Source organism: Microcaecilia unicolor, chromosome 3 (genome assembly GCF_901765095.1).
Source record: "Microcaecilia unicolor chromosome 3, aMicUni1.1, whole genome shotgun sequence".
Classification (NCBI taxonomy): domain Eukaryota; kingdom Metazoa; phylum Chordata; class Amphibia; order Gymnophiona; family Siphonopidae; genus Microcaecilia; species Microcaecilia unicolor.
The window spans coordinates 313999702-314143880 of NC_044033.1; the positions used below are offsets into that span (position 1 = coordinate 313999702).

General features: G+C 44.2%; 2 protein-coding genes across 10 annotated transcripts; one reads left to right on the top strand and one right to left on the bottom strand.

Annotated features, from left to right (window-relative positions):
- Positions 1–6508: 6508 nt before the first annotated feature.
- On the bottom strand, positions 6509–19938 carry HNRNPA1 (heterogeneous nuclear ribonucleoprotein A1). Of its 7 annotated transcripts, none has more exons than XR_003941593.1 (13): positions 19827–19938; positions 18705–18821; positions 18441–18587; positions 15537–15747; positions 14956–15048; positions 14331–14420; positions 14150–14230; positions 13220–13381; positions 12639–12800; positions 11535–11608; positions 9191–11354; positions 8704–8775; positions 6509–8308 (listed from the first exon to the last, which is right to left on the bottom strand). XR_003941593.1 is itself a non-coding variant. In XM_030198325.1 (10 exons), the coding sequence occupies exons 1-10, from the start codon at positions 19833–19835 to the stop codon at positions 11544–11546; spliced, it is 1137 nt and encodes a 378-aa protein (XP_030054185.1). In that variant the 5' UTR covers positions 19836–19938; the 3' UTR covers positions 11534–11543. The 7 variants fall into 7 exon arrangements, 1 of the variants encoding a protein (XP_030054185.1); XR_003941594.1 differs by having other exon boundaries at positions 6509–7982; positions 8298–8308; positions 8704–11354; XR_003941596.1 differs by having other exon boundaries at positions 8704–11354; positions 14379–14420.
- CBX5 (chromobox 5) lies at positions 16839–66372 on the top strand. 3 transcript variants are annotated; one of them, XM_030198328.1, is made up of 5 exons: positions 16839–16944; positions 28299–28481; positions 33457–33637; positions 35335–35432; positions 63998–66372. In XM_030198328.1, exons 2-5 carry the CDS (start codon positions 28345–28347, stop codon positions 64146–64148), a joined length of 567 nt encoding a protein of 188 aa, XP_030054188.1. In that variant the 5' UTR covers positions 16839–16944; positions 28299–28344; the 3' UTR covers positions 64149–66372. The 3 variants fall into 3 exon arrangements, with proteins under 3 accessions (XP_030054188.1, XP_030054187.1, XP_030054189.1); XM_030198327.1 differs by lacking the exon at positions 16839–16944 and adding an exon at positions 20438–20523; XM_030198329.1 differs by lacking the exon at positions 16839–16944 and adding an exon at positions 20823–20838.
- Positions 66373–144179: the final 77807 nt, after the last annotated feature.

The following is a 144179-nucleotide window of genomic DNA, read 5'->3' on the forward strand; positions in this document are numbered from 1 at the left end:
GAAATAGACACCCTATCAATGGTCAGGAAGGAAAGGCATAAAGAAGACCGGTCAGCCAGGGAGCAAACAGGTCCATCTTGGGGAACCCCCAACGATTCACCACCGCCTGATAAGCCACATCGCTTAGAACCCACTCCCCGGGATCTAGCATGTTTCAACTGAGAAAGTCTGCCTGAACATTTTGAACTCCTGCCACATGAGCCGCTGACAGCGCCACACCTCCGACCACTGTAACAGTTGTGACGCTTCTTGCTCCAACTGCCGACTCCTCGTTCCTCCTTGCCAACTGATGTAAGCCACCGCGGTGGCACTTTCGGACATCAAGCAGACTGCCTCACCCCTCAACAGATGGACAAAGGTCTGGATTGCTAGTCTAACTGTCCTGGTCTCTAATAGATTTATTGAGCAAGATCTCTCCTGAGGAGACCACAGGCTTTGAGCATACTGTCCCTGACAGTGAGCTCCCCGTCCCTGAAGACTGGCATCTGTTGCAACCACCCTCCAGCTGGGCTGATCCACAGGCATTCCCTTGGTCATACTGGCATCTTGCAGCCACCAACGTAGGCTGCACTTCACCTGAGCCGGAAGTTACAATTTCTGATGTAGAGTCCTGCTGTGACAACTGAGAAAGAAGCAACCTCCGAAGCGGCCTCATGTGAGCACTGGCCAAGGGCTAGCCTCAATCACCACCACCATGGAACCCAGGACCTGACAATAATCTTTGGCCGCTGGCCTTGGTAACTGCAATAAGTGATGAATCTAAGACTGTAGTTTGAGGACATGAGCCAGCGGAAGAAAAACACGGCCTTGTAATGTGTCAAAACAGACTCCCAGGTACTCCAATGACTGAGATGGCTGCAGACGGATCTTTTGTGCACTGACCTCCCAACCTAGGGACTTCAAGAAGTCTACTACTCGAGCTGTCACCTGAACACTCTCCTGGTAAGACTTTGCTCTGATCAACCAATCATCTAAATAAGGATGGACTAGAATGCCTTCCATTCTGAGTGCTGCGGCTACTATGAACATGACTTTGGTAAACGCCCGAGCAGTAACAAATCCGAAGGGAAGAGCCCGAAAATGAAAATGCTGGCCGAGCACTGGAAACTGAAGGAAACGTTGGTGTGCCGGTCGAATAGGGATATGCAAGAAGGTTTCTGAGGTCGAGCGACATCAGAAACTCCCTGGTCTGCACTGCCACAATGACCGACCGCAAAGTCTTCATACGAAACGAGGGCATCCTGAGGGCTCAATTGACCACCTGGAGATATAAAATCGTCCTGAAGGAACCCTTTTGTTTGGGAACCAGAAAGGGTATGGAGTAACGTCCTAAATGCTGCTCTACCAAAAGAACTGGACAAATAGTCTGAAGGTTGAGAAGTCTGCATAGAATGTCCGACAGCCCTGGTTTTGAGCACAGAATGGCAGGGAGACTCCACGAAAGCGTCTGAGAAAGGACGAGCAAACTCTAAGGCGAACCCCATTGTGAATAACCTCTAGAACCCACTGGTCTGAAGTAATTTAGGCCCATGTCCCATAAAACTGCACCAACCGAGCTCCTACCTGAACCAGAGGCTGGGCCCGCAAACCTTCATTGCTGAGGACGGGAGGAAGACGAGAAACAATTTCCCGTTTCCTGACCGCCTCTACGACCACCCCAAAAGGAGAGGGTCCTCTGAAAAAAACTTGGATCGTTGAAACGGAACTACTCTGCCTGGTCTATACCGAAAATCACGGCCCCTACCACGGCCGGAAAAAAAACACCACATCCAGGCCCCCCCTGGGACGATCCTCAGGAAGTCTCAGAACTTTAGTCTCACCTAGACTACACAGCAGCTTATCCAATTCATCGCCAAAGAGAAAAGAACCCTTAAAAGGAAATTTACTAAACTTGGACTTAGGGCCCAACACCCACAGACCAGCCACAAAGCCAAAGAGAGCGACGGGCCGCCACGCAAAGAGCCATAGACTTAGAAGAGGCCCAAAGCAAGTTGTAAAGAGCATCTGCCAAAAAGGCCAAACCCATTTCCAACTTTGCCACTTCAGCATCTATCACTGAAAAATCATCAGAAAAACGGTCCAAGACCTTTTCAGACCAACGAAAACAGGCTCTCGCTACCAGAGAACCACAGATAGCAGCCTGCACTGCCAGAGCAGAAACATCAAAACTATTCTTTAACAAGGATTCTATACAGCGATCCTGGACATCCCTCAAAGCTATCCCGCCATCCACGGGAACGGTATTTCGTTTAGTGACTGCTGACACTACGGCATCCACCACTGGAGGGTGTAAAAGATCCTTCTCTGAATCCGGAACAGGATAAAGCCTGAGCATGGATCTGGCAAGATGAAAGGCAGAATCCGGCACCTTCCACTGTGCTTGAATAATGTTCCTAATATCCTGATGCATTAGAAAAATCTTACCTGGCCTATGAATACCTTTCATCAGTAAATCTAAAAGAATTACCCCAAGAAATAGAAAAAATATAAAGAATAACATAAATATAATATAAAATGAGACTGAAGGGCTCACCACCTTCCACCTGCTGGAGACTGAGATTACTGGATCTCTCTCTTGTTGCCAAGGGCTCTTATTGGCTCTCTCTAGTTAGTTTCTTTCTCAGTCTCCACCTGCTGGAAGGCGTAGACAACCCATCAGTCACATTCTGGGCCGGTCCGGAGGGACGCTAAGGAACATGTCATTGTGCCACAAGAGACTTTGACACTCCCCAGATGGAAGGCTGCAGATCTCTCGTGGTGGCTAAAGCCTTTCCTCCAGAATTTTCAGGGAAAAGGCTAATTCTAAAAGAGCTGGATGTCAATTTCATTTTATATTATCCTACAGTCTCTAGCTCTGTGGCAAGAGCACTAGGAGCACACAGGACAGCATTGGTCAGAGAACCTGGCTTTTGTGAGGACATGCGTGACCAATTAACAGATACACCCTGTTTGAGAGAGAACATATTAGGAGGAAAAAGATACATTTGTAAGAGATCATCGCTTAGCACTCAGAAAATGACCATACAACCCACTGTCCAGTCTGTGTCCAACTGCAAACTCCTTTATTTCCCTTTTAATGAGGCAGCACCAACCTCAGTATCTCAGCTATATACCTGAAAACAATACCAGCTGTACAACACTACATGACCAAGGATTACAGCCTGAGACACAAAGAAAAAATTGAGGAAAAGAAACAACCTGCCACAACACAATCAGCCTGTAAGAGGAAGGCTATCAGTAAGGACCGAGTGTCCAATTTCAACCAGTGGCCAATCCAGGTCACAAAGGGTCACGTCCCCTGCTGATTGAGCAACAGGGTAGAGAGCTGCACCTGCACCAGCCTCTCATCTACTGAGTACCAAGTTCTTTGACTGCAGTCTCCTCCTCCTCTTTACTTTTAACAGCACAAATGTGGTATAGACACAAATGATGGAATTCAAAAAGGCGTAGGATTAACACAGAGGATCTTTAATTAGAACATGCAAGTTATAAAAAAACCTAACCTTAAATGGCTGCATGTGTGTGTGGATGTGTGAAGTAATGCTTAGATGGAGACTCTGGCTGTGATTAACTAGGGCCAATACCGGGCAGCTTTGTATGGTCTGTGTCTAATATATGGAAGTCTGGTTTAGGATGGGCTGGAAAGGGCTTAGACAGCAACTTCAGTGGCAGGAACGTAAGGACAGTTCTGGACAGTTTTTTACAAATGAGAAGACACATAGACAACGACAACTCCAGCAGTTGGAACATAAAGATAGGGCCAGATAGACTTCCATGGTCTATGTTCCAGAAACACAAAAGAAAGACCATAATCAAGTATACAAGGTAAAATTATGTATTATACCTGATAATTTTCTTTCCCTTAATCATAGCCGATCAATCCATAGACTGGTGGGTTGTGTCCATCTACCAGCAGGTGGAGATAGAGAGCAATCTTTTGCCTCCCTATCTGTGGTCATGTGCTGCCGGAAATTCCCCAGTATGTCGATATCAAAGCTCCATCCGCAGGACTCAGCACTTAGAGAATTACACCCACAAAGGGACACTCTGCCCAGCTCACCACCACCGAAGCGGGGGAGGGGAAATATTCCAGCGCACCACCACCGGTGCGGTGGGAAACCACACCTGCCGACGCGGGGGGAACTGGCTTATCCTGCTACCGCAACCGCGGGAGGAGCTGGCTTACCCTACCACCACCGCCGAAGCGGGAGGGATACAAAGTTACCCTACAGCCGCACGAAGCGGGAGGGAGCGCCGGCATAATTTAGGTATCAATCCAGCCACCGCCGAAATGGGGGGAGAGGAAGACGCAGATCACTGTAACACAAAATCATCTCAACTCGAAGAGACTTCAATTGGAAGAACTTGAACACGAAGTCCTCATGACCAGGAAATGAAGACTGAACTTGAACCTGAAATATAACCAGAACAGAAACAATACATATATCTGGGAGGGGCTATGGATTGATCAGCTATGATTAAGGGAAAGAAAATTATCAGGTATGATACATAATTTTACCTTCCCTATCATCAAGCCGATCAATCCATAGACTGGTGGGATGTACCGAAGCAGTACTCACCCAGGGCGGGACATGGAAATCCCTGAACGCAACACTGACGCCCCAAACTGGGCCGCGGCCCGAGCAGCCACATCCAAGTGGTAATGTCATGAGAAGGTATGAGCCGACGACCAAGTAGCCGCTCTGCAAATCTTTTCCAAGGAGACAGATCTGGACTCCGCCATCGAGGCTGATTGTGCTCTAGTAGTGTGCCTTCAGCTGAATAGGCGGAATCTTCCCCGCCGCCACATAAGCTGACGCGATCGTCTCCTTGACCCAACGTGCCACTGTAGGCTTAGATGCCTGCAGACCCTTACGAGAGCCTGCAAAAAGCACGAACAGATGATCAGACTTCCGGAAATCATTGGTCACTTCCAAGTATCTGATGATGACCCGTCTAACATCCAGGTATTTGAGCGCAGGGTACTCCTCTGGGTAATCCTCCCTACGAAAGGAGGGTAGGTAAAGCTGCTGATTCACATGGAATCAAGGAACAATCTTGGGCAGGAAGGAAGGCACTGGGCAAATCGATACTCCTGCCTCAGTGAATCGCAGGAACGGTTCTCTACACGAGAGCGCCTGGAGCTCGGAAACTCTTCTGGCTGATGTGATAGCCACCAGGAAGACTGCTTTCAACAGTCAGGTCCTTCAGCGATGCCCTTGGCAAGGGCTCGAAGGGCGGCTTCTGCAAGGTCCGTAGTACCAGATTGAGATTTGATGTAGGCACTATTGAGTGCGGAGGGGGGGGGGGGGCGCAGGTGATTAACTCCTTTGAGAAAGTGTACCACATCCGGCTGTGAAGCCAGGGAAGCCCCCTTCAGACGACCCCTGAAGCAAGCTAGAGCCGCCACCTGGACTTTCAGCGAACTGAGCGTCAGGCCTTTCTCCAGCCCCTCTTGCAGGAACGCCAGGTTTGCACTTGCTCAGGAAGAGCCCTCAACCCCAGGTACTCAACAAAACCTAAACAATTAGGCTTGGAGACCTAGCCAGAGTTGCTGCTGTGTGACCACACACCTGCTGAGATAGAGAACATACTGGGGAATTTCCGGCAGCACATGACCACATATAGGGACGCAAAAGATTGCTCTCTATCTCCATCTGCTGGTAGATGGACACAACCCACCAGTCTATGGATTGATCGGCTTGATGATAGGGAATATCACGTTGATTTAATCATGAATTGATAATGAGTGACTATTGGGCAGACTGGATGGACCATTCAGGTCTTTATTTGCTGTCACTTACTGTTACAATTAATCCTCTTTGCTCCCGGGCTGATGAGCACACCTCAGCTCTGACACAGGCATGAGCATCCGATGTTACCTGACCTACTGGCGCGTGCATGTGGTGACCTCTCAGCATGCAGCGCCAGTAAATCAGAGACAAATCTTGCATGTGCACACCAGAGTGTTCCAAGTTTCAGCTTCCATTCCTTCCTTGCCTGCAGTATTGTGGCTCAAATCCAGAGAGAGACGGAGGGAGCTGACTGGAATTTTCTTTTATGTACCATTAAATTCTTACAGTGATGGGTGGGGATGGGTTAAATTTTTGCAGGGATGTATGGGTAAGATTTCTGTCCCCGTTCACCTCTCTACAGCAGGGTGAGATACAGTGGACAGTGTCACCCCTAATGCAATAGCTTTGAACTTCAGGATTCAAGGCAGCTGAGCCCAGGGCAGAGAATGAATATGTTGCTCAACACACTTTCAGTGCTCTTTTCTCCTGGTGTATGTGGTGGGGAAGCACAGCACCGCAAAGAATCAGCATCCATAACAAAGACCCATTTAAAGGCCAAATAACTGAACTCAAGCTATGTAAGAAATATAAAAATAATTTATTTCCAATAAAATTAAAAAAAAAAAACCTTACAAATGTAAATAGATATGTTTATAAAAATGTTCCAACTCTTAAAACCAACCCTTGAACTGACACAAGAAAACCACTTTCTGTTAAAGACCCTGTACCCTTTCCACCAGGACTAGGATCTATCTGGAAATTATTTTGTGTTTGTATGTTAGGGAAGAGGGGACATACAAAGTCTAATTGAACAGTCACAGAAAAGGGCTACTTCCAGAACTCTGCCGTCACAGACCCTTGAAGTAGCAACTTACTTCTCATGGATGATGACATGGCCATATCTGCACCTAAACTCTGTTCTCATATTACAACATACTCAAAAATTAAACTGTACACAACTTTCCAGCTGCAACTACATTTCAATAGTACAAGCAAGCAGTACACAGAGCAGTCCGTCAACTGTGTGTGTAGTACTCACTTTGCACTTCCTAAACAAGTTTCACCCTCTTACCGAGTCAGGTCTAGATTTACTGAAGTATGGCACCAGCAAATTAACAACCAGTCCCACTATATAAAATGGGAGCTGTAGTGCACCCTAAAACATTAGCTATCAATAAGACAATCACTTGCATCCTCTGGAAGCCTAGATGAATAAGCTAGCTGCCCATGCTAAAGAATTTCTCCCCCCCCCCAGCACTTATATATTGAGGTCCGCTCACTTCAAAGATCTGGCAAATGCAGTGACTATGCACTACACTACAAAACAGGCTCAGTAGCAGTACTCAAAGTCTACTCAGAAACACACACTAATCCCAAGAGATAAAGTAAGAAGACAACACAAGTCACTTAATCGTTAGCATGAAAAGTAAAAAGCACCTAGGGAGAAAAAAAATACAAGGCAATGGGAAGCAACCTTTCTAGTCAAGAGCAGCCCACTCACTACCATATGGGTCAGAAGCCTTTAACAGATCCTCACTAACACATAAATCATTGCCAGTTCTTACCCAAAAGTAACAGGGCCAATATAAAGATCAGCCTCCAGTGTCAGAAAGGCATGGAAAAAAAATCCAATGCACAGGCTGAATTTATCTGCATGTGTACATACAATCACACAACTGCTTAGTGATGTGGGGCAGCTACTGATCCTAACCATGACACAAGCACATCAATCCTTCACTGCACAGGTCAAATCCATTTTAAGCATTGTAATAGTGGGGCTTTCAGCACACTTATGGTTCTTCTTTGGCCATGAATGTCTATCCTGCAGTGGCTAATACACCATACAGTTAAAATATAAACATCTGGGCTTGAAGGGTCAGGGAACAGACCACTAGGTGTATTACCTGAATATACTAGACCTTCTCTTTCTCCCCTGTGCTATACAAACACCCATGGCTCTATAGCAACCCCAGTATCAAGTAGTGATTTTCCATCACAGTACATGGGTAGATACTACAAATTTATAACTATTTATATTAAAAAAAAAAAGGTTATAGGCCAATGTCCAAAAACTCAAACACTAACAAGCATCTGTTGTCAATCTCTAGGCCAACACAACGTTAAGGTATGCCAGATGACTTCACAGTCAGCTGTCACAAGGTAATGGAGCACAATGCAACAGGCATCCTAAAGGGAGAAAAAAAAATGTCATAGAAGTGAGACTGGCTCTCAACACAAATAGAAGTACAACAGAGCAGAAATCTTGTTTGTGGTCATTTCATTGTTAACAGGGTTTAAAAAAAAAAACACAGTAATGAAATTTCAAAACAAGCTTATAAAAGACAACCAAAACAGAACAAGTTTTATTAAAAAAGCAGGTTTTGAACTGATTAGCTACACAGTAGCAAGTTGAGTCATGCTTCTGGTTAAAAAGCTATATTTAGCTGGTTTTTGTCATCTCTGATCAGCAACACAGGCAAAGAAATCCAGTTAAATGCTCACCATACATAAACCTATATAGTGAGGAAAAGAAAAAACACTAATCAGCATTTTAAATGTCAACAGAAAGAGGTATAAAACCAAACTCTGATGAATATCTCATAATTTGCCAAGACTTAGCCTCATTAATTCTCAAAAGAGAAATAGAACTAATATCTGTATACAGGTCCAGTGAGATGTCAACTTTCTCTAGGACAAACTGAATTCTGTGCTACATTTCACTACACCAAAAGGCTATTATGACGACTCTGCCAAGTTATTAGGCAGCAGCATCTAATGTTCTAGGTGGCAAATTTCTCCTCCTTATCCATATAAAAACACTCTAGAACATCTTTCCCCATTATTTGTCAATGTAATACAAATGTAACATATTGGCTTTCTAGAATTTATGGGGCAGCAGTCTACTTACCTTCCTGGCAGTTAGTGAAGACAGACCTCCCTCTGGTTCTGAAGATTAGAAGGTACCACAGCCCAAATTATCCTGTAAGATTAGAGTATTATGAATTATCAAAATTGTTGCTATAAACCTGTTCAAAACCAAACCTAAGCCCAAATTTTGAGTTAAAAAAAAGTTCACAAAACTTGGTGTGCCCTACGAAGGGGCATCCAGTGCCTATCAATACAGTAGTGTTAGAAATCAGGCTGCTTTGAACAGCAACTGCAATACAATGCTTATAGATCAGATCCTTAACTGCACAAATATTAAAGTTAAATAATATTTATGTTGCATATTGAACAAAGGGCTCTGTTTTGACCCTATGTTGACTATAGCACTGGAACGAAATTGATTAAATAAACTGCCTTCCAGTTCAGCTAATCTGACTGTAGCACGTTTCACATTTATCAATTAGTGTCAGATAAATTCCATTACGGATGTAAGTAAAATCTGTTCTTACCTACAAGCACAGTAACAAAACCTTGCCTTCTGGATCTGACTGCTAGTCCTAAGAGCAAGGTTCCTTACTCTCGTCTGCCTCCTTCCTTCCGATGAGCATTGTAACCTTCCTCCTAGCTTTCATGGCGAGTGCAGAAGGCTCTGCTTATCTTGCTAGCCGTCTGTCTGCACTTGCTTATCTGTCATACTGGACTCCACACAAGTGTCTACTCTCAGCTGTCGGTGTTTGAGCTGAAGGCCATTCGTGCTGGCTATGCTTGCTAGCAGCTGAACCATCTGTATGTCTCCTGGATCTTTATAGCTATTTCTCGATTCCTGGCGATCTTTCCTCTTATCTTCCTGTTGTGGGGTATGCTATCATGTGCTGAATGTTAAAGTATGCCAGAGTACGCAGGATATCTGTAGATTCCCCTCAATAGTTTAGGATCCACCTGATATTTCAAGCTCAGCACTGTTACACACTCATGGGACTAAACTTCAGGATATTCACAATCTAAGAGCAGGATACGCCAACTGAAAAGATCTGTTAGTTAACATTTAAAGTGACTTCAAGATGGATTTACCCGATGATTCTGGTGGACCCAAGATGTAGTTTAACAAGTCAAAGCTTAAGTATGCAATGTGTTTTGCATATAACATCACCTTTTAATAACTGCAATGTTGGAAGTAAACCACCATAAATTGTAATGGAATTTATGTTTAACAGGTTTGCTTAGGTTGATCAAGGAAACCAAAAAGGTAATGAAACAGCCACATTAAGAGTTGCTTCAGATTTGCTAAATAGTGTTAGCATGGGCCACAGCATAAAATCATACTGGACTAAGCCACTGCATGCCTTATTACATAAAAAGATCAGCAGTAACTGTTATCCATCCCCATTAAATATAATTGAAAAGCTATCTTTAAGACCTACTTTAGACAACCAGCCTGATCACCATTTTGTAGTTTGCCATCCCCATGAAAATCTACATTAGTAACCATGATTGCACATCTAGGCGAACACATTTTATGTTGGCTATTGGTGGCAAAGGTATCTTTTCTTTCTTGTGTTACTACTTTTCAGTAACATTGAAAAATCAAGTTAATCAAATTTCACAGTATATATGCTAGTTGTGTCTTTGAATTTTGATGTGAACTTAAAAATAAATGATCAGTCTAAATCTGCCATGAAAGGAGTGAAAAATTTAGAAGTCTGAGCAAAAGGAAGCACACTATAAAAATTAACCCCCCTGCTTAGTCAGTCAAGTTTACAGGGTTGGTTTTAATAAAAATGAAATATGGTATTATAGTTACTCAAAACTTTCAGCTGTGTGGCAGTCTAAAGTCATAAGATCACTTGGGATTTTTTTACCAATTTTTTTTTTTTTTTTTGGGGGGGGGGGGGGTGCTCAATCACTATCCAAATACCAGAATTAAAGAGCCTTTTACTAAGCTATGTCAGCAATTACCAGCACAGCAAATGAAAGAATGCCCAGTTTCTATGGCTTCCTCTCAGTTGCAGTATGGGAATTACTAGCATAGCGTAGTAAAGGAAGCCCTAAGTGTTCAGATAAAGACCTATCTTTTTAAGTTTGTGGTTTTAGTAAACTGTACACCAAATAAGGTGAAGGAGCTAATAAAATATTTTGGCCATTCATCCTGAAATATGATGGATGAAATGCTTAAGTTCAAAATCTCAAAGTGAGATTAAGCCACCTACATTTTATATATAAAATGAATAAAATTCAGGTAGAAACTTATCTTAAGCACCTTTTCCATATGGAGTACTAAAATCCTTGCATGTTTTTAAATAAGAACCTAGAATGACTAAACTACACAGTACATTTATAAAAAAAAAAAAAGACACGTATTTATTCATCATCATGATCAGACTATTACAATTATCAATGGCATGGGTCCAAAATAAAATAAAATAAAAAAATCTACATTTAAAACCCCTTTTCGGAATGCTTTACACTTTCCACATTACAGAAACTAAAATAACCTGTTATACAATTAATTTCACACATACAGTCCTTGTATTTGCCCAAATAATTTTCTAAAACATGTCTTCATGTAGCAGCTACGCCCTGCCACAACTGTGCTTGGCTGAGTTCACAACTTTTGTAGTAACCTGTAGCTCCCTGTCACTTCTCTGGCTCGCCTCTCCTGCTAAGCTTTGTTTCCTGTTGAATAATATGGAATAAAATTGTTAATCTAGTCATCAACTCAAGGCTATAATAGCAATATGTTTTGCTCCCATACATTTAATACATTAACAGTTACGTTGAATTTAACAGTTACCTGGTAGTAAAACAATTACTATGATTAGTTTTTATAGTAAATACAGTAAAGATCAACCTTACCAAATCGGTTTAGAATCTTCTTCCACTTCCATAACTGCTGCTTCCACCACCTCCACTTGATCCACCATATCCACCTAAATTGAGATGTTACAATCTATACTGTGTTCTCCATATAATGACAATCCAAACTTTTATCCAATCAATTTTCTCTCAAGCAGATTACTTTATTTCCCTTATTCTGGTCTTTCCTTGGAACTTAAGGAAATGGGAAGGGGGTTGGGGGGATTTGATTCAAAACAGTCATAAAACTGAGAAGAAAAAATAAGATCATTTGACTCCTTTGTTTATGAATCTTCATTGGCTCCCCCGTAGACATGCGTATTTTAATTATGTTGTCTGACATTTCAGACTCTGAATGGGGGATGCATCAGTGAGCTTCAACTCTCCAATTATGCTAAGTTCCAAAAGAAACTGAAGACATCAAGTGTATCAATTCTTCATTTTATAATTTACTGAATTTGGGGCTGTAACTTCTTTGCATTGTTACCTGCTTTGAACCTGATTTGTTGGGATTTAATGGAATACAAATCCTTAAACATAAAGCCAGATTCTATAGGCACCTAAAAAATCAGTACATTAAACATTTTGATTCTATATAAAGACGCAAAAAAAACCCCCAAGTATGGTAAACATTTCTGTTTTAAGCATATTCAATAAGCGGCGCCTAGGATTTATTCACAGTATATAGAACACACTTAGTTGACACCCCAGTGCTTAAAGCTACATGCCTCTGTTTACACCAACAAAAATGTGCTGTAAATTCCTGTGCGAAGATACTGGGTCATATTCTGTAACTACGTGTAAATTTTCCCACCCCTTTGAACTGAGTGCATTAGAATTTAGGTGCAGGTCATTACAGATTACGCTTAACATCTGCCATACTGGGACAAGAAAAGGTCCATCAAGCCCAGTACCCCGTTTCCAATGGTGGCCAATCCAGGTCACAAGTACCTGGCAAGATCCCAGAACAAAACAGATTTTAAGCTGCTTATTCTAGAATATGCAGTAGATTTTCCCGAAGTCCATCTTATTAATGGCTTATGGACTTTCGGATCTCTAGGCACGCAATATAGAATCTGGCAGATATTGCTAAAAGCTACTTACCACCTCCACCACCAGCACCAGCAGCAGCACCACCACCACCATATGGCCCAGATCTGCTTCCACTTCCAAAGTTTCCTCCTCCTTTCATGGGACCAAAGTTAGAAGATGACTGGCTGTTATAGTTTCCAAAGTCATTGTAGTTTCCGCTACCTCCAAAGCTACCTGAAATGCAGCATACGGAAAGTCAGTCCAACTAGTCAACAGGACAGCTATAAAATTTCCCATTATAGAGTACTCCAAGTCAGATCTCAATTCAGTTCTCGGTATACCTTGCCAGTCAGGTTTTCACGATATCTACAATGTATATGTATGAGATAGATTTACATATCAAGGAAGCAGTGCATGCAAATTTCTTATATGCATTGTGGATATCTTGAAAACCTGAGTGGCTTGGTGTGCCCCAAAAGACTGGGTTGAGAAGCACTGCTTTAAGAGGTTCAAAGAAAATCGCTTAATTTTGTTTACAGACAACTTAAAAACCATACAGACCTTCTAAACATTCTACATCAAATGAAAATATTTTGTGATCAAGATGTGCCACTAATAGGAAGATACTATATTAAATCAAAAAGTTTACATACCACTGCCACCAAAACTGCTTCCACCACCACCAGCGCCGTTGTTGTAATTGTCATAGCCGCTACTGCCACCATAACCACCACCCTGGTTCCCTCCATAACCACCTTGTCCACCTCCATAACCTCTGTTGCCACCAGAATATGGTGGGCTTCCTCCATATCCCCCTGTGAAAAGAATTAAGTTAAAATTTTATACAAACCATTGTTCAATTCATAAATTAAAACTGAAGGAAATCTTGTCAATAGAAATTCATCCAGACCTTTATAAGAAAAGTCACCAAAACAAAAAGGAGATCCAGCTGCTGCCTAAAAATGTGTGCTTCCAGAAGAGACATGGAGGGCACGGTTCTACCACTATTCCTCATTCTACCTCTTTGTGTCCATGCATGGCCCTTTGGATCAGTTAAAGAGATTACTGCACTCCATGCCTGTGGTGGAAGCTTATACTGATAGGTGAAGGCTGTTGCTGAATATGAGTGAAAAAGTGAACAGATCCATTCCTGTCTTGTTGGGCAAAAACAATGGATCCAACTTGGAGCCAACGGGCTGATTATATCTTGCTTATCCACTTAGACAGCATGCTTGAAGAGAACAAACAAGGTCTTACAGCTATGCCTATATGCTTGTTACTAAATCTTATTTACCCATTTAATACTCATGCTTCTCTCAATAAATGAAATGCTATCAAGTAGCACCATAGAATCAAGTAGTAATAGGTACAGAACTAAAGATTGGATTAACTGCTACTTACAAAACTACCAATTCAAATGGTGCAACACAAATTGGAATATATTCTAAATTACCAGTGTTGAAAGATATACACTCTTAAAAAGTGGACAACACTTTAAGGCCCTTGAGGGGGGGGGGGGGGGGGGGGGGGGGGGGGGGGGAAGGAGAAGGAGTAATACTAGTTCAGTATAGGTTCAAACATACCCTCATTGCCAAATCCATTGTAGCCATCTCCACTGCCATAACCACCACCACTTCCGCCGCCACGGCCACCACTGAATCCTCCTGCAAAGACAAAGTCTCATCAGTAACTTCCATCAGTTACAAAAAAAAAAAAGAAGAAACCCCCGAAAAACAAAAATCTAAAGGTTTTTAAAGCTACAACCTCCACCACGGCCACCAAAGCTTCCACCACGACTGAAGTTATCATTACCACCAAAACTCCCTCCGCGACCACCAAAAGAGCCACTACGACCTAAAAATAAACAAAAGCACAAATTCAAATCACAATATGTACACCCTGGAGAAATTAGAGCAAAAATTGCAATATTTCTTTCTGAAAAGATGGAAACTTTGAATCTTATTAAATGCTCCCTCTGCTCCAGTGGATACTCAACTCCCCCACCACACAGAAAAAAAATAAAAGTGCCAGATTTCAAGAAAGCAGGAGGAATGCCTAAGTATTTTGATCATCAGATCAAGATATGCTAATAGGACAGGAAATGGATCAAGGCCACAAGATTATAGAAATACAGATTAAATCAATCTTCATTAGTACTAGCATGTACATTATCCCAATTCACCTTTCGAAACTGCTAAAAAAGCCTAGATTGATGTCTATTATTGCAAAGAACAAGGATTAATACTCCTACTGCATTTCTACAACTGGATTTTTACATGCATGTCTACGTGGCTTAAGATGGCTTCTGTACAATAATGGCTGAGAGAAGGCAAAGGTGGGAACTGAATTTAAATTTTTTATAAGTCAGCATGGGCAAATAAGAGCATACCTCTCTGGCTGGCAGAGGCACTTGCCATTTCTTGCTTTGAGAGTGCTTTTCTTACTTCACAATTGTGGCCATTCACTGTATGGTACTTCTGAACTAAAAATAAGAAAACCATGTTAATTAAGTCAAACCAAGGTCCATCAAGCCCAAAATCTTAACAGTGGCCAGTCTGAGTTGCAAGTACCTAATGGATCCCCAAAAAAGATCCAATTTGTTACAACTTACTTCAAAAGGGATAAGCAATAGTTTTCTCAATTCTACTTAATTTGTAACTTACTGGCCTTTCCTCCACACACTCATCCAAACCTCTTCTGAGCCCTATGTCAGTTACCTTTAGATTCCACAGCTTAATTACTTGCTGTGCTTAGTGAACACTTTCTATGATTTCTTTTCAGGTCTTACTAAATTTCGTGCCATATGTTCATATTTTTTGAATGGTTAAAACTGTGAACTATCAAACTATTCCACCGTAATAATTTTATAAGCTTGCCATTTTGCAATAATTTCTTTCCCAATCCAAAAGCAGCTACAACTGAAATGGCAAGGAAATTCAGATTTGGTAATTGAAATGTTAAATCACTTACTGACTATTTTATCCACAGAATCATGGTCATCAAATGTGACAAATGCAAACCCCCTTTTTTTCCCACTACCACGGTCTGTCATGATTTCAATCACTTCAATTTTTCCATATTGTTCAAAGTAATCTCTTAAGTGATGTTCTTCTGTGTCTTCCTTAATTCCACCAACAAAAATTTTCTTAACTGTCAGATGTGCTCCAGGTCTCTGAGAATCCTGCACAAAAATGAAAAAAAAAAAAAAAAGACTGTATTGATATTTTAAAAGGACAATGAGCCCGATACAGCACGTGTTATGACACGGAAGTACCTACAGGTTCCATTTCGTGTAAAGGGGCCCATAAGACAAATACTGGCATTACATGAGATTACATGTAATGAAAGACTAAGGAGACCAGGGCTTCTCAGTTTGGAGAAGAGACGGCTGAGGGGAGACATGATAGAGGCACAGAAAATAATGAGTGTGTAGCATGATATGAGTTAACTGTCAGAATTATTGATTGTGCTGGATCAGATACAAATATATACCAATATAAAAAAAAAAAAATACAGCTTTAAAGAAAGACTTAGTGAGACAGAAGCAGAGAAACTAATCTGAATTCCAAGTCCCTCTTTCCCCATCCCCCGGGGAGATTTCCGATCTGACTAAGGGCAACCTTCGAAAGCCAATCAAGAAATGTATTAAGTTATGTCCAATAAAAAAGGTATCTTATTTTCTTTTCCGTGTTTTATTTTGTTTGATTTCTATTGATAACCCCTCCCCCTGGGAAACTTCTGAGAACAAAAGACTATTCAGAACTGCTTCAGAGAAACTTCCTCTCCCTCCCACCTGAAAGACTGATGATAAAAGCTAGGCTGGGTGGGGGCTCATGACATCTCCAAAGAATAAAAGTTCAAAGACACCAGCAGACAAAGGCTGGAAAAGGTGTGAACCTACACACCTATTGACAAAAGGACTCAGAGTAAAGCATAAACAAGACCATTTGCCAGTAGAAATCCAGACCTAGGCTTTGCTACAATAAACCATCAACCCCAGACAACTGGACGCCAGCTTATGTGTAGGAAGAAGGCTTTTTAGCATATGATGTAATCATGTTCTTCTAGGAACTACATTACCCAGTGCACCTGGGACCATGATCCTTTGCAAATTACCCACAACTCAGTGGTCCCTAAGACCATAATGCTTTGCAATTACCCAGGGCCCAGTGCAACCAGGAAGCAAATGATCAGGACATGTGATCATGTTTCCCTGCAAACTAACAGTATAAAAACAAGAGCTGTTCCCCACAGACACAGACTCTTCTCCCCTGACTGCTGTGAGGATCTCTCCTCCTGTCACCATGTGCTCATCGCTCAGCTGAATGGCAGACACCTCCCTGCAGATTCTCTCTTTGCTTCAACAACAAAGACTTTTGTAAGTTAACTTTTGATTTAAACCTGTTATCTTGTGTTAAAGCATAAATTCTCCTGTACCAAGATCCTTTTAAAAAGGCTACCTCTTGCTTGCAACATTGATTACATTAACTGTATTATAAATAAACCCTTTTTGAAGCTAAATATATGGTCTTTATGTTCTGAGCACAAGTTCTTAAACCTTGCAGTGCAGTTTAGTGTATTTGATTCCTCTTTAATCTTGCAATTGTAAATCTTATTACCTTATAGGTAATTGGTGGAGAATAAAAATCAAAATATGTTATCAAAACTTATAAATACAGCAAATGTTCTTAAAAACTAGAAATATTACCAAATGCTCTAATTCCCCCTGTTCTTAAATATCATTTTGGAACTAACATTTCTTGTAACAAGTGGAGTGGAACAGGTGGATGTGAAGTGTCTGTTCACGCTTTCCAAAAATACTAGCTGTTGAGCCCGATAAAACGGGCTAGTATGGGGTTTTGGCAAGGCCCCTTCCCCTCGCCACCACCACCCCTGCACCCGGCCCCTCTCTTCGGTACTGAACTTACATCGCAGCACGCAGATCAGCTGAGCTCCCGTCGGCCTTCCTTCTCTGCCTGTGTCCCGCCCTCGTGTGACGTAACGTCGGCGAGGGTGGGACACAGGCAGGGAAGAAAGGGCGACGGGAGCTCAGCTGTTCTGCGTTTCGTCGATGTAAGTTCAATACCGAAGAGACTGCTCGGGCCAGGGGGAGGGCCGGCGGCTTCGTGCAGTTTCCCTCTGTCCCGCCCCCGTCATCACGTATTGACGTGGGGACGGGAAAGAGAGGAAAGTCTCTACTGCACATTTGCGAGTGAGTACGGTCACTCGCCATTTATATGTTTGACTAGGGGGCATGCGATGAAACTACAGTGTAGTAAATTTAAAACATCTGAGAATTTTTCGTCACCGAACGCGTAATTAAACTCTGGAATTTGATGCCGGAGAACGTGGTGAAGGCGGTTAGCTTGACAGAGTTTAAAAAGGGGTTAGACGGTTTCCTAAAAGACAAATCCATAAACCACTACTAAATGGACTTGGGAAAAATCCACAATTCCAGGAATAACATGCATAGAATGTACGTTTGGGAAGCTTGCCAGGTGCCCTTGGCCTGGATTGGCCACTGTCGTGGACAGGATGCTGGGCTCGATGGACCCTTGGTCTTTTCCCAGTGTGGCATTACTTATGTACATGTAACCATTTTCCTAGATTACAGAATGTGTATATGGGTTTAAAAAAACAAAATTGGACTAGTTCCTAGAGAAAAAATCCTGTTGAGAGAGACTTGGGGGAAACCACTGCTTGCCCCCCCCCCCCCCCGGTATAACATTGAATGTTGGTACTATTTAGTTTTCTGCCAGAGACTTGTGCCCTGGATAGGTCACAGGATACAGGGCTAAATGCTGGTCTTATATTATTTATACTACTGACTGAATTACTCTGAAATAGTACATTCATACAAAAGCTATAATATACCTCTCTGGAAACTGCTCTCTTTGGTTCAACCACTCTTCCATCAACTCTGTGGGGCCTTGCATTCATACAAGCATCAACTTCTTCCACTGTCGAATAAGTAACAAACCCAAACCCTCTTGAGCGCTTTGTATTTGGGTCTCTCATTACCTGTTAAGTTATAACATATGAAAAACCATTAAAATATACAAATTTAAAAATATTAATAGTTATTACTAGAAAGTTATAAATTCTGCAAGTGTCACATGAAAGGTGAAATGCACTTACCACGCAATCTGTAAGCACACCCCATTGTTCAAAATGGCCACGGAGACTTTCATCTGTAGTTTCAAAACTCAGCCCACCAATAAAGAGCTTACGCAGCTGTTCAGGCTCTTTCGGTGACTTAAAAGCAAACAGGAAGAGAGTCAAGACCAAATTTTCAGATTATGAAAGAGCAATTTAAATGACATAAAACATCGTTTTTAAGCGTAGCCGTTTAATATAACAACGCGACCTTGTCATCCTTAGTACTCCTACCCTAAGGTACTTTTAACGATCTACAACCAAAAACGACCGTGCACGCCAACATCACACAATAACAGCCAGAGAACAAAAATAACACATACAGTAAGTTTATCATAACTGCTGCTGTCTAGACATTAGTATTTCACACCCAGTAAAATGAACATCTGCTCCACGAGGCGACACTAAACAAGTGCGCATGCGCCAACCCCCGTTTGCATTACCCTCTATTCTTCCCGCCTGATGCATATACATTACACCTTAATAAAAAAAAAAGCAACGGCAAAAAACGAAATATTGAGTATAGGTACATCCAAGACTAACGAACTGACGTATTACAGACAGCAAACCCACAAAAATGAAAAATTGGAAAGGCACGGTCTCGTAGCAAGATGGCGGCTTATCAGCCGGAAAACAAAGAGAGCTACCAAAATAGAACACATTTTCGCTGGGCTTGGATAAAAAAAAAAGTTTTTATCTTGTACGCATGCACGAGGTCGTTGGAAAATTCAAAACATATAGCAAGCTTAAAGCTTTTCAGCACCAAAAGAAAAAAAAATTCGCCCTGCGTCACAAGATATGGCGGTCCAAAAAAACGAAAAGAAAATGGCGCTCAATAACGGCGCAGCAATGGGAGGTGGAATACATATGGAGTACAGCTATATATATATATATATATAGAGAGAGAGACAGACCTCAACCACCCCATCCCAAAAAAAATTAAATACACTAACCACATTCCTTATTTTCTTCTCCTGAATCAAACACTACATACAAAATAATGAATAGTAACTATATCGAAAAGGTTACCGTGTTATTTTAGAAAATTTCGCTCATCCATAATCTTCTTTAACTTTTTGTGTTTATTTTTTTTAATCTACTTACCTCAGACATGACCACAATCTACTACGATCCTCGCTTTCTGACACCGAACACCAGAAAGAACGACGTTGAGTTGAGCCAGACAGTGTAATTCAGGGCAAACCTACGGATTATGCGCCTACACACCCACTCTCTGCTCCTATTGGTCCATAAGAGTAGGGTAGGTAGACTTTTTTCTTTTCATTGGCCAACAGTCCTGCTTTTTGAACACGTTTCTCTCTTCCTGCTGTGACGTCCCAGAAATTTCTTTTTCCAACCTGTGTGTACGTAAAACTGTGCGGACATGCCCCCTTACTTCGAAACTCCGTATTCGATTGGCCTATACTTCTGTCAATTATCTGTTTTGAATCCGCACCCTTAAACGGCCATTCAGATGGCTAGGGTGATTTAAGCTAGGATAAAGATGTATGTTTAAATTGTATTTCTTTCAAACAAAATGCATTGCCTTAAACACAAATAAAAGTTGTCTCACTTATGAGTGATTTTAAAACAGAAGAAAATATTTGTGGATAGGAAGAATTCATGGGTGGGGGGAGTTTAATAAAAAGGGGACGGTGCGGTGAAGTGGCGCGCATGCGCGCTATTAGTTGTTTTGGCGGGGCTTTGGTGCTGCTGCGCAAAGGGGTTTTGCGCTCTTTCAGTGCTGTTTGCTGAAGGGACGGGCCGGTGTCCAGCACCGAAGCCTTTTTGTTCGTTTCAGGTAAGTGATTCAAAGAAAAAGAGGGCAGAAAATGACTTATTGTTTTTGTGGTCTGGGATGGAGTCGATGGTGGGGAAGGAGACGATTGGTTTCATTGTGTGAAGCAGTAAGTCTGGTGGTGGGGGATGGGGGTGCGGTTGTGGAGGAGGGGTACGAGTGAAGGTGAGGATGGGGAAAAGAGCCCCTGATGGACAGTCGTAGTTAGCCAATGGGAGAGCGCGTGGAGCTTACATCCTGAAAAGTGTGCGGTAGCGGTAACCAATGGGCGTAACGTGGGGAGCGGAGGGCTGGACCCGGCGCGGCGGCTGGTGCCAGGTAGGAGGCATGAGTATGTCTGTGTTAGGGGACTCGGGGAAAAGCCTGCCTTTCTCCTTCCCTGCCAACGGGATGGGGTGATTAGGCCTGTTGAGGCTCTCGGATGTATGTAAAATGCCTAAGGCAATAATATTTGCTAGCCTAAGGACAGTTGTGTGGTATTGGAGTGCTCATTTTTTTTTTTTTGTTTGCCCACAATTTTTTTTTTTTGGGGGGGGGGGGGTGTGGAAGAGTCAACATAAATATATTGTGCAACTTTTAATGTGATATGTTGTATAGCTTTTTCTTGCCGCTATCTTTCTCTAGAGTTTTTGTAGCTAGGTTTGTATGAAGTAACTCGTGTTCTAAACTCCATTTGTTCCTTGGCTTTTCTGCCTTCAAAATGTACAGCCTTTTTTAGGATAGAAACAAAAAGGTATATGCCTGGGATTTAAATTAAATGAGCAGTTTAAAAGCGCTGCATTAGACCCATGTAATAAAAATGTTCTTATAATACGCCACGTTTCTTGTCTTGTCCCTAGGTGAACTCGATTTTTTTTAAAGTGTTTCTTTTTATGGTCAATTCTGTGAAGGCCTAGTTGGTATGTGCCTTACTTTTTATTTATGTCGGGGAGGGGGGGGGTGGATCGGGCAAAATAACTTGCTTGTCAGTAAGAGTGCTGTTGTCTAATGTGTGATTTCTTGCAGCTTTCAAATTTTGAAAGCAAGGCATTTATATATGTACTTGAGAAGATATGGGAGCTTCAATTTAGTGGTTTCTTATGGCTTGCTCACATGGTTGCTTGCAGAGTATGTAAGTAAGACCCATGTTCCAAGACATGTAGAGAAGTGTTTCCTACTTTTTTACTTGTACAAGTTTTTAGCAAAATACCTGTGGGTTGATATATGTAGAAATCATGGCTACCTGATTCTAGGGTCCACCTTAAGAGTCAGCACTTAAGAAAAAGATGTAGGTGTCATTGTTGTCAATAGACTGAAATTTTCTGCCTAGTGTGTGGTGGTGGCCAAAAAAGCAAATAGGATGCTAGGAATTCTTAGAAGAGGGATGGAAAAAACAATATTATAATGCCTCTGTGTTGCTTCATCTTGCGACCTCACTTTGAGTATTGCGTTCTTTTCACTTTATCTCAGAAAACATGGAATTAGAAAAGGTTCAAAGAAGACCAAAATGATAAAGGGGATGGAACACCTTCCATATGAGGAAAGGCTAAAGAAGTTAGGGCTCTTCAGCTTGGAAAAGTGTAGGCTGAGGAGGGATATGATTGGGGTCTACAAAACTCTTGGTGTAGAACAGGAAAAAGTGAATCAATTTTTTTACTCTTTCAAAAGGTACAAAGACTAGGGGGATATATCTTTTCACTCAAAGAATAGTTAAGCTCTGGAACTTGCTGCAGGAGGATATGGTAACTGTGACTAGGGTATCTGGGTTTAAAAAAAGTTTTTCAGTTCCTAGAGGAAAAGTCCATAGTCTTTTATTGAGATGGACATGGGGGAAGCCACTGCTTGTCCCAGGATTGGTAGCATGGAATGTTGCTACTAATTAGGTTTCTGCTGATTACTTGTGATCTGGGATTGGTCACTGTTGGCAGGCAGGATACTGGGCTAAATGCACTATTGGTCTGTTCCAGTATTGCTATAATTTTCTTATGAAATTGTGCTGTTTTCTGAGGTGTAAGTTAAATTAGGCAAGATGAAGAGCATGGAGGTGAAAGGAAATGCATTAATGGATTTAATATCTGAAACTGTGGCTAGTTGATCACTTTAAACCCTGTAATATTTTGCCATTTACATCAGTTTGTAGTACTGAGAGTTAATGGAGAGAAGTGGTAATGTTAAAGGGAGTATTGTTCAACTGGAGAGGAACAATTAACACAGTGGTTCCCAAACCTGATCCTGGAGGTACCCCAACCAATCAGGTTTTTGGGATATCCTCAATGAGTATTCTTGAGAGATTTGCATGCAGTGGAGGCAGTACATGTAAAAATATCTCATGGATAGTCATTGTTGGTATAATGAGCTTACTATTTTACTTAAATGCTTTTACCTGCAGAATAATTTATGCTTTATTATACACTAGCTGTTAAGCCCGTAACAACGGGCTAGTTTTTTGTTTTCCTATTTCCTTACCCCCTCCCCAACCCTGCTCTCTCCCCTCCCCCCCCCCCCCCCCCCCCCCCCCCCAGTGTCTGTTTCCCTCAGTTCTGCCCCCTCCTTCGCTCCCTGCTCCCTCCTCTGATTTCCACGCCCATGTCCAAGCCCTCCTCCCTATTGGGCTGTACTGCTGGTGGAGGCGGGGCTTGGACTTCTACACTCTCAGCGTTCCGACTCTACTGCGCATTTGCAGGTGTCATTCACTTGCCGTTTATATGTTTGATACTAGTAAAACAGGCCCGTTTCTGACACAAATGAAACGGGCGCTAGCTAGGTTTTCCTCGGAGTGTGTATGTTTGAGAGAGTATGTGTGAGATTGCCTGTGTGTGAGAGAGAGAGTGAATGTGTGTGTGTGTGTGACAGAGAGAGTGAGACTGCTGGGTGCAAGTGTCTCCTCTGTCCCCCACTCCAGCCACCCAGCAATTCTCTCTCCCCCCTGCTCCCCCTCCAGCCACCCAGCGATTCTACTTTTTCCCTTGCCCCCCTCCAGCCATCCAGCGAGTCTCCTTCCCTTTACAGCAGCAACCCGCCCAAATCTCTGCCCTTCCGCCAACCGCCCAACCTCCGCTGCCATGCACAGCTCAGCGTGCATGCCCACTGAACAGTAGAGCCAATCACCGCTGTGCACCCGCCCTCCCACCTGTGGTTGGTCTGTGCTGCATGTGGACATACCCGGAAGTACGCTGACGTCACTTCAGGAGATGGATACAGCTTTAGAGAGAGCACGAATGCTTCAAGGCTTCACTTTCTCAGCTTCAGAATGTTGGAGGTGTGTTTTATTATATAGGATATACAAACAATAAAAAATAGCCTTCTTAAAAGCCTTCTTAAAGCCATTGTATAATGTTACATTTTTCGACTACTTGATGCTAACATGCACTTCAATTGTATCAACTATATCTGTAACTCTTACCTAACTTGAGTAAGTATACTATTTCAAGAGTGATTAAACCTTGTTATATTAATAAGACCTCCTGTTTGGTATATTTGAACAAAGAGTTCAAGTATACCAAAAGCTGCCCTATAATTTCTGTGTAGCCATAATTTAAAGTTCTTTTCCTGCTCCACACAGCTTCATACACAGGTTAGATATGAGTTGTGAATCATGTGCTTGCAGTCAGTTTTATTGAATATCTCAGCTCAGTTCTTCTGCACACTAGTGAGCCACAAAATGAAGACAGTGTATCATAGCTATGTCCATTCATCCCACATGGCTATTCAAATCAAATATAATGCTTGTTACCTGTGGAGCAGGGAAAGAACTTTAAATTATGGCTACATAAGTTATAGGGTAGGTTTTGGTATATTCGATCTTTGTTCTGATAGGTAGCCTTTTATTAATGTAACAAAGTTTAATCACATTCTATTTGCTTTCTTAGCTGCAGCAGCACACTGGATTGGCCACTGTTGGAAACAAGATGCTGGGCTTTATGGACCTTTGGTCTTTCCCAGTATGGCAATACTTATGTACTTATGTACTCGAGATAGTAACTTGAGCTAGGTAAGTTATAGTTGATGCAATTGAAGTACATGCTAGCATCAAGAGAAGTAGTTGAAAAATGCCAGAGAATTTCGGTGGTTATGCATGTAATTCAATGGTTTTGAGAGGGCTATTTTTAATTGTGCGCATATATTTATAATAAAGCAAATAAGTTATGTAAAATAGCAAGTTAATTATATCAATAATTGATATGAGATTATATATAATAACCCTGTGGTTTTGAATTATGAATAGTCATTGTGGCCATCCCCAAAAAACCTGACTGGCAGAGGTGCCTCCAGGACCAGGTTTGGGAACCACTGAACTAACGGATTAATGTGCTAGTTTCTATAGTGGAAGCCCTTAAACTTGTGGGTCTTACCAGTGTTTAGATAGAATTTTTTTTTCTCCTAGGTTAATGTCGTCAGTGAATGTTTCAAGTTTTGTTCCCCCCCACCCCACCCCACCCATGTGCATTATGGCTTTACTGTGTGTTAAACCTGTGCTAAACTGCTAACATGGTTTAATAAATACTCACCTTTGTGTACACGATTTATAGTGAGAGGCCAATTCCTTATTTTGGACTTTAGGGCTCTGCAGTTGGTACATGTTTTTAGGCCCCTTGTACCCCTCCCAAATTAGCAGCCATCAGCAACTTGGGGGGGGGGGGATAAAAGAAACCAGGGCTGCTTGCATATGAGAGAGTCAATTGTTCATTTACTTACCAAATACAGCTACAATTATAGTTTCTCATGAGAGTTCAGTACAGTTACATAAAAAGATGTTCACTGCGACTTCGTCTCTGAAATACTGTTCTGAGATGGCGGCTTAAATCATTTATTTCAGACAATGATTTACATGACTTTTTCTGCAAATTATCCTTCTCATAGATTATCTGGTTCTCACCATCTGCTTTGCTAAACCTGTTAAACCACATTCTTCCGTTTGTTTACACATAATCATAATAGATCATAAATTCCAGAGTCGCACAGACTTATCAATTTCTGACCTTTTGACCCATTCCATAGTGCATGACTGTGCTCATAATTCTACATACACCAAACCTTGGACTCCAACTCTAAAATTTCTAGTATTTGACGCAAGGAGGTTTGATAACAGGAAACAGTATGAGCCTATCAAGCCAGTGGGTGGAGCTTGCTGCCATATTGGCAAATGATACAGGGTGGTGGTGGTCAGAAACCAGTGTGTGTGTGTGTATATATATATATATATACACCTCATGCATATTCATTGAGGAAAACCTGACCTGGCAATGGCTGAGGTTGGACACCCCTAATCTACATCTTGTGTGGTAGTCCTGAGAGCTATTGTGACTGCCTCTCACCTGGGTACATCCTGCTCAACTGGATTGATCTGACATGGTCAATGAGGGTGAAATCTGGTCCTAACCTGTTTAATTTCCTTTCCTTGAGTCCTGCCAAAGAATCCTGAACCCACCCATAGAAGCCATGGGCTCTGTATGTCAAATTCAGAAAGCTAGCAGTTAGTAAGTTGTAGCTCACTCTGAAAGTATCTTGATGTACATCTCATCTCATTCCTGGGTTAGTGACAATGAAATGTTATCCTGCATTAGGATGAGTTCTAGTGGTGACTTGGAAACCAAAAAAACATTGTCATAGCTTTGCTATGGGGTACTGAGGACCTGAAGGCAGCACCAGCCCCTATAAAAGGGGATTAGTCTGAGCTATTTTCTCTTACTGGGGGACATAATATGTTAACCTGGTACTGGTCTGGCAAGACTCAACAGGCAAGTCCAGACTTTAGTGATCTGCAAACATAATTTCTCTATTCTTAATATATCTAAAATATATTTTTGCTGATTATCCTGAATTTCAGTACATTCCATTGTACGTTTTTAAATTGTAGCACTTCACACTAATATTGCACTGACTCCAAGTTTAACCCCATCTGGTCTGGCAGCAGGAGAATGGCTTGAGTGTATCTACTTCTGCAGGACCAAATATATGAGTCACGGGATTTTTGCAACTCATATTGAGGGATTACCTCATGGCAGCAGGTGATGCTTTTAAGCCCTTCTGCTGCTGCTGGGCCGGACAGGATTACTGAAGAATAAGTTCAGAATGTGGAGCAGCAACTTTTAGTGATGTACTACTACTACTTAACTTTTCTAAAGCGCTACTAGGGTTACGCAGCGCTGTACAATTTAACATAGGACAGTCCCTGCTCAAAGAGCTTACAATCTAAACAGTGTTGGCCTCACTTTGTGCTACCCGAGGTTTGGTCAATGCATTTTTCAGCCTCGTGGCTTATCTCCCCCCTTTCCCGGGCCTACCATACCAGCTTGTAGGGGCAAGAGCGATCCCCAGTTGCACTTGCCCATGCTGTCAACACAGAATTACTGCCACAACTTCAGTGGCAGTCTCAAGTTTGGCTGCCGCAACCTTCAGTGATATTTTGGGATTGGAAACAGCATGGGTAGGAGCAACTGCAGATTGCTCCTTCCTCTACAAGCCACTAAACCACCATGGTGGTATGGTAGGTCCAGGGGGCTTCTTTTTGGGACAAGGGAGGAAGTTGAGCTCCTTTAGTTTGAGGGGTTAGCAGAGTAGGGAGTGGGGGCTGGGTGAGCAGCAAACTTTGGCCACACATTTTGTCTTTGGCTGAAACCAGGAGGAAGGGGTGGATAGTGATGCAAAAAAAATCTGTTGTGTGGTGGATAAGAAGGCAGTTGCAAAATACCACAGAAAGGCGGTATATCAAGTCCCATATCCCTAAATTTGGGATGGGAAAATTGGATGGAGAAGAATACATGGAATTAAATGGGGGGGTGGGGAGGGAGTGTACTCAGAATTGGAGAGAGACAGAGGGATATGGAGAAAAAAAAGAGAGGAATTGGGGCCTAGAAATAATATTGCACTTACAAAATATTAAAGTAGGTGTAGTTTCAAAATTTGTTTTTGGGGGGAGGACAGATAGATTTGGAAGACGAGCCTAGGTAGCAACCAGGCTGAGGACCTTAAATGCCAGCCTCCTGTAGGCTGCTATTGCTGGCTTTTCTGTTGGCAGGTAGCACTGACTCTTCCCCTTTCCGAGGTCACCTACATGTGATGGCGAGGAAGAACTATTTCTGCTGATGGGCTCTTCTAACAGTGTTGGCCTCCTTTCCCTACACTTGCAAAGCTGTTTCTGTGCCTCCTTGCATATTACTAGAGAGTGGGCTCTTTGAAGTTTAGCAGCAGACTAGACTAATCCTCAGCTTCTGCTGCTCCTGTAGGTGTCAAGAGTTCGATCTGTTGCTTCTCCCACAGATTTGGTTGAACCTGTGCTCCTATGGGCTGCCTGAGCTTAATAAACTCCAGTGCCTCCTGTGGGTTTGGCTGTTCCTCTTACCACAGATTTGCTGTGACGACTCACAATGATTGCAGTTGGTTTCTGGGTCTCCCTGCCACCTGGCTCTAGCTTCAGATTGATTTTTCTATTGAGAAAAAGTAAAATCTGCGCTATGGGGAGAATTCTGTACAAATTCTGCATTGCACAATTGCACAGAATTCCCCAAGGAGTGCAGCGCTACCTCTTGCATACATCTAGAGCTCCATAATCCTGGAGACTAGCTTTGAGCGTATAAATAAGTTGAATGATGGAACAGGAGTAAGTGGCCATCAGCTGTTCATAAGCCATAAATGGAACTGATACAATTCAGATAAACAGTAAGAAAAACTAAAGGAGATGTGTGTTCTGATCTCTTCTTTAATCAGAGGGGTGTCTACTCTGAATTTTTTTTTTCTAGTGCTTATGGTTCCTGCTGAATGGAAGGTCAATAGGGTATGCTGTGTTCTTGAATTTGCAGGACCAAGACAGTGTCTGTGTATTTGTAACACATTGTCCAGTGCACCATGGGGAAGAAAAACAAGAGGTCATTAGATGATGCATCTTCTGAGGAAGAGGAGGAATATGTTGTGGAGAAAGTGCTAGATAGACGTGTTATGAGAGGACAAGTAGAGTATCTGCTGAAATGGAAAGGGTTCTCAGAGTAAGTACCTGTTGCATTATTTCTTTATTGTCGCTGCTTACTTGCACTTGATTTGGTCTTTAAAAATTAATTTGGACAGAGTAATGAGCTTCCGAGTCATATGGTTGGTTGTCTCATTTAAAGTTCTATGCACCCCTGGTCTAATTGTATATTCATTGAATCCCTACATGAACAGAAGCAAATACCTCAACATGATGCAAAGTTGCACTTTTTTAGTGTCAAGCAGATGAATGCAGGAACTGATGGGTTGTGACCATGCAGGTGGAGGTGAGAGTGCAAAACTGAACTCCTTCATATAGGGCGGTAAGGCTCCTGGACAGTCTATATTGCTCTTATTTCCAGCAGGCGGTGGACAGTCTCATGTCGGCTCCTGGATTCTTGCTTGGACCCAGCTCCCGTTCCTTTGGGCAGGTCTTGGGGTACACTTGGTGGTACCAGACCTCCTCCCCATTCCATAACCTCCTGTCGCTTTCTTCTGCTTTACCACATTGGCAAAAAAAAAAAGTCCACAAGAATAAATGGTTTTGTACCACTGTTTGGTGGTCAGTTCTGCTGTCAGAGAAGGAGATTGAGTGTCTGTAATTTAGCACAGAGGAAAGGTTCTGACTACACCCAGGTCTGCTGCACTTGTTTTTAGGATGAGTACTGCTCTTCTTCCAGTCGGGTTTTTTCAGTCATGGCTCTTTTTTCACTGCAGCGGGATGGCTGCAGATCTGGTAAAAAGGTGCTCCTGGTGTGGAGCATTCAAGGCAATGTTGGGGCTCTGTCTTGCCTGCCAGGGGGGTGGAATCGATGGGACGGCGGGGCCAAGGCTCTTCTGGTGCTGATACTGGCAGCTCCTTTTTGCCGCTACGGCCCTCGGACACTGTTCTGCTATTTTGGCGGCCATCTTGGATGCTCACATTTTTCTCCTTCCTCCGCATGAGAGCTCTGCCTCTGTCCTAGGGGGATTGCTGCTACTAGTTTGGATGCCTGGGGGGGGGGGGGGGGTGGGGGTCATCTACCTCTACTGCGTCCTTGGAAGTCAGGTCTGCTATCTCCTCCCCAGAGTTTTGTGCTCATCATGCATCAGGCCTTCCTGCTAAAAAGGGGCACTCGAGAATTGCAAGATTTCGTCAAGCGGCAGTGTGCTCTCCAGTGGAGAATTGCTTGCCTGCAAGTGGCAAGATTCCGTCAAGTGGCAATGTGTGGACTTGGAGCCAGAAGGGTTCCCTGGTTTTCCCCCATCCCTTGGGCCCTCTGAGTTGGGGAGGGGGGGGCTCTCTTCAGCTTCAGACCTGACTGGAGTTCCAGCAGCTCTGGAGGAGGGGGAACTTGCTCTGGATGAGTCTGATGACCCCATTGCGGTGTGGTTATTTCGTCAGGTGGAGCTCCCTTCTCTCACACTGAAGCCCATGGAGGCGCTTCACATCTCCACTGTGGAACTGCAACCTGCCACTGCGGCCAATACGCTGATGACTAGCACCAAGAAGCCCCCTTCCCATAGGTTTTTCCTGGTCCATGAGACTATGCAGGAATTAATTTTGGCGCAGTGTCTTCACCCAACGCTAGGCCTGAGCGTGACTCGGGCCACATCCTGCTTGTATCCTGTTCCCCAGGAGCAACTGGAGAGATTTTGACTCCCCAAGGTGGAAGCCTTTCTGCAAATTTTAATGCATAAATACTATTGCAGTTTTAACAGATTCAAAATATAACTAGTTGAGACACCCTTTCAGTCTTTAACACCTTCTTTATCAGAAATAGCATCGTCCAAACATTTCTTGTAGACAGCTTCAGAAAAACATTTTATGAATACTATGTGTTTTGAGATCTCCCCACAGATTTTTATTAACGTCTAAGGATTTTTGAAGGCAATTTCAAGACTTTGATCTTTATTTTCTGTAAGTATGGATGATTCTGAAGTTATGGATTGTCTTGCTGAAATATCCAGCCCCTTAAGACCACGACCTTCACTAACTGTGAGACATTAGTTTCGAAGGCATGTTGACATTTGCTCGTGACAGGTAACCTTTTCTGCTGGTCATTTTAGGAGATCTGACCAGTTTTTGTGGTGGAAATTCAGTTTAGGTTTTCTTGGTCTTCCAGATTTTGCCTGCCTTCAATAATTCCACTTCACTTCCATATTTTCAGTGTTTGTTGAAATTGCTAGTTGGAAATTTTTTGCTTTCCCCTGTTTCATAAGGGTGAATTGCCTTCATTTTAAATGACCAGATTACTGATTAGACAGCCTATGACTGAAGCACTGTAAGTTAAGAGGTTAGATGAGTCAGGGTATTTGTTCAATTGTAGAATTGTCTTTACCTGACTAATTGGAGGCCTAACAAGTTAGTAAACATCTTGGGCCTGTTTAACTTTATATAAAAATAAAACTGTAATAGTGAATCAAATTGGAAAGGTGTCCAAACTTTTGCATTGCCATTTTGCTTTATTTTAAATCTGTTAAATCTGCAGTTCCCAAACTGAGTTGACACCAGTAGTGGTATCACAGAATTTGGATATTCCCACTCCTGGATGTTTGCTGTGACCTATACCCAATAGTTACAATCAGTGTAGAGTCTGTGAGTGGTTGAATGTTCACATGCTCTGCCCCCTTATCTCATGCAGACTTCCTGTTCATCTGGAAACCAGAGCAGAGTACTGGGCTCTGAATGCACAGTGACGCACAGGGCCCTTTGACTGCTGCTGCTTTCAAGCTTTTGGGTAAGTGAAAGGAAGAGGAACTGGATGAGGGAGGGGAGGAAAATGGAGGCCTATTTTTCATCTGGGGTCATGTGAATTTTTGTTTTTTAAGTGTTAAATGGGGTCATTGGAAAAAAGGTTTGGGAAGCACTTTAAGATCAACAAATAGTGATTATGCATTATCAATAAGCAGAAAGCTGTTTATATTTAACTCTGCACCATGTAGAGGTGGTTGGTTAGTTGGTTTCTGTTCACTTTTGGGGTTCATTGACGCACAACATTTGACAGGGGTACCTAAATTTTGCACAGAATTGTGAAGTTTCTGGCCAGACTTTGAGAGACAACCTGCTTAAAAACACCCTTTTCCCAAGTTAGAAGTATTGTACCTTTCATTTAAATGATGGCTCTTTACAGTCTCATTACTTCAGAAGTCATGTACAGCTACCACTTGTGGACAGTATGTGTATTGGTTTTGCTGCTGGTCATAATATGTCAGTGGCAGAGCTGATTTGTATAGTTAAGAATGCTTGATTCTAAATAGCTGTAACTCTTTGACCAGTTTTTTTTCTCTCAAGCAGATCTGATATACCGTCTAGCTTGTCTGGTTTTCAGGATATCAAGCATGAGAGTTACATGCTGTAGAGAGAATGCATGTTAATTGTTAATATCCTAAAACCCACACTGATCCAGAGGGTACTCCAGGACTGGCTTGACTGTCCTAGAAACTCCATTGGATGCATCTTCAGAATTTATAAACATGTAGCACACCAATTCCCCACTTCAAATGTTCATTTATTGATTTATTTATTCATTACTTTCATTATATCAGATTCTTATTTTATGGGGAGAAAGACCTTGGTGGCTTCAATGGCCAAAATTTAGACACATTAAAAAGTCTCACAAGAGACTACCAGCAGAACTATGCAACATGGTTACATATTATTTCTTGCGCTGTCATACATTATGTAATTTAGTTGATCCCTACCCTCCCACCTCCATGTTAACTAATTCACTGATAGTATCAATAGGGATACAGAAATTAAGTGGCAAGCAATTTTCTTCTCGCTGACGTGTGTAAAGTGTTCCAGAAGGTACTCCAAGTCAAACGTCTCCCTTTTTCCGAGTCCAGCGTTCGGACTCCACATCGCTCCACCTTTGACAAATCAATCATAAGGATTCTCCAGTGGCTGAAAGTTGGGCCTGTCTGATCCATCCAACTATTCAAAATCACTTTCTTGCCCATCAAAACTGCTCGTTGCAAAAACCTCCGGTAACCCGGCAATGCCGGTTTAGCATCATAGGTCAATTTATAAAACCCTATTTTTAATCACTTTAATACTTCTATATATATTTTTTTCTTTCTTTACTTTTTTCAGTATTATAATTAAGTCTTTTGTTTTGGCTGCTCGCACCTTCAGAATTTGAAATCTGAAAAACTACTTATAACGTCTTTCAGTCTTCGGCTCAACAGAGCCGCCCATTTCACTGAGTTCAGTTTCAAGAGCCTCACCATTCACTTCATAAGTGCATTGTTTAAGTGTAATTCTGGTATTTTATGTAATTTTATGATTTTTAGATTTTCTTGAGACCCCTGATGCACGCTTATGGCTGAAACATAGCTGTGTCGGGTCATTTTTCATATGCCGGCAAAGAATCATCTGGTTCCCATTATTAATTGTGTGCTCCACTTTTTGTTTCATCTGTGCTTAAGTGCAACTATTAAAATTCCTGTACTGACAAGCACTTCTTTATTTAGAAAGGAAGAAGTGATTTTTTTTTTTTTATCAGGCTTCCAATAACGTTAAGTCCTTTAGCAGAATCAGTCTTTTATAGTGCCAGTCTTCTTGTCTGATTTTTTTTTCAAAGCTAAAATTAAAATGCTGCCTACCCAAAAGTAGACTTTGTGCCAGTTGAACTCTAGTAACCAAAAACTGCTGTTATCAAGATTGATAATATTGTCTCAACATAACAAGGATGACTAGAAGATCTTCTTGCATATAATTTGAATAATACTGTTACCAGAATGCTTTCTATTATATGGAGATACTAAGTCCTAAAGGTTCTATAGTATTTAATCTGTTTATCCATCGTTGCTCTAATTGTAACAGTCCAAGACCATATATTCTCTCACGAAATCACAGTGGGGGTTGACTGCACCTTTGCATGATGTAAAATGGCTTCTGTTATGCCACAGGTACCAGAAAGCTTCTGTTTTTAGTGTGTTGCTTCTATCAGGAGTGAAATTGTAAACTAGAAATGGAGCACTTCTAATAGTTTTCCATCCCTCTGTATCCAGAGAGCACAATACGTGGGAACCGGAAAAAAACTTGGATTGTCCAGAACTAATCTCAGAATTTATGAAGAAGTACAAGAAACTCAAGGAAGGTGATAAAGCCAAGGACAAATCTGAGACCACCAAGAGGAAATCCAGCCTATCTAATAGTGGTGATGAGATCAGATCCAAAAGGAAGCGAGAGGTTTGTATACTTTGACAATTTTTCTCCTCCCTCCCCTGATTACCAGTTGTGAACAGGTTTGCCAGCCTATTGACCCAATGGCTATTGATGATCCCTGCTCAATGAGAGCCCTGAGTGGTGATCTTGATTATGCTCAGCTGATAAACCAGGTTTGTAGTACTAGTGAAAAAATTCTTGCAGCCCAGGAAACAGAGCTGGATACATCCATTGAGTGATCAGTCCCTTAACAACTAGACTACTACAACATAACAAAGTGAGGCTTAAACCAATTAAATTCAGCTGTGTTCTCTTTTCAAACTGTCTTAATGCCTGCCTATTCCGGCCCATTCTTCTCTGTGCAACTGTTATTCCTCAATTACCTAGTTTAAAAATTAAGTGTCATTGTAGATGAATCACTTTTTTGACCACAGATTACTAATGTAATTAAGGATTGTTTCCATAGACGTTGGCAAATTTGCTGAGTTTGTCCTTTTATTGACTCCTTTGTCGTTAGCAAAATTGACTACTGTAACTCACTTTACTTTACAAGGGTCTCAAAACAACCGATATTTAGGTTCCTACAAATAGTCCAGAATACCTCTATCAAACTTGTTACTGGAAAAAGAACTTTGATCACGTTACCCCACTATTGAAAACAGCCCATTGGCTCCCTTTGCTCCACCGTATTATCTATAAAATTTTATTCTTGGTCTATAAAATTCATCTGCCTGATGAACCATTACGTCTCTCTTGTATGTTAACCCCATACTCGGGTTTTGTAATGATGATCACAATGTTCTTGAATCTATTTATAGTACCATCTTTTCGACAAATCATCAACATAATAGGAAGGCAATTTATTTTCAGTTCAAGGTCCTGAACACTGGAAAACTACCTCAGCCTCTCTGGCATGAGTCATCTCTCCCAAATCTTTAAACGGAGCTCAAAATGTTTCTTTTCTCTGGTGCATATTCCTAATCCCTCCATTGTAATCCATGGAAATTGAGCCTGTTGGGCCTGACAGACCAGTTGGACCCCTTCCTTTCCTCTCAAAAATAGTTCTATCCTGTCCCCCCTCCTTCATATTTTATTTTCTTCCTTTTCTGTAATTTTTAGACTAAGCCGTAGACATGCTTTTTGATGTGCGGGATGGTAAACCCTGAATAAACTTGAGGTAAAGACAAGTTTTTGAACTTTTATCCCCAGCCTTCTCCCATATCAGTTCAGTGCTGTAACCACTTGCAAACTGCTATTTCATTTATTGGTAGACCAGAGCAGTGTTGTAGCTGCATTGTGTGCCTTGACTTCAGAAAGAAATTTACTTCAATTTATGGCCTAAATGTAGGACATGTGAAAATTTTACCTTGGACATGTTGTCCTTGACAAATGACCACTGCTGGAATAAGCTAAAATAGTTGCACAGAAAAGAGTGATTAATCAACCATGGCAATGTAGTACAGTTTAGCTTTAAACCTGTTCCCAGAAAGCTGCCTGAAACTCTAAAAATGAGAGCAAAATTGGAAGCTCAGTTGGAGAGTGAAATCTAAGTCAATAAATGATGGACTTTTTTTAGCACAGAGCAGTTTAAAAAAAAAAAAAAAATTAAATTATATTAATATTAGGGGAAATCATGTTTACTCAATGCATGAGAATTGTACAGTTAGGTCATGTTAGGATCATGGTCTAATGCTTGGGTTTTGTTTTCTGCTTTGTATCAGAGCAGCGACATTGCCAGGGGCTTTGAGAGGGGCCTGGAGCCAGAAAAGATAATTGGTGCTACGGATTCCTGTGGCGATCTGATGTTCCTAATGAAATGGTGAGGAGTTTTCCTTTGTGGGCGTTTCAGTGAGGGGGGGGGGGGAGTGGGTCTGATGTAAGAGCTAGAAGAATCAGAATACCACCAAAAATATGTAGGAGAATAAAGCATGCAAAGATGAAACTGCAAGGCAGGAGTGCAATGCATATTGGTTTGTCCATTTTATTGCATTGTTTCTCAGACAAATAAATTGATTTTATTCTATAGAGTGAAGGTAAAGTGGTTACTGGAGATTAGCCACTAAAATAATACAACACGGATGCGGGTATGCTAGTATCCTAGAAACCAGTCACAAAAATATCCGCTGCCTAGGAAATGACTAAACTCTATTCAGAACAATTATGCCTTTTGCAGGAAAAAAGGCCTCAGAGCTCCTAGATCATGATAAATCTATCGGAGCTGAAACAGATGACACGGATCTTGCCTTCATCATCGACCAAAACCTTTTATGATGTGTATAGTATTGATAGTATCTAAATAACTGTATTTTTTAATCAATTCTATACTTACCCACATTACATGTGATGTAACCTACCAACACTTACCTTTTAAAGGTGGTATTCTTGGACCGCGTTGCTACAACCGATGCTGTGCTGTCTTCACTGACGGTGGCCAGCGTTTCGCAAAGCTGCTTCAGGGTCTCGGTGTCACATAGGAATAAGCACAACGCTCTTGTACTGGAGATTAGCTACATATCTGAGTTTGGAGTTAGCACTTGAATTGGCAGTGTTGCACACCATAGTACCTGAGACCTAAATTCAAGGAATCACTAGACCAGGGGTCCCAGTCCTAGGGACACACCTAGCCAGTCAAATTTTCAGGATACCCACAATGAATACCTCCAAGGTATGCAAATTTATCTCATGCTTATTCATTGTGGGTATCCTCAAAAACCTGACTTCCTCAGCGACCCTCCAGACCGGTCAAGACGCGTGGGTTATGTCCTCCTACCAGCAGAGGGAGACTGAGAAAACACTAAGCTTTTGAAGCCTGTATATATAACCTGTGCAGAACCTCCATTAGCCAGTATTTTCTCAGTCTCAGCAGAGGTAGCAGTTGACAGCCTGTGCAGTCTCCAATAATCTGGTGAGGTAGTTTGTCATTGGGTCGTAGGATTTTTTCCTTCCAAACTTTATTCTGTTGCAGTACCCTGTACGTGTGTGTGTAAAAAAAAAAAAAAAAAAAAAAAAAAAAGTGCTTTGGGGCCCTGGGTCTGGTGGGGCCCAGTTTTTCCCCCTGGGGTGTTACACCTATGTTTGGGTCCCTCCCCCTGTGCTGCTCTCTATTTCTGTTTGCTTGGCAGCTTTGTGCCTCGGCTGCTTTCTCAGTATTGTAGCCTTGAGTGCCTTACAATTTCCAGATGCCAGAATTAGAGTACTGTGCCTTTAAGGTCAGTTATTCTATTTCATTTTGCTTGCCAGCTTTGTGCCTCGGCTGCTTTCTCAGTATTGTAGCCTTGAGTGCCTTACAATTTCCAGATGCCAGAATTAGAGTACTGTGCCTTTAAGGTCAGTTATTCTATTTCGTTTTGCTTGGCAGCTTTGTGCCTTGGCTGCTTTCTCAGTATTGTAGCCTTGAGTGCCTTACAATTTCCAGCTGCCAGAGTTGGAGTACTGTGCCTTTAAGGGCATTTATTTCTTTATTTTCAGCGGACCGAACGGGGGTTTTGATTCCTTGCTGGAACGAGAGAGCAGCGCTTTCTCCAGTGCTTTTGCAGTGTGAGTGAGTTTTTGGTTTGGCGCGTTTGCGGAACAGCTTTTCCCTTCCCTCGTGGTTTATGGCGGCCCAGCTCCTCTGATGTCGCGCGTGCTCGTGGCGAGGGGTAGAGGCGCCGGGCGCTCAGTGTAGCTTTGCGGTGCACCTATAAAGGTGGCTGCGGCACCCCCCGACTTGACCGCGGAGGGATCGATGGTGTCGGGAGTCTCCGGGTCAGCGGGAGCGTAGGCAGGGCCGCTGTCAGCGGGAACAGTTTCGGCGGGAACAGCCGCCATCTTGAGTCTGACGCGGCCCATGGAGCCGGCTGGTTTTGGGCCTGCGGCCTCCGTTTTTGGCACAAAAGGGCCTAATGACGGTCCAGGAATGGTGGGCTTTCCTCCAGATTTTGTCTGGACGCGGTATCAGGCCTGGAGATCGGGACCCCCCCCCCCCCCCAATTGGAAGAGGGGGCTATTTCCGTCTTGGCTGAGAGACCACGGTTAGAGTGGTCAGAGGACAGGCAATGTTTTTCTCCTGTAGCTGCAGAAGCTGCGCTTAGTGATCTGGGGGAGTCAGATGGAATTGACGGCTCTCAGGAGCAGGATTGTTGGATTCCTGGAGAGGATCCTTCAGTAGTGCGGATTTTCCATAGAGATGAGCTGTCAGAACTCATAGATCAGGTGTCGTCCACCCTTCAGTTTGGTCCTGAGGTGGCTTTGGGGGAAACTGTCCAGGATCCGTTGGTGAAGGGCATTCAGCGTCGGGCGTGATCCTTCCCTATGAACAAGGATCTCCGGGAGATGATTTGTCAGGAATGGGATTTGCCGTGTAAGGTGGCAAAGGCAATGGCGAGGCTTTATCCCCTCCCTCAGGACGATAGGGATTCCTTTAAGGCTCCCACGGTAGATGCAGTAGTGACGGCAGTAATTATAGCTACGGCTATCCCGGTTGATGGAGGAACGGCCCTCCGTGATCCTCAGGATAGGAAGTTGGGATCTTTTCTCAAGCGTAGTTTTGTTTTGTCGGCTCTAGCCCTGCAGGCCTCGGTTTGTGGGGGTCTGGTAGCTCGGGCATGTTTTCGTTGGGCCGAGAAGCTCCTGGATGATTCGGTAGATGTTGGTTCTTCTGGGGGTCAGGAGTTAGCCGACTTGGACATGGGTTCATCCTTTTTGTCTGAGGCTTTTATGATTTGTTGCCTACTTCAGACAAAAAATATGGCTATGGTTGTGGGTCTCTGCCACTTAAGGGAGCTATGCTCTTTGGAGAAGATTTGGACAAGTTAGTGTGAGGTCTTAGTGATACCAAGGTTCTATGGCTTCCAGATTTTCGGTTCAAGGCAGGGGCCAGAACTAGTTCCTCTCTGGGACGGTTTAGGGAGGCTCAGCGGTATAGGCCGGGCAGATCGAGTGGGACCTACCCCTAGCTGTCTGTTTGTCCAATTTAGATTGTAAGCTCTGTTGAGCAGGGACTGTCTTTTCATGTTAATTTGTACAGTGCTGCATAAGTCTAGTAGTGCTGTAGAAATGTTTAATAGTAGTAGGACCTCTAGGGGTCGGTTTTTCCAGCGCACACAGTTCTTTTGTGAGAGTCGTCGCGGAGGGCGTGGCTTTTCCGCGGGAGGTTAGTATTCAGGCCACAATTCCCAATGAAGGTGTGCGGGCTCAGGCTCTGGTGCATGTTGGGGCTCGGCTGAGTCTGTTTTACTAGAGTTGGGCCCAAATCAGGTCAGATCAGTGGGTTCTCAAGGTGTTTCGAGGCGGATGTGCGCTGGAATTCGAAAACTGTTCTCCCAAAGTGTTTCTGGAATCCCTCTGTCGGTCTTGGAGCAAGAGGGCAGCAGTGAGGGACACTCTGCGGTGGCTGCTCGCGTTGGGAGCCGTGGTTCCTGTTCCTTCAGATCAGCAACGCTCAGGGTGCTATTTGATCTATTTTGTGGTCCACAAGAAAGAGGACACTTTTCGTCCCATTTTAGATCTCAAAAGGGTCAATGCGGCACTCAAGGTGCCCTCTTTCCGGATGGAGACGTTGCGGTCGGTCACTGGTGCGGTCAGGAAAGGAGAGTTTCTCACTTCCCTGGATTTGACGGAAGCTTATCTTCACTTTCCTTTGTGCAGCCTTTTGGTTCCAAGTTACAGGGTCCGATTCGTCGGTTCCTTGCAGAGAAGGCGCCGACGGCCCGTACTTATCGTCAGGTCCTGGGCCTGATGGCGGCGACCATAGAGGTAGTTCCGTGGGCCAGGGCGCACATGCGTCAGGTACAGTCAGCTCTGCTCAGTCGTTGGTCCCCTCTGTCGCAGGACTTGGAAATGTGTTGTCCGCTGTCGGTGGCCACTCGTCTCAGTCTCCGCTGGTGGCTCAGTCCGCGCAATTTGGGAAAGGAATGCCGTTGGAGTCCCCACAGGGGCTGGTAATGGTCACGGATGCCAGTCTGCAAGGTTGGGGGGCACATTGTCTGTCAGGTAGCTCAAGGCCGGTGGTCTCGCGCAGAAGCAGAGTGGTCCATCAACCGGCTGGAAACTCGGGCCATTCGGGTGGCGCGCCAGGCCTTGACGTCGGTGGTTCGCCACAAGGCAGTCCGAGTGCTCTGTGACAATGCCATGGCAGTAGCATATGTCAACCGTCAAGGGGGGAACAAAGAGCCTTGGCGGCGCAGTTGAACTCATCTTCAGGCTCTCTTGGCAGCGCATGTGGCCGGGGTAGGTCACATAGATGCAGATTATCTCAGCAGGCACACTCTAGATTCCAGAGAGTGGTCTTTTCTTCGGTCAGTGTTCCAGTGAGTTGTGTCGGTCTGGGGACTTTCGGTGATCTTAGGGCAACGGCTCGCTATGCGCAAGTTCAGAGATTTTTTTTTTTCAGTCGCTGAAGAGACCCTTGAGCGGAGGAAATCGACACTCTTCTGTTGCCTTGGCTTCGGGAGTGACTGTATGTGTTTCCTCTGTGGCTGTTAGTCGGTCGAGTAATATAGCGCATCGAACATCACTCCGGTCGGGTGATTCTGGTAGCTTCGGATTGGCAGCGTCGACCATGGTATGGAGACCTGGTGCGGTTGGCAGGGGCGGCGGCCCTGCCTTTGTTGGGATCAGTTCTGTGTCAAGGCCCGATAATCATGCCGGATCCGGCTCGGTTTTCGCTTATGGTTTGGCTCTTGAGCGGCACAAGTTGAAGGGGCTTTCGTCCAGTGGCTTTGCTACGATGTTGAGTTGCCGTAGACGATCCACTTCCTTGGTGTATGTCCGGGTTTGGAGAATCTTTGAGCACTGGTGTGAAGACCATCGAGTTCGGCCGTTTCACTCTTCGGTGGCGGAAGTTTTGGAATTTTTGCACGATGGTGTTGATAGAGGTCTGGCCTTGTCTACACTGAAGGTTCAGGTGGCAGCTTTGTCATGTTTTCGTGGGAAGCTTCAGTGAAAGTCCTTCGCGTCTGTGCCTGAGGTAGTGCGTTTTTTGAAGGGTGTTAAGTTGCTGCGTCCGCCTCAGTGACGGATGGTGCCTCCGTGGGATTTGAAGCTAGTTTTGGATGCTTTGATCAGGCCTCCGTTTGTGCCTCTGGTATCGGCATCTTGTAAGGATTTATCTTTAAAGGCGGTCTTGTTGGTGGCGATTACTTCAGCAGGGAGTGTTTCAGAGCTTCAGGCTTTGTCTTTTAGGGAACCATTTTTGTCCTTTCTGAGGGAAAGGTTTCGTTGCGGACGGTGCTTTCCTTTTTTGCCCAAGGTGGTTTCCGAGTTCCATGTTAATCAGGTCATCTCTCTGCCAGTGTTGGGTGATATGGCTGGAGATTCGGAGCAGCGTGGTATTGCCAAGCTGGATGTCAGGAGAGTTTTGAGTTATCTCTCTGGAACTCAGGACTTTAGAGCCTCTGACCGTTTGTTCGTTCTTCATGGTGGCACAAAGAAGGGTGCAGCGGCTCCTAAGGTGACCATAGCACGGTGGTTGAAGGAGGCGGTTGCATCTGCTTACTTGGTGAAGGGTCCTGTGGTGCCTAGGGGCTGGTCTGCTCATTCCACTAGGGGAATGGCAGCCTCGTGGGCGGAGAATAGTATGATTTCTCTGTTAGATATTTGTCGGGCTGCGGTTTGGTTTTCGTTGCATTCCTTTGTGAAGCATTATAGGATTCCTGTGCATGCAAAGGACGAGGTGCGCTTTGGGGCAGCAGTTTTGACCTCTGGCCTTAGTAGGTCCCTCCCATAAGTTAGTTACTGCTCTGGTACGTCCCACGCGTCTTGACCGGTCTGGAGGGTCGCTGAGGAAGGTGAAATTAGATCTTACCTGCTAATTTTCTTTCCTCTAGACCCTCCAGACCGGTCAAGAGCCCGCCCTGTCTGTATTGGAGGCCAGGAGGTGTATTTGTTGGATAATTCTTGGCTGCTGTAAATTGTTGTTTCTCTAATTGCAGACTGTTTATTTCTGTTTTGTGATAGGAGTCCGGGACAGGTGGGGCTCTTCTTTGATAGTCCACCTGTAGAAGCCCAACTGTTTTATCAAAGGCAAAGGAACATGTTTCCGTAAGAGCAAGCGGAAGATGTTTCTTGTTTTTGCAGTTTACTGTGACCACGTACAGGGTTGCTAGTTGTTGTTAGTGTTTTTTGTTTCTCTGCTTTGTCAGGGGTATACTAGCTAGTGGAGGTTCTGCACAGGTTATATATACAGGCTTCAAAAGCTTAGTGTTTTCTCAGTCTCCCTCTGCTGGTAGGAGGACATAACCCACGCGTCTTGACCGGTCTGGAGGGTCTAGAGGAAAGAAAATTAGCAGGTAAGATCTAATTTCACCTTGGCTATGTGTCCTGAGGACAGGTTGATAGCCCCTGCACTAGACTGAATTTTGGGACATCACATAAGTAATGAATGCTTGGTGAAAAGATTGGTATTAGATGATGCTGGCATTCCTTCCTTGGTTTAGAAAGGCACAGGAGTTCAAATTTCTTTTTCTTTTTTTTTTTTTAATTTGAAAAATATTTTTATTTAGTCACATTGTTCCTAAATACATACACATAATCAGCTAACAGCTGTACAACGGATACAAATAGAGTGAACTGCAATATAAACAATTGAAAACATAATGAATTTTCTCCCCTCCCTCCCCCCTCCCTCACTTTAAGGCTGAATACTCTGTGCATTAGTAGCAGCAGTCCATAAACGTTCTAAGTGTGTCCACTCCTCCGCGCCAGGGTCAAATCTACCCCTCCGTCTGTCCGTCAGTTGCTCAAGTCCCATTATATTTCGGAGCCTCGTTTTCCAATCTACAATCGTAGGGCCCACTCTCTGTTTCCAGTGGGCTGCTATTTCCAGCTTCGCGGCTGACAAACATAGTCTTCCTCCAGACCGGTCAAGACGCGTGGGTTATGTCCTCCTACCAGCAGAGGGAGACTGAGAAACACTGAGCTTTTGAATACTGTATATATAACCTGTGCAGTACATCCACTAGCCAGTATTTTCTCAGTCTCAGCAGAGGTAGATGGACAGCCTGTGCAGTCTTCAATAGTCCGGTGAGGTAGCTGGATTATACGGTTAGGGGATTTATTCTCTGATTGCCAAATTTAATGTGTTTTGACTATTCCCTGTACGTGGTTTAAAAAGAAAAAAAAAAAAAAATTAAGTGCTTCGGGGCCCTGGGTCCGGTGGGGCCCAGTTTTTCCCCCCTGGGGTGTCACACCTGTGTTCAGGTCCCTCCCCCTGTGCTGCTCTCTTTGGAGACTCTGGCAGCTTTGTGCCTCGGCTGCTTTTCTAATATTGTAGCCTTGAGAGCCCCTCACTCCTCAGCTGCCAAAGAGAAAAAAAAAAAAAAGTTGGGTGATGTCTCTTTAAGAGCTATCTGAAGCTTTTCCTTCATAGGAACGGACGGCAGGTTCGTTCACTGTTAGTAGCGAGTGAGAGCAGTGCGAGTGCCTGTGCTGGGGAAGCGGTGAGTGAGAGATTTCTTTTGGCGCCGTTTTGCACAGCGTGTTGGGAGCTTCGGGGTCATGGCAGGCAAACTCCTTTGCTGTCGCGCGTGCTTGCGCCGAGGAGTAGAAGCTCCGGGGGGTCAGTGCCGGTTGTGTGGCGACCCGAAGCAGGCCTCGCCGATGGCACCCCCGGTATTGAGTGCGGAAGTCCCAGCGAGTGCGGGGGTGTCGGGGGCGGCAGGAGCATCGGCAGGGACGATTTCGGCGAATTTAGTTTTGGCGGGAATGTCCGCCATTTTGGATTCCGCGCGTCCCGCGGAATCAGCTGTTTTTGGCCCTGCTGCTCCCGGATCGGTACAGAAGGGGGTGCCTGAGGGTACAGGAGGCGTTTGTTTTCCTCCGGATTTTGTATGGACCCTCTATCAAGCCTGGAAAGCAGGACCCACACCTTTAGGGGAGGGGCCTAGTGCGGCAGTGCCTAAGAGGCCTCGTTTTGAGTGGGACGAAGAGGAGGGATTCTCTCCTGTAGGATCCGAAGGTGCTTTTAGTGATGTGGGGGACCCTGAGGGATTTGAGGGTTCTCAGGATCCGGAGTTGGTGGTCCCTGGGGAGGACCCCTCCGTAGTGCGGATTTTTCACAGGGAGGAGCTTGCGGAGCTCATTGAGCAGGTCTCTTCAACCCTTAAGTTTGAGCAGCCGGAGGCGTCTTTGGGGGAGGCTAGACAGGTGGACCCCTTGGTTAAGGGGATTCAGCGGCAGGCTGTCTTTTCCCATGAATAAGGACATCCGGGATATGGTGTTTCAAGAGTGGCATTCGCCGGATTCTCCCTGTAAAGTGTCTAAAGCAATGTCTAGATTGTACCCGCTCCCACAGGAAGATAGAGATTCCTTTAAGGCACCCACAGTAGATGCGGTGGTGACAGCAGTTACAAAAGCCACGGCTATTCCGGTGGACGGGGGGACTGCCCTCCGGGATCCCCAGGATAGGAGGCTTGAGGCCTTCCTCAAGCGGAGTTTCGATTTGTCGGCCCTGGCCCTGCAGGCCTCGGTTTGTGGGGGGCTGGTTGCGCGGGCGTGTTTCCGCTGGGCCGAGAAGCTGCTTGATGATTCGGTGGAGGTTGGGACCTCCGGGGTACAGGAATTAGCCAAATTGGAAATGGGATCGTCCTTTTTGTCGGATGCGCTTTATGATTTGATCCGTGCCTTGGCCAAGAATATGGCTATGCTGGTGGGGGCACGTAGGGCACTGTGGTTGCGAGGTTGGGTCGCAGATGCGGCTTCCAAAGCCAAGCTTTGTTCGCTTCCTTTTAAGGGGTCCATGCTTTTTGGTGAGGATTTGGATAAGTTGGTGCGCGGACTCAGTGATGCCAAGGCCCCTCGTCTTCCGGATTTTCGTCCTAAGGCGGCTTCCAGGGGTATTTCCTCCCGAGGTCGGTTTAAGGAGGCTCGCCGGTATAGGCCTGGGAGGACTAGTGGCTCCTTTAGAGGTCGGTTCTTTCAGCGCACTCAGTCCTTTCGGGGCAATCGGCGCGGCGGGCGTGATTTTCCCGCAGGAGGACAGGTGTCGGGGCGTAGTTCGCAATGAAGGTGTGCGGGCCCAGGCTCTGGTTCGGGTAGGGGCTCGGCTGAGTCTGTTTTACCAGGACTGGGTCCAAATCACTGCGGATCAATGGGTTCTCGAGGTGGTGCGAGATGGATACGCTCTGGAGTTCGACGGCTCGCCTCCCGAAAGGTTTCTAGAGTCTCCTTGTCATTCGAGGCTCAAGCGGAAAGCGGTACGGGACACTCTGGCTCGTTTGATCAGTCTGGGGGCGGTGGTCCCTGTTCCCCCCGCTCAGCGTCGCTTGGGCTGCTATTCAATTTATTTTGTGGTCCCAAAGAAGGAGGATGCTTTTCGGCCTATCCTAGATCTGAAGGCGGTCAATGCAGCTCTGAGTCCCCTCTTTTCGCATGGAGACATTGAGGTCGGTCATTGTCGCGGTGCAGGAAGGGGAGTTTCTCACGTCTTTGGATTTGACGGAGGCTTATCTGCACATTCCCATTCGGGCCGCTCATCAGCGATTTCTGCGCTTTGCGGTTTTAGGAAAGCATTTTCAGTTTTGTGCTCTGCCTTTCGGATTAGCAACGGCCCCTCGAACATTTTCCAAGATCATGGTTGTAGTGGCGGCGGCCTTGCGGAAGCAGGGTATTCTGGTGCACCCGTACCTGGACGATTGGTTGATTCGGGCCAAGTCCCAGTCGGCGAGCGAGGTGTCTACTGCTCGGGTGGTGCAGTTTCTTCAGTCTCTGGGCTGGGTAGTGAACTTCGCCAAGAGTCACCTGGTGCCGTCACAGTCGCTGGAATATCTGGGGGTGCTTTTCAACACCAGGAACGGTCGAGTCTTCCTGCCGGGCCCTCGGATTCGCAAGTTGCAGGATCAGATTCGTCTGCTCCTGTCGGAGGCGGCTCAGACGGCCCGGGAGTATCTGCAAGTTCTGGGGTTGATGGCGGCCACCATAGAAGTAGTTCCGTGGGCCCGGGCGCATATGCGGCAGTTGCAGTCAGCTCTTCTCAGTCGGTGGTCACCCCTGTCGCAGGGGTTGGACGTGTGTCTTCAGCTGCCGATAAGCCCACGCCTCAGTCTCCGGTGGTGGCTAAACCCAGGAAATCTGGACAAGGGAATGCCGTTGGAGGCTCCACAGTGGGTGGTCCTCGTCACAGACGCCAGTCTTCAGGGCTGGGGAGCTCATTGTCTCGGTCAGGTAGCTCAAGGTCGTTGGTCTCAGGTAGAAGCTCAGTGGTCCATCAATCGTTTGGAAACTCGGGCCATTCGGCTGGCGCTGCTGGCGTTTGAGTCTGCTGGTGCGGAAGGCAGTCCGGGTGTTCTGCGACAACGCCACCGCCGTGGCTTATGTCAACCGTCAGGGGGGCACAAAGAGTCAGGCGGTCGCGGAGGAGGCGGCGCTGTTGTGTCAATGGGCGGAGGTTCATCTTCTAGCGCTCTCCGCGGCACATGTGGCTGGAGTAGACAACGTGGAGGCAGACTACCTAAGCAGGCATTCTCTGGACCCAGGAGAATGGGCGCTTCATCGGGCGGTGTTCAATCGCATTGTGTCGGTCTGGGGACTTCCCGTGATGGATCTCATGGCAACCGCCCACAATTCTCAGGTTCAGAGGTTTTTCAGTCGGCGGAGGGATCCTCGAACGGAGGGCATAGACGCGCTCCTGATGCCTTGGCCGAAGGAGTTGCTGTATGTGTTTCCGCCATGGCCGTTGGTCGGTCGAGTGATTCAGCGCATTGCTCGGCACCCCGGTCAAGTGATTTGGTAGCCCCGAATTGGCCGCGTCGGCCGTGGTACGGAGATCTGGTTCGGTTGGCAGTAGCGGATCCTCTGCCGTTGTCAGAGTCAGGGGTGTTGTGTCAGGGACCGATAGTTATGCCGGATCCGGATCGGTTCTCGCTTATGGCCTGGCTCTTGAGAGGCACAGGTTAAGGAAGAAAGATTTTTCGTCCAGAGTTATCGATACGATGTTGAGTTCGCGTAGGCAGTCCACTTCGTTGGCGTATGTCCGGGTCTGGAGAGTATTTGAGCATTGGTGTGTAGGTAGACAAGTTCTTCCCTTTCAAGCGTCGGTAACAGATGTCTTGGAGTTTTTGCAGGATGGTATGGACAGGGGTCTGGCCCTGTCTTCTTTGAAGGTGCAGGTGGCAGCTTTGTTGTGTTTTCGCGGGAAGATCCAGGGGAAGTCGTTAGCTTCTAGTCCGGATGTGGTGCGGTTTTTGAAGGGTGTTAAGTTACTGCGTCCGCCACGGCGGCGGATGGTACCTCCGTGGGATTTGAATCTCGTGCTGGAGGCTTTGGTGAGACCGCCGTTTGAGCCCTTGGTTTCGGTTTCGGATAAGGATCTGTCCCTAAAGACTGTGTTCTTGGTGGCTATTACTTCAGCCCGGCGGGTGTCGGAACTTCAGGCTTTGTCTTGTAGAGAACCCTTTTTGTCCTTTTCCAAGGAGAAGGTTTCGTTGCGCCCGGTGCCGTCCTTTGTGCCCAAGGTGGTGTCAGTTTCATGTGAATCAAGTTATTTCCTTGCCAGTTTTGGGTGATTTTGCGGGGGATGCGGAGCAGCGGCGACTGGCCAAGTTAGATGTGCGAAGAGTCTTGCGCTGTTACATTTCCAGAACTCGGCACTATAGACTGTCGGATCGCTTGTTCGTTCTCCATGGTGGTGCAAGAAAGGGCGCGGCAGCTTCCAAAGCTACTATAGCTAGATGGTTGAAGGAGTCAATTGCGTCGGCATATTTGCTGAATGGTCGCGTGGTTCCTAAGGAATTTTCGGCTCATTCTACCAGGGGAATGGCGACCTCCTGGGCGGAGAGTAGTATGATTCCGCCGTTAGATATTTGTCGAGCGGCGGTTTGGTCGTCTTTGCATTCGTTTGTTAAACATTACAGGATTGATGTACATGCCAAGGACGAGGCAGGCTTTGGGGCGGCAGTGTTGACCTCTGGCCTTCGTGGATCCCGCCCTTAGGATGTTACTGCTTTGGTACTTCCCACGCGTCTTGACCGGTCTGGAGGGTTGTGGAGGAAGGTGAAATTAGGTCTTACCTGCTAATTTTCTTTCCTCTAGACCCTCCAGACCGGTCAAGGCCCGCCCTGTCTGTACTTTAGGCCAGGAGGTTTGTTTTAGTCTGGTCTTTCTGTTGTTCTATCTTGGCAGCTGTTGAGTGTGATTTCTATGGTTTCAGACTTTTGTTGTTATGAGTCTGGTTAGGTGTGACCGTGTTTGAGAGTCCACCTGTGGAAGCACACACAATAAAAAGGGCACAATGAAAGAGATGAAGAAAGTGTCCAGTTGGCAGTGACCACGTACAGGGTAGTTAGTTGTAGTTGGTGTTTTGGTTTTCTCTGCTTTGTCAGGGTTATACTGGCTAGTGGATGTACTGCACAGGTTATATATACAGTATTCAAAAGCTCAGTGTTTCTCAGTCTCCCTCTGCTGGTAGGAGGACATAACCCACGCGTCTTGACCGGTCTGGAGGGTCTAGAGGAAAGAAAATTAGCAGGTAAGACCTAATTTCACCTTTTTAGCCGCTTCTGCCATTTCTTGCCCCTTTTATTTCCACACCACTTCGGTTCTGCAGGAAACTGTGTATCCAAAATAGAGGTCAGGCACATAATTATTTCTTCCCAAAAAGAACGTACAAGAGTACAAGACCACCACACATGTAAAAAACTACCGAGGTCATTTTCACATCGCCAACACCGGTCTGAAGCAGTAGCATACATTCGTTTTAACCTATCTGGCGTGTAGTACCACCTGCTTAAAACTTTGTAGGCATTTTCCTTTATTAATACACACACAGATGCCTTTTTTACCTCTAGGCATACCCTTTCCCATTCCTTCACACTCATTTCACAATTCAAATCGCGCTCCCATGCTTTCATATAAGGTAGTTTAGTCAATGTGCTGCCTCTAATATAATTATATCAAATTTCTTTTTCATTGTGTTAGTCCAGTCCAGACTGATGTAGTACATAAGTATTGCCATACTGGGAAAGACCAAAGGTCCATCAAGCCCAGCATCCTGTTTCCAACAGTGGCCAATCCAGATCATAAATACCTGGCAAGATCCCAAAAAAGTACAAAACATTTTATACTGCTTATCTCAGAAATAGTGGATTTTCCCCAAGTCCATTTAATAACGGTCTATGGACTTTTCCTTTAGGAAGCCATCCAAACCTTTTTTAAACTTGCTAAGCTAACCGCCTTTACCACATTCTCTGGCAACAAATTTGAGTTTAATTACATGTTGAGTGAAGAAAATATTTCTCCAATTCGTTTTAAATTTACTACATTGTAGCTTCATCGCATGCCCCCTAGTCCTAGTATTTTTGGAAAGCGTGAACAGATGCTTCTCATATACCCATTCAACTCCATTCATTATTTTATAGACCTCTATCGTATCTCCCCTCAGCCACCTTTTCTCCAAGCTGAAGAGCCCTAGCCGCTTTAGCCTTTCCTCATAGGGAAGTTGTCCCATCCCCTTTATCATTTTCGTCGCCCTTCTCTGCACCTTTTCTAATTCCACTATATCTTTTTTGAGATAATGGCGACCAGAATTGAACACACTATTTGAGGTGCGGTCACACCATGGAGTGATACAAAGGCATTATAACATCCTCATTCTTGTAAATGAGAACATTTTTCCCCCTATAAGAAAAAAAATGGGGGGGGGGGGTACTCCTCTCCTTCCTGTGATGTCCTTCCTCTGGCCTTGCCCGTTGCTGTCCCACAGAGTTCCAGCGGCAGCCTTTTTTGCTGTGGAGACCGCATGGGGGACCACTCCTACCCCAGCTCTCCACTGGACCGCCAGGGCTGTACAAATGGCCTGAGGAGTGGGGCTTTGTTCAGCAGAAGGGCTGAGCAGGGGAGGGGAAAAGTGGGCTGTTTTGTGGTGGTTTTTTTGGAGGGGGGGTGAATTGGCAGAGGAAGGACATCTCAGGGAATGGCGGATGCCACAGGGTAGGTAGGTTAGGTCCAAATATAAACTGAGATTCAATTTTTGATTCCTTTTTTTAACCAAAAAGTCTTGGTTTATATTTGTGTGTATACGCTATGGTAACCTACCAGCAAATGGAGGTAGAGAATCTAAACTCCTCCAGTAACAGAGTAATAAGCAATGCTGCAGCCTGAATCTTGTATGTCTCTGCCTCCAGCAGTGCAGGTTTTCTTCCGAGTACGCCTGTCTTTCCCGGGTATAGTCCATAGTTTGTAGCCCTTGAGATGGTCATGGCTAGGTCTCACTCGCTCCCAGGGACTGGTCCACAGAACTTCCCTGGTTGAGAGTGGAGGGGGTCTCAGCTTTAGCCCATAGACTTTATCACAATCAGGCTAGCTGACTGGTGTGGAGGGGGTGTGAGTTCCCCCCCCCCCCCCCCCCCCCCCACACACTTTCTTGAGCTCACCATGTACATGGCATTTAAGAAAGAGGGGGGATGCAGTGGTCAGCTAGCTGTCTGCTTCATAAAGTTTGTTAAAAAAAAAAAAGGGGGGAGGGGGCTCTAGAGTGAAAACTGATCTTAATTGGAGCTGGAGGGGCAGGCCCAGGCAGAATGCTGCCTGTGAGTCTTTGGGGATAGCTGTGCAGTATAGTGGGAAGTCCCACTGTGTGTGATCACTGCTGGAGGGAGCACTTATGCCTAGTGACAGGTGCTCTAGGGCATGTGGGAGCCAGCATGTCAGTTGTCGCTGGCTCCAACTGCCCCATTTGCAATGGGGAGTGTCTAATTTCAGTGCAAGAAGGCTCCTGGGTACCTTCAGAGCTTGGGGCATTCAGCTTGGAGTTTGAGTAGACTAGTAATTCGTTGGTGCAGCTGCAGTAGAACCAATTTTGGTGGAAAGAGCAGCCATTTTTTGCTAGCCCACCAAAATCCTGTGTGGCCTGAGAAAATGGAAGGGTCAACGTATTGGGGTGACTAGTGAGAGATCCTCCCCCTCCCGGAAGAGGGGAGGCTCAGGATAGGGCAGGGTACGTGGGGTCCAGGTTGTACAAGTGCATGCTGATTGTTCCAGGAGAATGCTTGCTGGAGTTTTGCAGCTGGGCCATTTTCCGGGTAGGGGAACATTTGGAGGCTCAATGTGGTCTTAGGGCCAAGTTGTCTGTTGGAAGCTTAGACACTAAGCAGGCCCTAATCCTGCCTCTGTCCTCAGTTTGAGGATAGCTCTTTCCTAGGTGATAATCCCAGGACAAGAGAGGATGGCTCTCTTCCAATGGTCAGGTGGTTTGGAGGGGAAGAACTGCCCTTTCTGACTGACCAGATGGAGACCCTATCTTGGGAGGGTTGTATAGACTCAGCTAAGCCTTTCTCTTCTATCATGTCTGCTTTGTAAGTGGCTTTTGTTGAGTGGGAGATATCAGATGGAATCCTTCAGGACATCAAGCTCATGGACAGGCTCTGCCTCCTTCATTGAGAGGATCTGGTTAGGTTTCTTCATCTCCCCAAAGTGGACACTTGTGACTCAAGTTTATTTTCCAGTAGAGGTCAGCTTGGCTATTAAGGATTTTCATAACTAGTAGGTTGAATTGCTCAAGCATTTTGGTGCTTCAGTGCTTAGCATCCAGGCAGCAATTATGTAGCAAGGGCCCTCTGCGGTGGATGCAGCAGATGCCCACCATGCCAGAGGTGACAGTTGGAGTTTGGAGAATCCACTTTGGCTGACATACTGTATATGATCTTATCCACATCTGTTCCTGATCAGTGACATCTGTGATGGTGGCCCAATAGGTGACTGTGGCTCTGGCATTGTTCAGCAGGTGTAACCTCTGCAGTTGAGCAGATTTCCTTTTTTGAAATTGGTGGTTGTGTGGTGAGGACTTAGAAAAGCTTGTTAAGGATTTTGGTGAGGCCAGGTGACAGGGACAGGTCTATGCCTCATCAGGATGTGGACTAGGTCTTGGACCAAAGACTGGGCTCAGTACTATCAGAATAGGAGGGCTTCAGCCTTTTTGTTGGTCTCATGTTAACAGAATGGGCTGCTCTTCCATGGAATCAGGAGATTGAGAGATACGTCAGCTGCAGAAGGACCAGTGATGATTTGCAGGTTGTGTTGCCTCTCCCATCACCTCAGACCAATGGTAGTTCAACAGAACCTGTATTGGTGCCTTTATGATGTCCACCTGCAGTAGAGACCATGTTGTAGCAGTTGCTCCTGTTGAAAGCAGTAGAGCCCATGCCAAGGCAAGATCAAGGAAGAGGTCGTTACTCGGTTTATTGTGTAGTACCCAAGAAGGGAAGTGCCTTTCATCCCATCCTGGACTTAAAAAAGGTCAACGCCTCCTTTTGGTCCCACAATTTCTTATACAGACATTTGAGATCAGTGGTCTAATCAGTCAGACCAGGGGAGTTCCTCATATCTGGGTGTTTGAGGCCTACTTATTTATTGCAATGAGGGCCAAACACAAATATGTCATATGTTTCTGCACTCTGTAAGCATTTTCAATTTCATGCACTGCCTTTTGGGCCGGCAAGACCCTGTGGATCTTTCCCCAAAATGTCATGTATTTCAGCAGTCTTTGCAACCATTTTCAGTTTCAAGCACTGCCATTTGGGCCAGCAACAACCCCGAGGACCTTTTCCAAGTTGTGGTGGTCATGGCTGGAATTTGATTTCATCTGTATTTGGATGACTGACTGACTGACCAAGCCAACTGAGAGAGATTCATAATTGGCAGCTTAATAGCAGATCATAACAAGTCAGCATATTCCCTCACTGGAGCTAGGAGTGCATTGGAGTCCTTGTTAACAGGTGAGATGCAGTTTTCCTAACTCAGGAAATGATGGGCAAGCTTCATTCCCAGAAATACGTTATACATGCAAACCACCCACCAGACTCAAGATTACCCACAGTCCCTTGGGTTTATAACGACGACGCTGGAGGTTGTTCTCTGGGCGAGGGCACACATGAAGCTGCTACACTGGGTGCTGCTGTCTCACTGGTCCCCAAAATCTCAGGAATTCAAGAACAAGATCCCTCTTGCTAGAGGCATACAGACACGTCTGGCATGGTGGGACCACCTGTAACATCTCAGGGGTGTCCCCCTGGACGCTCCAGAGTGGATGATTTGACCACCAATGCAAGCCTGGAGGAGGAGGGTTGTCCATTTTCTGGAACAAGTCACATATGGGCATCGGTCCACACAGGAAACATATTGGAATATCAGTCTGGTGCTTTCCAACAAAGCAATGGCAGTAGCATACCTGAACAAGCAGGGTAGAACCATAAATGTGGCTATGGCGCAGGAAGTCACCTGAATTTGCAACTGGGCAAAGCTTCTAGTGTTCTTAATGGCAGGGAGTATATAGTGTGCTAACAGACTGAGAAGACATTTTCTGCATCTGAGAGAGTGGGAATCGAACCCCTCATCCTTTCAGCTTCTGGTAGATCACTGGGGGCCCCCTCTTCGATCTGATAGTGACACATTTTTTGAACCCCGTCAATAAAAGACGTTTTTCTTCGGATATTGGGGGCGAAATTCAACAGCTGTAAATTTCTCATTCCATTGAGAATCTATCTGAATTATCATCATTGATACTTTTTTTTTTTTTTGTAACTGATACATAATTTGTGCGTATTTAGTGTAACACTATTTTCTACTTCAACGCTTGTGTTTCATAAATTTGAATTAAGCTAATCCGATTGTGTCGGCTGGGGGATCACTTTGGATGTTTCAGGGAAAAACACCCAATGTTTACGCCAAACCCGTATGATATGAAATCTTATTTTGCGATTTGCTGTTTCAAGGAACCCCCCTAAAAAATTTACAATAAAAATAAAATGTCATGTTTAGGATAGTTCAAAAACTTTTTGTTGTGCTATTATATAAATACACACAAAAATGAAGTGAAAAAATAGCAATGTTTATGCCAAACCCATCATGCCTACAAGCTCTCTCCTTATCTCTGTCAAGATAGCGGCTGCATGTTTTAGCAGTAACTTATATTATCAGATCTAGAATCAACCAGTCGGAATGTACAGATTTCAAATTAGCGTCATCCATTCTAACTCCCCATTCAACCATAAGAACATGTTTGTCAGTTGCCCCATTACATCCTCCAGGTTTATAGAGATTTCATTGTTTCTCCAACTCGTAAGCGTTGAATACCATTTCTGTCACTGGTATCCCAAATCTTTCTTGGTGAAGACCAAACCAAGGAATTCATTTAATCTCTCCGCTTTGGCTTTGTCTTCCCTGATTGCCCCTTTTACCCCTCGATCATCTAGCGGTCCAGCTGATTTTTTTTTTTTTTTGCCGGCTTCTTTTAATGTAGTTAAATTTTTTTACTATGTGTGTTTGCCTCCAACGCAATCTTTTTTTAAAAGTACCTCTTTGCCTTCCTTATTAGCTCTTTGCATTTGACTTGACGTTCCTTATGCTGTTTCTTATTATTTTCAGTAGGTTCCTTCTTCCATTTTCTGAAGGATTTTCTTTTAGCTGTAATAGCTTTTCATCTCACTTTTTAACCATGCCAGCTGTCATTTGGTCTTCCTCCCTCCTTTTTTTAATATGCGGAATATATTTGGCCTGGGTTTTCTGGATAGTATTTTTGAACAGCATCCACGCCTGCTATTAATTTTTGACCTTCACAGCATCTCCTCTTTTTTTTTTTTTTTTTACCGTTCTCATTTTATCATAGTCTCCTTTTTGAAAGTTAAATGCTAACGTATTGGATTTCCTGTGTGTACTTCAAAGCCAATATCAAATCTGATCATATGATCACTGTTATCAAGCGGCCCAACACCGTTACCTCCCACACCAAATCACGCGCTCCACTAAGGACTAGGTCTTGAATTTTTCCTTCTCTTGTCGCCTCCCGTACCAGCTGCTCCATAAAGCAGTCCTTGATTTCGTCAAGGAATTTTACCTCCCTAGCACGTCCTGATGCTACATTTACCCAGTCAATATTGGGGTAATTGAAATCACCCGCTGTTGTTGTGTTGCCCAGTTTGTTAGCCTCCCTAATTTATAACATTTCTACATCCGTCTGTTTATCCTGGCCAGGTGGGCAGCAGTACACATCTATCACTATCCTTTTCCTCTTAGCACATGGAATTTTAATCCATAGGGGTTCCTAGATGTGTTTTGTTTCCTTCAGAATTTTCAATCTATTTGATTCCAGGCTCTCCTTAACGTACAATGCTACCCCTACATCAATTCGATCCACCCTGTCACTACTATATAATTTGTAGCCTGGTATGACAGTGTCCTGCTGGTTCTCCGAGGACAAGCAGGCTGCTTGCTCACAAGTGGGTGACGTCCACGGCAGCCCCTCCGATCGGAGATCTTCACTAGCAACAACGTTTGCTAGCCTTCGCGTGCGCCTGCGTGACCGTCTTCCCGCCCAAACGCAAGCGTGTTCGCCAGTCTTCTTTTTTCTGCGGCTCAGGACGGCTGTGTTAGACATTCTGCGCCTCTAGGAGACTCGCGCCTTTTTTGCCGCGTTCTTCCGTTCGGAAGTGTCTGGAAAGTCTTCTGTCGCGTTCTTCGTTTAAAAAAAAAAACTGTGTATTTTTTCCGCTATTCCTAGAGTGTTTCCCGTAAGTTTCCTTTCGTTGTCAGAAGCGGCCCTTTTGGCGGTCGGTATGGGTTTTCCCCTTGTTTTGGTGCCTCTTTTTGTCACCATCGCGAAATTTGATTTCGCAAACGTGATTTTTCCACCCATGTCCTCGAAGCCTGCCAGCGGCACGTTTCATTCCTTCAGTGTCTGGGGGCCGGTCATCGTCCACAGGGCCCGTACCTTTTGTCTTCCTCTAAAGAAGAGGACTCAGGCGGCGAGGTTTGCTCGGTGGAACCTCTAGTTCGGAGCTTCGTCCGGTACTTCGATGCCTGCGGTACCGAGGTCATCGGCGGTATCAATGTCATCGGAGGGTGCATCATCATCAGGAGCGCAGTTGAGGACTGTCCATTCCCCTGCTGGTAGTGGTGAGCCCTCCAGCAGGTCTCCGCCTGTGTCGAGGGCTCCTGCGGTACAGGCACCCCGGGATCATCCTGTTTCGGACCCAGCCCCGAGGAGGCGTTTGGATTCAACATCCTCCTCTTCGGTACTGGGAGGTACCGGTGACCTGCTTCGTGCGAAGGCAAAGAAGCATCGGCGCCGGTCACCTTCCCGTCGAGGTACCAAGAGCTCTGGGTCGCCAAGGGATTCGGCACCAGCTAAGCGTCTACGCCGGGAGGATCGCTCGCCCTCCATACAAGAGGTGTCGATGCGCTCTACGATGGACAGTCTGGTACCGCCTCCATGGCCCTGGACCCCTTGCCTTCCTCGACAGCCGCTCTGAACGAGAGCCTCAGAGCCATCCTTCCAGGGATCCTGGGAAAGCTGTTGCGCCCTTCCGCTCCGGTACTGGGGATGCTTGCGCCGCCGATACTGTTGGGAGAAGCGGCGGCTGGCTCCTTGCCCGTCGTGAGGTCTCCAGTCCTGGTACCGCTTGCGGTACCTACATCGGCGGCCTCCCAGGCTGACTCCTCAACGACATCGATGGAGGGAGCTTCATCGCCGCCGGTGCGGGAGTCTTCCTCTCGACGTACCCACCATGGCCAGGTTTCCATGGAGTAGAGGCGGGCCCGGCTTCGGACTGCAGTCCACGAACTGGTGTCCGATACCGAGGGTGAGGCGTCGTGGGAAGCAGAGGAGGACCCGAGATATTTCTTTGATGAAGAGTCTTGCGGTCTTCCCTCTGATCCTACTCTTTCTCCTGAAAGGCAGCTGTCTCCTCCTGAGAGTATGTCTTTCGCGGCCTTTGTCCGGGAAATGTCTACGGCCATTCCCTTCCCTGTGGTCACAGAGGATGAGCCAAGAGCCGAAATGTTTGAGCTTTTGGACTATCCCTCGCCACCTAAGGAATTGTCCACTGTACCCATTCATCATGTCCTCAAAAAGACATTGGCGAACTGGACGAAGCCGCTAACTAATCCCCACATTCCCAAGAAGATAGAATCCCAGTGTCGGATCCATGGGGCCCAGAGTTAATGCGGACTGAGTTGCCTCATGACTCTGGTGTGGTGGATCTGGCCCTTAAGGTCAAGAGTTCTAGGGAGTACGCTTCAGCGCCCCCGGGTCGTGACTCTAGAACCTTGGACATGGACTCTTTTGGGCGGAAGGCCTACCATTCTGCTATGCTCATTTCCAAAATCCAATCTTACCAGCTCTACACGAGCATTCATATGCGGAACAATGTGCGGCATTTGGCGGACAAGCTCCCTTCTGAGCAGGCCAAGCCTTTTCAGCAGGTGGTCTGACAGCTACTACTACTACTATTTAGCTGAAGGCGTGTCGTAAATTCCTGGCCAGGGGTGTTTACGATACTTTTGATGTCGTGTCCAGGGCCGCTGCTCAAGGTGTGGTGATGCGCAGACTCTCTGGCTGCGTGCCTCCAACCTGGAAAACAGGATCCAGCAGCGGATTGCGGACTCTCCTTGCCAGGGGGATAATATTTTTGGTGAAAAGGTCGAACAGGTGGTAGAACACCACCAGCGGGGCACAGCTTTCGACAAATTCTCCCACCGGCCGCCTTCAGCATCTACCTCATCAGGTAGACGTTTTTATGGGGGAAGGAGGACTGTTCCCTATTCTACTAAGCGTAGGTACAATCCTCCCTCTCACCAGCCTGCTGCCCAGGCTAAACCCCAGCGCGCTCGTTCCCGTCAACAAGCGTGCGCCTCAACAGGCCCCAGCAGCTCCCCAGCAAAAGCAAGGGACAAGCTTTTGACTGGCTCCAACAGAGCATAGCCAAAATCAAAGTGTCCGTGCCGGACGATCTGCTGGTCGGGGGGGGGGGGGAGGTTAAAATTTTTTCACCAAAGGTGGCCTCTCATAACCTCCGACCAGTGGGTTCTCCAAATAGTCCGGCTGGGATACGCCTTCAATTTGAGTTCAAAACCTCCAAATTGCCCACCGGGATCTCAGTCCTTCAGCTTCCAGCACAAGCAGGTACTTGCTGAGGACCTCTCGCCCTTCTCAGCGCCAATGCGGTCGAGCCCGTGCCACCGGGGCAGGAAGGGCTGGGATTCTATTCCAGGTACTTCCTTGTGGAAAAGAAAACGGGGGATGCGTCCCATCCTAGACCTAAGGGCCCTGAACAATTTATGTGGTCCGAGAAAAGTTCAGGATGCTTTCCCTGGGCACCCTTCTTCCCATGATTCAGAAAAACGATTGGCTATGCTCTCTGGACTTAAAGGACGCTTACACTTGCATCCCGATACTGCCAGCTCACAGACAGTATCTTCGATTCCGTCTGGGAACACGGCATTTTCAGTATTGTGTGCTACCCTTTTGTCTCGCCTCTGCGCCCAGGGTGTTTACAAAAAGCCTGGCTGTCGTAGCGGCGTCTCTACGCAGACTGGGAGTGCACGTGTTCCCTTATCTCGACGATTGGCTGGTGAAGAACACCTCCGAGGCAGGAGCTGTACAGTCCATGCAGATGACCTATTCGACTCTTGGAGCTACTAGGGTTTGTGATAAATTATCCAAAGTCCCACCTTCTTCCAGTCCAGAAGCTAGAATTCAGACGGCTCGTGCCTACCTTCCGGAAGCGAGGGCCGACACTTCTGTCTCTCGTTTCCTGGGTGTGAGCGTCTCAGCAGATCACAGCTCGGCAGATGTTAATATTGCTCGGCCACATGGCCTCCACAGTGCATGTGACTCCCATGGCCTCCACAGTGCATGTGACTCCCATGGCTTTGGGCTTGCCGGAACGGCATGTTTCTTCAAGCCACGTATCTGGCAGGCGTAAACAGTCTGGCCGACAGATTGAGCAGGATAATGCAACCTCACGAGTGGTCGCTCAAATCCATAGTTGTACGCGAGATCTTCCAAGTGTGGGGCACCCCCTTAGTGGATCTCTTTGCCACTCAAGTCAATCACAAGGTCCCTCAGTTCTGTTCCAGACTTCAGGCCCACGGCAGGCTAGCGTCGAAGGCCTCCTGTATGCTTATCCTCCCATACCTTTGGTGGGGAAGACTTTGCTGAAACTCAAGCAAGATCGAGGCACCATGATCCTGATCGCTTCCTTTTGGCCGCGTCAGATATGGTTCCCTCTTCTTCTGGAATTGTCCTCCGAAGAACCATGGAGATTGGACTGTTTTCCGACCCTCAGAACGAGGGGGCACTTCTGCATTCCAACCTCCAGTCCCTGGCTCTCACGGCTTGGATGTTGAGGGCGTCGATTTTGCCTCTTTGGGTCTGTCCGAGGGTGTCTCCCGTGTCTTGCTTGCTTCCAGGAAAGATTCCACTAAGAGTTACTTTTTTCTCTGGTGGAGGTTTGCCGTCTGGTGTGACAGCAAGACCCTAGATCCTCTCTCCTGTACTACTCAGACCCTGCTTGAATACCTTCTGCACTTGTCCGAGTCTGGTCTTAAAACCAACTCTGTAAGGGTTCATCTTAGTGTGATTAGTGCATACCATTACCGTGTGGAAGGTAAGCCGATCTAGGGAGAGCCTTTAGTTCGCTTCATGAGAGGTTTGCTTTTGTCAAAGCCCCCCATCAAACCTCCTACAGTGTCATGGGATCTCAATGTCGTTCTCACCCAGCTGACGAAACCTCCTTTTGAGCCACTGAATTCCTGCCATCTGAAGTACTTGACTAGGAAGATCATTTTCTTGGTAGCAGTCACTTCAGCTCGCAGAGTCAGTGAGCTTCAAGCCTTGGTAGCTCATGCTCTTTATACTAAATTTCATCATAACAGAGTAGTCCTCCGCACTCACCCTAAGTTCTTGCCGAAGGTGGTGTCGGAGTTCCATCTGAACCAATCAATTGTCTTGCCAACATTCTTTCCCCGTCCTCATACCCGCCCTGCTGAACGTCAGCTGCACACGGACTGCAAGCGAGCATTGGCCTTTATCTGGAGCGGACACAGCCCCATAGACAGTCCGCTCAATTGTTTTTCATTTGATCCCAACAGAAGGGGAGTGGCTGTCAGGAAACGCACCATTTCCATTTGGCTAGCAGATTGCATTTCCTTCACTTACGCCCAGGCTGGGCTGACTCTTGAGGGTCATGTCACGGCTCATAGTGTTCGAGCCATGGCAGCGTCAGTGGCTCACTTGAAGTCAGCCACTGTTGAAGAGATTTGCAAGGCTGCGACGTGGTCATCCATCCACACATTCACATCGCATTACTGCCTTCAGCAGGATACCCAACACGACAGTCGGTTCGGGCAGTCGGTGCTACAGAATCTGTTCGGGGTTTAGAATCCAACTCCACCCCCCCCCCCCCCCCCCCCCGGCCCATTTTTATTCTGTTCCAGGCTGCACTCTTCAGTTAGTTGAATAAGTTTAGGTCAATCTCAGTTATGTCCTCGCCGTTGCGAGGCCCAATTGACCAATGTTTGTTGTTTTGAGTGAGCCTGGGGGCTAGGGATACCCTACTTGTGAGAACAAGCAGCCTGCTTGTCCTCGGAGAAAGCGAAAGCTACATACCTGTAGAAGGTATTCTCTGAGGACAGCAGGCTGATTGTTCTCACCAACCCGCCCGCCTCCCCTTTGGAGTTGTCGTCCCTTGTCTTTGCTATTTATTGGACTGGCGAACACGCTCGCGTTCGGGCGGGAAGACAGTCGTGCATGCGCACGCGAGGGCTAGCAAAAGTTGTTGCTAGTGAAGATCTCCAATCGGAGGGGCTGCCGTGAACGTCACCCACTTGTGAGAACAATCAGCCTGCTGTCCTCGGAGAATACCTTCTACAGGTATGTAGCTTTCGCTTTATCCTCCTTCCACCAGCTCTTAGAGATGCCTATTATATTTAATTATTCATTTAGTACAATATATTCTTCCATCTTATTTCTTAGGCTTCTGGCATTCGCATATAGACATTTCAAACTATGTCCAGATGTTGCAGTTGCCAGCATGGGATGCTTCTCAAGGCCACTTACCTGGCGGGCAAATCCAACAAACCAAAATAAGCACAACGAGCCTTCAAGAGAGGAGGCGTCAACTCAGAATTTTATTGATCAGACCTGACAGTCGTGTTTTGTTGACATTACCTATATCGGGTCTTTCAATGATCACAAAATAGATGGGTATCAGAACAAATCAGTGGAACATTCTAAATCTGATTTCACATGTGACGCTGACAACAGTGCGGATACAAAGGTAAAATGCTTCCACGCAGTAAAATGCTCTGCTGTAGACTGTGCAGGGTCATGCAGCTGCATGAGTGATCACTCAGTATGGGCGTTGCCTGCTAGATCTTCTGCCACTTTGCCACTCAACTCAGTCACAAAGTCCCTCAGTTGTGCTCTGCTGTATTCCGCCCATATGATCAGAGCACAGCGCTCTGATCTTACAAGCGAAATACCGCCTTAACCCTTTGCCAGCTCAGAACTGTCATTGGGGTTAAAGAAGGCTTCTCTCTTCCTCCCCAGCTCCCTCGGGTCACTGTCAGTCCTGGGAGTCCAGTGAACTCATCCTGGAGGCCTAATGTCCCCCTCCCCCCCCTAGCCCACCAACTAACACCAGGCCTATAGACAGCGACACACCTCCAGCCCCCTCCCCTCCTCAAAAAAAATATTCCTGGTGGTCCAGCAAGATCCTGCTTTACCCCCCCCCCCCCCCCAATATCTTGAGACGGTAGGAGGGAGTGCTGCTACTTTCTCCTGCGAGCACTACATTTAAAATGGCGGCGCTGTGCTCAGTGTCCAGCACATCCCATGATGCACCTGGTAGGGTGCTGCCATTTTGAAGGTGGTGCTCTCTGGAGGAGGGAGTGCTACTACTCCCTTCTGCCTCAGGAGAGGGGTTGGGGGGGGGTACAAGGTAATTTTTTTCTTAGTATGGGGGGGGGGGGTGGGGGTTGGCATTGGTGGGGGGAATTACAAGTAGGGTCCCAGTGGACTGTCGGGTATTTGTTTTGTTTTGTGGGGGGGTTAAGTTTGACAGGCTGGGACTATTATTTTATTTTTTATTTCTTTTTTTACAGCTCGGACCTGTCACACTTCTGCGGGAGGATTGCGCCTTGTGTGTGTATATAAGTTCTCTTGTTAAGGCTTAGGCATTTGCATAATAGTTTCAGCCTCCGCCTCTCCTTTTAATCGGTAATGTCACATTCTTGCCTCCATGTGCTGGTAGGGTGTCATAACCAACCAGTCTGGACTGGTTTAGTAGGGCTCGAGGAGATGATCAGGTATGGCCAAATTGCACCATTCAGCATACTGAAAGCAATTGAATTTTAAACATTGGGATGTAGGGGAATATATCTGTGGGGACTAATCACAATTACCTAGTCCCAGAAGATTGAGCAATGAGGGAAGGTAAAAGATGACAAAGTAGAAATGTAGCACTCTGCAATGGATGGAACACAACCTCCCTCTTCCAAATCAGAGATAACACTGAAAGAATAAGATACGAGGCTCAGATATTAAAAGAAAAATAGAAATGCTGGTTTATTAGAAATATTGGCAGTAGTAAGCTTATCGTAAAACAGTGTCTGTCGGAGACCATTCACTTGTATGCAGAACTACTCAAAATGAAATACTGAGGCCCAGATGCACTAAACCTTAACGACCCTTTAACGAAGAAATTTTCAACCGTAGCATGCATTAAAGCCCATTTTCCGACGACGCTAGCAGCTAACGAAAACAGAATGCAAACGAGTAACTACCATTGAAATGTGGACAATTCGGGATTGCACTATCTGTGTCAGGAGGCCATCTGGATATGGCACTGGTCTTGCAAACATGGCATGTTCTTCGAGTCACTTATCTGACAGGCAAAAACAAAACCCTGGCCGACAGACTGATCACTATAATTCAACCTCACGAGTGGTCTCTCAATATGGGCATAGCCTGCAAGATTTTCCGAGCATGGGGCACCCTGTCGGTGGATCTTTTTGCCACCGGATCAACCACAAGGTCCCTCTGCTCTGTTCCAGGCTTCAGGCCCATGACAGACTAGTGTCCGATGCCTTCCTCCTCAATTGGGGGACAGGTCCTTCTGTATGCGTGTCCTCCCATACCTCTAGTGGGGAAAACTTTGTTGAAGCTCAAGCAAGACTGTGGAACCATGATTCTGATCGCGTCATACTAGCTGCACCAGGTACGATTCCCTCTTCTTCTGGAGTTATCCTCTGAAGAACTGTGGAGATTGGAGTGTATTCCAACCATTATCATGCAGAACGATGGGTCTCTTCAGCATCCCAACCTCCAGTTTTTGGCTCCTGCAGCTTGGATGTTGAGAGCCTAGAATTCACTTCCTTGGGTTTTTCGGAGGGTGTCTCCCGAGTCTTACTGGCTTCCAGGAAAGACTCCACTAAGATACTATTCTTTCGAATGGAGGAGGTTTTCCATCTGGTGTGAGAGCAAGTTCCTAGATCCCCTTGCTTGCCCTACACAGACCCCGCTTGAATACCTTCTATCAGAGTCTGGTCTCCATTGAAGAAATTTGCAAGGCTGTGACATGGTCTTCAGTCCACACATTCACATCACACTACTGCCTTGAGCAGGATACCCAATGCAACAGTCAGTTTGGGTAGACGGTGTTGCAGAATCAGGGGTCTAGAATCCAACTCCACCCACCAGGCCCATTCAGGATGCACTGTCATTCAGATTGTATATGGTTTCAGGTTAATCTATATTATGTCCTTGTATTTTCGAGGCCCAATTTTTCCAGTTTTTGGTGAGCCTGGATGCTAGGGATTCACCACTTGTGAGAATAAGGGGGAAAGGGAAATGGGACTTGATATACCGCCTTTCTGTGGTATTTTGCAACTACATTCAAAGCGGTTTACATATATACAGGTACTTATTTTGTACCTGGGGCAATGGAGTGTTAAGTGACTTGCCCACAGTCACAAGGAGCTGCAGTGGGAATCGAACCCAATTCCCCAGGATCAAAGTCTGCTGCACTAACCACTAGGCTACTCCTCCACTCGCCAGCTTGTCCTCTGAGAAAGCGAAGGTACTTACCTTTTAGCAGATGTTCTCCGAGGACAGTAGGCTTTATATTATCATAATCCCTCCTACATCTTTTGGAGTTGTCTATTATTTTTACTTTATTTTTGCTGTAGTATTAGACTGAGACCAGTTGCTTGCAGCGGGCGGGAAGACACTCGCACATGCACAGTGGAGCAGTGAGCGGGAAGGCATGCGTGGTGGAGCATGTCTGGTGCTCCACAAAGCTCTACTTGTTTTAAGTTCCAGATGGGCGATGCAGGTCGATGTCACACACTTGTGAGAATATAAAGCCTGCTGTCCTCAGAACAACTGCTACAGGTAAGTACCTTTGCTATTTTTTCTGACCATGAAGTCCTCTAGCTCTGTTAACTGGGTTGTTATTGAAAGTTGCTTTGCCTTGCTCAGGCCTTGATGTGTCAGCAAGCAATGTGCCTGAGGTAGGTCTGCAAACAAACGTCTGCATAGGAACTGACACTGACCTAAACCTGTTATGTGAAAGTCAGGTTCATTAGTTCTTTTCAGTTTTCCCAGGCTATATTACATTTTTGCTTCTCTTCCAGGAAAGATTCAGATGAAGCAGACCTGGTACTGGCAAAGGAAGCAAATGTGAAGTGCCCACAGATTGTTATAGCATTTTATGAGGAGAGATTGACTTGGCACGCGTACCCAGAAGACACGGAAGGCAAAGAGAAAGAAGCAGTGAAGAGCTAAAAATGTCGCTCCCCGAGGCTGTACCTTTTTACATGTATATATACACACATTCTCATGTCTCTCTTCTCTCCACACCCCCCGTTCGTCCTTACAAATGTGCTCATTACTGTGTCTTGAAGACAAAAATGACATCTTAGTTTTTATCTTTCTTTTTTATTTTTTGTTTTTCTTGAGCTACTCAGATGCTGAGGGTTTATTTTAATTCATTGTACAAGTCATTTTATAGTGAAGGAATAGTGCCGTATCATGACCTCTCCTTTCTCAAATCTCTTAAAGAAGAAAAGGTTCAAATCATGTTGTAGAATGTCAGATCATTTCTTTGCATTTGCTTGCAGAACGTCAGACGGGAGCAGTGTATTGGCAAACCAGTAGCACAGTCTGCTAGCCTATAAGGCAAGCTGCTGCCCCCTAAACTAGAGCATAAACATCTGTTATGATCTCTGTTCATTAATCGGCAGAGACCTGAAGTTCTACCCAAAGCCGTATCATGCCCGTTAATTACTGTATGCTGTAGTCTGCCTTCTATGTTGGATTGTACAGGAGCTTAATATCTGATCCCATTGAATATGTGGGTTATTAAATCATTGCTGCATTGTTGGGTGCCACCACAGATATCACTAACATTGGTGGATCTTTAAGCATATAACCTTAAGTATGAGAAACTCCAGTCAGTTGCCCAGGGTTAAAGAGATTAGCTCAGGATTCTATGTAAAGGGATCTGTGTTTGAGTCCTAGTACACATTTTCCATTTCATGGGTTGGCTGAGGGTGCTCCCTCTTGGGGAGAAGGGAGTCTTACCACTCAAGGGCAACATCCAGTGACTTGAATTTTTAGGGTTTTCAGGAGCAGCCATGGACTTGCCACTGGGTTGGCTGAGTGAGTTGGTAGTTGATATAAGGTGAGGGGAAATTTAATCCCTGGGTCATTGTGAAGGTCAGCCCATGGTGCCAATCAGTCCTGGTTTTGAAGGAGCAGCAAAAAGTTGTTGGGTCCAAGTACAAGAAAATAGGGAAAATTCTCTATGAGAGCAAGTGTAATGTAAGCTATGTTCAGTCTGTAGCTGAGGGAGTGGGGTTCTCAGCTGCAGCTAAGTTGAGCTCTCTCGTGTCTTACAAAATGTTTCACAGATGAACATATGATCTGCCACACTGGCCCAGACCACACTTTAATATAGTATCTAACAGTGGCAAGTAACAGGAGATAAGAGGAAGTATGTAACAGGACATATGTGTCCTCCATTTCCAGCAGCTATGCTTTAGGGGATACTTTCAACCACCAAAGTGTGACATCCCTAACTCAAGTTGAAATGTCTGTCTTCATAAAATAGTCCAATCCCTTTTGGACTTGCATACAGAACACTGGAGACTGATTATGGCAGTTAGTCTCGCAGGTCAACTCTGGGTTGTGTGAAATATATTTAACTGTTAACCTGCTGCCTAAAATAAGTACCCATAGGTATAATGAGGGTGGTGCCCCCATCCCCCAAATCCTTCAGATGCTGGTACTGAATTTGGTGGTCTCCACTGCTAATATTTTCCTGCTCCTTGCCCCCCACCCCCTAAAAAACTACATTGAAGTATAGCCCTTAATTCTTATGAGGCATGGTGCATCATAATTCCTTGTTGTTTTTTTTTTTCTTTTTTCCCTCTGTCTCATAATATACTGCCATCTTATCTCCCTTCAGTTGCTCATGCCTAAGTACTTAGTCCGAAGCCTCTACGTAAAAGGAGGCATCTGTGCAGAACACAGAAGGCTAAGTTTTAGTTCTAGGAAAGCTTTCTATTCTTTGACCACTGGCTTCTACTTGGACTTCCAACCCAGCAGTTACAGTAGCAGTCCTTTGATTTAGTACAAACTACTTTTCCTTCTAAAGACTAGCGTAAGCCAGTTAAGTGTTGCTGTTGAGCAGTATCTAGGAATCCTTTCCTTTCAGGGGCTATAAATGGTGCCACAGCTGGCCTAAGGAGAAGGAAGTAGTTATAGAATCATCTAAGAAGCTTGCTTCTGCCAAAGACGTGCAGTAAGAGTAAATATACCTTTTATCCAAGGCAGCTGTGTTGTCAAGTATGCCTCGACTCTGACTCTTGCCAGGATCACTTCCTCCTCTGTGTCCCCAGTCTATTCCTTGCTCTTTTCTTTAATGCAGTAAATAATTTTTTAAAAAATTCCATGAAGGGTTTTTAATTTAGCCTGAACTATGAAATGCATTTTCTCAGTGTGTGTAAAAAAAAAAAAAAAAAAGATTGATTTCTTGATTATGGAGTTAGCTGTCTTGTGTTGCAGTGAGTTGTAATGCAGTTGTCTGGTTAGTCACCTTATGTAGGGATGCCAGGGTATAACCAGGGCTTTTTTTGAGGGGGTACTTGGGGGTACTGAGTACCGGCACCTTTTTCATTGCCTGCTAAAATTGACCCATGGTCCCCAAGTTTTAATGAAAGAGCTCAGGCTCTACACACCAATTCTGCCTTGTCATAAATTCTGTGACTGGTTGCAGGGGACCTGGCTATTGTGGGGTGGGTCCCTCAGTGATCACCCCACCCCTGAAGGGTGGCTTGGCATTTGAGTACCGGTACCTTTTTCGCTAGAAAACATGCACTGGCTATAACTATTTATAACTGAACTCTAGAAAGGCAGATGTTGAGATGTTTCTGCGTAATGTTATATGAAGCTGAATGAGTCATTGCTTATTTTTCTGATCAGTAGGTTAGCCAAATGTAAATCCAGGTTTAATTTTGAAACTAGAAAAACTACAGCAACAGGCACTTACTCTGCTCTTAGCTAGTGTTGGGTTCTCTGCACCAGTTTCCATGAAGTCACACTTGACATCAGAAAGCATATTATCTCCATTGGGAAATGGAAGCTGGTGTGTTGTACTTCTGCTGTTTCTATAAATGAAATGGGATTTTATATCCACAGAGTGTGATTGCAGTGTGTTTCATGTGGCTATGTTACTTGACAATGAAATAGAAGGTCATAGATGATGATTAATATATGCCTTTGTGCAAAAAGACAAATAACCACATGGAATTGGAAGCCATAGTATGCTATTGAAAGATTGTCCAGAATTTCTAGATCGTTGCTGGGATTTTCATCTATATGAGGTTTTGTTTGGCCTCCAGCTCTCATTCAGGGAAACGTTTTGTGTTGTGGACAGGTATATTTTCAGAAATACTAGCGCTAATGCTTGCAGTTGAACATTTGATGCATTTGTTGAGCACTGCTAGGTAGAGGAACTGGGTGCAGGGACTGCAGCATATATTCAGTCTTTCTGCCTTCTCCCCCCCCCCCCCCCCCCCCCCCCCCCCAAAAGAAAAAAATTCTGCTGCTGGACTGAACTCAGGCTGGCACGTTATCAGTATTACTCTGGAGAAGCACCCAGTAGGGTGAGAGCTGGTAGGATAACATCAGTTTAGTGTTTGAAGCAAACTGCACCTGAGCAAGTAGTATTATTGGAATTAACATGTCTGGTACAAATGGAGCTCATAGCTGAAAACTTCTAGACTTCATCTATTCAACTAAATATGTGGGCACAATACAGTGTTCAGATAATTTTTTTTCCTATCATTGAATTAAGCTTTCCTTGTTCCCATTTTACCTCAGCTTTGTGTACAGTATACTGAGAGCTTACCACATTACCTCTTGGGCCTGTCTACTTTGTTACCACAGAGCCTGCTCAGTCGCTATTTTGTTTCTGGCCCAGGTATTCCTGAATTCTAACTGATTTGCTATAATTTCTTCTAATAGGTGATTTCAGTCATGCACCACCCTCAGTAAAGTGAAAAATAAAATGTTTGTATATTTAGCCCACAATGTTCAGAATTTGAGTTGGTACTTAAGGCAATGGAGCCAGTGACTTGGCAAGGACAGTGAGGAGAGTAGTATTTGAATACTTGTGGTCTTTTCTAACCACTAGACCACTCAGATGAGCCTGTCCCCTTGGATGTCTCCCCTTAAGATATTTAATCTCTCAGTAGGGTTTGTGGTACAGACCCTGTACTTCCTGACTGCTGCACTAAGGTGCTCTGTTAGCATCTGTAGACATGCCACTATTCTAACAGCTGTAAAGCATGGAAGACCAGGCTGCGAGGATGACTAAAAATCCTTTTGTGCCCCCTTAGGGTTAAAGCCAGAGTTCTCACCTGACTCATGTGATCCCTCAGTAAAATGTTAATGACCTTGCAAAAGGATGTAACAATATGGCTAGTGGTGGTGTGAGGACTAGAGGCTGTGTATTAAGTGGATTATTTTGAGTGCAGTCCTTCCTTGGAAGTTGGTGCAGAGCAAACTACTCATTTTTGGAGATCTGCCTTTCCAACACTAGAGGTTCTATGAAATCATGAAAGCTATGTATATATGACAAGTGATTATTAGTGATCAGTGTAGATTTTTTTGTTAAATCCTAAATTGTTCACAGTAGTTCACTTGTGCTGTTTTTAATACAGTTAAGCAGGATATGGGTGTAGGTATGTGGAGTCTCTAGAGTCATCATAGAAATCAGGTAAAACAGGGTTTAGGTCTCCACTGCATGCATATCTATCTCATGAATATTCACAGTGGATATACTGAAAACCTGAGTGGCTGGGGTGCCTCCAGGACCAGGTTTGGGAACCATTGGTTTAGGCATTAATTAGTGGTTTCTCTAACTGTATAAACACCTCTGTTTTTAAAATTAAGTGCTGTTTTTTTTCCTGATCTGTGTATAAAGGTGCAAGGTATTGTTAAGTAGGAGATTAAAAGGGGATTTCTGTGTTGTGTTTTGTTTTCCTCCCTCCTACTTAAGACAGACAGTCCAGGGAAAGCTCAGAATGGAATTTGTGTATATATGCCAACTTCATCCCTGCATTGTAGTTGTCGTCTTTTTTTTTTTTTTTTTTTTTTTTAATATTCCCACTCCCATGCTTCCGTGACACCAGTTTCCTTGCTGGCCAAGGACTGGAACAGAATTTAGACCATGAGACCACTTTTTGTCAGCATTTGTTAGCATGGTGATACTAGCTACCATCTTACTCTCCTGGTGCAAGCATGCTGGATTCACAGCATACCTCAATCCTGTTGCTCCCTGTCAGGACTCGGTCACTTGTCACAGTGCTGGGTCTGTACCATGGATTAACCCCTGGCTGTCTCTTAAACCTGGAAACCTAGTAGACGTGTTTTAAAGGTGTTCTGTGTGTGTTTTTCTACTACAGACTGTTCTTTTCTTAGGACTCTTCATCTGAGAACATGGTATTCTTTAGCCAGTGTACCTTGTCTGATCAGGAGGAGATTAAGGAGATATGGCAGGCTGATTTTATACTTTGAATTCACTTTCTCTTAATCATGGTAAAGACAGTGTTTACCTTACCAGGCCTTAAGTTATGGTCCCAAAATCAAGCTGCTATATATCTTCTGTAAACAGTATTCTGATCATAGTCCAAAGTAAAATGTTGGTTTTGGGTTTCAATAAATAGACAAGATTAGGAGAGTGTTTCAAAATATACATAAATAGCAGGCCAGCATCGTCATGGGGTGTCTTAACAACATTTTTGTTTGCATTTTTTATATATTTGTAGTTACTGTTATTCTCTGAGGAGGAAAGCCTGAATGGAACTTCAGTGCAAATTGTGCACAGAATTTTCACACCAGGCAACTTGAGTGGTGTGCTGTCTGAAAAGGGTCCAAATGAAAGGTCATCTATTAACCCTAAATTCCAAACTGACTTCAAGCGCTCTGGTAGACTAGCCATCCCAGAGCACCTGCTGTTCAGTAGCTTCACTTCAACTTTGTGAAGGGAAACTAACATGCCTCATAAAATTTCAACTTTTTTTGTAGGAGTTAATTGAGATCAGTTCTGCCATCAAAGGGAACAAAAACAAATAAACCTTGGAGCATGTAACATTTAGTAATCACAACTGAGTAAAGAAATGTGTTTTGGGGGGGGGGGGGCGCATGCTGGCATCGCATCTACAGTGTTCTTATGTATGCACACATCTTGGGAAGAGACTGAGGAAAAATCAGAAAGTTGCATTATGCAGTGGATGGATTTGAAAAGCTATTTGTTTGCTTTCTGCTCAGTATCTTGAGCAAGATCAAACCTGTAAGTTGGGTTTACAAGCAATAAATAGTGGTTCAGGGTCTTATGTGGCTCCTGTCATTTCATGAGTGAGACAGAATCATTCTCTGAATTGAAATGAATATAACATTCTACTTTGACAAAAGTATTATGGAGTTCATTAACTTTCATTGATTCACGATCTGAACATGCAGTATACTTGTGCATACATTTGAATTATATTTCCTAGAGCAGGTTTAGTAATGGTGGAGCATGAGACATTGGTGCACTAAACTGAAATGTGCATACAAGTGGAATTGTCTGTAAATCAGTGTACAGAGCTATGGCATGCTTGTGAAAACCATAGCAAAGGAAGGTATTGTAGTCTTGCCCAACCACCATTTTAAAGTTTTTATTTTATTTTATCTTTTAGTATATCTGCCCTTGCCAATTTATTCCAGTTTGTGAAGATTTGCAAAAAAACAAAAAAAAACACCTAACTGAATTTTTTAAACGTGTTAATGTATGTTTTAACTTTTTATGTAAATGTTTAAAAGGAAAACTAGATTTCTGTGTTTTGTTAGAAACTGACCTGTTACAAATCATGATGTATCCACCACCACCTCTTCCTATTCTTTTCATACTCTGTATTTGTTCTAATAAATGGTTACTTTTTTCTGGTTTAAAAAGATGAGATCACTTGTGCAGCTTGTCAAATCTTTCAATCTACTTTCTGATACTTAAGAGAGGGGGAGGGAGGGATATTGTATGGTGAGAGCATATGACTTTGGCAGCTTTGCATGTAAAATCACCAATTTGCTTCATTTCTTTGAAGACATGCATACATATGTGAGTTAAGGGTGAGCTGGTTGATGTAGTTTATCTAGATTTTTAGGAAGCTTTTGACAGTTCTGCATGAGAGACTCCTGAGAAAATTAGAAAGCCATATGATAGGAGGCAGTGTCCTGTGGATTAGGAATTGGTTATTGAACAGGTTATCAATAGAAATCAAACAAAATAAAACATGGAAAAGAAAATAAGATGATACTTTTTTATTGGACATAACTTAATACATTTCTTGATTAGCTTTCGAAGGTTGCCCTTCTTCGTCAGATTAGAAATAAGCAAATGTGGTAGCAGATAGTATATATAAGAGAAACATCAAAGCATTACTTTGACAGTCTGACAGAGTGGGGGTATGCATGGGGACATCAAAGCATTTCATTGATATTCTAGCAGGATGGGTGTTGAAATAAACAGAGAAATACAACATTATGGTTTATTAATGGGCTAGAAAACCCAGATCCTTAAGTCCTGTCTGTTGAACAGAAAATAGAGGGTGCAAGTGGGCAAGCCTAAATGAGACTTGTAAGGCAGTGGTTCCAGACCTCACTACATGCAAATAGAGAATTCAGGAAGGAATCTACTGGTTAATATTATGGAAACAAACAGTATGTTGTTGTGGTCCAGTTCCAGAGCAAAAGTAACAAAGTGAATCTCTGTGTTATTACTCCAAGTGAGGACTCCAGAAAACCAGTCAAGCCCATGTCCAGAATTTTATGTGCTCAAATGTACACATTTTTCCTGATCTTTCTTTTGATATGCAGATGAGGCACCAGGCATTCTTGACCTATTGGCCATGACTGGTAGCATTGGGAGCCAATTTTGTGCTATGGTAGTTTATTGATATTGAAAGTGTGACATAGTTTTTGGAGTTCTTTTTTTGCAAAAGAGGAACGTAAGAATATTGTATAATTTTCAGAGCTATGGCTTCTACATAAGTACATAAGTAGTGCCATACTGGGAAAGACCAAAGGTCCATCTAGCCCAGCATCCTGTCACCGACAGTGGCCAATCCAGGTCAAGGGCACCTGGCACGCTCCCCAAATGTAAAAACATTCCAGACAAGTTATACCTAAAAATGCGGAATTTTTCCAAGTCCATTTAATAGCGGTCTATGGACTTGTCCTTTAGGAATCTATCTAACCCCTTTTTAAACTCCGTCAAGCTAACCGCCCGTACCACGTTCTCCGGCAACGAATTCCAGAGTCTAATTACACGTTGGGTGAAGAAAAATTCTCCGATTTGTTTTAAATTTACCACACTGTAGCTTCAACTCATGCCCTCTAGTCCTAGTATTTTTGGATAGCGTGAACAGTCGCTTCACATCCACCCGATCCATTCCACTCATTATTTTATACACTTCTATCATATCTCCCCTCAGCCGTCTCTTCTCCAAGCTGAAAAGCCCTAGCCTTCTCAGCCTCTCTTCATAGGAAAGTCGTCCCATCCCCACTATCATTTTCGTCGCCCTTCGCTGTACCTTTTCCAATTCTACTATATCTTTTTGAGATACGGAGACCAGTACTGAACACAATACTCCAGGTGCGGTCGCACCATGGAGCGATACAACGGCATTATAACATCCGCACACCTGGACTCCATACCCTTCCTAATAACACCCTACATTCTATTCGCTTTCCTAGCCGCAGCAGCACACTGAGCAGAAGGTTTCAGTGTATCATCGACGACGACACCCAGATCCCTTTCTTGATCCGTAACTCCTAACGCGGAACCTTGCAAGACGTAGCTATAATTCGGGTTCCTCTTACCCACATGCATCACTTTGCACTTGTCAACATTGAACTTCATCTGCCACTTGCACGCCCATTCTCCCAGTCTCGCAAGGTCCTCCTGTAATCGTTCACATTCCTCCTGCGACTTGACGACCCTGAATAATTTTGTGTCATCGGCGAATTTAATTACCTCACTAGTTATTCCCATCTCTAGGTCATTTATAAATACATTAAAAAGCAATGGACCCAGCACAGACCCCTGCGGGACCCCACTAACTACCCTCCTCCACTGAGAATACTGGCCACGCAATCCTACTCTCTGCTTCCTATCTTTCAACCAGTTCTTAATCCATAATAATACCCTACCTCCGATTCCATGACTCTGCAATTTCTTCAGGAGTCTTTCGTGCGGCACTTTGTCAAACGTCTTCTGAAAATCCAGATATACAATATCAACCGGCTCCCCATTGTCCACATGTTTGCTTACCCCCTCAAAAAAATGCATTAGATTGGTGAGGCAAGACTTCCCTTCACTAAATCCGTGCTGACTTTGTCTCATCAGTCCATGTTTTTGTATATGCTCTGCAATTTTATTCTTAATAATAGCCTCCACCATCTTGCCCGGCACCGACGTCAGACTCACCGGTCTATAATTTCCCGGATCTCCTCTGGAACCCTTCTTAAAAATCGGAGTAACATTGGCTACCCTCCAGTCTTCCGGTACTACACTCGATTTTAGGGACAGATTGCATATTTCTAACAGTAGCTCCGCAAGTTCATTTTTTAGTTCTATTAATACTCTGGGATGAATACCATCAGGTCCTGGTGATTTACTACTCTTTAGCTTGCTGAACTGACCCATTACATCCTCCAAGGTTACAGAGAATTTGTTTAGTTTCTCCGACTCCCCTGCTTCAAATATTCTTTCCGGCACCGGTGTCCCCCCCCAAATCCTCCTCGGTGAAGACCGAAGCAAAGAATTCATTTAATTTCTCCGCTACGGCTTTGTCTTCCTTGATCGCCCCTTTAACACCATTTTCGTCCAGCGGCCCAACCGACTCTTTGGCCGGTTTCCTGCTTTTAATGTATCTAAAAAAATTTTTACTATGTATTTTTGCTTCTGTAAGTAAGTAAGTAAGGTGGACTGAGATGGTACATGGTGTTAATGTTATCTAATTTTTCTTTGAGTTCTATTACTCATTTCCTGATCTTGGATCTACTATTGTAGCCTGTTATTATAAAGATTGCCTTTTGTTTGGCTGTATTTCCAAATAATTTTCACCTTTCTTTCTGACGCGTGGATTTTTTTTTTAAGTGATTGTAAATTTAAATTTGTTAAAGTGTATGCTATGAAATAGGACCATTTCATACACAGACCCCTATAACTGTGTTCAGTGCTTGGGTCTGGAGCACCAGGACATAAAGTGTAGCTTCTGCCTGCTCAAGCAGACAAGGACACTTGAAGCCCCAGAAGCCAGCGTGAAAAATGTTTTGGTTCTGCATCAACATCGGCATCCACATCGAGCATAGCAGGAGATTTGGCATGCGACATAGAACCTCCATTGGCATCAACATCGGGTGCACTGAGGCAACATTGAGCGGGTACGACATCAGACTAAGTATCCTGACCACGTAAGGACTCTACATCCTCTTTGTCGGTGCATGGAAAGCATCTATGCCACAGTGACCATTCACCTCTCCAAATTATTTCCCTTCGAGAGCGGCGGCAGACATCCTTTTTCAACAGTGGTGGCAGCTCATCACCTCCAAGCGTTGGGTGTTACATAACATACAGTATTGTTGCTCTCTGCATTGGGGGGGGGGGGGGGGGAGTTTATCTGACTATCCACTAAGAGCGTCTTGTTTCCTCCAGTAGTTCTGGAGGAGCTCTCTGCCTTCCTCTGGCAGAATGCAGTAGAACTAGTTCCTCTGCTGGAAACGGTTCAAGGCTCTAGCTACTTTCCCAAACCAAAAAAAACAGGGGGCGTGCGACCAATTCTCAACCTGTGAGATTTGAAAACAAATTTCTACTCAATGACTGACTATGAGGCATATTTTCAAAGCACTTAGCCTCCCAAAGTTCCATAGAAACCTATGGAACTTAGCCTCCCAAAGTGCTTTGAAAATATGCCTCTTTGCTTTCTAAATCTGAAGGAGGCAAACACTTGTTTAGCTATCCGGCTTGCCCACAGAAAGTCCCTGCACTTCTGCTGTGGGACTCTACATTATCAGTACAAGTTCTAACCATTTGGTTTGGCTTTTGCTTCTCGAGTCTTCACAAAATGCCTGATAGTGGTAGCTGCAACACTCTGCAAGTAGGGCAAACAGGTCTTCCCCTACCTTAATGACTGGTTAATCAAGGCAGCCTCCCATGAGGTGGCACAGACTTTAATTCTATCTGCCATAATACTCCTAGAACGACTGCGTTTTGTGATAAATTATCCTAAAACACCTCTTCAACCTGTTCAGATCTTAGAGTTTATCGGAGCTCTCCTGGACACTACTTGGTATCCAGCATTCCTCCCTCAACTGAGAGCAAACAACATAATGCATCTCTCTGCTCAGGTTCACAAATCCACCCAGCTATCTGCTTGTCAGATGCTCTGCCGACTCAGTCACATGGCTTCAACAGTCCATGTAACACCATTGGCTGGACTCCACTTCTGAATTTCTCAGTGGGCACTCTCCTTTCAGTAGTCCCAAGCCACAGGATTGCTTTGGGCCTATATTTGAGTTACTCCATAGCTACACCACTCTCTGCAGTGGTGGATGGTGTCCCAAAATGTCACCAGGGGACTAGTGTTTCACCCCCTTCCACATCACAAAGTCATCACCACAGAAGCTTCCTTGATAGGTTGAGGTGCTCACCTCGATGGTCTCCACACACAGGGTGCTTGGTCCCCACAGGAGAAATGACATATCAATCTACTGGAATTGCGAGCAGTCTGAAACACCCTCAGAACTTTCCAGGACCTCATACTAGACTAGATAATACTTGTTCGCACAGACAACCAGGTTGTGATGTATTACATGAACAGAGAGGAACCTCTGTCGACAAGCAATCTAAATATGGACTTGTGCAGCTTATTGAAACATCTCTATAAGAACAGTTTACCTAGCTGAGAAACAAAATGCTGTGGCAGATAATTTGAGCAGAGTCCTTTTAGCCTCCGTGGCCCCTCAGCATGCCTGTATCTCCTTGGATCTTCCAGCAGTGGGAAACCCTACCGATAGACCTTTCCACTTCTCAGAACAATGTTTCCCCGCTTTTGTTCCAGACTTCGTGCTCTTAACCATGTAGCCCAATATGCCTTCTTGCTCCATTGGGAAATGGTCTTCTACATGTCTTTTCCCCACTACTTCTCATAGGGAAAACTCATCTTAAGCTTTGTTGAAACCAGGAGACCATTAGATCCTTTTCCAACTCTAACACAGAACGAGAGGTCCCTCCTCTATCCAGGCCCCTGCTCTCTGGACTTAATGGCTTGGTTTTTGATGACATAGACTTGCATTCTTTAAACCTTCCAGAAAGATTCTTTACAATACTATTAGCTTCTATGAAACCCTACACAGAAGTGTTACCGTTTCAAGTGGAGAAAATGTTCCCTCTGTTGTACCTCCAGAGCACTCAACTCTGCTACATGCTCTTTTCTTACCCTTATGGAGTACCTCCTCCATCTTTCTGATTCTAGCCTCAAAACTAATTCAGTCAGAATACACTTGAGTGTCATTAACGCTTTTCACTCTAGACTTGATAACAAACCAATTTCCATTCATCCCTTGATAGATTCATGAAAGGTTTATTTCATACCAAACCTCCTATCAAACCACCTCCAGTTGCATTGGATCTCAGTGTCAGATCTCATGAAACCTCCTTTTGAACCACTTCATTCCTGTTCTCTGAAGTTCCTCACATATAAGGTAGTGTTCTTTCTTAATAGTTCTTAGTTCTTCCAGAAGAGTCAGTAAACATCAAGCTCTCATGGCAGACCCATCTTACACAGGTTCTACCATGACAGGGTTGTTCTTCAAAGCCAAAATTGCTCCCTAAAGAGTTCCACCTCACCTCAATCAGTCCATTGTACTTTTTGCTTTCTTCCCTAAGCTGTACTCTCATCCTGGAGAAGCAGCACTGCATACTTTAGACTGCAAGTGTGCTCTGGTATATTATCTGAAGCATACAAAACCTCATAAGAAGTCCTCCCAGTTTTTTTTTTTTTTTTTATCCTTCAACCCTAACAGAGTAGGGATTCTCATCACCAAAGGTGCTATCTGTACTTGACTGACTGTATCTTCTACATGTATGCTCAGGTTGGGCTGACCCATCATGGTGAGGTCACTGCTCACAATTTAAGAGCCATGGCGACTATTTCTGCTCTGCCTCCATTGAAGAAATTTGCAAGGCAGCAACATAGTCTTCTATCCACATCTTCACTGCTCACTACTGTCTGGAGCAGCATTCAAGGCAGGAGAGCCAGTTTAAACAGGCAGTCCTGCAAATGTTTTTACTACTAAAGTCAACTCCTCCCTCAGTCCCTTTTATTCCACCAGGTTCACTTTCTTCTTAGTTGCCAAGTTTCATTTATATTGTGATCCTGGTAGCTAGTGAGTCCCATATGTAAGAATATTATACCTACTTGTTCTCGGAGAAAGCAAAGTTACTTACCTGTAGCAGGTGTTCTCTGAGGACAGCAGGCATATTTTCTCACATCCCTCCTATTTCCCCTTAGAGTTGTCTTTTTAGCTTTAGTATTGTACTGGTTTCATGCTCGAGCATCAGATGCAACAGCACCCGCACATACGTGGTGAGGACACTGCCTCAAAGTTTTAAAGTGACAGTGCACTATGGCTGTGTCCACACTGGGCTCCATGGATGACATCATCCACATGTGAGAATATGTGCCTCCTGTCCTCGGAGAACACTACTATAGGTAAGTAACATTGCTTTTTGTGCTGACAATAATGATGTAACTATTTGATCACGATCATTACTTTTATCAAAAGAACCTTAAGTCACTCTGGGCCCTGTTTGCTAAGCGTTTTTAACGAACTTAACAATTATGCTCACTAACCATGTAGGTGCCTATAAGGATATTGTAGACACATACATACTTAATGTGCGTTAAAGATGTTAATGTGCCTATAACATGGCTTAGTAAATAGGGCCCTCTATTTCTGCATCATGCTGAGTTATTCTAGCCTCTAATGACTTTATCTCCGGGGCTATATTATTCACTAGTAAAAGAGGCCCGTTTCAGAGCAAATGAAACGGGCGCTAGCAAGGTTTTCGTCGCCAACACCCCCCTCCCTCCCTGGCCAACCCCTTCGTCGTTCTGCTATTGCTCCGCCCCCAACGTCATGACGTTTGATGTGAGGGCGGGGCCCGGAGTGATTTCCCACCCCGCCTCCCTCCCTGCCAACCCCTTTGTTGTTCTGCTATTGCTCCGCCCTTGAGGGCGGGGCCCGGAGCTATTTTGGTGGCTTCACTACCACGAACCTTCGAACCTTTTTGAAGGAAGTCAGGGCTTGGCTTCACTGCCGTCAGTGTCCTCAGAACGTTGAGGGTGAGTTTTATTATAGTAGATGATAGGGAGAATTTTAGCCAAGTCTGAAATTGAAATCCAAATAGATTCCAATTTCATTTCTTTGTGTTTGTGTGTGTGTGTGTGTGTGGGGGGGGGGGGGGGGGGGGGGGGGGGGAGTTCAAAGAGTAGGAGGTAATTATGGATTCTTAAACAAAACAGATCGTAGGGGGTTAAAAATCAAAGTGCCCTGTTTACTAAGGCATGTTACCATTTTCAACACGCCTACAATTAATGTGTACGCTAATTGTGTAGGCACCTATAGAGTTACTGTAGGCATGTACATGGTTAATGTGCATACATGGTTAACACATTAAAGATGGTAGCGTGCCTATAACACGACTTAGTAAACTGCTCTAAATTATCTAAAATGTATTCACCACATATAAAATAATAAATAGTTAAAAGCCTGACATGGCCATGTTTTGTCCTAGCAAGGGCTGTTAAGACTGTCAATAGATACATAAAAATATTAGTATAAATCATAAGTATAGAGAGTGCAAATAATATAGTTACAAATGATGGTACAAATCATAAAAACACTGAAAGAACTGGCAATTATCGACCACAGCCTTCAGCCAAAAACATGCATATTAAAGGCTACACCAGCTCCATATTTAAACAAAAACCCATGCGTAAGTGTTTAGAAAAATTCACATACCCCAGAGCTGTAGTCAAAATGTCATCTATGTGTGAAAGCTGCAAAAGATGAATTGATATATAATAAAGTACTTATGTCTTTCCAACACCCCCCCCCCCCCAATCTCTCTCTCTTTTTCTGTAAAAAAAAAAAAAAACCCAAAAATGAAATAACTGCAGCTTGAGCTTGAAAAAACTGAAACAGCCAAAGTATTAGGCAAAACAGGCATTCCTTCTCTTCATATAGCAGCAGCAAATGGTGAATCTGCTTTTGCAGTATTTGAACTGGTTCTATATACTGGCTATTGAGGGGTCATAATCACAGCACAAAATACTATTTTATAAAAGCCACTCTCACAAATTTATACCTGGCAAAAAGTATAATACCTCATTTAATACAGTATAACATTGGGACTAAAATTATATAAACACTCCATAAGTGACCTAATTATGTAAAAAAGCTAAAAGAAAATTAAGGGCCCTGTTTTCTAAGCCACACTATAGACATGTTAATGTTTTTAGCACATGCTAAAAATTAGCACACTAATGCTAGGGCCCTAAGTTTTGTATGTGGGGTAAAGGAGGGTTCAATGACTTGCCAAGGCAGTGTGCAGAATAAAATGAAGCAAAGAAAAGAACTACATTATTAAAATAGGACAGAACACTCATACCAGAGTAAACACAGCACAGGAAAAGGGTGCAAGCATACTCTATGAGGACAGCACCCCAACCAAAAAGAAAAATCATCACATCTATCTAAGGAGTTGGTATATTTTCAAGACACCCCTAGTGCACACTTTTCCTGTAACAGCTGTCAACCCTGCTCCTTCCTAATCAGTCTCTGACAGTGATTATAGGTCCCTCTTCTGCACCTAGAAGCTATATCTCTTGAAGTGACCCCCTTTTTTTGTAATAAACTTTATTGATAAAAAAAGATGCATACACCGGCAGCATGCCAACTGCAAACCTCAGAAAAAAAAATGAACCTCCACACAATATGACTGCACAGAACCCATTCTCCCCCAACTTGCAACCCCCCCAAAAAAATGTATAGTGATAAGAATGATCATTATAAAATGCCTCACTTTAAGGAACTGTGGGTAACAACACACCAAGATTTATACATCCTGATATTATCAGAGACCTAACAGTCATCGATACTGACTCCACATTGCATAAAGGAGCCCATACGATCATACATGGCAGTTAATTTTAACATCAGATAGTGAGAGAGTCCAGTTTAGCCATCAAATGTTCCTTATTTGGCAGATTAGGTCATTTCCTGGCAGAAGCTAAACATTACAAATTTGCTCCAGACTGTTGAAATACAAAACTCTTTATTGAACACATGCGCTTCAAAACCTGCTCATGTGCATTTTAAAATCTGTAAATACACACACAACTCTCTTCTGTCTTTCATACCCATTCACTCCTGTAGCGTGTCTGCTTAGTGACTCTATAAGCGTTTAAAGTTTTATACAACTTGCTGTTTTGAATATTATTGCACTGCACATTATATTTCACATTTTACATTCCTCAAATAAATATCACAGTGTTACACAAAATTAAAGGCAAACATTCTTTGTAATTCTGCTGTCTTTGATCTTCCAGTTTCCCTTTCTTACAATGTCTATTTTGAGGGTTTGCAAAAAGTCTCCAGTGCTTTCCTCAATAAGTAAATGAGTCTGCTTTCAATACTCTTCAGGCACTACGTTGGAGGAATGAGTTACTCATGGTAAAATTTGCTGTGGTCCTTAACCAAACGTCGGTTCCTCTATGCATAGGGTTACCATTTTGTGTCCTCTGAAAAAGAGGACACATGTCACGCCCCTACCCCGCCCCCCACCCCGCCTCATGCCACGCCCCCCGCCACGCCCCTTCAGGTCGGGTTCCGCCCCTACTCCCCCCCCCCCCGTCGCATAATCCCCTCCCCCCATCACATACCCCCCCCCCCCCTCACTTACGATCTAGCCCTGGTGGTCTAGTAGTGTCTTCTCTTCGGGGCAGGAAAGAGCCCCCTCTTTCCTGCCCGGAGCGCTGCCTCCCCTGTCTATCATCCTTCTCGGTCTGGCTGGGGATTCAAAATGGCCACCGAGAGTTGAAGCGGCCTCGCGAGAGTTCAACTCTCGGCGGCCATTTTGAATCCCCAGCCAGACCGAGAAGGATGATAGACAGGGGAGGCAGCGCTCCGGGCAGGAAAGAGGGGGCTCTTTCCTGCCCCGAAGACGTCACTAGACCACCAGGGAACATGGTAAGGAAGGGGAGAGGACGGGAGACCAGGTGACCCACGGCGCCGACGATCGCCCGCCCACCGCACGCACGCGCCTCCCCGCACCCGCGCTCACGTTTGTCCAGAAATCCGGACAAACGTGGGCGCGGGCAAAATCCGCCGGACGCCCCGGACATGTCCTCAAAAAGAGGACATGTCCGGGGAAATCCGGACGTATGGTAACCCTATCTATGCAGGACCGCATTTCGTTTTCTTCCTCAGGAGGAACCACCATATCATCTACAATAATACAATTGCATTATCACTCTCTCAATTCTAGTTTCCAAATCTACTTATTATGCTTTAACTATTATATACTATACATAAATCTTCACTTACTTAAACTGATCTGCTTGGCAGCCTGCCAGCATGAACCCTTCTCAGGTCAGAAATCAACTGCCGTGGCTCTGAATGTGTTGTGAGAAGTAAAAACGCCCTGACTTATATTCTCCCAGAATGCCTAGCCTCACCTCCTTAGCTTAAAGAGACAGGCCCTTATATCCACTCTACTTCCTGATTTAACCCCTTAGGAGTCACTGTTTGCCACATGTAAATATATCTCTGTTCTATAGTTAACAATCGGGAACTGATATTTCCTTCCCCCCTGAATTGATCAGGGGGAATGTGTATCAGTATCACACATTGCCATGCAGCAGTGACCATCATATGCAGCAGTGACCATCATATGCACCAGCCATGAAATCTTGATGTCCTCAGAGGGAGAAGAGCCATTAAGCAAAAGGAAAGTATGGAAGGCGGGCACAGATGACCCACCAGAGCTTGCAGAAATTGTGCCACCATATCCCAATATTTCTGCACTTTCGGGCAAGTCCACCATAAATGCTTGCAAGTCCCCTCACAACCGCAAGCTCTCCAGCAGATCCCTGAACCAGAACCAAAAATCTTTTGCAATCGTGCTGGAGTATATTACCACTGAAAGAGCATCTTAAAACTGCTCTACGTAGTTGGGGGCAATAGTAACTGTAGCAAGCTTAGAGTAAATCAACTGCCACTGGGAAACGGATAAAGGTGTTCCCAAAAATGCTTCCCAGCGGCGCTCATACACTTGCGTAATAGGTCTACTATACAACAAGGCTTTATATACCTAGATATCAGTCCCTTTCCCACCCCAAGTCTAAAGAGTTTCAATACAGCTTGATCACCCCCTCCACTAATCAGGTAGAACTTTTTTATAAATAAAATCTCATAGTTGACAACAGGGAAAAATAATCAGTATCAAGCAACCCATACCTGTCGCGCAAAACTTCAAAGGGGATAAAAAGTTCCTTTTACCAAAAATTGCCCCAAGACCTGTAATCCTTTTGCCGGAGTATACAAAATGGGAGTATCAAAAAAATAACTCTGTGCTGGGAACAGCGCCCTCCTAGTTGAGTACCATTCAGCAAGTATGCATCCCTTACTATAAGGTACAATATTTGTTTACTACTGAAAAGGTGTGAGCAAATGTAAATCTAAACAAATAATTAACAAAATCAGGAACTCCCATACCTCCCTGTTCCCTATCAATGTACATTCGGGTCTGACGTACTTGTGGAGGCTTATGCTGCCAGATGTAATGAAACACCTTCCGTTGTAGTTTAAGTAAAATTCCATTGGGAGTCCACAGAGGAAGAGATAAAGTAAGTGCAGAAGCACATTCATTTTAACAGCACTAATACGGCCTAACCATGAAATACCTAGGCCAGTGATGGCGAACCTTTCAGAGCCCGAGTGCCCAAACAGCAACCCAAAATCTAATTATTTATCGCAAAGTGCCGGTACTCATTATGGGCGGAGTCACCACATATGACTCTACCCCTATGATAGCCACACCCCTTACACCAGCCATGGCGCATATAAACAGACATCATTGAAAATATTATACTAGTATAGGAGAAAAAAATAACATGATTTTCTTCCATTATAAATCATTTCTGTAAGCTGTTACAGCTCCAGTATACCCAGTGCAAAATAAGACAGCAGATGTAAATTCTCAAATTGGACAAATTCCAAACACTAAAATGATTTTTTTCTACCTTTGTTGTCTCTGATTCTGCTGCTCTCTTAACTCCGTTTCCAGGGCTTCCTTTCCATTTCTTTCTTTACTTTCCTCCTTTCTTCTTCATTTCTTGCCCTCCATCCATGTCCAGCCACCCTCCTCTCCCCTCAAGCCACAGATGTCCAGCCACCCTCCTCTCCCCTCCAGCCACCCTCCTCTCCCCTCCAGCCACCCATGTCCAGCCACCCTCCTCTCCCCCCTGCCTGCCCGCCCTCCCAGCACCAGGCAGGCCTCCCTCCCACCCAGCACCCAGTAGCACCCAGCTCCAGGCCTGCCTCCCTCTCTGCCAGCTCCCAGCACCAGGTCTCCCTCCCACCCACCCACCTAGCACCAGGCCACCCTCCCAGCACCAGGCCACCCTTCCACCCACCCAGCATCAGGCCTGCCTCCCTCCCTCCCAGCACCAGGCCTCCCTCCCATCCAGCACCCAGTAGCACCCAGCACCAGGCCTCCCTCCCTCCCTCCCTCCCAGCACCAGGCCTGCTTCCCTCCCAAACCGACGAAGCACCAGGCCTGCCTGCTTCCCTCCCTCCCAGCACCAGCGCTCACCCTCCCTCCCTCCTCCCAGCACCAGGCCTCCCTCCCATCCAGCACCCAGTAGCACCCAGCACCAGGCCTGCCTCCCTCCCTCCCAGCACCCAGTAGCACCCAGCCTGCCTGCCTCCCTCCCTCCCTCTGAGTACCAGGCCGCCCGCCCTCACTCCCTCTTCCAAACCGCGGAAGCACCAGGCCGCCCGCCCGCCCGCCCTCCCAGCACCTCCCAGCACCAGCGCTCGCCCTCCCTCCCTCCCAGCACCTCCCAGTACCAGCGCTCACCCTCCTCCTCCGAAATTGAAAAGGCGTTGGCAGCTACAGCGAAACGCGACATGGTCTTCGCTCAGCGTGCCTTTGCTTCACTTCTGTCTCTCAAGCTCTGGTCCCGCCCATGGGACAAAGAGTGTCCCAAACTGGGAGAGTGGTAAGATGGTGACCTGAAGTTCATATGCCCAATGGCCCAGCTGCCCTCTGAAGTTTTGTCTTCTTTACGTAAATTTCCTCTCTGCAATTGCAGTTACCTTAACTGAGAGGAAGGGACAACCGGCGGTCAGCCGCCGATGGCCAGCGTTTTATCCCCTGAGCAGCAAGTGCGGGACTGCTGCACGACGAATTGCCCACAGATGAAAGGGTTGGCGAGTCCTTTGATTAGCGCCAGCGAAGGAGCGTCGACGCTCTTGGACCTGGAAAAAACAACTCCGCTCCCAAATTATTCAACCACCATGCCCAAAGCAGTGGAGGAGTGAGTTAGAGGTATATGCTGAAATGGAGGACGTTTACAGCAGAACCCGAATCGGCGGAACCACTCCTAAACACCTGTGAGAAATCAACTTGGAGTTTTTGGCTCCCGTGGAGGTTACATTGAATACCATCTGGAAGGCGCTTTGGGACCTAACGGTGGCAGTAAATAATTTTGTTTCAGATATAATTTCATTAGAGAGTTACATGGACAAATCAACTGAACCCTTTGAGAGTAAAAAATTGATATAACAAATGATTCTACATGAGCAAGAAGTGGTTATGATTTTGAAAATGATAATAGACCAGAAATTTTGAATAATAAAATGAATATTATAGATGATTAATATCGAGATTATTGTTTTTCCCAGAGTTCCGGGTATGACTCCTAAAGTTTTCCTCAGAAATATTTCCTCAAATTATTACTTTAAAAGGAGTGAAGTCTGTGAAAACTGGGATTACTTTAATCAGTGGGATTTGAATTAGAGACTTAAGAATATGTATTGTTAAATAACTTCTGGTTTTTAAAAGAGAAAGAATGTAAGCATGTAGCATCCGCATTATAGAAAATATTCTTGTCTTCCATCTATAAAAAAACACAACACGCTAATACAAACTTGGGAGAATGACATACATATATTAGTTCCTGAACACACTAAAGATAAACTATGGTTCTCTCTCATCAAACCATTACCATCTGCTAACATATTACAATCAATGTATTTCCTCTACCATAGATCTGTGTGGACACCGAGGAAACTGCACTCTGCACGTCTGACCCCCACAAACCTATGCTGGCATTGTAATGGAACATGTGGAACAATACTGCACATGTTATTTGATTGCCCTCATATTCAAAAATTTTGGAAAGCAATATGGATCATCATTAGTACAATATTTGATTCAGATATTCCACTAACTTCCTCATTAATAATTTTGAAATCCTGTTCTCCAGAATTCCTGTTCTCTCCCAATAATTACAAATTGTTTGACATATTAGTTACTATAGCACAACGTATGATTCTAAATAATTGGAAAACCTCTTCAATGTTAAATGAACATTTCTGGTGGCAATCTGTTCTAATGTACCACAAGCTAGAATTGGCTTCCGCCACTTTCACAGGAGCAATAATTAAAACAAATACTGTATGGTCTCCAATTGCTTCCTATCTTGATTCCATTACAAATGAAGCTACATAAATGATAACTACTTATCTTAGATTATTATTATAACTATAATTGTATAATTCCTTGGCACACTATAATTATTATATATCTCCATAATGCATCTTTTTATTTCTACTGGTTAATGTTATGTACTATTTACATTGTACTAAAACCAATAAAAAAAATCTTGAAAAAAAAAAAAAAGAGAATGTAAGCAGATATGTATTATTTCTAACTAATATTGAACAATAAGTATGTTTTCAATGAAATGATTTGACTATACACTGTATTGGCCTTGAAGAAGCCAACCAGATGATCAATGTGGAATAATGAATTAGACGAGTAATATCTGGGGATAATCAGGTTAATACCACGTTTTTTTTTCTGTTTACTGTTTAATTGATCTCCTTATCTTGTTTCACTCTCCCTATTTAGTGGTCTAAGGAAGAGAATAGAATTACCTGACTGAAATAATTCCTACATATTACTTTCTCTGTATTTCCAGCAAGTTGTTTTATCACTTGTAAAAATGTAAATGGTTATAAATAAAAAAATTAAAAAAAAGATCTTCCAGAACCTTAGAAAGCAAGGGAGGATAATTTAAATTGAAAAGCCAATCCAAATCAGCTAGGATCTGAACCCCTAAATAACATATACTCCAAGATGCCCACCAATAAGAAAAGCAGTCTCATAAATCTGACAATTGAGGGTCCGCGACAATAAAATTTAGCAGCTCCGACTTCGAGATATTAACCGTAAAGCCCGATAGACAACCATACTCTGTCAGCAATGAATGACTGATAAAGAGTGAAGAGGTTTAGTTAAAGCAAAAAGAATATCATCTGCATAGAGTAAACTTTTATGTTCCTGGTCACCCACTTGAATCCCCCCCCCCCCCCCCCCCCCAATCTCAGCGTGGTCTTGTACTGCCTGAACCAATGGTTCTATAAGGCAAAGATTAACAGTGATAAAGGGCACCCCTGACGGGTGCCCCTAGAGATCAGTAAGAAGTCTGTATATGCACCATTAACATGAAGACTGGCCACAGGAGAGTCATAAATAAGGGAAAGCCATTGTAAAAATTTACCCAAGAGGCTGAAGCGCCATAGTGTAACCATCATAAAAGGCCATGAGACCTGGTTGAAGGCCTTCTCCACATCAATTCCTAAAACCACCGCTGGTATACAGTCTCAACGAGCTATCTAGATTAAATCCAGCAGCCTTCAAATATTATCTTTAGGCTGCCTTTTTCATTTCATCTCAAAAACTCACGTGGGTGAACACTTAGAGGAAACATCAGATTATTATGAAAAGGAATTAAAGAGGAATAGTTCTGTGACCAACTTCAACTTCTCATTCTCTTTGTTCAATATATTAAGCACTAGTAAAAAAGGCCCGTTTCTGACACAAATGAATCAGGCGCTAGCAAGGTTTTCCTCGGAGTGTGTATGTTTGAGAGAGTGTGTGTGTGAGAGTGACTGTGTGAGAGAGAGTGAATGTGCGAGTGTGTGTGTGTGTAACAGAGAGAGAGTGAGACTGGGTGCGAGTGTGTCTGTGAGAGAGAGAGTGTGTGCCAGGCCCCCCTCCTCCCTCCCAGTTCCAGGGTCCCCCCTCCCTCCCGCCCTCTGAGTTCCAGGGTCGTCCCCCCCCCCCCCGAGTTCCAGGGTCGCCCTCTCCCTGCCTCCCTCCGAGTTTCAGGGTCCCCTCTCCTGCATTATGCTCTCTCCCCCCTGCATTCATCCATATGCAGGCAGTGTCCTCTGTGCCCTGCCCCCTCCATCCATCCATGTGTAGCATCTCTCCCTTGCCCCCTCCACTTACCTCCGAGTTCTAGGCCCCCTCCCCGCTCCGAGTTCCAGTGTCCCCCTCCCTCCCTCCTATTTCCAGGGTCCCCCCCTCCCTCTGTCCCTCCCTCCCAGTTCCAGGGTCCCATGGAACTGGGAGGGAGGGGGACGGAGAACGTTGGAGGAGTGACGTCAGCAGGTGGTTACGATCCCAGTGACACACATTGGAACGTTGGAGGAGCAAATTATTATATTAGATATGTTTAGTAAAATGATTTACCAAATTTTGCACAAAATTTGGACAGTTATGATAGAGTGATGCCTTTGCTTTCCTCTTTACATTGGTTACCTATTATTGCACAAATTTAATTTAAGCTATTATGTTTAGCTTTTAAGATTATTTATGGATTGTGCACTTCATATTGCTCTGGATTTATATGACTAATCCCACAGATACATTCTTCATGGAAATTTTATGCTATTTTATTGCCCATCCACTTATAAAAATCTAAGGTTCTTAAAAAAAAAAAAGTTATTCCCAACCGCTATACTGAATATGTGGAACTCTTTAGCATTAGGTCTTACATACAGTGGGGGAAATAAGTATTTGATCCCTTGCTGATTTTGTAAGTTTGCCCACTGACAAAGACATGAGCAGCCCATAATTGAAGGGTAGGTTATTGGTAACAGTGAGAGATAGCACATCACAAATTAAATCCGGAAAATCACATTGTGGAAAGTATATGAATTTATTTGCATTCTGCAGAGGGAAATAAGTATTTAATCCCTCTGGCAAACAAGACCTAATACTTGGTGGCAAAACCCTTGTTGGCAAGCACAGCGGTCAGACGTCTTCTGTAGTTGATGATGAGGTTTGCACACATGTCAGGAGGAATTTGGTCCACTCCTCTTTGCAGATCATCTCGAAATCATTAAGAGTTCTGGGCTGTCGCTTGGCAACTCGCAGCTTCAGCTCCCTCCATAAGTTTTCAATGGGATTAAGGTCTGGTGACTGGCTAGGCCACTCCATGACCCTAATGTGCTTCTTCCTGAGCCACTCCTTTGTTGCCTTGGCTGTATGTTTTGGGTCATTGTCGTGCTGGAAGACCCAGCCACGACCCATTTTTAAGGCCCTGGCGGAGGGAAGGAGGTTGTCACTCAGAATTGTACGGTACATGGCCCCATCCATTCTCCCATTGATGCGGTGAAGTAGTCCTGTGCCCTTAGCAGAGAAACACCCCCAAAACATAACATTTCCACCTCCATGCTTGACAGTGGGGACGGTGTTCTTTGGGTCATAGCAGCATTTCTCTTCCTCCAAACACGGCGAGTTGAGTTCATGCCAAAGAGCTCAATTTTTGTCTCATCTGACCACAGCACCTTCTCCCAATCACTCTCGGCATCATCCAGGTGTTCACTGGCAAACTTCAGACGGGCCGTCACATGTGCCTTCCGGAGCAGGGGGACCTTGCGGGCACTGCAGGATTGCAATCCGTTATGTCGTAATGTGTTACCAATGGTTTTCGTGGTGACAGTGGTCCCAGCTGCCTTGAGATCATTGACAAGTTCCCCCCTTGTAGTTGTAGGCTGATTTCTAACCTTCCTCATGATCAAGGATACCCCACGAGGTGAGATTTTGCGTGGAGCCCCAGATCTTTGTCGATTGACAGTCATTTTGTACTTCTTCCATTTTCTTACTATGGCACCAACAGTTGTCTCCTTCTCGCCCAGCGTCTTACTGATGGTTTTGTAGCCCATTCCAGCCTTGTGCAGGTGTATGATCTTGTCCCTGACATCCTTAGACAGCTCCTTGCTCTTGGCCATTTTGTAGAGGTTAGAGTCTGACTGATTCACTGAGTCTGTGGACAGGTGTCTTTCATACAGATGACCATTGCCGACAGCTGTCTGTCATGCAGGTAACGAGTTGATTTGGAGCATCTACCTGGTCTGTAGGGGCCAGATCTCTTACTGGTTGGTGGGGGATCAAATACTTATTTCCCTCTGCAGAATGCAAATAAATTCATATACTTTCCACAATGTGATTTTCCGGATTTAATTTGTGATGTGCTATCTCTCACTGTTACCAATAACCTACCCTTCAATTATGGGCTGCTCATGTCTTTGTCAGTGGGCAAACTTACAAAATCAGCAAGGGATCAAATACTTATTTCCCCCACTGTAAGTACATAAGCATCGCCATGCTGGGACAGACCAAGGGTCCATCGAGCCCAGCACCCTGTCTCCGATAGCGGCCAAAAGAACAAACAATTTGTCCCGCCCATCCCAGAAATAGTGGATTTTTCCCACGTCCATTCAATAACATTCTATGTTGAATCTATCAGACTTTACAAAGTTGTTGTTTTATTTTTAAATTTTGTGTTTTTTAGATTCTAATTTTTTATGAAATTTTACATTTATGGCTTTGTAATAATTATTTTGTAAACCATCTTGAGTCAAGTTGTTGGTATAAGCACTATATACAGTGGTGGAAATAAGTATTTGATCCCTTGCTGATTTTGTAAGTTTGCCCACTGACAAAGACATGAGCAGCCCATAATTGAAGGGTAGGTTATTGGTAACAGTGAGAGATAGCACATCACAAATTAAATCCGGAAAATCACATTGTGGAAAGTATATGAATTTATTTGCATTCTGCAGAGGGAAATAAGTATTTGATCCCTACCAACCAGTGAGAGATCTGGCCCCTACAGACCAGGTAGATGCTCCAAATCAACTCGTTACCTGCATGACAGACAGCTGTCGGCAATGGTCATCTGTATGAAAGACACCTGTCCACAGACTCAGTGAATCAGTCAGACTCTAACCTCTACAAAATGGCCAAGAGCAAGGAGCTGTCTAAGGATGTCAGGGACAAGATCATACACCTGCACAAGGCTGGAATGGGCTACAAAACCATCAGTAAGACGCTGGGCGAGAAGGAGACAACTGTTGGTGCCATAGTAAGAAAATGGAAGAAGTACAAAATGACTGTCAATCGACAAAGATCTGGGGCTCCACGCAAAATCTCACCTCGTAGGGTATCCTTGATCATGAGGAAGGTTAGAAATCAGCCTACAACTACAAGGGGGGAACTTGTCAATGATCTCAAGGCAGCTGGGACCACTGTCACCACAAAAACCATTGGTAACACATTACGACATAACGGATTGCAATCCTGCAGTGCCCGCAAGGTCCCCCTGCTCCGGAAGGCACATGTGACGGCCCGTCTGAAGTTTGCCAGTGAACACCTGGATGATGCCGAGAGTGATTGGGAGAAGGTGCTGTGGTCAGATGAGACAAAAATTGAGCTCTTTGGCATGAACTCAACTCGCCGTGTTTGGAGGAAGAGAAATGCTGCCTATGACCCAAAGAACACCATCCCCACTGTCAAGCATGGAGGTGGAAATGTTATGTTTTGGGGGTGTTTCTCTGCTAAGGGCACAGGACTACTTCACCGCATCAATGGGAGAATGGATGGGGCCATGTACCGTACAATTCTGAGTGACAACCTCCTTCCCTCCGGCAGGGCCTTAAAAATGGGTCGTGGCTGGGTCTTCCAGCACGACAATGACCCAAAACATACAGCCAAGGCAACAAAGGAGTGGCTCAGGAAGAAGCACATTAGGGTCATGGAGTGGCCTAGCCAGTCACCAGACCTTAATCCCATTGAAAACTTATGGAGGGAGCTGAAGCTGCGAGTTGCCAAGCGACAGCCCAGAACTCTTAATGATTTAGAGATGATCTGCAAAGAGGAGTGGACCAAAATTCCTCCTGACATGTGTGCAAACCTCATCATCAACTACAGAAGACGTCTGACCGCTGTGCTTGCCAACAAGGGTTTTGCCACCAAGTATTAGGTCTTGTTTGCCAGAGGGATTAAATACTTATTTCCCTCTGCAGAATGCAAATAAATTCATATACTTTCCACAATGTGATTTTCCGGATTTAATTTGTGATGTGCTATCTCTCACTGTTACCAATAACCTACCCTTCAATTATGGGCTGCTCATGTCTTTGTCAGTGGGCAAACTTACAAAATCAGCAAGGGATCAAATACTTATTTCCACCACTGTATATTTGTGTTATGTTATGTAATGCTAAAACTTTCCCACCCATCAACTGCTTGATCATCAGCTACTGTGTGTCGATGGTATAAATTCTCCACTCTGTCAGCACCCTTATTGCACATGCACGATGGGATCTGTGAAAACTGGGCACACCCCTGCAAACCACCTAGCTTTGTGCAACACCACCCTAACCACTCTGTGAGGCTTCCTATTCCGTATAAATTCAAAAGCTGTTGCCTGCAGCTGCTGTATCACTTCCAACTTTCATTATTTGATATTTCACCTTAGGGACAAACCATTAAGTTGGTAATAAACAAAAAGCTTTGAGAAACTGAAATATAGTTCACCAGGAAAGAGAGGAGAAGCTAGACCTCTCCACTGCTGCACTTCTGTGTATCAATCACTGCGGTGTCACAGTGCCAGTGAACAAACCAGCTGAAGGGAAATTAACAATCAAAAGGTTTTTGAAATAAGTATGTTTTAAAGGTTTAAACCACTGATGGGACATTTCTAATGTTGCATTATGTAGGTCCAGTAACATTAAACAGAGACTTTTGCTAGATGTCTAAAGAAGACTTTAGCTTCTATGGCAATTGGCAGTGTTTGGACAGAATTGCAAACCTTCAGCAACATGTTCATTGTTATAGCACTAACCCTGCCCATCCAAGAAATCTCATATATCCCCAATATATAAACTTCCCCTCAGCTACTGCATTAAAGCAGTCCTAGAGCATGCCTGAGGGTATCCCCTCTGTCTCATTCAAAGCAAAATATTCCCCTATTTGTTCTTACACTTTTCTGCACCCTTCCATCATGCAGCAAACTATCCTAAAGGCACTAAGAGTGTCATCCCATCTCCTGCAGCTTGATCACATTTAAGCTTACTTGGAAGAGAAGGGAGGTAGCATGTCAAAATGGCATTTCCATACATAACCCCCTTCCTCCACTTTTAAATTAGCAATCTTCTATACATAAAAGAAGCCCTTCCCCTCCAGCCTGTTTAAACTACCCGGTAAAACCATCATTATATAATTGATAGCATCATTCAAGAAATTCTATGTGGGCGTGAAGTTTGGATTCTCGGCAGGATTGGTCAGAATTTCAATATAATCCTTGAAGCTCCAGTTCTGTATCGCAAACTCATATTCCTCAACAATGAAGTTACCCCCTTACAACTGGCCACACAAAAAAATATTCAGATTATGACAATCAGGAACAGTATGTCACGATTGTGGTCGTGACCCCTCTCAGACTCACCTTATTTCTGGCGGTCAGCTTCTGAGCTGGCTTCTGTCTGTTCTTCCCAAGTTAGCTCTGTCTCTGTCTCTATGTGCTGGCTGCTTCCAGCATGGCTCTAATTACTCCACTATACTGCACCTGTGTGTGTTAAGCCTCTCTGTGCTTCAGTATGCTTTCTGCCTGTGTCCTGGAGTTGTGACATCATCAGTCAGGGCCTTGATAAGGAACTGGTGTTCTTCGATTCAGGGCCTTTGCATCGTCAAAGGTCTGCAGGTCAGTTTTGTTTCTGCCTTGCCTTGCTTCTGGTTGGTGTGCCTGTGGCACTTCTGTTTGTTCTTGTCTAAAGTTCTGTTGTGTGTTTTGTGTAACTTGTGGCTATCTTCTGGCCTTCTAGCTTCCTGCCTGGTTCTGTTGTTTGTCTTCCTTGAGTTCTGCCTCCATTTTGCCCATTACCTTTTGCTGTGGTTCTTGTCCTGTCTGAGCTTAGTCCTGTGTTTGTTTTCTGCTTTAGCCCTCCTCTGCTCTTGCCCTCTACCTGTAGCTTTAGTTCCAGCCCTGCCTGTGTATCTTATATCCTGTTCCTGTCCAGCTTGTTGGCCTATCTTGAGTCTGGCTTCTGCCAAGCTTGTAGGTATTCCTTGGCCCTGTTTCTGTCTGTCTGCAAATCTTTCACCCTGTTTTAGTCAAGCTGGTTTTGAATCCTGTTGTTTCTGTCTGTAAGTCCAGTCCTGTAAGCCCTGCCGGCTGCCTGCACCCAGGGGCTCAACCCCTGGGGAACGGCAGCCAAGTGTAGGTGAAGCCTAGTTCCAGTCCAGTGTGTTCCAGTCCGTGTGTTCCGGCTTGCTTGTCTGCGTCTGCAGTCCTTGCCTTGCCAGTGTGCTAGCCCAGTGTTGATTGGGGGGGGGGGGTTGCCTGCTGCTGCCGCTCCTCGGCAGGGGTCCAAGGGCTCACGTTATCCCTGAATCCCTGACACAGCACATGCTCCTTCCACTGCCAGATACTTTGTTTAAAATACATGGTTTTTGTTTGTATGGTGACTCTACCGCAGTTCTTCTAATCCCATTCTTTGGGGCACACACAGCCAGTTGGGTTTTCGAGACATGTACAATGAAGATGCATGAGATAAAACTGTATACCAAGGAGGCATTTTATGAAAATCTCTCTCATGCATCTTCATTGTGGATATCTCGAAAACCCAACTGGCTGGATGTACCCAGCACTGATCTACCAGAAGTGGAGACCCCAGTGGCGTACCAAGGTGGGGGCGGTCCGCCCCAGGTGCACACCGCTGGGGGGGGTGCCACGTGCCTGTCGGCTCCGCTCGTTCCGTGCTCCCTCTGCCCCGGAACAGGTTACTTCCTGTTCCGGGGCAGAGGGAGCATGGAACGAGCAAAGCCGACAAGCGCGCGGCACCCCCCAGCAGGTAAGAATGCACCTGGGGGGGGGGGGTCCTTTCACCAGGGGGGAGTGTTGCGCTGCACCAGGGGGGGCGCATCGGTGATCCACCCCGGGTGTCAGCCGCCCTAGGAACGCCACTGGGAGACCCTACTAGTCCTGAGCATTGTTATTTTTCAAACAGGCCAGACACTTTGAAAAATAACCCAAAACCCTGCAAAAAGGCACTCAAAACCTATCTAGAAAATGTACCAAATCATAACTATATCCCACCTATGAAGACAAACCCTAGAGCACCAAGATAACCTGCTACTGGGGAAACTGGAACAAGATGGACTGTTATATAATCCTACACAGACACCACATGCCAGCTGAATCCTTCACCTCAGAGGCAGACCATGACCCTCATCTGATACAAAATTGGGAACTGCAAAAAAGATGCAGACAAAAACTGAAAGCAGAGACACCAGACTCTGCATGTTGTGCAACACCATAGAAATAGAAAGAAATGCATGTCCTCCTGTACAGTGCAAAATAAAGCCGACAGATGTAAACTCTCAACACTGACATAATTCAATCACTAAACTGAAAATAAAATCATTTTTCCTATCTTTGTTGTCTGGTGATTTTGTTATTCTAATCATCTTGTTCTCAGTCTCTGGTTCTGCTTTACTCTGTCTGTGCTCTTAACCATAGGCGCCCGGTATAAGAGGCTTGGACAGGCTAAGCCTCCCCTGCTGTACTCAGAGAGGTTTAAATTGTTGATTTACCTCCATCCTCACAGCAGTAGCTGCAGTGAAAGCCCTCTAGCCTTGTGTAACCAATTGTAGAAATTGGTTTATGGTTTGTTTACCTTACTGCTGGGAGAGCGGTGGTGGTGGGGGGGGGGGGTGTCCTGGGTTGCCAGGGAGATATTTAAAGAGGATGACTTCCTGACCTGCACTGAGGACAGATAGCAGCAGAATTGGATACTGGACCAGCATGATCAGAAAAAGTCACCAGACAACAAAGGTAGAAAAGATCATTTTATTTTCAGTATAGTGTTTGGAATATGTCCACTTTGAGAATCAGGTGCTCAACATTAAAAGTTTATATTTATTTACTTATTTATGGCATTTTATCCCACATTAAACATGAATTAGGGTGTTTTGTGGCTCTACGTGAGAATTGTGATGATATGATCCCTTGTTTCATATTGTTGACGGTCTGCATTTTCCGTATGGGTGGTATATTGGTGTATTAGGTTCTGCCCAGTGTAATATTTATGGTACAGTAAGGTTCTGAGTGTGTTTTTGCACAAAGTTGTGCATAGTGTTTTGCAGTTGAGCGATTGTGCTTAGAATATGCTTTGAGCAACCACTTTATTCTTTGACATATGATACATATCTAATATCTAAATTTAATAAAAGGTATTGTGACTTTTATTTTTATTTATTTTTTCTGTGTGTTATCAGACAATTATGAATTTAACCTCCACCCCTGGCCCCACCCTTAACCCCACCCCCTTTAGCCTCCCCAAACAGTTGGGCCACCGACCGCCTATGCTCTTAACTCAGTTTCCAGGGCCTCCTTTCCATTTCATTTGTTATTTCTTTTCTCACCTCTTTTTTTCACTTTCTGCCTTATGTCTTTTGGCACTGATCTTTCACATTTAGCTTTCTTCAATTTTTCTGCTTCCTTCTCAAATCTATCTAGCCTTCCCTCTTCCCTTCCCTTCATGTACAGCACTTGTCCCCTCTTCCCTTCGTATGCAGCCTTTCATCTTCCTCCTTCCATTCCATCCATGTGCATTTCTCCTTCTCCCTGCCCTCCTATCCAAGTGCATCATTTCCCTCTCTCCCTTCCCTCCTATCCAAGTGCATCATTTCCCCCTCTCCCCTTCCATCCATGTGCATTTCCTTCCTCTCCCATTCCATTCATGGGTAGCCTTTCCCCTCTTCTTTCCCTTCCCTTCCATCCCATCCATGTCCATTTCCATTCATATGTAGTCTTTCCCCCTCTCCCTTCCCTGCCCTTCTATCCCATTCCATTCATGTGCAGCCTTTCCCCTCCCTTCCATTCCATCCCAGCTATATGCATTTCCCTTCCTTTCCTATATACCCTTTCTCCATCTCCATTCCCTGCCCTATCCAAGTGCAGCATTCCCGCCCTTCTGTTCATATGCATTTCCCCTCTCCCTTCCATTCATGTGTATTTTCCCCTCTTCCTGCCCTCCTTTCCAAGTGTAGTCTTAACCCCTCCCTTCTCTTCCAGCCATGTATATTTCCTCCCCCCCTTCACTATCCTCCTATCCAAATGCCACAATTCCCCCTCCTTTCCCTTCCATTCATATACAGTGTTTCCCCCTCTCCCTTCCCTATCCAAGTGTAGCCTTTTCCCATCTCCCTTCTCATCATGTAGCACCTCTCCCTCCTTCCCCCTCCCCCTGCGATGCAGTACCTCTCTCCCTTTAGCAGCAACGATTCCCAGTTGCTGCTGCCCACACTGGCTCCGAGAATCAAAATGGCAGCTGTGACCTCTTAGTAGTCTTGCAAGAGTTCGCAGCCACCATTTAGAACTATGGAGCCATAACGTGAAGCAGCAATTGGGGGATCGCTGCTACCCGACCAGCATCAAAGCCTCTCCCATGAATTGGGGGAAAGCCTTGGAACCGTTCAGTTAGGTCTGAGGACTTGGGGCTTTCAGTGTGTGGGGGGGGGGGAGGGGGTGTAACAAAGATTTTTGGAGGTGCATTTGCAACCCCGTGACGATGCCTATGGAGAAGCCTAATGGTTATTGCAGTGGGCTGAGAACCTGGGGAGCTGATTTCAATTCCCCTGTGGCTCCTTGTGACCCTGGGCAAGTCACTTAACCTTTCATTTTCCAAGGTACAAAAACTCAGATTGTGAGCCCACTAGAGACAGAGAAAGTACCAAAAGGCAGTATATGAAATCCATGATCCTTTACCATGAAATCACTCCTATATCTACCACTACTTGCCCCAAAGCCGTCTTCATCCAATAGCAAGTGATCTGTCCTTGAGTAAGTGCCATATAGCTTTGAAAAGAAAGAATAGTTCCTACCACTGGGATGAAATGAGCTCCACACAACCACATCTGCTAAGTCTCCATAGAAATGCTTACATTGTTCCCTATGCTTTCTAGCATACTGCACTCCACCCTTCAAGTTATCCAGATGTAGGGAGAGGATAGCATCAAAGTACCCCCCCCCCCCCCAACCAAGATCAGGGGTTCTGTACCAAGAGGCAATATAGAGAAGGCCAAAAAGTTTTAAAAGTCCATGTGCCCCTCAGTAGGGGTGAAAACATTCACCAAAATAGCCTTTGTATAGTCTAATGACACCTCTATGTGGAGAGACTTCCCATCACTGTCTGTACATACCTGCTCAGTATTTATGATTTTATGTTCAATGGTTATTTGATATTGTACATATTGACTATGAGCCATATAACAAATAACAAAATAAATAAATTCACCTGCTTAGAAATTATGATATCACCCCCCCCCCCCCATCAATCTATAGCATAATTTAAAGTGCACATTAAATAAAAGGATATTGCTTATGTTTAAGTAGATGCACACCTCTCTTATGCAGATGTGTTTCTTATACAAAGATGTCTGCTATTAAACCTCTTTAAAAAGAAACTATCTTTTCGTTGTCATAGTGAGACCTTTTACATTAAATGCCATTGTATTTAATCCCCCTGGTATCGTTTTACCATCGCAACAAGACCAAGCACTTGAACTGTCAACCACCACCACCCCTCCAGATGACACAACCCCGATACATTGCCATAGATAGGACTGTGTTTTATGCTTTTATTTATGTGGTTACCTTATGCAGTTGAGCACTGAATAAAGGCGCTTAACTGCATAAGTGCCGACTCTGTCCCTGCACCTGCCACAAAATAGCCAGTTTCAGCTCAGGCGCTAACCAGGCATATTCTGGTGAATGCTGCTGGTTATCACCGGACAAGTGATCTAAACGGCCAGGAGCTTTGAATATCATAGAAACAAAGAAAATGGCGGCAGCTAAAGACCTATACAATCCACCCAGTCTGCCTAAAAAGGTGGCACTCTGTGCAGATTCCACTTCTTCGTGATTAAACACTGGCATCATAAACAGGGCAGTTGGCAACTGGCCTTGCTAACCTCATATGCACAGTTATAGGTTGCTTTTTCTGAGTCCTGGAGGTTAGTGCTATTATGATACGGTAAGGTGTTTCGATAGTGTTTTTCAGTGGAGGGATTGTGTGTTGTCCTTTCTGAGGGGACATCAAAACATAGCAGATAGAGTTTGCGAAATAATCAGAGAATATATGTATGTTCCAATTTTTCTTCTGAGTTGGCAACTCTAGTGCGGACAGTTGGGTGTAGAGGTAGGGAGCTCGCAATAAAGTGCAACAGTAGGTGAGGCAAGGGAGTTGGGGCATGAAGCAAGGCAGGTATTGGGTTTTCTCTGTCAAAAGGTTGGTAACCCTAAGAGCTAGAGGTGAGAGACTCTGTATCCCTGTGCTCATTACCTGAGCCATCCAGTCCTAGAAGTGAGAAGTTCTGTATTAGAGAGCTGCATTGGAATAAGGACAGCGGGAATCCCACTTGGATCCCCTTCAGGTCCGTGGGGATGGACCGGGGTCCACAGGGATCCCACACGGATGGACCCAGGTCCTGCAGGGTTCCTGCAAGTAAATGACCTATGCTTTCCATCCCTGCGCATACCTGAAGTCACCCTGGTGGTCTAGTGGCTTGCTCAAGTCCAGGTACTTCCCCTTCCTTCCTCGGTCTATAGTTTCCGCCGTATCCCAACGGTCGGATCTCCAACAGCTGTCCACCGTTAAAAAAAAAAATCCAGCAATGAACTTCTCAAGTTCACCAGACTGAAGACTTCATGGCAGACAAGGCAGGCTTCATGAAGTCCTCTGCTTGCAAGAAGAAACTCAGCACGCAGGACCCACACGATCTGTGCGTTCGCTGCCTGGGGCCAATGCACGAGGACCAACCCTGCTTGCACTGTGCCTGCATGTCTCCATGCACATGAAGCACTGCCACTGCACTCTGAAAAAACACCTAAAACAGAGAGGCAGTCCATACCTCCCTGCCAAGCTGTCGGCATGTCTGAAGAAGGGTTACCTTTGAAAGCTAAATCAAAAAATGTATTGTTACTCCAATAAAAAAGGTACCATCTTATTGTCTTTTCTATGTTTTGTCTTATTTTGATTTATTAGCTTTAAAAATGGACTAACACGGTTACTCTACCACTTTACTCTTTGTCTCTGGGAACATGCATAATATTGTAGGCTCCATGTATGTTCTACTTAGAGCTGAGAGATACCCTTCCCTTCGTATCTTGCCAAGCACAACTCTTCACTCCTACCCTCCCTCCTCAATGCTAGGAGACTGTGTGTGTCCTTCATTCTTTAATTGCTGCTTGGCAGTATGGTTACTTTCATTATATAGAGGTTCTGTGGTGCTCCCTTCAGGGGGAAAGAATGTGACAAGCAAAGGGATAAATAATTACTGCTACTGTAATCAGTGCATGAGAGTCCCATTCTCATTTAATGAATTATCCTGACGGTTTGCAAAGGTAATTTCAAGGCTAAGAGAACCAGCTGCTTCCTGCCCCAGAACGTGAGGCATTGAGCTCCCCCGGGGATACCTTGCACAGATCTTATCATACTGTTACCCAGTCTCAGCTTCTTGCAGGATGTAAGTTAAGAACAATGGTACCATATTCTGAGCTATATCTCCCCCCCCCCCCCCCCTCACAACCTTGCATGTTAACTTTAAATTTTTAATCATTTTCACAAGAAGAAATGAACAACAGCAATAACTGAAACAAATTTCAAACATAGCTCTCCAGTTTATACAAATAACAAAAATGCCTTATTGACAAGGTTGGTGATAAGAGACCAACCATGCATGTTATATGATATAACATTGCATTTTACATCAGCCCACGTTTTATATTGAATGTGCCCCTCTATACTTCTCTATACCCCCTCCGTGTGGTATATAATACATGTACCTGCATTCAAAATTCCGATAGAAAACCAACAGTATCGTAAGAGTTTATTAGAACGTTATTTGACTCTCAAAAAGCAAAGATGAAGGAATGTCGACAGCAAAGGCTACATCTGTTGGTATACAAGGATTTATAATAGGTAAAACTGGATAGCGCCAATTCTAGCTGAAATATGTTTTCTTATACTAATACATGGTCAGAGATTTTTCTCTGTGAAGCCTTGATGTCACCTCTGGGTATTAGGCCTTTGCTGAGGGTAAGAAGCAGGGGTGATGCCCATCGCATTTTCCTACTGTTCTGTACTCTTAACTGACATTTTGTCAGATGAGGAAGATGAAAATGTTGAAGAAGCACTACTGCTCCCACTGGAGCTACTGGAAATTATTCCTGCCCTCATGAGCTGGAGTTCATAAGAATAGCCATAATGTGTCAGACCAATGGTCCATCTAGCCCAGTATCCTACTTCCAACAGTGACCAATCCAGATCACAAGTACCTGGCAGAAGCTCAATTAGTACCAGCTCAGCTCTTACACAAGCAAACCCCTGGCATTTTTTTCTGTCTCACTTTAGCCAGCTCTTGCATTCTTATGTAAGCTGAAGGCAAAGAGGAGGAGGAGGAGGAGGATCAGTCTATTCTTTTTGTTTTAAAACCTAAAACTACTTTGAATAACTTTGTGTCATCAGCAAATTTAATTACCTCAATAGTTATTCCCATCTCTAGATCATTTATAAATATGTTAAAAAGCAGCAGTCTCGGCACAGACCCCGAGGAACCCCACTATCTACCCTTCTCATTGAGAATACTGACCATTTAATCCTACTCTCTGTTTTCTATCTTTTAACCAGTTTTTAATCCACAATAGGACATTACCTCATATCCCATGACTTTCTAATTTCCTCAGAAGTTATTCATGAGGTACTTTGTCAAATGCCTTTTGAAAATCCAGATGCACAATATCGACCGGCTCACTTTTATCCATCTGTTTAGTCACCCCTTCAAAGAAATGTAATAGATTGGTAAGGCAAGAGTTCCCTTGGCTAAATCCATGTTGGCTTTGTCTCATTAAGCCACGTCTTTGTATATGCTCTGTAATTTTGTTCTTGATAATAGTCTCTACCATTTTTCTTGGTACTGACGTCGGGCTCACTGGTCTATAATTTCACGGATCACCTCTGGAACACTTTTTTAAAAATTGGTGTTACATTGGCCATCCTCCAATCTTCCTGTACCATGCTTGATTTTAAAGATAAATTACATATTACTAACAATAGTTCTGCATTCATTTTTCAATTCTATCAGTAATCTGGGATGTATACCATCCAGTCTACGTGATTTGCTACTCTTCCATTTGTCAAATTATGCCATTACATCTTCCAGGTTTACAGAGATTTGATTCAGTTTCTCTGACTCATCAGCATTGAATACCATTTCTGGCATTTCTTCCTTGGTGAAGACAAAAGCAAAGAATTCATTTAATCTTTCCGCTATGGCCTTGTCTTCCCTAAGTGCTCCTTTTACCCCTTCGTCATTTAGCAGTTCAACTGATTCTTTTGCTAGCTTCTTGCTTCTAATATACCTAAAAAAGTTTTTACTATGTGTTTTTGCCTCCAACGCAATCTTCTTTTCAAAGTCTCTCTTTGCCTTCTATATCAGCGCTTTGCATTTGACTTGCCATTTCTTATGCTCCTATTATTTTCAGTTGGATCCTTCTTCCATTTTCTGAAGGATTTTCTTTTAGCTCTAATAGTTTCTGTCACCTCACTTTTTATGTTTCAATCATTTTTATTATCAGAATACAGTTTGAGTTTTTGCTTGTAACATGTCTCTTGTCTCATTAAAGTAATAACACGTGTTCTTTTTACAATATTAAACATTGTCTGTTTTCCATTTTCCCCCTCTCTCTATCCTTCCCCCTCCCCCTCCCCCCCCCCTACTTCAAGACTATCATGATCTTGTTAATGTCCAGAACAGTCTATTTTGTCTGAGATCCATATTTCTCCAGCTGTCTTAGTCTGATGCGTAGCCGCTGGTAAATCCTCTTTTGAGTGCTTGGATGCAGAGTATACAAAAATCTTCTCCATATCTTTCTAAAAAGGCTGATATCTTGTGTTGTAGCCTCCATCAACCCACATAGTTCAATATGCAAGAGTTCTATCATCTTAGATCTCCATAGATCTTTAGATGGGGGATTCTCCTCTCTCCATAGTAGTAATATTACTTTCTTCCCAGTCATGGAGGCTCTCTGTAAAAACCCTGATAGTCCCGCTGGGGCAGGTTGTTGTATGCTGAATGTATCAAATAAAATTAAAGGGTCCGCCAATATCTGTATACTCCAGTATCTTGTAATTTCTTTTAAGATTAAAGTCCAAAAGTGACGGATGTGAGGACAGGTCCAAAACATGTGACCCAGTGTAGCTTGGGCAGCACCACATTTCATACATTCTCCCGTACCAAATCCAGCTTTCCTTGCCCGGGCTGGCGCAATATAAAATCGCACCGCGAACTTATACTGTTGTTCCCAGTCTCTAACATATTTTGATCTGTGTAGGATTGAATGAAGATAACCCTGTATTGTGTCTGCTGATATCTCTCCTCCAATATCTTCCTGCCATTTACTGGCTAGTCCACCATAGTCTATATCCTCCGTGGAGTCAAGTAAGTATCTGTGATGATACCGTAGGGGCACTATATTTTGTGATCCTAGCGTTAGTGCCGTGGCTAAAACCTCCTGTACATCTTCACATAAGTTAACTGCTCCTAGAGATGTCGCATAGTGCCGCACCTGCAAGTAGGCATAAAAGTCTGCCTGCGTCCACTTGAATTCTTGTTGTAATTCCACAAACGACTTTATTTGTCCTTCTTCATTTAAAAGTTGATAAAGATAATGTATCTCCTGCTGTCTCCACCGCACAAAGGTCTTCTGCAGGGTTCCTGCTGGGAAATCTGGGTTCAAGTTTAAAGACAAAAAGGGAGTGGCTCTCGCCGAGAATCCGTGTCTGCGGCACAGCCATCGCCACATTGCCCGAAGCGAGTTAACAAACAGGTTTTTCTTTGGGCGGCTGCCAGGTTTTGTTCCAGTTGTATGTAATAGCCAGCTGGGGTGTACATTAGGATACATGGAGTTCTCAAGCTGTACATTTGTAAATTGTTGGCTTCCTACCAGCCAGTCTCTCGCATGACGCATGGCACATGCCACAGTGAGATATCTTAAATTAAGCAGTCCCATTCCTCCATGTGTCTTTGGTTTATACATAATGTTTAAAGCCAGCCGGGGGCGTCTATTGTTCCAGAAAAACTTCCTTAACACAGCCTGTAATTTCCTCTCTTCCCGTCTTCCCAAGTATATAGGCAACATTTGAAATTTATAAAGCCATTTGGGCACCACCACCATGTTATAAAGTGCTATTCGCCCCGTAAGAGACAACGGGCACGACTCCCACAAACCCAGCATCCGCGCCGTATCCGCCAACAGGGGAGACACATTTTCATCATATATCTTATCTAACTGAATTGGTATTGTAACTCCCAGATATTTTATTTTCTCTGCGGCCCACTCAAATGGAAACAAGCCCTTCCATTGCACCCTTGTGGTTTCTGATATTGGGAGTGCCAGAGACTTGCTATAATTTAGTTTAAATACCGATATTTCGCCATATCTTTTTATTTCTATTAGCAAATGTCTTACCGATGTTTGTGGCTTATCTACTAATAGCAACAGATCATCTGCATAGGCTAATATTTTCAGTATCTCTTTTCCCACCTCTATTCCAAGGATACCCGAATGCTCTCTTATTGCATTTATCAAGGGTTCTAGTGTTATCACAAACAGCAAGGGGGACAGCGGGCATCCCTGCCTCGTGCCTCTTTCTATCTTAAATCCTTGTGTTTTCACCCCATTTACCAACAGGCATGCTATTGGGTCTGTATAAAGTATCTGCACTGCATGTATAAACCATCCCTTCAAGCCTATCCAGTTTAGTGTCTCCCACATGAAAGACCATAGCACCCTGTCAAAGGCGCGCTCTGCATCCAAGCTTATCACCAAACTCAAAGGCGCTCTGGTGGGAGCTTCTGTTAAGGCCGCCACTAATCGTCGCACATTCATCACGGATTGTCTTCCACGGACAAATCCCACTTGCTCCGCTCCCACTATAGACGGCAATATCAGCGCCAAGCGCTCCGCAAGAACCCGTGATAGGATCTTGACATCTATGTTAATGAGCGATATGGGCCTATACGAGGCTGGGTCTAATAAGTCTCTCCCTGGTTTTGGTATTAAGCTAATCATTGCCTCATTGGTATATCTAGGGAATCTGCCGTCTTCTACAGCCTCTTCATAGAGATTTATCAAGGGCCCCACTACTTGATCTTTTAGGATCTTATAAAATTCGCTAGAGAATCCATCTGGGCCGGGCGCAGAGTGTAATTTTAACTTCTGTATCGCCACCCCCACCTCTTTTGCTTTTAAAGGTAGATTTATTTCTTGTAGTTGTGTCTCTGTAAACTTTGGCATTTTGGATTTTAGCAAGTACTCCCGAATTTTCTCTGTCAAATCTCTTTCAGATTCTCCTTTATATAATTCTTCAAAATGTTTCCTAAACACTTCTGCAATGTCTGCTGGGTGGGTGGCTATCACTCCCGCCCTCCCACGAATTCGTGTTATATAATGTGGTTTACGGGCTCCTTTTACCATGCGTGCCAGCATTCCCCCAGGTCTATCCCCATATCTCTTAAGAGCATATTTCCGCATTATTGAGGATCTCATGGTTCGTTCATGGAGTAAACTATTTAATTCTGTTCTTGCATTCATCAGATTTTCAAAAGACCCCTGTTGGGAATCCCTGCTATATTGTCTTCTCAGGAACCTAACCCGCCTTTCTAATACTATAATTTTTTGCGCTATTTTTCGGTTTCTGAGACTAGTGTAGGCTATCACGTCTCCCCTAATCACCGCCTTTGCAGTCGACCAAAATAGGCCAGGGTCTTCCTCATGTTGTATATTATTTGCTGCAAAGTCCTCCCATTTGCCTATTAGAAAAGATTTGAAATCAGGCGCGGTGAACAGGTAGGCCGGGAAGCGCCACCCTCTCTGCTCTTGGTAATATGGCTGCATCTCCAGATCCACCCATATTAGTGCATGATCTGACACTCCCTCTACCCCTATTTCTGCTTCACGAATCTGGGGGATCACATCCTGTGTCACCAAAATATAGTCTATTCGCGATTGGGTTCGGTGGGCCCGCGATGTGTGCGTGTAATCACGCTCCTCCTCATGCAAAAGTCTCCACGGGTCCACCAAACCCAGCGAATCACAAAACCCTGCCAGTAACGTGATCTCATCTGTTGCTCTCCCATCTCTGATTTTTGACCTATCCATCTGAATGTCCATTACTTGGTTCATGTCTCCCGCCATTATTATAGGGTCTTTTCCGTGTCTCTGGCACTCCGCCATTATTTGGCCATAAAATTTTTTCCCCCCTGTTTGTGGGGCATAAACCGCCACCAGTGTACGTGTCTGTCCCTGCAGATTCAGGCTTATCCCCACATAGTGGCCTTCTGTGTCTGCAAATAGCATTTTAGCTTTAGCCGCTAGATTTTTATGTAGCAAAATTACTACTCCACCTCTTCTACCCCTAGAAGGGGATCCAAAAATTTCTCCTACCCAGTGTCTCTTAAGCTTATCTTGTTCCCCTGTTGGCAAACGGGTCTCTTGTATACAGGCTATATCTACCCTCTGTCTCTTCAGAGTATCTAATATCTTTGTTCTTTTTATCGGGGACGTGATTCCTCCTACATTCCAGGAGGCTATTCGTATCCCGGGGTTGTCCCCCTACCCATATTCATGCTTTATAACTTTCCTTACAGTTAAATCTATTCCAACATCCCTCCGGGAGCCCAGCCTCCCCCTTCGGGTTGCTACCACCTCCAAGCATTCTCTCTTATGGATTTGAGCGGCATGTTCTCTTGTTCTATGCCGCTGCCTATATGTTCCTTCTAGATCCTGGATCTCAAACTTCTCTCTTCTTCCAGTCTTCCCCCCCTCCCCGCTATTCCCTTCCCCCCTCCCTCCGCCCTTCTCTTCTGCCCTTTCCTGTATCTTCCCTAGTGCCCCGCCCATCACACAAGGATAGGCTCTGGGGGTTTTCAGTGTCCCCGGGCCCCTGCTCTTACAATTAACAATTTCACCTGCAGTTTTACATTATATATGTTAACAACATCTTACCATAACTTTTTAACCATCAGTTCTATTCTTTTATAGAGGTATCAGACGCCCCCTTCCTCTTGCTCCATATTTGATCTGTTCTCCATTATTCTTTGTACACATTGTTGTGCGTCAGTAGGATTTCCAAACTGCTTCCATGTTCCCTCTAATTTAATCTTTAGCCATGCCGGATATAATAACATAAATGGGACATGTTGTTCATGTAGTTGCTGGCAAATAGGTGTGAATTTTTTCCTCTTCTCCTGTAGTGCAGCAGAGTAGTCCTGAAATATTCTAATTTGATGACCATCATAGCGCACTTCATTACGCTTTAATCGGTATCCTCTCAGGATTTCAGTTTTGTGCACATAATTATGTACCTTGATGATTACTGTGCGGGGCGTCCGTCGTCCATCTTGGAATCTTCCAATTCTGTGTGCCCTTTCTAAACAGATTTTCCCGGCGTGATCCGATAATGCAAATTCTGCTGCCAGCCATGTTTCCAATACAGAGGCAAGCACACGATCACTAACAGATTCCGGCAGTCCCACCAGCCTTAAATTTCCACGCCGCGATCTGTTTTCAATATCATCAAGTTTTGCTGTTAGCGCCTGTACTGTGTCTTCAAGCACGCGTACTTTCCTCGTGGCGGGGCCTATCTCATCCTCCGCTGCAGATACTCGTGTCTCTAGTTCAGTTGTTCTTCTTACTGTGTCTGTAAGCAGCGCTTCGAATTCCGCACTACGTTCACTTAATTTTTCTAATTTCGGCGCCAACGCTGCTCCGACCGCCTCTGTTAGTTGTCTCAGTTGTTCTTCTGTGAACTGCACGCTGCCATTTTGCGTCGGGCCCTCTCCTCCAGTGCACACAGCTTTCGCTTTGTCTTTTTCTTTTTTTGCGTTTCTACTTGCCATATTAGTCGCTGGCGTGCCCAGATATTTTTCCATGTACTCTCTTCTATCAGGCAAGGTGTTTTAAAAGCGTCTTCTTGCAGGTTTACAGGTAAGTAGATGTTTTATTCGAGCAGGGGCCTCAGAGAGCACAGAATCACGTCCTCTCCGTTCAGAGCATCACGTGACCCCCCTCACCTCACTTTTTAACCATCTCGACTATCGTTTGGCTTTCCTTCCTTCTTTTTTAGTATATGGAATATACCTGGCCTGGGCTTCCAGGATGGTATTTTTGAACAGCATCTACACCTGATGTAAATTTTTGAAATTTAAAGAAGTATTTATTAAACAATTAAAGATATTTTGAAAAACCAAGAATATAACAAATACATCTAAATATGAAATTGAAAGCAAACTGCAAGAGAATTCCCAAAAGGGAACAAGTCCCAAAAACAATTAACATTACACAACCTAGAAACTTCCATAATTTATAACAATTTTAAGAAAACAAAAACTCAACCCATCCAAAGCAAAAAATAAAAATAAAATAATAATAATAATAACAACCCCATCTAAGAACCCCTAAGCTTCTGCAGACTATAATTAAAAAGAACAATGTGAAGTAAAAGGTTCCCAAACCACCTCCCAATTAGATAAAGTTTTACCACTAATAGCGCTCAGCCTTTCAATTTCACAATGAACAACACAGCCAGTAGGGCCCCCACCCCGGTGGGACAGCATTTCACAGAACCAGGACACTGTACCAGTGATTTCACAGTGAGAATACTGAAAGGTAACTTTAAAACCATACAAGAACGTAAGACCTTTGAAGTCAGAATGATTGAATATTTTAACACCCAACAGAAAGGACTTAACAAGGATCTGGGGTTCCTAGCCCATTATAAACCATAAAGCTGTATGTCTCTGTTAATCACCCCACCCCACCCCTCACCTATCCACACCCATCCTGTTAGAATATCAATGATATGCTTTGATGTCCCCATGCATACCTCCTACCCACCCCCATCCTCCCACCCTCTCAGACTGTCATAGTAAAGCTTGAATGTTTTCACTTATATACACTGTCAGCTAGCACATTTGCTTATTTCTGATCTGACGAAGAAGGGCAACCTTCGAAAGCTAATCAAGAAATGTATTAAGTTATGTCCAATAAAAAAGGTATCATCTTATTTTCTTTTCCATGTTTTATTTTGTTTGATTTCTATTGATAACAAATATACCACAACTTATTTAACCACTTAATCAAAGAAGGAACCTGAGGGGACTTCCAGGAAGCAACTAGTGTGACTCTAGCAGCTGACATGGCATGAGGAACCAGCAATGACTGAGGCATAGTGAGACCTGGAGGTTTACTGATAAACAGAAAATATTCAGGGGACCATTTAATGGGTTTGGAAAGCCAACCCTGGAGTCGATATTGCTTTCCAAAAAGCATGAACCTTAACACAAGACCACCAGAGATGCCCCATAGTACCCCTCTGACCACAACCCCTCCAACACATAGGTGATAATGTTGGAAACATATGATGCAAACGAACAGGAGTCAGATACCACCTATATAGGACTTTTACAGCATTTTCAAGAAAAGGAGTAGAAACAGAAACTTGCAAAGATGCAGTTTCCAAACTTGTCCATGCATCATCACCCAATGTAAACCCCAGCTCCCGATGCCAATTCAAACGATGTGCAACAGGAGGCCGGATCTAAATGTAAATGTAATTTTTTTACTTTTGCACCTGCTCCTCTAAGTTTATTTTTTATTTTTTGACCATTCTCATTTTATTAGTTTCCTTTCTGAAAGTTAAGTGCTAGCGTATTGGATTTCCTGTGTGTACTTACTCCACAGCTGCTATCAAATCTGATCATATTATGATGATTGTTATCAAGCGGCCCCAGCACCATTACCTCCTGCACCAGATCATGCGCTCCACTAAGGACTAGGTCTAGAAGTTTCCCCTCACTTGTTGGTTCCTGAACCAGCTGCTCCATAAAGTAGTAATTTTACCTCCCTAGCATGCCCTGATGTTACATTTACCCAGTCAATAGCCACAGTTTGGTATTTACGGCAGTGTGAATGTCATCGAGCATAGCAGAGCCTGGGAAGCAGTTATATTACGTTGCTCCACGCAACACCGAGGGTTCCCAATAATTAACAAAATAAAAGTTTTTAGTGCTATGTAAGGTCAGTCTATTGCGACAAGCTTTTTGGCTTGGTGTATCACTGTTTCTCCTCTTAGGATTTACATTTTGTGTAGTGCTGATGTCATATCCAGCACTTGGACAATGTTCAAATTAGATCACACTAACTAGTTAAAACAGAGTTAACAAAGGAGCACTTAGTGCCTCTGAAATAGGAGTGCGTCTGCATTAAGTTTTTTTCCCGGTCTTGCAAGCTAATGGAAAAACTAGCACAGGACTTACAAAAAAGGAAAAAAGCCCCATTTTACAACAGTTTTAAGAAAGGACTAAACCCATTTTTTGTATACCCTTTAGTAAAAGGGCCCCAAAGAGCAGTATCATAAACACCAAGATTTGAAAGTGATTGGTGTGTCAAACACAATACAAATTACTCCTCCCTGGACACAGACTAAACTAAAATCGAATTTCACATGTGCCTACTTGATTCTCCTTTCCTGAACAAGTATCAAAGCGCCACCTGGTGGTTGAGTGGTTTCTACAGGTTTCTCAAGCAATGTAGGTTTCTTTGGATTGTTCTGTATTGTCATCTAAAAGCAGATGTGTTGTACATGCAATTTTTGCATGAATTTAGGTAGACATATTTCAGTACACTGCTGTAATATTTTCTTGAATGTCAAACTGTTGTTTTAATATTTTACTATACTACTGTTAAAAAAATTAAATTTGATGTATTAGTGTTGATTTATAATAAGCAAATTAAACTTAACTTCTCATTTTCTGTTGTTTCACATCAAGCACATGTAGAACACATCAGTAATTTGGTAATATTGGTATTGCACTTATATTTCTTAGTTCAATTTGTTTATTGATTTTTTTTTTTAGAAAAAATGAACAATTGACAATAAGCCTTTCAATGAAAGAAATTAGCATTTTAGGTAGCATACAGAAAGTACAACAAACTGAGGAAGATTGTATGACAAATAATTATAAGAAAATTACCAGGATGTTAAGAATAAATCAATTGCATCCACAACTGTTAACAACAGCGCCATTCAGTTGTTTTTCTGAAACATGCAATTCAAATTGTTTGAAAAGGCAAGCTGTATTCCACAAAAAGGTATAGTTCAAAATTTTGCTGTTCCAATTTTTTAAAATATGTTGAATACCAACAGCTTAGGTGCACAGGAAGATGAGGCAAAGCATGGATGATGCGAGCGTGAAACAACAAGTTCTCCATACTACATGACTCCCAATCAGGATTCCGGTCAAATCATAGCACAGAAACAGTGTTAATTACCCTAATGACCAAATTCAAACAAATGATTGCAACCGGCACTAATATACTCCTGCTACAATTTGACATGTCAAGTGCCTTTGATATGGTAGACCACGAAATCCTATTACACATTCTCGAGTCCTTTGGCATCAGAGGTAATGTGCTAAACTGGTTCAAGGGGTTCTTAACCTCACGTTCATATCAAGTCACATCAAACTCAACTACGTCAGCTGCATGGACACCTGATTGTGGAGTACCGCAAGGATCCCCCCTCTCACCAACTATTTTCAATCTAATGATGACCCCCCTGGCAAAACTTTTATCTAACCATAACCTTAATCCACATATATACGCTGATGATGTAACGATATATATTCCATTCAAAAAAGACATCAATGAAATCTCTAACGAAATCAGCCAAAGTCTACACATCATGAACACCTGGGCAGATGCATTCCGACTGAAACTGAATACAGAAAAAACTAAATGCCTCATACTTACCTGCCAATACAACACGAATAAATTTACCGCCATCAACACACCTAAACTAAATCTGCCAATCTCAGAAACTTTAAAAATCCTTGGAGTCACCATCGACCGCCACCTAACTCTCGAGACTCATGCGAACAACACAACAAAAAAAATGTTCTACTCCATGTGGAAACTGAAAAGAATTAGACCATTCTTTCCAAGATCTGTCTTCCGCAGTCTAGTGCAATCACTCGTACTAAGTCACCTGGACTATTGCAACTCATTATACGCAGGATGCAAGGAACAAATATTGAAGAAACTTCAAACAGCCCAGAATACAGCAGCCAGACTCATCTTCGGAAAACCAAAATACGAAAGTGCAAAACCTTTACGGGAGAAACTACACTGGCTACCACTCAAGGAACGCATCACTTTCAAAGTATGCACCTTAGGCCACAAAATCATTCACGGTGAAGCCCCTGCATACATGTCCGACCTAATTGACCTGCCACCCAGAAACGCTAAAAGATCGTCTCGAACCTTCCTCAATCTCCATTTCCTGAACCCGCAAATAGGTGGGAAAATGTGGGATACAAATGCAATTTCCCTAAGTGCAAAGGCATAAAATACAAAGTACTGCACGGATCGACTTTCACATACATGAGCACACAATTCTGGAATACACTACTACACAGCCTGAAAACGACCTACAAACTGACCGACTTCCGCAAACTACTAAAGACTTATCTCTTCGAGAAAATCTACGGCAAGGATCAAAACACATGAAGCCCATACAATCTCATAGACACGCACCAATACACTCTCTGAAATCTCTTCTCCCGCGCTCTCACCACTCCTAAACCCTACCCACAGATAAAATTGTCAGACCTCCCTGTTCCCTCGATACTGCTTTGTCACCCTCTCAACTCACCACTGTTACATTCCACTGTTCCATCCCCTAATAATATCCTGTATTTACTCTGTCTTATATAACTCTTCACAATGTAACCCATTATTGTACTGCAACCAATTGTACTTCCATTATTTACAATGTATTGTAAGCCACACTGAGCCCGCAAATAGGTGGGAAAATGTGGGATACAAATGCAAATAAATAAATAGGACAGTGATGAAGAGCAGGCAGTAATAGTGCACCATATTTCAGACCTGAAAGTCCGAATAGGGGCGCATTCAAAAATTATATGTATTAAAGAACCAGAAGAGGAAGAGCAATGCCAGCATAAATCATCTTGTCTCAGTTTGGCTTTCCACATTTTGCGAGGAATCCATATAACACATTGCGACCCTCTTCCATTCAAGGTACCAGGCCTAGTCTGGCACTAATGGCTTCTAGAACCCACATTTACCTCTGATCATCTGCCCCCAGGTGATTTGTCACTCTTTAACTTGCCAATTTGGCTCAGTACGTCTTCCAGGTTCACCGATATTTCTTTCAGTTCCTCCACATCTTCACCCTTGAAAACCATTTTCGTTACAGGTAGATCTCTTACATCTTCTTACGTCAAGAGTAAAGCAAATAATTCATTCAAAATCTCCGCTATGGCCTTGTCCTCCCCTAAGCCAGGGTTGCAAATGCGCTTGTGCTGAGGTATGAAGTTTGCATGTTATGTGGTAGGGCTCTGTGTGTGTGTGTGTGTGTGCATGCATGCGCAAACTTGTAAAAAGCAGAGAAAAAGAAAAGTGCATATTTTCTATTCAGTCCTCAGTCGTCTTTTAGTCTTAGATTGCAATGAATATTAGCTATCTTTCTTTAATAATTTTTGGTGCTGATGTTAAAAACTTGGTGTCCATTTTTGGAATGGCCACTAGGTGGGAGAGTATTCCTGCCACTCTGGGACATGTTCGCTGCTGCAGCTTTAGTCACACTTGCTGCTTCATGGTTGTCCCAGAGAATAGGAAGGAACTTTCAACTTTAATTAAACAAGGAAATGGTGTTTGCCCAAGCAGTGATCCTTAAGAAAGAGGGGAGGATTTGGAAAGTAACTAGGGGGGGGGGGGGGGGGGGGGCTCATTAAAGTAGTGTCATTTTGTTTTTGCTTTACAGAAAGAAAAACATTTTTTTCAGAGTTAAATGAATGGGAAGATATTAACTTGCCTTAAAAAAAACCTGAAGTTTTTCTGAATGAATTTATGGTGTTCATGAAAGGGGCTGCTTAATAGAGCAAGTAGGCTGATAATACAGCTGCTGTTGTGCATACTCCACTTAATATCCTCCTTCTCCATTTCATAAAGCTATGCCCAAGGTCGCTGAGAGACTAGGCCAGGCCCGGGGCAAGGGCACCCCGCCTCGCCTCCGCCCCCTGGCCGCCCCCTGTCACTCCCCCCGCCGCTGCAGTCCCCAGTCTCACCTGCCTGCCTCCACGGCTCCCGGCCCCCTGCATTCAAAGCGGCAGTCGCAGATCTCCTCTCTTCTGGCCTTCCCTCCGTGTCCCGCCCTTGTCTGATGTAACTTCTGCTTTCCACGAGGGCGGGACACAGGGAGGGAAGGCCAGAAGAGAGGAGACCTGCGACTGCTGCTTCGAATGCAGGGGGCCCGGAGCCAAGGAGGCAGGCAGGTGAGACCGGGGACTGCAGCGCTGGCGGCCTGACCCCGGCGCCAGGCCCACCTTGGATGCCCGGGCCCGGGGTATTTTGTCCCCCCTGCCCCCCCCCCTCAGCGGCCCTGGCTATGCCAATGCACTTCTGCCTGCCCAGCAGCACCTGTACTGTTTCAGTACTGAATCTCCACCGTCACACACACACACAACTCTGCCAATGAACCTTATGTCTGCCTATAGCACCCATGGCTGTTCCATTACTGAGACCCAGACCAACCCCCCCCCCCCCCCTTACACACACAACTCTGCCAATGCACTTCGGTCCTGCCCTGCAGCACCCTTTAGTACTGGACCCCCTCCCCCTACACACACAAAACTCTGCCAATGGACTTTATGCTTGCCTGTAGCACTCACCGCTGTTCCATTACTGAAACCCTATTCCAACATACACACAAACACACACCTGTACAGTACAAATGCACCTCAATCCTGTCCTGCAGCACTCCCTGCTATTTCACTACTGAAATCCTCTCCCTTCCCACATACCCCTTGCCAATGCACCTGAGTCCTGTTCTACAGCACCTTGTACTGTTAAGTTTTACACCCTGGCAAGGCTGAGAAGCAGGAAGTGTTCATAGAAGTCAAATCCTAATCTTCTGCCACTTAGCCAACACCTGATCTAATTTTCTTTTTAATTCTGCTTTTTATTTCTTCTATCCTAAGGAGATACTAATCTTAAGGGTTTGAAAGTGCTTTCTACTTAGTCATTTGTAAATGTTCTTGTTGAGTTTTTCCTTTTGACCTGGCACTTTTCTTTGTAATTCTAGTTCAGTTGGAAGAACAAGGACTGGGAAGATGGTCCATGAACCTTCATTTTGAATTACCTAGAGTTTTGTTTTTTTAATCCTATTTTATAACCCTCTGTCCCCTTCCCCACTATACCTTAATCTGATCGTTCCAGTCAGTGATGGTCTTTGCTCAAGGCTTCTAAATTCAGCCACTAGGTGTCACCCTTAAGGAATGATCATGACCTCCTCCCCCCAATTACAGAAAAACAAGCCTGCTGTAAAATCTAAACAGAGCTTAGTGTGAGCTGGAATGACAAATAGACTGGTTTGTAAAGAACACAGAGATCACGAAGGCTTATACGGGAATTAGCATAATATTCAGGTAGGATGATAGGCCCACATGGTAAATGCAATGAGTTATTATTATTATTTGTTACATTTGTATCGCACATTTTCCCACCTTTTGCAGGCTCAATGTGGCTTACATATAACCATTAATGGCGTTACCGATTACGGTCTGAACAAATACATGGTATGAATGAATACAAAGTGATATTGTAGTAGAATGAGGTACATGTATGGTAGGTACAGTTGGGAGAACTTATAGAGGAAAAGGGGGGAGAAGAGTCAGGTAATGTTCGTTACGGTCTTTGGTTGCATTGTGACGCAGGTGAACAGGCATTTTTATGTTGGGTCAGTGGGGTATGCTCTTCTGAATAGGTCTGTCTTTAGTGCTTTCCGAAAATTTAGGTTTAGCATTTATAGTTTAAATTTAGAGTTAGCATTAATAGTTTAAACCTTGATTCTATCTGCATTAGGGAGCCAGCACCGTTCCATCAGGGGATGGGTAACATGATCCCTTTTCCTGGTTTTACAGTTTTACTGTTGTATGTTTAATTTTTTTTTTTAGTTCAAACTTTTTATTGAAATTTTCAATATGAACATTACAAAAAGAAGTATAATACAAATAATACTTCATTTTGAAAGGACTTCATTGGCATTGCCGCATGGCTTGATAAAAGAGACCCTAAGTAAGGGAAATATAAAAATAAAATCAGTAAAACTTGATAATTATTGAGAATAGAGGATGCCAAAATGTTGCAACTTTTGTCTTGTAGAAACTAGATATATATTAACATATGATAGATTCTGATCAATAGGAATTATTATCAATTTATCCTGAATATTAAGGCAAACAGTTTTCTAGTATTTTAAAAATATTGGTTAACTGGTTTCCAAATGCATTATATGGATTTATGACCATTGTTTTTTTTTCAGCTGCTTTGTTTTCAAGTTTACATATATGGCATACTATTTTAGATTTTTTCCAACTACCCAGTATTGTTTGTATACCAATGGAAACCAGTATATCAAAAGGTCTGCTGATAATTTAAGCTGTGGGTGTGCAGATCTCAGAATAATCATACTGACAGATAGAGGTATATAACAATTAAAAATATCTATCATGTATTTTTACATTTCAGACCAGATGGCTTACCACTGTATTTTGTATGAGCTGAAGACGCTTCAGATTACCCTGAGTTGTGCTCTCCACTAGTGAATTACAGTAATCAAGTCTGTTAACTACTAGTGTATGAATTGGTGTATTCAAGGCTTTGAGGTCCAGGAATGTGTGCAGGGAGTGAATTTTCCTAATAACAAAGAAAGATGTGTTTACTGCATATAAGATATGATGGTTGAGCCATACTCCCAGCAGGGCCACTGAGAGACTAAACCAGGCCCAGGGCAAGGCCTCTGCAGCCCCCGCTCTCAGGCCACCGGCGCCGCAGTCCCAAGTCTCCACCTGCCCAGCCCCAGCCCCGTCAACAGCTCCCCTCCGTCTGCCACCGGGCCCCCTGCATTCAAATCGGCAGCGCCTCACCTCCGTATGAAAGCGGCAGATCGCCACTGTTCAGGCCTTCCCTCACTGTGTCCCACCCTCGTTTGATGTAACTTTGGGTTTCTGTGAGGGCGGGACACAGGAAGGGCCCGAAGGGAGGTGATCTGTTGCTTTCATACGGAGGTGTGGTGCTGCCGATTTGAATGCAGGGGGCCCGGTGGTGGATGGAGGGGGGCTGTTGACGGAGCCAAGGGCATGCAGGTGAGACCAGGGACTGCAGCGCCGGCAGCCTGACCCCGGCGCCGGCCCGGGGAATTTTGTCCCCTCTGCCCCCCCTCTTGGCGGCCCTGACTCCCAGTGGTTAATTGGAACCTCTGATCCTGCAATAGTGGGCCAATAAGGTGGAGGTGACTTGTTCCTAGTGAACTACATGGCCTCCGATTTTGAAGGATTTTTTTTTTTTTAATTTTGAGGATGCAAGCCACATGCAATATGCTAAGGTCAGAGTCCACCCTGCGTTGGAAAGCTATATCCGAGGAGCTACTTGCTATAAGCAGTTGGATATGATCTGCATAGATAAAAGCACTCATGCTCAGATCCTGGTTGAGAGTAGTGAGAGGTGATAGGAAGATGTTAAATAGGGCTGGTGCAAGCATTGAGCCCTGGGGTATACACAGGGTAACTGATAGGATGGAGAAAAAAAACCCAAAAGGAGCACTGGGAGAGAGGTAGGAATGAAATCCTGAAAGCAGTGCAGGAGCAGTGTCTCTTAATCTCATTAATGAGTGATCAACAATATCAAAGGATGTGCTAAGGTTGAATCAAAAGACTTCTTTCCTGCATCAATATGGGTGACAATGTTATTAAGAGTGGTGACCAGTGCTGATTCTGTGCTATGCCCAATTCTAATCCTGAATCCTGATTACCTTGGATGGAAAGTATTATTGATCTCACAAAATTTTGATAGTTGTTGGACCACGCCCTTCTCAGTCAGTTTGGCCACAAAAGTGAGATTAGCAATGGGATGGAAATTTTTCAGAGAGAAAGGATCCAGGTTGGGTTTCTTTCCAAAAGAGTTTAATTTGAAGTGGTTATCTGAAGCATAGTAACATAGTAGATGATGGAAGAGAAAGACCTGTACGGTCCATCCAGTCTGCCCAACAAGATAAACTCATATGTGCTACTTTGTGTATACCTGACCTTGATTTCTATCTGCCATTTTCAGGGCACAGACCGTAGAAGTCTGCCCAGCACTAGCCCCGCCTACCACCACTGGTGCTGCCACCCAATCTCCACTAAGCTTCTGAGGATCCATTCCTTCTGAACAGGATGCCTTTATGTTTATCCCATGCATGTTTGAATTCCGTTACTGTTTTCATCTTCACCACCTCCCGCGGGAGGGCATTCCAAGTATCCACCACTGTCTCTGTGAAAAAATACTTCCTGACATTTTTCTTGAGTCTGCCCCCCTTCAACCTCATTTTATGTCCTCTAGTTCTACCACATTCCCATCTCCGGAAAAGGTTCGTTTGCGGATTAATACCTTTCAATTATTGGAACGTCTGTATCATATCACCCCTGTTTCTCCTTTCCTCCAGGGTATATATGTTCAGGTCAGCAAGTCTCTCCTCATACGTCTTGTAACGCAAATCCCATACCATTTTTGTAGCTTTTCTTTGCACCGCTTCAATTCTTTTTACATCCTTAACAAGATACGGCCTCCAAAACTGAACACAATACTCCAGGTGGGGCCTCACTAATGACTTGTACAGGGGCATCAACACCTCCTTTCTTCTGCTGGTCACACCTCTGTCTATACAGCCTGCAATCTTCTGGCTATGGCCACAGCCTTGTCACACTGTTTCGTCGCCTTCAGATAGTATCACCCCAAGATCCCTCTCCTCGTCTGTATATATCAGACTCTCACCGCCTAACACAAATGTCTCCTGTGGATTTCTACTCCCTAAGTGCATCACTTTGCATTTCTTTGCATTGAATTTTAATTGCCAAACCTTAGACCATTCTTCTAGTTTCTGCAGATCCTTTTTCATGTTTTCCACGCCCTCCGGGGTGTCCATCCACTCTGTTACAAATCTTGGTATCATCCACAAAAAGGCAAACTAGGAGATAAAGTGGGAGAAATGGGATTTAAACCCTGGTTTATAGCGCAGTACTCTAACAACTAAGCCATTCATTTTCCTTATCTACTATAATAAAACTCACCCTCAACGTTCTGAAGACACTGACATCACTGCAGCCACTCAGACACCGGTTCGTAAGTTCATGGTGGTGAAGCCACAACACTCATCATGTCTCCATGCCCCGCCCTCGCGTCAGACGTGATGACGTCGAGGGCGGAACAATTACAAAACAACAAAAATGAATGAATGGGGAGGAGTATGTTTCCCTACTCCTCCCCTTCCAACGAATCACTGCAGACTGCCTAACAAACAAAAGCGGCTGAGGACGTGCCCAACCGAAGCCATCTCTCTCTGCCCATGTCTCCTAGCCCCGCCCTCACGTCAAACGTTATGACGTCGAGGGCGGAGACATGGCCAGAGACAGATGGCTTCAACCGACGAACCCCACAGTGACCACCAACTAAAAACGTGCCAGCTACCCTCCAACCACCCCTCCACAAATGGCCCCGCCACAATCGCGGTCGTCGTTCAACAAAGTGGTGAGTTACAGGGGAGTGAGAGAGGAGAGGGAGGATGGCCTCAAACTCGGAGGGGACGAAAGGAGGGCGTGGGACTCGGAGGACAGAGAGAGAGACAGCAATGGGGGGAGAGGGAACCCTTGCTAGTGCCCGTTTCATTTCAGGCAGAAACAGGCCTTTTTTACTAATAGAACTATAAAACGGGCTTCTGAGTTTTGGTTATAAACTGAAATACTCCAATAACATAATCCCAATGGTGAAATCAGATGACGTTTAATGTGAGCAAGTGCAAAGTGATGCATGTGGGAAAGAGGAACCCAAATTATAGCTATGTAATGCAAGGTTCCATGTTAGGAGTCACCGATCAAGAAAGGGATCAGGGTGTCATCATTGATAATACTTTGAAACCCTCTGTTCAGTGTGCTGCAGTGGCTAAGAAAGCAAATAGAATGTTAGCTATTATTAGGAAAGTAATGGAAAACAAAAATGAGGACATTATAATGCCTTTGTATCAGTCCATGGTGCGACTGCACCTCGAATACTGTGTTCAATTCTGGTCGCCACATCTCAAAAAAGATATAGTGGAATTAGAAAAGGTACAGAGAAGGGCGACGAAAATGATAAAGGGGATGGGACAACTTCCCTATGAGGAAAAACTGAAGCAGCTAGGGCTTTTCAGCTTGGAGAAAAGATGGCTGAGGGGAGATATGATAGAGGTCTATAAAATGAGTGGAGTGGAAAGGGTAGATGTGAATCGTTTGTTTACTCTTTCCAAAAATACTAGGACTAGGGGGCATGCGATGAAACTACAAAGTAGTAAATTTTAAACGAATTGGAGAAAGTTTTTCTTCACTCAACACGTAATTAAACTCTGGAATTTGTTGCCAGAGAATGTGGTAAAGGTGGTTAGCTTGGCGGAGTTTAGAAAATGTTGATGGCTTCCTAAAGGAAAAGTTCATAGACCATTATTAAAATGACTTGGGGAAAATCCACTGCTTATTTCTGGGATAAGCAGCATAACATGTATTGAACTTTTTGGGATCTTGTCAGGTATTTGTGACCTGGATTGGCCACTGTTGGAAACAGGATGCTGGGCTTGATGGACCTTTGGTCTACCCCAGTGTGGAAATACATACTTATCTACTTAAACAAAATCTTGACAATAGGCTTGCCTTTCAGATCTCGGATCACATTATCCAGTTGGCACCTTTGTGCCAATCGAGAGGGAAGACTGGCGGAACAGGGCATTTTATGTACACTGAAGCCTTTTGTTTAGAATTCCTTTCTCTCACAGTTCTTGAATTGATAGGCAGGGGGCAACCTAACTCCTTTCTCTTATGCTACCTAGGCTGTAGTGGCATTCTGATGCTTGTGAGACTAATTCACAGTGAGGCTTGGACAGCATGCTTCCCAGTATCATCCAAGGAGCTATAAGATCAGTGTCATAGGTTAGAAAGTGCTTTACTCTTTGTGCCCTGATTAGTCTTTCAAACACAGGTCATGGAGAACTAGGCCTGAACTTGCCAGAACCCTTCAGTCTTGGCTGCAGAATACCAAATAAGTAAGTCTGTACCAAGGCCCTATCCCAGCTTTTTAAATCCTACTGATGACAGCCTATCCTGAACTTCACAGGAACTGGCAAAGTACAGTAAACCTTGTCTAGACAGTGCAAGAATCCTTATTTTATCTGCTGTACATTTTGCAGAATTAAATCTTATTTTTCCTGTTCAGTTTCCAACTGTTTGTTAGAGAGGTGTGGTAGCCATGTTGGTCCACTTTTAAAGGTAATCAATAGAAATAAAACATGGACATGAAAATAAGATGATACATTTTTTATTGGACATAACAATTCATTTCTTGATTAGCGTTCGAAGGTTGCAATTCTTCGTCAGATTGTTCGTCAATTGATGAGCTCTATGTCTGTGACTGATCATTGATCATTGATCACACACACACACCTACCCCTCCCCTCCAGACTCAACCAAAAAAGGCACCTAGACCTAGAGAGGAATATCTCACAGCATCCACTCCTACCCTACCCAAAATAATATTCAAGCACCTTTCTGACCTCATTCGCAACTCTCTCTAACTAGTCCCTTATTTTCTTACTCCTGTTACTCTATCTTATTCAGGGCTTTTTTTGAGGGGGTACTGAGTACCGGCACCTTTTCCATTGTCTGCTAAAATTGACCCATAGAATCCAAGTTTTTTTTTAACATAATTTTTTATTAAGTCAGAGAAGGGTACAAGAACAAAAACAATTAGTGAATCTCAGGTACCGTTAACATACAATAATATACAAGAGAGGCCAAAGAACCCAAGTTTTAATGATAGAGCTCAGGTTCTACACACCAATTCTGTCTTGTGATTGCAGATTCTGGTTGCAGGAGGCCTGGCTATTATGGGGTGGGTCCCTCAGTGATCACCCCACCCCTGAAGGGTGGCCTAGCATTTGAGTACCGGCACCTTTTTTGCTAGAAAAACCACACTGATCTTATCTATCTATATGTTCCATCTTTGCTTACACCCTATGGTGTCTATTAAAATGTTTTATTGGGTATTATGTTGGCATTATGATGTAGTATACTATCAGCCTTAGTTTTGAAAGTGATGGGTGCCCAGATTTCGACCCAAATCGGGAGATAGGCACCCATCTGGCAAAGGCGTCCAAATGGGTATAATCGAAAGCCGATTTTGGGCGTCTTCAACTGCACTCCGTCACGGGAACAAACAAAGTTGACGGGGGCATGTTGGAGGCATGTGTTTATCGGTCGAGGAGAGATGGGCGCCTTCGGCCGATAATCGAAAAAACAAAGGCGTTTTTAGCGCGAATTTAGGTCACTTTTTTTGGACCCTTTTTTTTCACGAACAAGTCCCAAAAAGTGCCCTAAATGACCAGATGACCACCCCTGACTCCCCCAGTGGTCACCTACCCCCTCCCACCAAAAAATAAACAACTTTAACAACTTATTTTTCCAGCCTGTATGCCACCGTCAAATGCCATACCCAGCTCCATCACAGCAGTATGCAGGTCCCTGGAGCAGTTGTTAGTGGGTGCAGTGGACTTAAGGCAGGTGGACCCAGGCCCATCCCCCCTGCCTATTACACTTGTGGTGGTAAATGGGAGCCCTCCAAACCGCCCCCAAAATCCACTGTACCCACATGTAGGTGCCCCCCTTCAGCCATAAGGGCTATGGTAATGGTGTAGAGTTGTGGGCAGTGGGTTTTTGGGGGGGGGGGATTTGAGGGGCTCAGCACCCATAGGAAGGGAGCTATGGACTTGGGAGATATTTGACTTTTTTTTTCAATTGTTACAAGTGCCCCCTAGGATGCCCGGTTGGTGTCCTGGCATGTGAAGGGGACCAGTGTACTACGAATCCTAGCCCCTCCCACAACCAAATGCCTTGGATTTGTTCGTTTTTGAGCTGGGCGCCTTCAGTTTCCATTATCGCTGAAAAACGAAACCGCCCAGCTCAAATCCATACAAATCCGATGCATTTGCCGGGCACAAAAAGATGGGTGGCCATTGTTTTCCAAAATACGGTCTGTCCCACCCCTTCACGTACCCGTTCTCGGACATAGACGCCCATGGAGATGGGCGTTCACGTTCGATTATGCCCCTCCACGCCATACTTTGTATTGTTGTTTGAATATTTTTCCTGCTGTAATTGTCTATTGCTTATGTTTGACTTATTCTTGCTGTACACCGCCTTGAGTGAATTCCTTCAAAAAGGCGGTAAATAAATCCTAATAAATAGATAAATAAAACATTGATAAATGCTTATTTTCAGTACGCTGCAAATACACCTAATTGCCTAAGAGATAAATACTTAAACCTGCAATTTGTAAAGAAGTAGAATCTGAATCTCTAACAGTGAAAGACAGGACCAGGAATCTATTTATCAGAAAGTCCTCTGAATTCTAAGCACTGCAGATGTTATATCAGAAAAAATTCAGAGCGCAATTGCTCCAGGAATTTACTGTGACTTCAAAGTTCATTGCGTCCATCTTTCCTATCCCCACAGGGTCCCAAGAGAGGCACCAAGGTGTGTGTGACAGGTGGAACCTCTAGGGCGGGGATGTCTTCCTTCAGGGGATCCTCTGTAAAAGAGCATCTTTTGAGTCTCATCACTGTGGAACAGACTGTTTGGGCAAAGTGAGATCTGGTGAGGCAATATCCCCTCCTCCCTTCTCCCTGTTTTAGAATTGCCAGATTTCCTGATATGATTGTCAGACATATTGGAATCTATGTGCTGCAGCCAATAACACCAAAGATGTCAAGGATGGGCCATCCCAAAGTTGGAGATTTACCACCACAATGTTGGAGATTTAAAGCCAATAAGTGAGATTTCTCTCGCTGGCCACTGCCATGTCTTAAACCAGCTTTAGCATATGTACATTCTAAAGACTGACATATTCTAATACATGTTGATAATTTTTAAATGATTGGAAATATGATTTTATTATATATTCTATCCGGACAGGGCTTCTCTTTGACTTTGTAATCTGTCTTGCACCATGAGGTTAAAAGCAGATTAGAAATCTCAGAATAGAATAGAAAATAATTGTTTTTCTACCTTTATCTCCTGATGTTACTTTTCTAATCGCTGGTCCCAGTCTCTGGTTTGTGCTTTTCTCTGTCTTCCATCTTCTCTCTGTATTCCTATCCACCTTCACCCTGCCCAGCATCACCTCTGTGTCCTTGCTCCTATCTTGCTGCCACATTGAGCATCTCCTTCCTCTGTGTCCCTATTCTTGCCCTCTCAAACATATCTCTTCCATGTCCCTATTGCCTGCCCTACCCCAACATATCAGCATCTCTCTCTCTCCCTCCTGTCCCCCATCAGGCCAGCATCTCTCCCTCTCTTCCCTCCTTCTGCACCCCCCCCCCCAGAGGTCCAGCAAGTGTTCCTCTCTCTTCCCTCACTACTTTTCCATCTCCCCTTTGGAGATCCAGTACCTCTCCTTCTCTCCCCCTTCCGTCCTCGTCCTGACCTGTGTCACCTCCCTCCTCAACCTAGCATATTTCTCTTGCTGTCTCTCCCATCTCCTCCTCATCCTAGCATCTCTCTCCCCCTCTCTTCCTCATTCTGGCATCTCTTTCTCTCTTGATCCCCCTCCTCATCATACTGGCATCTCTTTGTCTCTCACTTTCCCTTCCTTCCCCACTATCTTAGCATCTCTTTCTCCCTCCCACCACCACCATCCTGGCATCTCTTCCTTTCCTCCCCCCCCCCCCCCATCACCATCTTGGCACCCTTTATCTTACCTCCCCCTGACACTCTCTCCCTTTCTTTCCCCTGCTCCCCATTGGCCCAGCCAGCATCTCCTACTTGCCTGCTAGCATGGCCTGCCGAACTTGATTGATGACGCCAATAGTTCTGAATAGACACTGCTTCCAGCCAACACAGGGCTTTTCTTCTGCTGCTCCCACCTCCTCTGACACTATTTCCAATTTCTGGAGGCATGTACAGCAGAAGAAAGGCCCCGTGCTGGCCGGAAGCAGCGTCTATTCAGCGCTTCCATCGGCGTCAAGCAAGTTTGGGAGACTGGTGGGAGCCAGGAAAATTAGAGATGCTGGACCAGCTGCAGGAGTAGGGGCAGGAAAGAAAGAGGCTAGCAATGTGTGAAACTCACATGGTTATGTGTGTGAGCTGGAATCTGGGCTCGGATGCAATGCATGTGACTTGGTGTATCTGTAACTCATTAGCAGACCGGGACTGTTTAGGTCTGTGCTGTTTACTGTTTATCTCTGCTTTCCCCCCACCTGTTCACTCTTTCTTCAGCAGAAACAAAGTCTTAAGAGCAAGCAGGTGTCTGCTTTAGACTGGACAGTCCTATTTTTTTTTTCAGAAACTATCTTGGGAATGGCCCTGTGCATTGCTGTACTCTTCCCTATGGAGGGTCATGGCTTTGATTTGCAGGCTTAGATCTAACACAGGCTGGGGCTGTTGATGAAAAAGCACTTAGAATCCTTGACCGTGAAGTTATGATGGGAAAAATTTTCTATACAGAAAGGCACAAGCAAGTATCATGTCTCATCCATTGGAAACTTTGTAAATATTACAGCATTGCTGTACTAGAAAAGAAGTGGGATCATGACCATAAGAGAATTTTGGGGAATGAAGAGGTTATGATCACCTGCGACATCTGCAATCTGATTGATAAAAGCTCAATTCAAGAAAACCAGAGAGAGTGGTAAAGGAGAAAAGCATGGGAACTGCAATGATAATTGAAGTGTCAGTGCCAAGGGATTATGTTGTGGATCAAGTGGAGAAAGAAAAGATCCTGAACTTCCACGAAAAGGTGGTAAGAAGATACAAAAATATTTCCCAATTTGCTAGGTGGCACAGGCTTGATTTTAAAACAATTTCCAAGTACACCTTGAAAGTTTCTCTGCTAATGCTTACTGTGTCTCCAGGCTACAAGCCTGCCTTCACTGTCACTGCTAGGGAGGAGGAGATGCAGAGGATAGACAGTTTTTTAATGAGAATTGTAAATGCGATAATGTTTTGTATAGCTTTTATCAATGGGATTTATAAATGGCTTTCCTATATGCCACTGTTTATCACCCTCCTGCCTCTCTCTTTCCCTTTAGCCTTTGTCTATTGTCCCAGCTTTTCCTGATGGAAGGAAGAGACTACAGATCCCATACTGCTTTAGGGGGGAGTCTTTCTGCTCTATAGGTACTGCAGTTGTCCTATATGTATGTGACAAGGAATCCAAACGAAAAGCCAGAGCTCAGGCACATGCTTGAGAGTTGGGAACTGCTCCCTGTCACCTGTGTGCCAGTGACTGTTCTAGATTCTCCGCCTGCTGCTGAATCACAAGAAGTGTGCACAGCTCATTAAACCTTATGAAGACATCTGGATCCCCTGTGAGGTTTACGATCCTTGACCCCAGTGTGCGCTGTAAACCCAGGCCTGCGTGCCTCAGCATCCTTACCATGTGCTGACTCCCAGGCTGAAAAAGCAGCAAATCTAACCCTCTGTCTACAAGAATGTGTTGCCTGTTGTTGAGTCCTGGATCAGAACAAACTTTTAAGTGACTTTGGTGTATGGTTTATTTAGACTTGATATACAGGTCTAGGTGGTTTACATAAAAACTAAATTAAAATATAGAAAAGAACTCCGGTTTCAGATCGGAAAGTAAATGGTTCAGTCATGCAGACACAACACAATTAAAAGCTCAACACACTTATCAGGTCCATTCATAACAGATTTCAAAGCAATCAAATTAATTCCACTGGTCTCCTGGCAAGACCTTAGACTGGAGTCCAAAAGCATGAGTAAATAAGTGTGCCTGCCTTTAAAAGTGCTCTGAATTTCTTATAAGAAAGTTCTCTTCTTAATGAAACAGGGAGTTTATTCCATGTGCTGGAGCCAGCAAAAAACCTGTGCTATCCTGGATTGATTCTAGTTTGGCTTAGAAGAAGTAGTATAACTAACCTATGGTCAGAAAAAGGATCTAAGCAGTCTAGTTGGAACAAAATGCACAATTAAATGATACAGACATGAAGGTATATGCTCATAAAGAACCCTATGCGCTAGAGCTAAGATTTTAAATTTCATCCAAAAGCAAACAGGAAGCCAATAGTATTGTAATAACAGACTTATGTGATCAAATTTACAGGCTCTACTAAGAAAGCGTATTGCCACATTCTAAAGTGTTTGTAAGCATTTTAAGTTGGATTTATTGATACCCACATAAACAATATTACAATAATCATCTGCAACATTAATAAAGCATGAAGAAGAGAGGGGATAGTGGAGTCATCAAAAAACATAGTGATACGGTGATATAGTAAATGTTGGCAGATAAAGACCTGCACGGTCCATCCGGTCTGCCCAACAAGTTGGCTAGAGTTGAATCTGACACTCGCACAGCTTCCAGTTCTTTATGATTAAAACTGGTATACTTAATCACTACCTCTCCCTACCAATTTTGGGGCAGAGACCATACAAGTCTGTCTGGCCCCAGTCCTACTTCCTAACTACTGGAGGTGCCATTGAAGCCCACTCAAGCCTTCATCCTGATCTGTTTTTGCAATTTACAGGACCCATACTGTAGAACATAAGAGTAGCCATACTGGGTCAGACCTATGGTCCATCTAGCCCAGTATCCTGTTTCCAACAGTGGCTAAGTCAGGTCACAAGCCCATGGGCGTAGTTTGACTGTTTCATTTGGGGGGGGGGGGGTGTCAAAGGAATGGGGCGGAGCATATTCGCATATTCATTTGTATATGTATATATATATATATATATATATGCAAATGAATATAAGGAAGGAAGGGAAAAAGAGCTGGCTTTTTTGGGAATAACCATAATGAATATGTATGAGACATCAAGCCAGCTCTTTCTCCCTCCCTCCCTCCCTCCCTCCCTCCCTTCCTTCTTTCCTCCTTACCCAGCACTCCCTCACTGTGGTAACAATATAAATTTAATTTTAATATATTCTGTCATCTTTATAAACACTAGGCTTCCCAAGGCAGATTACAACTAGACAGTTAAGATGAACTGGAGAGAAAGAGGGGTGCATCCAAGAAGAAAGAGTGCACATAAAATGGTGTTTCACATGTGAGGGGGGGTAAGGCACTGCCTACCCAACAAAAACAGTGTTAGAGATCTGGCCATCTGAATTGATTTATTTTGTCCAGGAGAAAATAAATCAATTCAGATGGCCAGATCTCTAACACTGTTTTTGTTGGGTAGGCAGTGCCTTACAAGATGGCCAGAGATTCTAACACTTGTAAGTAGTAGACTTAGTAAAGATGGATGGACCAATAAAGAATGACAACATGGATGCAGGCAGCAGCAGCAGCAACTCACAGGTTTGCTTGCTGTTTTGAGTGAATGCACAGTGCAGATGCTCAAGGCCCCACAGCAGCCCAGCATAATAACCTTAAGATGAGGCAAGAAGAGAGATCTGGTCATTTGGGGGGGGGGGGGGGGAGGACAGCAATGGTGGTTATTCTGGGAGCATGGTGAAGGAGAGAAATGGTCATCAACCATGGAGGAGAGAAATGGTGGTTATCAAGGTGGGGGCAGGGTGGAGGAGAGAAATGGTGATTATCGCAGGGAGGAGAGAAATGGTCATTGCGCGGGGGAGTGGGAAAAAATGAGACGCTGACGGTACCAAATAATGACGTCTTCTCTTATCCTTACTGTCTCAGGAATTAAGTTTTCGTCTTCTTCGGAACAGGTTTGCAGCGGCGAACTAGCTAGCGCCAGTAAAAGCACCAACAAACAGGCAGGCTCAACTCCGTCCTTTGCTTCCCTGCCCTCTCAGGGTCCCGCCCGCTCAAAAGGAAATGACATCAGAGGAAGGCGGGACACAGGGAGGGCAGGGAAGCGAAGGACGGAGTCAAGTCTGCCTGTTTCTTGGTGCTTTTACTGCGACTTTGGGTGAGAGTTGTGTAAATCATCGTGACATCAGTCGTTTTGTTTGGGGGGCATTGCCCCCCCCCAGTCTACGCCCATGCACAAGCCCCTGGCAGAAAACCCAAATCATGGCAACATTCCATACTACAAATCCTGGGGCAAGCATTTGCTTCCCCATGTCCATCTCAATAGCAGGCTATGGTCTTTTGCTCCAGGAACTTGTCCAACCCTTTTTTAAACCTAGATACGCTATCCGCTGTTACCACATCCTCCGGCAAACAGTTTCAGAGCTTAACTATTCATTGAGTGAAAAAATATTTTGTCCTGTTTGTTTTAAAAGTAGTACCATGTAACTTCCTTGTGTTCCCTTGTCTTTGTACTTTTGAACGAGTAAAAAATTGATTTACTTCTACTTTGTTCTACACCACTGAGGATTTTGTGGACTTCAATCATATCTCCCCTCATCCGTCTCTTTTCCAATCTGAAGAGCCCTAACCTCTTTAGCCTTTCCTCATACGAGAGGCGTTCCATCCCCTTTATCATTTTGGTCACTCTTCTTTGAACCTTTTATAATTCTGCTATATCTTTTTTGAGCTATGGCAACCAAAACTGAATGCAATACTGAAGGTGTGGTTGCACCATGGAGCAATACAGAGGCATTATAGTATTTTCAGTCTTATTCACCAGCCCTTTCCTAATAATTCCTAGCATTCTGTTTGCTTTCTTGGCCGCCGCTGCACACTGAGCAGAAGATTTCAACATATTATCCACAATGACACCTAGATCTTTATATTGAGTGCTGACCCCCAAGGTGGATCCTAGCATCATGTAACTATAATTCAGATTATTCTTTCCAATGTGCATCACCTTGCATTTGTCCACATTAAATTTCATCTGTCATTTGGATGCCCAGTTTTCCAATTTTCTAAGGTCTTCCTGCAATATTTCACAGTCCGCACTTTTTTGACCAGCACTGACATCAGGTTTACCAGTCTGAAGGATCACCCCTGGAACCCTTTTTAAAAATCGGCGTCACATTGGCCATCCTCCAATCTTCAGGTACTTCAGACAATTTTAACGACAGGTTACATATTACTAACAGCAAATCAGCAATTTCACACTTGAGTTCTTTGAGTACCCTTGGATGTCTGCAATCTGGTCCAGGTGATTTACTACTCTTTAATTTGTCAATTTGGCTCAGTATATCTTCCAGCAGATTTCTTGCAATTCCTCCGCATTATCACTTTTGAAAACCATTTCCGGTACAGGCAAATCTCTTACATCTTCTTCCATAAAGACCAAAGCAAGGAATTCATTCAGTTTCTCCACTATGACCTTGTCCTCCCTGAGTGCCCCTCTTGCTCCTTCGTGATCTAACTATTGATTACCTCACAGGCTTTCTGCTTCTGATTGGTTATACTTCCCAACCACTGAAACTGCCATCAAAGCTCACTCCTGTTATGAGGTCATTTAAGTTTTGTTTGAATTGGAATCTATCCTTTTCTATATCGATTTCAAGTTTATTTCAGGCTTTTTACCCTGCCCATTAGATGGACCATCTAGGTAGCTTACAGTCTATATAGTGTTCCTAGAGAGTATCTCACTGGAGAGTTGCACGGGGACAGAAATTTACTCATCCCCACTGGAATCTAACCTATACCCACCCATACTCTGTACCTGCTAAGATCCATTCCATCCCCACAATGAATATCCTCCATCCCCTCCCATTCCTGCAGCTGTCAATGCTATTACTTACTCAGTCCTCTGATTTCTCCTGACCCCCCAACAACTTCCTGAGCTTTTTTGGACAGTATTCACTATTCAACCAATGATTTATTTTATTTTAATTTAAAACTTTCTTATATCCCACCTATCAACAAATCTAGGTGGATTACAAAAACACATACATAATACGTTTTGACAAAATACAAATGCAACATAATTAAAACATCAAACTTAAAAATCAAAAAGTAAATAACTTATTATAGCATCGGCAGTATGCCTGTGGAACCAAATGGGCTTTTAACTGCTTTTGAAACAAAGATAAAGACTCAATATATCACAAGTCTGATGGCAATAAATTCCATAGTGTTGGACCTGCAATCATGAAATTTGATTCCCTATAAATATTGAGTCTAACTTGTCAGAAACGTGGGACCTCAAGAAAAGCCTGGGAGCCAGAGTGTAAGAAGCGGGATGGAACATAAATATATAAAGTAGCAGCTAAACATGAAGGGATCTTATTCGTAAGAATCTTAAAAATCAATTTAAAAATTTTAAAACATATTAGCCAAATTACAGACAATCAAAGACGTTGTTTTAAAAAGGGTGTAATATGCTCAAAAAGTGAACAACTGGTGATAAGACGAGCAGTAGCATTTTGGGCCACTTGAAGGGCAGTGTTCCAAGCCTCAGTCTAATGTTCCGGCTGCCTCTCTGGGCATTCCAGGTCTCATTCTGGTGCTTCAATTGTCTCTCTGTGTGTTCCAAGCCTCATTCTGGCATACCTGCTGCCTCATTCAGTGCATTCCGAGCCTCCTTCTGGGACTTGGAATGCACTGAATAACATTTAAAAAGGAGATAAAGCAGCTTTTAAATTAGAATGGGCGGGGGGGGGGGGGGGGGGGGGGGGAGCCACCAGTTGCTCAGGAGCACATGGTTTGGAGTGAGGTATCCTTGAAGGATACTATTATGAAAGGACATTTAGGGAATCCCAATAGAAAGGTTTCAAGAAAGGTGAAAGAAAGCTGGGACTGGAGTGTTTAAGGGTAGAACAGGTCGAAGGTTGCAAATTATTCCTGTTAACTTCCAAGCAGCCTGTAAATGCAAGGAAAAAAGCACACTTTGAAGTTTCTGAATACAAATGCTAGAGGCCTAAAAAATAAGATAGGAGAGTCAGAAGCGTAGCCAGACTCGGTATTTTGGATGCGTGAATGAAAGGACGTGCACGTGGAAGGGCCCATCCAATTTACCTCTGGGTGCATGGATGGGCTCTTCCACGTGCACGTGCCCTCTCCCCCCCCCCCCCCCCCCCCCCCCCCCCCACCACACACCACAAATATCTTCCCGGAGATATGTTTTAAGAACATAAGAGGGTTTTTTTCACCTATCCCACATCTTCTGCCTCTCCTCTGCAGTGTCCTGTCCCGGCAAATGCGCTTCTGTCTCTGAACTCCGTCCCTCCCCAATGTCAGTATAGGCATCCTTGGTGCCTGCAGTGATTCATTCTTGCTGCTTGTGCCGGCCCCGCAGGCTTCCATCTGCCATGTCTCGCCCTCGCTGACGTCATTACCTGTTTCTTGTCTGGCGGAACACGGCAAATGGAAGCAAACCAAAATAAAAATGTAAAAGATACTTCCAATATAGATAGGTCTTTAAAAGATTTCTAAACTGGTGATAATCTCCTATCTGCCTAAGAAAAAAAGGCAGAAGATTCCAACTAGAAGCTGCTTGATATGTCAAAGAAGACTTGAAAAGGTAGTAATGCTTTTACTTTGCAGACAGTGGGAAAGCCAAGCATATAAAGAGTTCTTGTGGACCTACGGTGGCCTCTATTAAAAAAAAAAAACAACCCCCAAATAATTGATCAAATAACCTGGACTATCAGCATGAAAAGCCTTAAAAGTTAACACTAAAATTTTAAACTGTAATCTAGCCTCTATCGGCAATCAATGTAAATGTAGTAAGAAAGGGGAGACAAGTGTATTTATTCACCACAAAAATCACTCTTGTTGTAGCAGTCTGCACTCTGCAATTTTGTCTTCAGAGATTTTGAACAACCAATATAAATTGAGTTGAGAATTAAGGATTGAACTAGCTAGGAATTATTAGGAAATGGATAGAAAATAAGACACAGAATATTATTATGACTCTGTATCGCTCCATGGTATGACCACACCTTGAGTACTGTGTGCAATTTTGGTTGCCGTATCTTAAAAAATATATAGTGGAATTAGAAAAGATTCAAAGCAGGGAGACCAAGATGATTAAGGGGACGGAACGCCTGTCATATGGGGAAAGGCTTAAAAGGTCAGGACTCTTCAGCTTGGAAAAGAGACAGCTGAGGGGGGATATGATAGAGATCTACATAATACTTAGTGGTGTAGAACGGGTAAAAGTAAATCAATTCTTTTCTCTTTCAAAAAGTACAAAGACTAGGGGACACTCAAGGTAGTTACATGGTACTACTTTTAAAATGAACAGGAGGAAATATTTTTTCATGCAACGAATAGTTAAGCCCTGAAACTCATTGCCAGAGGATATGGTAACAGCAGTTAGTGTATCTAGGTTTAAAAATGGTTTGGACAAGTTCCTGAAGGAAAAGTCCATAGTCTGTTATTGACATAGACATGGAGGAAGCCACTGCTTGCCCTGGGATCAGTAGCATGAATCTTGCTACTATTTTGGATTCTGTCAGGTACATTGATGAAAGCAGAATACTGGGCTATATGGATCACTGGTCTGGCCCAGTATAGCTATTCTTATGTTCTTATGACATCACCAGAGATTTTGATTATACTCCCTTGGGAAATCTGTGGCAACTTCTTCCATTCCTATGGGAATCCTGTGGGATTCCCATGATCCTCATTCCTGTGCAACTCTCTATATCGCACACAAATAACATAGTACAAAAAATTCCTTTTTTAATCACAGTAGAAACTTGGCCACTAAAAGTAAGCTGGTAATCAATTATTACTCCTAAGTGAGCCAACAAAACTGGAATCTCAGAAGGATGGGCTGGCCAGTCAATAGTCCAACATGCTGCTGTGTTCTCAACATTAAGTACTAGACAATGTTCTAGGAGCCAACTTGATGCTGCACAGAGACAATATTGCAGGAGTAAAAGATCTGAGTTGTTTGGAGAGGTATAAGCTACTAGAAGAATGTCATTAGCATAAATATATGAACTAATTCCAAAATCCTATATAATCCTGGCTGTGCAGCTCAAAAAGATGTTAAACAGTAGGAGTGGCCTAATGGTTAGTGCAGTGGGTTTTGAGCCTAACGACATGGGTTCACTGTAGCTCCTTGTGACCTTGGGCAAGTCACTTAACCCTCCATTGCCCCAGGTACAAAAACTTAGGTTGTGAGCCCTCTAGAAACACATAAAGTACCTGCATATAATGTGTACAGCACTGTGTACGTCTAGTAGCACTATAGAAATGATTAGTAGTATAGTAGTGTTGGGGGGGGGGGGGGTAAGAAGGGTGGCTACATGCAGAGATGGGGGACTGAGGCAAGTCTGTACTGTGGGTCTCTTCTCCTTACCTCACACCTATTCATATATTTCTCCCCTCCCCGGCCTGTTGGCTTGGGGAGAGCCACACCTCTTACCTAGGTTTGCCTTTACTCTGCTGACTTCAGTCTGAATTTGGAATGTGCCAGGCTGTGTAGTGTCATGGGACCCACTAGCACCACACTTATTCAGACAGGTGTCAGTTAGAGCTAAGAAAGGAGGCAGCTGTAAGAAGCACAGCTCTTGTCTCACCAGTGAGAGGAGTGGAGAAAATTGAACTAGAATGTGTTAAAGCTGAGAGCCCCCCCCCCCCCCCCAAAGTGTGTGGCTTGGGACATTTTTCCCACCTTAGAGATAAGCAAATGTTTGTCTCACTATCTCTCTCTTCACTCTCTCTCTTTAGGTGGTGCCTGTGTACGTCCCATTTCTGATATGAAAAAGCACCGGACACAGAGTGACAGTTCCGTGCTTAACTGCGGGAGTGAAGGAGAGCAACAGGCTCGGAACCATGGAAGCCCATTTCAAATTCCACTGTAGCTCTTTGTGGTCATGGGTAAGTCTCTTCACCCTCCACTGCCTCAGGTACAAACTCAGATTATGAGCCCTCTGGTTATGATTAGTGAAGTGGGCTGAGAACCTGGGGAACTGGTTTCAATGTCCACTATTGGTCTCATTTTCGAAAGGGAAGGGCGCCCATCTTTCGACACAAATCGGGAGATGGGCGTCCTTCTCCCAGGATCACCCAAATCGGCATAATCGAAGGCCGATTTTGGGCTCCCTCAACTGCTTTCCGTCATGGAGACAACCAACGTTCCCAGGGGTGTGTTGGAAGCATAGTGAAGGCGGGACTGGGGTGTGCTTAACATATGGGCGGCTTTGGCCGATGATGGAAAAAAGAAGGGTGTCCCTGACAAACATGCGGTAGCCGGGCGGAAACTCAAAATTGATGTGTGTTGAGCATGCGTAGGCGCCTATGCGGCTTAGTAACAGGGTCCCTATGTTAGTTGAATGTTCTAATGCATGCTTATTAGGTGTATCGTTAGTACTACTACTACTACTATTTAGCATTTCTATAGCGCTACAAGGCGTATGCAGCGCTGCACAAACATAGAAGAAGAAGTATTATGCTAACATTGTATTAAATCTCTGGTATTTGAATTCCAATGCTGTTAAATGTGTATATTTTTGATCCTGTTTCACAGTAGCTCTATTATTAGGTTTCAATTTACTGTGTTCAAGTTTACCTCGTTTATTTTATTTATTTTTATTCTTGGTTATTTTATATTGTTATGCTGTTAACAAAATTGTAAGTTTTATGTTAAACTGTATCTGCTGTACACTGCCTTGGGTCAATCTTTTCATAAAGGCGGTTAATAAATCTCAATAAATAAATAATGTAAGCCCCTAAGTTGTAGCTTGTCTAGCTTATACATAAATCCAGCCATGGCCCTCTGGCACTAGGAAAATAATAATTGTACCTGAAAGTAACTCGCCTTGAGCTACTACTGAAAAAGATGTGACCTATGTCCAAATTTCTTCCCTTCCTCCAGAAAAAGAAAATATCTCAAATAATCTTAGCTCCACCGTAAATGCACAGTCACACACAACAATGTATACAGAGTGCAAATACACCAATGAAAATGTATTTATTTTGCTCACACCTTTTTCAGTAGTAGCTCAAGGTGAATTACATTCAGGTACTCTGAATATTTCTCTGTCCCAGGAGGGCTCACAATCTAAGTTTGTACCTGAGGCAATGGAGGGTTAAGTGACTTGCCCAAGATCACAAGGAGCAGCAGTGGGATTTGACTGGCCACCTCTGGATTGCAAGACCGGTGCTCTAACCACTAGGCCACTCCTCCACTCCTGTATGTATAAAGAACGATAATAAAGAACAACAGCATGGATACAGAAGCTCCTAGGTTTGTTTGTATTGTTTTGAGTGTACGCAGAACATTTCTTCTCTTTTTCTTTGTTTGTGAAGGACATGCTCACACAGTAACACCTAGCTGTATATGACATTTAGAAGTAACCATGTAGTTTTGTGCATTCTAAGTGATCATGGTCCATCCTCTGATGCTTGCCAGAGATGTGGAACAGCATTTTAGAAAAAAGACGTGTAACTCCAGAATATGGACATACAAGTCAGTACTATACAACACAACAATCTCTCTGAAATAGTGGCAAATAGTACTTTCACAAGACTATGGTTCTGTGAAGTGCATAAAGTTTTAAATAAGAAGAAGGGGAAAAAGCCTCTGAAATGAGCCCAAGCACCAACCCAAATAATTGTTTTCAAAAACAAGGGTTGAAGAAAATCAATTTTTGAAAACACCAACTGTACCTGAATGTACACCCGCTGCAATAGCCTTCAGGCTTGCAGGTGTCTAATATAGTAAGGTACAGTAGCTATTTTTTCTGTCCCCGGAGGGCTCACAATTTAAAAAAACTAAAATAAAATAAATAAAGAGCTCAATTGGGATTTGAATGTGGGTCCCTTGGATTTTAGTCTAGGCTACTCCTCAGATCTCCTCTGTTAAGAATAGCTGTCATAGAACCTGGTATCCTTTGCCAGTTTCACCTTCAGGGGAAAGGTGGCAAAGGTGATGATTGTATGTTCTGTTTAATTCTTTAATTAATTTAAAAAAAAAACAGAAACACCAAACCACCGTGACGAGCCCCATTGCATCTGTGAAATCTTAATGTTCTACTTGGGTCTCTTTTGGAAGCTACCTTCAAACCCTTAAGAAATGACACCCCCCCCCCCCTCTCTCCCTTAAGTTCCTCACATGGAAGACTCTGTTCCTTGTAGTGACTGCTTTGGCTAGAAGAATCAGTGAAATCCAGGTCTTAACTCATTACAACTCTTACTTGCAATTTTTTCCTGGCAAAGTGGTTTTCTGAAGTCATCCCAAATTTCTTTGGAATTTTGCCTCATTCAGATAGTCATGCTGCCTATTTATTTCCTATAACTACTGAATTGGGCTGATAAGGACTGCCCACTGATACTTGCTCCTGGTATGGTGGAAGCAGGGGCGTAGCCAGACACCCAATTTTGGGTGGGCCTGGGCCCAAGATGGGTGGGCAGAGGAACCCTGCCTCATCCCACAGATGATGTGGTCTCTCCTCTCACCTGCATGCCATATGGTCTCTCAAATATCCTCCCTCTCCTGCATACCTTTTAAATAGCAGATTTTCACCGGCAACAGGCAGCAACTAATACACACAGCTGATGTTGGCTCCATACCCTTCCCTCTGATGCAACTTCCTGTTTCCGTCTAGGCAAGAATACATCAGAGCGAAGGCTATGGGGCGGGTGCGAGCAGTATGCATCAGTCACTGCTCACTGCAGGCGAAGATCTGCTATTTACAAGGTATGCAGGAGGGACAGTTGTTGGGAGTTTTCGGCTGGTGAGGCTTGGGGATCCCTGCTAGCCACATTATAGCTATGCTGGTAGTGGGTGGGCCCGGGCCCAAAGTGGGTGGGCCCGGGCCCACCCAAGCCCACCCTTGGCTACGCCACTGGGTGGAAGAAAAGCTTCACTCACTAGACTGCAGAAGGGCACGGCTCTGCTATTTTAAAGGAACTGTAGAAAAGTTTGCAGTGGATTATCCACAATCCTAATAACCCAGGAAAGTTGGTGTCAAAGCGCACTCTCTCTGCTTGGGTCTCAGATTACATAAGTACATAAGTACATAAGTAATGCCATACTGGGAAAAGACCAAGGGTCCATCGAGCCCAGCATCCTGTCCACGACAGCGGCCAATCCAGGCCAAGGGCACCTGGCAAGCTTCCCAAACGTACAAACATTCTATACATGTTATTCCTGGAATTTTGGATTTTTCCAAGTCCGTTTAGTAGCGGTTTATGGACTTGTCCTTTAGGAATCCGTCCAACCCCTTTTTAAACTCTGCTAAGCTAACCGCCTTCACCACTTTCTCCGGCAACGAATTCCAGAGTTTAATTACACGTTGGGTGAAGAAAAATTTTCTCCGATTTGTTTTAAATTTACTATACTGTAGTTTCATCGCATGCCCCCTAGTCCTAGTATTTTTGGAAAGCGTGAACAGACGCTTCACATCCACCTGTTCCACTCCACTCATTATTTTATATACCTCTACCATGTCTCCCCTCAGCCGTCTCTTCTCCAAGCTGTATAGCCCTAGCCTCCTTAGTCTTTCTTCATAGGGAAGTCGTCCCATCCCCGCTATCATTTTAGTCGCCCTTCGCTGCACCTTTTCCAATTCTACTATATCTTTCTTGAGATGCGGCGACCAGAATTGAACACAATACTCAAGGTGCGGTCGCACCATGGAGTGATACAACGGCATTATAACATCCTCACACCTGTTTTCCATACCTTTCCTAATAATACCCAACATTCTATTCGCTTTCTTAGCCGCAGCAGCACACTGAGCAGAAGGTTTCAGTGTGTTATCGACGACGACACCCAGATCCCTTTCTTGGTCCGTAACTCCTAACGTGGAACCTTGCATGACGTAGCTATAATTCGGGTTCTTTTTTCCCACATGCATCACCTTGCACTTGCTCACATTAAACATCATCTGCCATTTAGCCGCCCAGTCTCCCAGTCTCGTAAGGTCCTCTTGTAATTTTTCACAATCCTGTCGCGATTTAACGACTTTGAATAACTTTGTGTCATCAGCAAATTTAATTACCTCGCTAGTTACTCCCATCTCTAAATCATTTATAAATATATTAAAAAGCAGCGGTCCTAGCACGGACCCCTGAGGAACCTCACTAACTACCCTTCTCCATTGTGAATACTGCCCATTTAACCCCACTCTCTGTTTCCTATCCTTCAACCAGTTTTTAATCCACAATAGGACATTTCCTCCTATCCCATGACCCTCCAATTTCCTCTGTAGCCTTTCATGAGGTACCTTGTCAAACGCCTTTTGAAAATCCAGATACACAATATCAACCGACTCCCCTTTGTCCACATGTTTGTTCACTCCTTCAAAGAATTGAAGTAAATTGGTCAGGCAAGATTTCCCCACACAAAAGCCATGCTGACTCGGTCTCAGTAATCCATGTCCTCGGATGTGCTCTGTAATTTTGTTTTTAATAATAGCCTCTACCATTTTCCCAGGCACCGACGTCAGACTCACCGGTCTATAATTTCCCGGATCTCCCCTGGAGCCTTTTTTAAAAATGGGCGTTACATTGGCCACCTTCCAATCTTCCGGTACCACGCTCGATTTTAAGGATAAGTTGCATATCACTAGCAGTAGCTCCGCAAGCTCGTTTTTCAGTTCTATCAGTACTCTAGGATGAATACCATCCGGTCCAGGAGATTTGCTACTCTTCAGTTTGCCGAACTGCCCCATTACGTCCTCCAGGTTTACCGTGAAGTCAGTAAGTTTCCGACTCGTCCGCTTGAAATACCATTGTATAAACTTTTCTTATCATAAGCACAACCAACTGCCTTAGTGCAGCAGCAACAGCAGTTACAACTGCAAACCTCTGTACAGTCTCCATAGTAAACCTCTGCAGAGTTACTACGTGGTCACTGATACACACATCCATTAAGCACTACTATGTGAATGCTTTTCAGGCAGGGGGCGCTACGTATCTTTTCTTCTAAAAATAAACAAACAAAAATCAAGAGAGAGAAGACAAGTAACAGTACTTAACGTGTCTAGGTTTTAAAATGGATTGAACAAGTTCCTGGAGGAAAAGTCTACAGTCTGTTATTGAAGTGGACATGGGGGAAGCCACTGCTTGCCCTGGTATTGGAAGCATGAATGTTGCTACTAATTGGGTTTCTGCCAGGTACTTGTAACCTGGATTGGCCACTGCTAGAAGCAGGATACTGGGCTAGATGAACCATCGGTCTGACCCTGTATGGCTATTCTTATATTGATAGAGAACAAAAATATACGAAATATATCACTCACAGCTTACTAGGGCAGTTTTTCTTAGATTGTGTAATCATTTTACCTCTCCTTTCTAAGGTTTTGTTTTTGGCTTCTTCATGTTGCAGCAGCCACATGTGTAAAAAGGAAAAAAGCATTGTTTATCAGTAAATGGAACAAATTTGAACTAGGAGTCACAGAGCTGAGAGTCCCAAAAGAAGGCATCACCTGACAGGAATTACAGAGAAAGACAACAGGGCAGTAGTAGCTCAAGGTGAGTTCTTATATATATCTCCAATAACTTTAGCACCTTGATAAATACACAGACACAATAATTTATAGAGAGTGAAAATACTGACACCAATAAAAATAGACATATTTGGTATAATATTCCTCCGTTTTCTCAGGTGTACTACCTTCCAGTAAAGACTTTGTTTATATGCTTTTGCTTTGTTTGATATTACAGCAACTGAAACCATTACAGTACTGACTGCATTTTCCAGCATTGCTAACTCTGGATCATTGCCATTGTTCTCTACTCAAGTATTTAGACTCCTGATGTAGGCCTCTTGGCCGAAACACAACGTCGTGTCGAGTCAATATACTGTTTAATAAAATTTGGTTCATCTTCACTGTGATCCAGTCTCTGGGACTCCTGGTTTTTTACCCACTTCTTTGTTGCTTTATGTGAGGACACCATCTATCTACATATAGAAACTGTGAAACTGTGAGAGGGCCAGTGCAGTGCCTATCTTGATTACTGTGCACAGAAAAAATTTGTGTTCATTTTCACATCATTTTTGGATTTTTGTTTCATGCATTCATTTTAATAATATAATACAACACAAATAAAACCTATATTCCACACATTACCAGTTATGTTACAAGATTAATTACACATTTCTAGGATATACAATCATAATATCCCCCAAAAAGCCTTTTTAACTAAGATATTGACCTGGGTTTCCGTAGAATGAAGTAGAGCCAAATGTAGTCCTAACACCTTTAGGAAAGGCTCATAGACAAGGTGAAGAACACCGATGTCTATTTCTTTACCTATCCATTCTGAAATAAAACATTTTTAATGTGCATTTAGAACTTTCTAATATGCATAAATGGCATTAATTTGTAGGTGAGCGTGCCTTAAATCTATTTAGTGCACACAAAGGGTCCCTTTTACGAAGGCAAGGTAGGGCTACAGCATGGGTAGGGCGTGTCCATACAGCACCATCGCCGAACGCGCTCAGGTGCCCAGTGATAGTTCTGATTTTGGCATGTGCCATTTCTCACAGTAGAAAATAATTTTCTATTTTCTACCGCAGGGGGCATTCCCAGCGGTAATCAGCAGCTCAGCCACATTGGTGCGTGCTGTCCAATTACTGCTGGGTTAGCACGTGAGCCCTAAATAGGAGGTGGTACAGACTCGTGCAGTAAATAGCCAGCCAGGTGCTGATTTTGAACTTAGTGCCTGGCCTTTATTGCCGTCAATGGAAATTGGCTTTTTTTCGAGCCACGCTAAGAAAACCACGCACTACAGCTACCACTGGCCACCTTTTAGTGTGTCTTCATAAAAGAGCTCCTAAGGTGCACTGTGAAACAAGTGAGTGCTAAGAAATGCACCTCCCTACTGCTGTATATATATTACTGTATTTTCAGAAAGCATAATGGTGAGGAAATTCCCCCACACTGAACACACGGACTGCATTTCACCATGAGGGCTGCCTCGATGGGGCAAAACATTTCTCAGCTGGAAAAAAATATTCAGTGAGTGATTGATCCTTTGTCCCTGCTCTTTTCTGTATTTATTTATTTACTTACAACATTTGTATCCCACATTTTCCCACCTATTTGCAGGCTCAATGTGGCTTACATATTTCCGTAATGGTGATTACCAGTTCCAGAAAAAAAGAAATACATAGTTAAGGTAGAGGAGATAGAATGGAGTAGGTATTCAGGAAGGAAAGTTCATCTTACAATAAAAATTGGGATAACTTAGTTTGAAACAATCATGAATATTAAACATAGGAAATAAAGAATTAGATATTGTGAAAGTCCAGTGTACATCTTATTAATTGATAATTAGGTTGCACTATTATGGGGAAACCCTGTGGTCCTTTGAAACTTGAATCTTTCAGCCCTGTCCTTCTATCAGACAGTTTCATTTACAAACTCTGCTAGTGGCTCACTAGTGTATCAAGAAATGGCATCACACAGAAAATCTGTCTTGGTTTGTTGTTGATGAAAGCATCATTCTACATTGTCCAGGGTAACAGTGATTGATGTGGTGTTTAAATTCTTTACACCATCCTGTACTAGTTAAGGAAATTGAATGGTCTGTGTTCCTATAATTACAAGCATTTTCTGTTCTAATCCTGGAAAGAGCCTTTATATCTTAACAAGAATTTTCATTTATAGCTTCGTTGCACACACATGGGATCACTGGCACAATATAACCATAACATCTGGGTGCCGTCCAATTTAATCTCTGTCTAATTAATTTTTCTGCTTTTTTAAGCTATCGTTAGAATCCACCAAGAGACAGTTTTTATGTGAGACACCTGTCTCACTAGCATGTTCTAGAAGCAGTATTTGTATTATAGGTTCAATAAAATATGGCATTCATACAACTACAGTATTATTCCTACCTCAGTTGAACTCTTTTCTGTGGTAAATCCACCTATGTGGCTTACTGGTGGAAAATAGTCAGGTGACTCCAGGGCACCATTTTAAAATATGTTGAACATTGCAGCTCCACCGAGACCCAAAATGAAGGTGTCACCAAAGGATACAAACACAGCTTTTCTTCTGGTTCATTTATTGTAGCGATATCACATATCATATGAACTGTCGGTGGGTGCATGCTAATTGGTGATTGTCAACCACATGATATTCTGTTGCTATGATGAATACGGTTTTTGAATGAATAGTTGTTTTTGTTGTACTTTTCATAACCCTTTTTTGACTGTTGAGTTATATAATTTTATGTGTTGAAACGTATAATTTTTGTCTCTGTTTCAGAAAATAGCCATGAGGTATTTTTCCAGATGAGGAATTTTTTGTTCTATCTTGAGACAGAACTTGAGATACAAGAAGGGAAATTTATATTTAATTTAATGGCTTGCGGTAGTGTAGGTGCGGGGTTTTTTGTACATGCCAATCCATTTTTCAGCGTGCCTGTGAAAAAAGGCCTCTTTTTTCCCAAAAATGGACATGCGGCAAAATCAAAATTGCCGTGTGTCCATTTTGGGCCTGACACCTTACCGTCAGCCGTTGACCTAGCGGTAAAGAATCCGGGCGGTAATGACCTATGCGTGGCAAATGCCACTTGACGTGTGTCCGAAAATAAAAAATATTTTTCAGACATGCGTAAAAAATGAAATTGCCACAAGAGCCATGCGGTAGTCAGGCGGTAACTCCATTTTGGTGCACGTTGGGCGCACGTAGACGCTTATGCGGCTTAGTAAAAGGACCCCTCAAGCACTTATCACCCATCTTATCACTAAAGTTCAAGGGAAGGTACAAAGAAACAATTTCAAACTGATATTACAAACAATAATGTAAACTTAGGGGTCATTTTACTAAGGTGCGCTAATGGATTTAGCATGTGCTAAATGATGAGGCCCTTTATATCATTTAGTGCACACTAATCATTAGTGTGTGTTAAGGGGTATGTTTACTAAGGTGCGTTAGCGTTTTTAACTCACCTTTAAAGTTAAGGCGCATTAAATGCTAACACTCCTGTACATTCCTATGGGCGCATTAGCGTTTAACATGTGCCCACCATTTACGTGTGTTAAAAATTCTAATTCACCTATAGCGCACCTTAGTAAACATACCTCTAAATCTGCCTGTGTCTGTAACTTTCTTCACAGATGGGCTCCGAAGCCCCAAGGGTTGGCGGTGGGAAGGGGCGCTCGAGAGGGTCGCAGCAGGGGGGTCCAGGGGTCAGGAACTCCAAAGGGGGGTCAGGAACTCTGAGGGAGGGTTGGGAAATCAGAGGAAGGGGGGTATGCAAATCAGAGGGAGGCAGGCAGGGAGGTGGGGTCTGGAACTCGGAGAGAGAGAGGGGGGTCTGCAAATCGGAGGGAGGGAGGCAGGGAGGTGGGGTCTGGAACTCGGAGAGTGGGAGGGGTCTGGAACTCGGAGGGGGGTCTGGAATTCAGAGGGAGGGGTCTGGAACTGGGGGGGGAGGGAGGGAGGGGGGTCTGGAACTTGGGGGGAGGGGATAAGAGGGGAGGAGGGGGGAATGCACCACCTGTACAAAAACTTTAAAAAAAAATGGGGGGACGACCCTGGAACTTGGAGGGAGGGAGGGGGAATGACGACCATGGAACACGGAGGAAGGGGGGACACTGGAACTGGGTGGGAGGGAGGGGCCACAGGCACACACACTCTCTCTCACATACACACTCACACCCAGTCTCACTCTCTCTGTCACACACACACACTCGCAGATTCACTCTCTCACACACTCTCTCAAACATACACACTCCAAGGAAAACCTTGCTAGCGCCTGTTTCAATTGTGTCAGAAATGGGCCTTTTTTACTAGTAATTATATAAAATGACAAAATTACAAGAATCTAAATAAA

Bases quoted from the DNA above. Each gene is read 5' to 3' on its own strand.
- HNRNPA1 (XM_030198325.1), bottom strand. The intron at 18,588-18,704 runs GTAAGTGCATTT...ATAACTTAACAG, and splicing joins GTGTGCTTACAGATTGCGTG to GTAATGAGAGACCCAAATAC. The intron at 15,049-15,536 runs GTAAGTGATTTA...TCTTATTTTTAG, and splicing joins TTCTGTGGATAAAATAGTCA to TTCAGAAGTACCATACAGTG.
- CBX5 (XM_030198328.1), top strand. From the start codon at position 28,345: ATGGGGAAGAAAAACAAGAGGTCATTAGATGATGCATCTTCTGAGGAA. The intron at 33,638-35,334 runs GTTTGTATACTT...GCTTTGTATCAG, and splicing joins GATCCAAAAGGAAGCGAGAG to AGCAGCGACATTGCCAGGGG. The intron at 35,433-63,997 runs GTGAGGAGTTTT...CTTCTCTTCCAG, and splicing joins CTGATGTTCCTAATGAAATG to GAAAGATTCAGATGAAGCAG.